This window comes from Argiope bruennichi, chromosome 4 (assembly GCF_947563725.1).
Source record: "Argiope bruennichi chromosome 4, qqArgBrue1.1, whole genome shotgun sequence".
Lineage (NCBI taxonomy): Eukaryota > Metazoa > Arthropoda > Arachnida > Araneae > Araneidae > Argiope > Argiope bruennichi.
Genome location: NC_079154.1, coordinates 47,581,344 through 47,716,984, shown reverse-complemented (window position 1 = coordinate 47,716,984; position 135,641 = coordinate 47,581,344). Strand labels below are relative to the sequence as shown.

The window sequence follows — 135,641 nt, the reverse complement described above, 5'->3', positions numbered from 1 at the left end:
TTACTAGCAGTTTTAATATATCAGCCATAATTTGAACTGAATTCGAAAAAAGTAATACCAATATTACATTTTTTTCAAAATTATTTTAACAAAATCTTTTAAATGAAACATGAAATGAAATGAATAATGAATGAAACATAAATGAAAACTTTTTAATGAAAATTGTTATCAAATCTTCAAAGAATATAACAATTTCAGTAGCGGACAAAACATATGAATGGATAAAACCATTACAGTTTTTTAGAGAGTTTTCCTTTTTCAGGATGTATATGTTACGTAAATGTGATTAATCCAGTGATTATGTATAATTACCGATGATTAGTCATAATCATCTCTTAACTTATCGAAATAGAATAGTCACCGGTAATTACAGATAATTACCAATTTTTTACAATTACTGTAACATATATAAAAGAACAATTGGTTGAAACAATTTGATTATTTAATAATTTTGCTTAGATGGGTTGTTCTAAATCGTACGCCATGGAGGAAAAGTTTAGGAGAAAACAGCGCGAATTTGAGAACAGAACTATAGTATTTATGAGACAGGCTATATTATTTTTATTATAAACGATGTCCTTGCTTTCATGGTCCATATCCCTGAGCAGCATTCATGTAACTACATCTAATAAGCTCCGCATCTAAATAGAACTGCATCAAGTCTACATTTTATTACGCCTGTTCGAGGTCTACATCTAATTAGGCCTCATGAGAACTGCATCTAATAACGCCGACTTTAAATAGTTCTGCATCTAATTAGGACCGCATCAGACCTGTACCTAATTAGATCTGAATCAGCTCTGCATCTAATTAGGCCCTCATCAGACCTGCATATAAAAAGAAATGAATCTACTTAGGCCCAAAAATAATCACATATGAATCAGGTCTGCATTTAATTAGATCCGCATCTAAATAGAATCAGGTCTGCATTTAATTAGATCTTAATCAGGTATGAATCTGATCAGGCCCGAATCAGACCTGCATCTTATGACACCTGCATCTAATTAGAACTGCATGTAACTACATGTATTTAGATCTTCATCTAATTACGCCTGCATCAGGCCTGAATCTTAGTAGAGCTGCATGTAACTTGATCTAATTAGATCTCATCATATTAGGCTTGCATCAGATCTGCATATAATTAGATCCGCAAATAAATAGAACTACATCTAATTACCCCATCAACAGATTTACATTTGATTAGATCCATATATAATCTGCACGAGGTCTGCATTTAATGTGATCGAATCAGGAATGCATCTAATTAGGCCTGCTTAAGATCTGTATCTAATTAAGCGCGCATCAGATCTGCATTTAAATAGAACTGCCTCTAATTAGTCCCGCATCTAAATAGATCTGCATTTAATTATATCTGAATCAGATCTGCATCTAATTAGGCCCGCATCTAAATAGAACTGCATCTAATTAGGCCCGCATCTAAATGTAACTGCATCTAATTAGATCTGAATCAGGTCTGCATCTTTTTAGGCCCGCATTACAAATGTATCTAATTAATAGGAATCTATTTAGAACTGCAATAACTAGATATATTCAAATATGCATCTAATAAGACCCGCATCAGGTCTGCATCTATTTAGATCCACATCTAAATAGAACTACATCTGATTAGATCTGAATCAGGTCTGCATCTGATTATGCCTGAATCAGACCGCATCTAATTAGAACTGCGTGTAACTAGATCTATTTAGATCTGCATCGAAGTAGAACTGCATGTATCTTGATCTAATTAGATCTGCATCTTATTAGGCCCGCATCAGATCTAATTACATCCGCATATAAATAAAACGGAATCTCATTAGGTCATCATCAGATATACATATGTTTAGATCCATATCTAAATCTGCATCAGGTCTGCATTTAATTAGATCGAATCAGGTCTGCATCTAATTAGGCCAGTTTCAGACATGCATCTACTTAAGCGAGCATCAGATCTGCATCTAATTAGTCCCGCATCTAAATAGATCTGCATCTAATTATATATGAATCAGGTGTGCATTTTATTCGGCCCGCATCAGAACTACATACAATTACATCTGCATCTATTTTGACCTGTAACTAGATATATTTAAATCTGCATCTAATAAGGCCCGCATCAGATCTGCATAAAATTAGATCCACTTCTACATAGAATTGAATCTAATTGGGCCTGATTCATATCTGCATTTGATTAGAACCATATCTAAATAGATATGTATCAGGTGTACACCCAATTAGAATTGCATCTAATTATGGCCGTATCTAATTAGATCTGAATTATGTCTGCATCTAATTAGAACTGTACCTAAATAGATCAAATTTTATCTGCATCTAATTAGACTCACATCATATCTGCATTAATTAGATCCGCATCTAAACAGAACTGCATCTAATTAGGCCTGCATCAAGTCTGGATCTAAATAGACCTACATCAAATCTGCATTTAATTATATCTAAATCTAAATAGATATTCAAAAACATCTGTATCTAATTAGATCCATATCTAAATAGATCTGCATCAAGTCTACATCAAATTTCGCACACATCAGATCTACATTTAATTAGATTTGCATGTAATTAGATCTATTAAGATCTGCATCTAATTAGATCTGCATGTAATTTGAGCTGCATCTAATTTAGTCTGTAGCAAGTGTGCATCTTATTAGGAATGTATGAGGTCTGCATCTAATGAGGTCCATATCGAAATGATCTGCATTTGGTGTGCATCTTATTAGGTCTGCATGAGACCTGCATCCAAACAGAACTGCATCTAATTATGCCCGCACCTAATGAGATCTGAATCAGGTCTGTTTTTAAATAAATCTCTATTTAAATAGAACTGCATGTAATTAGATCTGAATCAGGTAGGCTTCTGATTAGGCCCGTATCATACCTGTATCTAATTAGAACTGCCTGTGACTAGATACATTTAGATCTGCTTATCTAATTAGAATTGCTTGTAATAAGATCTAATTTGATCTGCATCTAATTAGGCCCGCATCAGATCTGCACCTCATTAAATCCTCATCTAAATAGATCTGCATCTGGTTAGGCTTGAACCTAATCAGATCTTAATCAGGTCTGCATCTAATTAGGCCCGCATCAGATCTGCACCTCATTAAATCCTCATCTAAATAGATCTGCATCTGGTTAGGCTTGAACCTAATCAGATCTTAATCAGGTCTGCATCTAATTAGATCCGCATCTAATAGAGATGCATCTAATTTGTTCTGCATCCAGTCTGCATCTAAATAGATCTGCATCAAATCTGCATTTAATTAGATCTAAATCTAAACAGATATTCAAAAAGGTCTGTATCTAATTAGATCCATATCTAAATAAATCTGCATCAGGTCTACATATAATTTCTCCCACATAAGATCTGCTTCTAATTAGATTGGCGTGTATCTAGATCTGTTTAGATCTGCATCTTATTAGGCCGGCATCAGACAAGGCATCAGCAAGCAAGTCTGTATCTTATGAGGGCTGTCTGAGGTCTGCATCTTATAAGATCTATATTGAAATAGATCTGCATCAGGTGTGCATCTAATTAGGCCCAATTCAGACCTAAATCTAAATAGAACTGCATCTAATTAGGTTCGTACCTAATCAGATCTGAATCAGGGCGGCCTTTAATTAGATCTGCATCTAATTAAATCTGAATCAGGTAGGCATCTGAATAGGCCCAAATCAAATCTGCATCTAATTAGAACTGCAGGTAACTAGATCTATTTAGATCTTCATCTAATTGGAACTGCATGTAACTTGATCTAATTAGATCTGCATTTTATTAGGCGCGGATTAGATTTGCATCTAAGTAGATACGCATCTAAATAGAACTGCATCTATTTAGGCCGCCATTAGATCTAAATCTAATTAGATTCATATCTAAATCTGTATCAGATATGCATCTAATTAGATCGCAATCAGGTGTGCATCTAATTAGGCCAGCATCAGATCTGCATCTAATTAAGCTTGCATCAGATCTGCATCTAAATAGATATGCTTGTAATTAAATTGAATCAGGTCTGCATTTTAGTAGCCCCGCATCAGAACCGCATCTAATTACATCTGCATCTATTTAGACCTGCAGGTAACTAAATATATTTTAATTTGCATCTAATATAGCCCGCATCATATCTGCATCAAATTAGATCTGCTTCTAAATAGAACTGCATCTAATTAGGCCTGCGTCAAATCTGCATTTAATTAGATCTAAATAGATACTCAAAAATGTCCGTATCTAATTAGATAAATATCTAAATAGATCTGCATCTGGTCTGCATCTAATTACACCCACATCGGATCTGCATCTAATTAGATTTGAATGTAACTAGATCTATTTAGATCTGCATCTAATTCGACCGGCATCAGACATGCATCTAATTTGCTCTGCATTGGATCCGTATCTAAATAGAACTGCATCTAATTAAGTCTGTAGAAAGCCTGCATCTTATTTGGCCTGTATGAGGTCTGCATCTAATAAGATCCATATCGAAATAGATCCGCATCAAGTGTGCATCTTATTAGGCCCGCATCAGACCTGCATCTAATTAGGCTCGTACCTAATCAGATCTTAATCAGGTCTGCATTTAATTAAATCCGAATCTAAAAAGAACTGCATCTAATTACATCTCAATCACCTAGGTCTCTGAGTAGGCCCGAATCAGACCTGCATCTGATTGGAACTGAGAGTAATTAGATCTAATTAGATATGCATCTAATTTGAAATGCCTGTTACTAGTTGTAATTATCATCTTATGTCATTGGCATCTAATTAGGCCAGCATCAGATCTGCATCTAAGTAGTTCCGCACCAAAATAGAACTGAATCTAATTAAGCCTGCATCAGATTAGGCCGCCATCATATCTACATCTAATTAGATCCATATCGAAATCTTCATCAGGTTTGCATCTAATTGGATCCTAATCTAAATAGATCTGCATATAATTAGGCCCGAACCTAATCAGATCTGAATCAGGTCTCCATCTAATTAGATCCGCATCTGACTAGATCTGAATCAGGTCTGCAGAAGTAGAGATAAATCGATTTCTTAACTGAACTCTGAACACAGTGACTGACAAATCTTCTGCTTTTATATTAGCAGGGAAACTTCCAGAATACTTTTCTCGAGACAGTATTAAATGTCCAGAACACTTGTTTGGTAAACTAATGAAATTCCAGAATCTTCTGGAACATGAAATAAAGGGAAACATAAAATCAAACAATTAAATATTTAAACAAACTGTGATTCGCATTGTCACTCTAGCGGGATTCGAACTTACAATCTCTTCATTACGAGATCAGTACTATGACCATTCGGCCATGGACATTCTTCTGCGTCTTTTCACTGCGGCATTGTCCCTTCTTAGAAGAACAGCGTCTCGATTTTATAACATTTAAATCGGCATTAAATGCCATCATCGGCAATAAAAAAATTGGTGGTGAATTTTTACTTACAAAATGATAGTACTATTTAGATATTTACTTTGAAAAAATTGCTTCAGTGTAATTGACTTAAACAATTAGAAATTGCAGTTTTGTTATGTTTACAAACAACCTGATGAATTTTTATGCGCATCATAATGACATTATTTAAATATTTACAAAGAATTTTAAATGGAAACATTTTTAGAAGAAATAGATAAAAATATCTATAATTTTAACTGACTATTTTCTCGATACAAAATCAAAACGCCTATTTTGTTCCGTATAGAAATCCAAATCTACTGAATAGATTTTCATCAAATTTTGTTACAAATGCTATAAAAGATAAATTAGGCTTTAGTAAAAGTTTTATGAAACTTAATTATACAGAGAATACAGACAAGCCGAAAAATTGTGAGCTGAATTTAAAATAAATAAAACGTGAAAAAGAAAGATATTTTTAAAAATTTCTTTTCTTTTTTTTTATGATTCTTTCCCTAGAAGATCTTTGTAACTTAAAAATTGGTTTTAAAATTCACTGCTTTCTTTTAACGGTAAATGAAGATTCAAATTCAGGTTTTAAAATAGCTGCCTTCCCATATTACGTTTTAAATAAATATTTAAATTACCACTCCGAACATTTAATTGAATTTTGAATCATTGAAATAATTAATAACTTATAAAAATTTAAATTTCTTCAGTTTTGAGAGAGTTTGTAATTTTCAAAGATGGCCCAAAATTTCCTAACACCCTACATATTTTTCACATTTTAATTAAAGATAAAAATGCGAGCGAAAAAAGGTTTCATTTCAGTTTTAAAGCTTATTTAGAGGAATTATTTTTCATTGAAGATTAGAAATAGTAAATAATAGTTACTACATATGATTTGGTATATGATAATTTTAAAATTAGCTATAAAAGAATTTTTATTAGTCCCTTTTCGTAAACAACTGTTCGCGGAGGATATTGCTTATATTTAATTTCAGTGAGATTACTTAGATATAACTTCATGTCCATGAGATTGTCAAATCACCAAACATTAAAGTTACTTTATTTCAACTGTCTTGCATATATTCTATTCATTGTATAACTTTCTATAGAAACCAATATTTTGATATTTTCAGCGTCATTAAAAACGTAAAAGTCTGATCGCCTAGCTTCAGCAGAACTATAAGTTCACTTTTTCTTCGCCTTATAAACTCTACAGACATTAAACAGGCTATATCATTCCTCTTTAGTTTCAACAATAGGAGAAAAAATCATGCTATTTAATAAACCATTGAAAAATGTTTAGTATTTCAGGGCAACAATATAATTTATTGTTTGAAATTAGGCAAAAAATAATTTTTAAAAAAATTACACAACTTTTAAATTGATGTAATTAAGAGGACAATTTTTATTTTTTTAATTTTAGAAATGGCGTAAAATTCCATTTTGAGCAATAACTGCAATGAAACTTTTCGGAAAGTTATCGAGGAAAAACGCCTGAATTCGTCTTAATTTTTAATTGATTAAAATTTCAAAAAAATTGCTCTGACAAACACATTCCCACACTTCAAAGAATATTTCGCAATTTTAAGCCGAACTGGTTGGTCTGTAGAGCTTCAGCACACACACTGACATACTCATATTCATCTTTAATATTAGTAGAGGCAGTTTTTATTCGCAAATACTGAAGAATGCAAAATATTTTAATGCAACTTATGTGAGAGTTATTTAAATGTCTGATTTTTCATTAATAAAAAGCATGAAAGTAATTTTATTTCGAAAAACAGCAAATATATCAGCTAGTAAATATACTTTACATTATTTTTAAAAACGAAATTTTAAATTTCAATACAAATTTTGGAATTAAATTACAGAAAAATATGGCGTGAATACAAATTTAAAGTCACGTAACAACTGGAATATAGCATGTAAATTGTTTAATGTAATTTTGTAAATATTATTCTTAACTGCTTTAGGTGGCCAGCTGGTTCGATGGAAATATTAGTTATGTTTGATTCCAATCAAATCTCATTTGCATTTCTTGATGATCATGATTTTCTTAATAAAGTAGCTTTAAGCATCAGATTGTAATAGATTTCAAAAACACTTTATTTTAAATGTAATAAATTAATGTTTAAAATAAAGTGCTATTTAAGTAGCTTTAAGAATAAGATTGTATTAGATTTTAAAGACCCTTTATTTTTTATGTTATAAATTACGTACGTTATTGAAAACAAAACTGTGTGAGTAATTCAAATTATTCCATGCCGCTCTTTGTTCCATGCTATTTTTCAGGGTATTGGGACATTGCTTTTTACTTCTTGTAAACAGAATCTTTCTTCCTTAGTTTTTCCAATAATGAAAGAAAACCACAGGATTAAATACTTCATGTTATTATAAACATGATTTGAATTCATTTCAGGGATTTTTATTGTTGAATATTAAATAAAAAATTACATTTCAAAATTTGCCAAAATTCAGGAAAAACTTTCGACAAAAATTAAATTGGTATAATTGAAAAGATAAGTTTTTGACTTTCAAAATGATGTTAAGATCATGTTTTGAAATATTTTTGTAAAGTACTGAAGGAAAAAAACTAAAATTTCCTTGAAATTGTAATGAATAAAAATGTTGTAGAATTCGCTCTTAGTTGCTCATTCCTCCTTTTCAAATTATATTTGTAACAAATTTGGTATCTGTAAGTCAAGCAGTTTGGCCTATAAGGCTCATACGGCTCGTACAACTACACACACACACACACACACACACACACACACACACACACACACACACACACACACACACACACACACACACACACACACACACACACACACACACACACACACACACATTTTTCATTTTATTATAAGTAGAAATTATTATATTTTATCTCTTTTCAAAATAATATTCCTGGCAACATTTTTTCTTAAAAAATTTTAAAATTTAGTTTCTTTTTAAGTTTTAATGCTTTTTTGCTGTATATCATATTTTACAATAAATGTGATTTGAGCTTTGCAGTTTCCATTTTTATTTAATGCGTTAAACAATCTCTTAACAGATTCTATAGCGACCATTAAAATAAAGCAGAAGTTCTGAGCAATTGTGAAAAAAAAAAAAAACAGAATTTATGATATCCACAATATGTAATTGTACTTTTATGGAAATACTTTATTGTTGTTTGAAAGAATGTTACCCAGGAAACGCTAACATAAAATATTTTCCAATACATCAAATTCCAATAGTAATTATAGAGGGGGGAAATGTATACTAATATGAAATTGAAAAAACTGTTATTAATGTTATTTAAAATATTATTTATCCATTAGCTGTCATAATGATTGAAAATACTTGAACAAATCATCATCATATAATGTATAAAAGCGATATCATTCCAATCAATGCTTAAGATTCACGTTTCTTTCAATCTAGTTAAATGGCTACATTTTCTAAAAGTCACAGGATTCCGAGTTGACTTAAAAAATGGCAACAAATACGTAAATATTTTTTTTTTCAATTTTTTCAAGCCTTAATTCTTCTATTTGGCATGATCATGCAAGATACTTTTTATAATCATTAAATGTCATCATGTGCATTAATACTGTAATTATATATTTTTAGGTGATAAAATGAATAAAATATATCTGAATAATGAATGTACAATTCATATGATATTAATTAATTAATTTATCTAGAAATTTATGGGTTAATTTATTATTTAATCTTATGAAATTATTGAATAAGTTAATATTAATGAAAAGAATGTTTTTAGATAACGACATGATTTAAACACAAATAAATAATGACTGAGTAATATAGAAGAAATTAATTAATTTATCCAGTTGAAATTATTAAAGCAGTTATTTAATTTGGATGAAATTAATGAATTAATTAATCATAATGAATTGAATATTCCTACGTAAAAAATTATTTAGATGCAAATGAATAATGAATGCTTACTCTCAGTGAAATTAACGAATTAATCTAAATGAAATGCTTAGTAAATTAATTAATTAATCTTAATGAAATTAATAATACAAATAATCAGGATGAAATATATAAATTTAAACATGATGTATTCCTAAAGTATGATGCAAATTGCTCTTTATGAAGTTAAAATTTTTATTCTAAAAAATAAGAATTCGAGCTAGAGAGAGTAAACAAAAATTTAATTTTACAATTACTCGAAGAATTAAGCAAGTAAAGCAGAACTTTTGATTTCTACTCATTCAGTAGAACAGAAAACTTTTGATTTTGATTTTTAGATTGTTACAATTTCGCTTAAAATCATGATTCTATATTAGATAGTGTATTGCACAGTCTTCCAGTTGAATTTTAATTTTTAAGAGATTATTTTTGAATAATTTAATAATGATTTAAACTGTTTAATGCATGTGTGTCTTGAACCGTCAATTAAACAAATTTTAACCAAGCAACTGATTTTGATAAATAAAAAATTCCAGTTCTTTAGATTTAAAATTAAAGCAAAATAACTATTGATATTATAAATTCTGTAATTATTTCATTCTCTTCCTTCTTTAAAATTTTTTTTTATAATTATATTGATTTAGAAATTTAAACTTTAACTTGTTACTCTTGTTACATTTTTGAATCTAATGGTATATGTGTATGCTTTTAAGTGTATATATATATATATATATATATATATATATATATATATATATATATATATATATATATATATATATATATATATACAGAGAGAGAGAGAGAGAGAGACATTTTTATCATTAGTAGAGATATATATTTAAATTGAATTAATATTTGCTTTCCTTTTCGAAATGAATTCTAATTTGTAAATCAATTTTTTTTCTCTGAATATTAACTGAATAAAATATATAACCGGCTTTTTTATATTTTTACAGATATAGTAGGGGCGATTTCGAAATAAAAGTGCATAAAAGAAGAATGGGCAGTTTCAGTAAATACTGTACACAGCTCTGTAAGCAATCGCTTATAACAGGTAAATTTTTCAATTTTTGCTGTCTTGTATCAAATAAATTCAATGATGTCAATTCATCGATCTTGCTGAGCATATTTAATTTAGAAATCAACTAAGAATTACATGTGTCATGCAGAGTAAATTAAGATCAAATTTGTTATTTAATGGCATGCACAGTTACGTTTTTAATGTGATTCTTTTCTATGTGTCACCACACGCGGAAGTCGGGGAAGGGACGCACCAGCATAAAGATTGCCATAACCTTCGAGGGTTTGTCGTCTCTCTCTCTACTTCACCCACTCCATATCTGATATGTTCTGAAGTTATAAAAGAGAATAAAACGATAACTGAAGAGGAGGTACTAGATTAAGTATGCGAATAATTCGGAGGGAAGAAAATTCTCACTACTTCATTCATTGTTCATTCTCGGATTTGAAAACCCTCCGCGTTATTTTGCATGCGTCAGAATGCGTTTATTTATCCAAAATAGGGATGGGTCAAAAGATGTAAGGAGAAGATTTTTGCATTTAATAATTTTTCCTGGTGAATTAGGATAATTCTCGGGCTCATAATGCCTGAAAACTACAAGTAAAGTTGTAAAAATGTAGGAAAAAAGACACTAATTCACATTTACTGTATTTACTGTAAAGAACCTTTCACAATTAGTTATGATGAATAAAAACTATAGGTAGCTAGTAATATTATCGGACAAATGACACCAATTGACAATAAAATGCTAATTATTTACTGTGAAGTACCTAAACATTAAATTACGATAAATAATTGGACGATTTCTATTCTTAAAATTTGGTAAATTACTTTTCTTGAAAATATAAATAATTTTTTAAGTCAAAACAATTTTTTTTATTTGTTATTAAAATTTTTGATAACATTTTGAGATTAATTTTGGTAAATAATATATGCCATATTTAATGATATTATATAAATTATTTCCGTGCCACACCTGAAAGCGTTTATCCGACTTGAATTAGCCATTCATAAGCAATTATTAGGCAATATTGAATTAAAATAAAACAGTATGGTCAAAAACGACAAGACATTCACATTATTCAGGAAAAAAAAAACCTGAACAAAAAAGTACCTAATGGGACGAAAATAAAGGTAAAAAACGTAGAATTACAGAACTGTACTAATACTACAGCGTGTCACCCCTTAGCGAAGTAGAATTATCGATAATGAAAGGAATAGTAATTTTCAAATTTTAAATGGAAGCAATGATGTGCATTAAAGTAAATGCTTTTTTCAGGTTTCCCTGTGATCGCATCCACGCGAAACTTGTTGCGCAAGATCATTAAGGTCCTAGTGTTTGTAGGGTGTACTTGCGGTTTCCTATATCAGACGTCAGAATTTCTGAATTTGTACAGGGCCTATCCCACTATGGTCGATATAGAAGTTGACACACCGGCGGAAGTGGACATTCCGGCGCTCTCTTTTTGCAACGCAGACAGGTAAGACTATATCATGCCGTTAGTATTTTTTTCTCTTGTCCAAAACCTTATCATCGACATGAAAATTAAATTGAAGGAATTATTGATGTAATGCTCTTTATTATTATTATTATTATTGCAGAATCCGGCGAGATGAGTTATGCAAAAGTCCACAAGATTGTTACTTTTATGACAACGTTACTGAAATGTGTACCAAATTTTCGAGATACTGTCCGAAAACCATGAAACCGGCAAATATATTAACGGGCGTAAGTACACTCCTTCTTACTTCAGATTAGCCGTGTTTGATAACCAGCTGATGAATTGGGAATATTGTTCGCGTTACATTCATTTAAGTCTCATAGGTATAACTAAATATTAATGATTCCCACAAGCAAATAATTTTAAGCATCAAATTGCAACAGACATAAATTTTAACAGATTTGTGTTTGGTTTAGTTCAAATTTTATATTTAGCTTTTTAAGATGCTTTGCTTTATGTTTTGCTTTTTAAGTTTATCTCTATAGGTGTCTTTCCTGAAAAAAGAACGCAATTTTACACACAAAAGAAACATTTTTATAACTAATTATTAGAGTCTTTTTTTATGTGTTCTCATGCCGACAATGTCATATGGCGCCTTCTCGTAAATTTTTGTGATACCTGCTTTGTTGCCAAAGGATGATAACATACTGGTATTTCAAAATTTTGTAAGATGGCGCTGAGGAATGTGAAATGAGGTAAGATGGAAAAATTTTCATATGTAATCAGTATGTGATTCCTATATAAATATCTTTTCCGAAAAAACATGATTGTACAGGAAAAAAAAAACATGCCGAGCGAATTTCGGTCTCCCAAGTATTGAACCATTTTAATATAATCAAATCCCATGATGCTGCTATAGAGCTATTGAAAGTATCAAGTCAGGACAATCTATATTCTAATTTTCACAGTATTACTATCACACTTTCTTTTTTCTCACGCAACTAATTTACAGAAATATTCAATAAAACAGTAATAGAAGGAAATCATGCAATTATGAATTTGATGGAACAATGAAAAATTAAGATGAATAATAAAATATATTGTTAAAAATTATGCGAAATTATTTTTTAATATCGCAAAACATGTAGGAAAAATGTGTATGATTAAATTATTTATGAAAACATTCAAGACATTTTTTGAATTTTAAATGCTGTAAAAATCAGTCTTGTGGAATAATATTTTCAGAGGCAATCGCGGAAAAATAATAACATTTTGCTTTATTTCTAATTAATTAAAATTTCCAAAAAAATCCTGATATGTGTACCTATTTGAAGAATTAATTTTTATTTTTCAGTTAAACTAACAGCCATTGGCGACCATTTGTTCGCTCCTTATCTATATAATTAGAAAAAACTATTTCTCCGAACACAACCACTATACTAAATTAGTTTATTTTTTTTTCTCTATGAATTTATGGGTTATTTCTTTATTGTTTATTTATTATGGTTTATTAGTTTCTTTATAGTTATTTCTTTCCTCTTTCTCTAAGTTCGAATCATCCATTTTCGAAAGAAATCTCAAAAATTTTAATCCATCGTTTATACTTGGTTGAATAAAACTTTTAGCAGAATTTCTCCAGTCGTAACCACTAAAAAAATTATATCCTAGCTATTTCGCCAATTTTTATTTTATGTGGAAGTTTATGACTCCCTAGATTTGTTACCAAAAGCAGTCTGACTCTCAGTCTAAACTTCTGAAATTTAGAATAAAGTTTCTACAAAGTTCGTAGCCTCAACAATAGGCAAATTTCAGAAATTAATATTGTTACTTAGAAAGCAATTAACCAATTAGAATCTTCTATCATTATTATACAATCTGAATTAAAAATAATAATTTCTTTTTACTTAATATTTGGTTCTTGGAAACTGGTCAACATGGCTTTATTAATACCATTCATTTGGTATCTAAAGTGTATAGCATTAAAAATTCATTTAGCCTTGACAGTTAAATTTGGCGAAATACATCTTTTCTTGTTAATTATTTTAAATTATATTTAGTAAATAATAAAGGAGCATTCTGTTAGGTTCGTTATATTTCAAAGTGACGAAATTAATTGTCGTAATCGAGACACCGTCCAAGTTTTATTTTCAGTAGTTCCCGAAACGGAGAGGAAAATGAGACATAAAAATTAACACATTATTTAGGACTCGTAATATTTCATATGGAATAAAAAATAAATTTGTACTCGGTACCATACATGCTGTGAGAAATATTGTCATGCCCCCCCCCCTCGGAGATTATACAGAGAAATGATATTTGAAATGATGGAATGATCCATTGAAATGAAAATGAAAGTTAATGGAGGGCACGGGAGCATTAATTACGCATATAAGGATCAGGAACTTTCGTACTGAATATAAATTAACGAAATCAGTTAAATAGTTGTGGCTATTAAACTCAGCCGTTATTTTTCCCATAGAGAATGTACAATAAAGTAACGTTTCTTAGATTTCTTTCTAAAATAGAGGTTATATGACTATTAATGATATATATAGAGATCACGAGCTACCATATGAAATTTAAAAAAAAAAAAAAATTTTAATCAGTTCCAGAGACATGGCTGGGAAACATTATCATTGTTTTCCTCTTAGGGACAGTGAAATCATGCTTTTGTAACTTATCTCGAAAATGAAAGGCAATGGAAAGTGCGGAATCATTAATGATGTATCAAGGTGTCAGGAATTTTCATATTGGATATAAGTTAACGAAATCAGTGAAATGGTTGTGGCTATAGAACTCTGCCGGGGTTTTTCCACATTAAGAATATACAGTAAAATAGTATTTATTAATTTCTTTTTAATACAGAGGGCAGATGACTCTGGATGATGTATCTAGGGATCATGAGCTTTCATATGAAATGAAAATAAAAAAGACAAACCCAATGCTTTGAGATGGGTGACTCGTTCTTTAGCTCCAGTTATAAATTTATACATATATAAGTAATATATCTTAATTTATTTTAAATTCTAATAAATTTTCTAATTTTTATCTTAATTTAGCTCATATTAACTTTATTCTAAAATGGTCTATTATTTCTTAATCCAATTACCACATTTCATTCAATTATTTTTAACACATGTACTAGAAAACTGATGACATTTTCTCAAGCTTCGTGTGAATGGATAAAAATCCCTAATGCTAACAACATTGCTTCCAAAGATTCCCTTTCCTATGTCTACCTGTGTCAAAGAAATCCCTATCAAAATCTCATAGAAAATCAAAGAAATCCTTATCAAAATGTCATAGTAAAATCACTGAAGGAAAAATTTCTGCCTCTTTTACTCTTGTGTCGCGATGTAGACTGACTCATCCTTTATCTCTCTGTGTAGATGTGTATATATATATATATATATATATATATATATATATATATATATATATATATATATATATATATATATATATATATATATATATATATATATATATATATATATATATATATATATATATAAGAGAGAGATAGAGATTGAAAATGAGAAGATATTTGTTGTTGCTCGCGAGCTGGGAATTATACTCATTCATTTTAGTCCATTTGCTAAATTTTGTAAATGAATTTGACTTATTCATTTATTCATTTACAAAACTGATAGAACAATAAAATTCTTGTTACCTTTTTCTTTGTAGATTCCTCTATTCCTCGCATATGAGAGAAGGAACCGCTCACGGGAATACGTGCAAAATATGGGGGAGCGGTTGGAAGATTTTATAGGTGAATGCACGGTTAAAACGCGCGTTCAACAACCTTGCAAGTTAGTTCACTAACGAGATTCCGCACATTCTTCCGTCTTTTAACGTATATTTATTTATTCGATAGTGACTTTCATAATAACATGTTTCTTAGCTGATGCATTGAAAGGCATTCTTTTGCAGGAATCACGTGGAAGTTTCGTGGGTGGACAGCAAGGGCCTCCCGCACAACTGCTTCACTGTGGAATCGCTTTGGGGATTGCCGCAAAAGGAAGCACGAAAAATGCCGCTCAGCGGAAGTAAGTATCACCTAAAGTTCATTGGAGACCAAGCTCCACTCGGCAAAGTTTTCTTTATATAATCGCAATTAAAATCCTATCCTATGATTCGTTTAAAATTGTAAGCGAATTCTAATTGAATTGCAAAAGCCGGATCAAACATGAGAAATATTCGTGAGAGTTCAAAACCTTAAAAACTACTCAATCTCTAATACCCTTAAGCAGCTCAAATATAGCCATATGTCAATATTTAGTTATAAAATTTATTTGGTATATAAAATAGCGTGTTTTTTTTTCAAGGAATGATAAGATAATTAAATGGGTAAAGGCCAATTCAAGACTATCATGCTCTATTATAAAGTTGTTTCGTCACTTTTATAGCAGTATTGGCCATCTTTGATGATATGCTAATTCCCAAGGTTTCAAATTTTTTCAATTAACTCTATATACAACGTGTACCTGAATTCATGCACCAAAATATAAGGGTAAGTAAAATGGCGCATTTTTTGTATAGCAGTGTAGGGTTGGAAATAAAAAATGTTGGAGAGTAAAACAAAACAAAAATGTCGAAGAAATGAAAAGAAAGCTCTTTACTTACATATTATGACTATAAATGCACACATGTGCCATCACCAACTTCGAAAAAGGCCTGCTAACGGCTAGCAATGGATGGATGTTCTTATTTGAAGTTGCCAGGTGTTTCATGATTTCTTGCAACAACGACTGAAAGTTTTACACTGAGATCCTCATCAGAGCCAATTGAAGACAGCAGACACTGCGCTTTTTCGCCTTGCCAGTCTCTACTTACTCTTATTTGTTCCGTCTGCACTTTTCATTTCTAACCTCATATTACTATTTAAAAAAAATCCTTCTTTATAAGTATATCATTTACCCTTAAACTTTGGCCCATAAATTTAGAGATACTCTGTAAATATAATTGAATGACCATTTGTTTATTTGTTTCCTTGAATCTTATACAATTCCACATCTCTTGATGAGTCAAACGGAATTTCGTAAAATTTTCCTTAGCATCTAGAAGGGTAAATTGCAGTACAAAATAATTTTACACTCTCCTGAAGCGAGTGCAATAAGAATAAAATTATTTTATTTTTCCTAATTATTCCAGGATACAAAAAAATTAGTCTTACACTTTCATAAAATTCAAAATCTTAGCTTTTCAGTGCCATATATTTCCTTTATGAGTAATTATTTTTCTAATTTAAATCGAATTTTAAAATTTAATTTAATTAAAAGTTTTGACAATTACTTTTTTCTAGTAGAAATATTAAGCCTATTTTAGTTCTTAATTACCTTTGTCTCATACGGACTTTTGCTAATGTTAAATTAACTTTTTCCCCAAACATTTTCACTTTTGCTCTTATTTCTTAGTATCAGTTAATATGCGAAAGCAGATATCATCTTTAAATAGTCTTTTAAAATTGTTTAAATTTCTTTTACGGTTTGCCTTGGTTTTATTTTATATTTTTGGCTTTTTAATTTTTAAAACCTCATATTATATATCCTTTTCGTGGCTATTTTTTTAGTTTGTGCTCAATGAAAAAATTTTTATTTTACTTGTCAGTCTATTATTGAATTATCATATATTTTATTGTGCTGGCTTCAAAATAATACTTTTTGAAAAGCTTTCCAATAAGCATTTTCTTCTAAATCTGACAATATATATATATATATATATATATATATATATATATATATATATATATATACATTTTTAATTTATTGTATCTAGAATTAAAGCTTCTTTCTATTAGGCATCATTGCCATATCATCAACGATCAAAACTCAAAAACCGATTGGTGAATATTTGATCAAACATTTAATACAACAGTTTCTAAAGCGGTATGGGTATAAATGCAAATTATAAAGAACTACAGGAAAAGAAAAATATTTTCACAAAAAATATGAAGTAAACTGATAAATACAACAAAAAAAATAATAAATAGATAAAAATAATCAGAAATATTTTCAATAAATCTGATTTTTGTTTCATTTGCTTCAACCTTTCGTTGAGTGCACGCTGTATCTAATTCTGTGCAAATTATTTACTTGAGCTTATCTGAATTTTGTATTTAACAGCAATTCATAGTAAGTCACCTACTTGTATTATTATATCAAATATTAAATCAAGAAAGTATTACGACCAAACAATCTTTTAGATTAGATTATTAAAGTTGCCGTTAATAACCTAGAAGCTTCATATTTTTCCTGCAGTAAAATATATGTTGCTACATTCTAGACCAGGAGCTCCAAGCATTAACTGAATATGCTCCGAAATATTAATTAATTATTATTCTAATTAAGATTGACGGTCCTGTAACATAATAAGGGGTTAAATATAAGATCGATAAAAGGCGACGAAAATACATTTTCGATTTCCTATAGTGTTGCATGCCAGAGATTAATTGTCAAAAAAATCGCAGAAGATAACACGATTTTTTTTCGTGGCAATCTCTTATCAATTGTATGAGGTTAATTATGCACAAATATTGGTTTGCTTTAATATATTATGAAGCACATTTCTTACTCTGAAAATAAATATATGAGTACTTATGGTGTTCACTGCCTTGCTCAAGGTCCACAATCTTATGCGGGAATGAGGAATCCTTTTATTATGCTTTTTATTCTTTTAATTCACTCATTCTACTTTTTAGATGAAAGCGATTTCTATACATTTTATAAAAATAAATTTTTCAAAATCGTTTTTATTAATTTTTTTAAACTTTCTGTGGATCGTATTTCAAATTAAGAAGTACTTCTGAAGCAAGGCAAAACATAAATTTTTTTTTTAAGTTCCAGAACTGTCTAATTAATTTCATATTAAACACTAGGGTCTTTGTCGACCAGATGTTTTACTGAAAATATTTCTTATGTTAAATTTGACTATTGCGATTCGTTTAGTAAAGCATTTTTAGACAACAGATTGTGAAGAGATATTAAAGCAAAGTTATTTTAATAGCCTTATATCTTTTCTGTTTTTTGTGCGAAGGAACCTCCCAAATAAAATTAAAACCTGTGACATTACAATGCCATTAAAAAATGTAACTATCAAGATAATCTGGTTTCTAAATCCACATTGTTTTTCGCGATCTGTAATTTCCCTTTTTTATTTCGCATGCTCAAAAATAACAAGAATCTTTCATCTTTACCTTTCATCAATAGAATAAAATTTTACGAGAAATCATTTGATGAACAAAGAAAGCGATTTGAATTTTATTTCAACAGTATAAAGTTTCGTTAAAAACAAAATAAATGAATATTTTTTTAAAAATTCCAAATTTAAAAAACATTGCACCACAACTGAATTGATATCATTAGAAATATAATATTTTTAATTAACTTCTTAATTTGAAATAATTTTTGCTTAATAATATTTTCTGAAAACTAAGAAAAAGAATTGCCTCTAGTTGCAGAATTCTTATCGTTAAAAGTATATATTTACCAAATTTAATGCCTCTAGATCAAATAGTATGGCCATCAACAGTCACATAAATTCTTATCGTTATTAATAAATATTTTTTTTCTGTGAATTTTTATTATCCCTTCCAGTGACAATAAATGGATATTTTCTCATCATCTCGTAGGAATTTCTCTCTATTTAAAACCGCAACCCGAACAATATATAGTGTACTTTGACATCATTCTGGTACACATTTTAATGCACGAGGCCCACAGCTTGGTGAGTCCCTTCAAAGAAGGCCTTACTATGAAAGTAGGGAAAACTTACAACATCTTTATCAACCAGGTGAGTAAACGTACAATAATTTTTATATTTCTATAATAAGTGACATCAATTTGTAGATATGTTCTGTTAAATATTTAGAAGCTTTTTTACTTACTTGTATTCGAAGTATTCAAAGAAAAAGTATTAATCATCCAAAAATTTGTATTCGGGATTTTGACGTATCTCTACGTTACACACCGCCTTGATTCCAAAAAATAAATAAATAAATTTCTGTCTGTCTGTGAACATGATAATTCAAAACCGCTTTGAGCTAAAATGATGAAATTTAGTATATTTCACAAAAGTGTCCGAAATACATCTTCCGTTTTTTGGCACTTCTATATTAAACGTATATCAGTGATGTATGTCAGTAATTTATCCTCAAAATCGAACGATAGAGTGAATTAAAAAGCTATATTCCAACCAATGATTGATCTTTCGTAACTATTGTTCGCACATGGTATTCGTTTAATATCCTAGTACAAGTTTTCTTTACTACATTACAAGACACTCAACTTTCATGTGTGAAAATAAAAATTTGAGAAATTGTAGCGTTTACGGCCTTTCCAAGGATTCACAATTTTATGCGAAGTGAGGGAGGACATACTTTTATGAAAGAATATGCGAAACATTTTCGTAGAGAAAATATCCGAAGGCTTTAATTCTAGAAAAATCCGCTCTCATAAAAACATTTAAAAAACTCCAGTTAGTTCTATAGTTCCATAGAACTCCATCCATTTGTTTCAGAAAATATTAAATCTGAAAGATATGATCTTTGCTCTCAATGAATTTTATTCGCATTCATTATTTTTATCTTTCTTATTAATCTCGATATTTTGCTTTAATATTGATTTTGAGGTATTTTACAGTCAAAGGATATTCTTGCAGAAAGTTCAAAAGTTATTCAGTGGCTATATGGTGGAAAGTTCAACAGAATAACGGATAAAAGCGCCTTATTCTACATGAAAGCAAGAATTCACAAGCAAAGCAAACGCGAAACAGCATTTGCAATAATCATCGCCACACAAGTAACAAATCAATAATAAACCGTAACATCACAAAATGCTTAGAGAAACAACACTCAACTAATCAATTCAACTCAACTCCACTAACAACAATTCGGTCTCTCTGCTTTTTATAGTTTCAGTGACATTGCAAAGAATTCTAAGAAAAATATTGTAATTTCGCTTCCAATGAATGCACGACCAAAATTCCAGAAACTTTCGTTTTTCGCCAAATTTCCAATCCCAATGGACAATGACCCGCCATCCATTAAAATTATTTTTTAAACTCTTTTTCTTAACATGAAAGTGACTGCCCAGAGTAACAGTATTACAAATTCGCAACAATATTTATTATAATCATTTTTACTTTCTTGTGTACGTAGTAGAGAGAAAGTACAGTAATTGTAAAAAATTCGAAATCGAGATTTTGATGAATCTTCGCGTTTTAGACCTTCCAGAGTTCGAAAAACGCATTTTTGGAAAATGCCCGTTTGTTTGTGACAAAGATAAACCAAAAGCTCATTAAGTTAGACGGTTGACATCTGGTATACGGTCGTGCTGATTTCTATCAAATTTTGCATAAAATCTGTTCAAAAGAAGTTTGTCTGCCTGGCTCTTCCAATATAAGTTAACAAAATAACTATAAAATGGAGACATCAAGATAAATAAAATTCAGTACACTGATTAAACATCAATAATGTAGACATCAAGTGGTTGACCGTCTGTTGGTCTGTAATTTCAGATACACGTAAAGAGAAATTCGAAAATAGAATGACTCTATATCGAATTTGTTATGTAATTTTGTCCCAGCAAGAGCAGATTTGTTTGAAAATTTGGTTTTTCAATCAGTTGTAAAAAGACTATCTAAAACGCAAATTAGATTTTTGGTACTATTAACCGCATGCCAGAGATTAATTGCCACAAAAGTCGCGAAGGATCACGCGATAGATTCAGTTAAAACGCTAAATTTACGGCTAAGATTCGTATTTCGTAACTGTTGTACATTAATGCCATGCAAGGCATGGCGTTCACTGAAATAAAACCTTTGTTAGAGAGATGCGAGAATGCTTTGGGACGATCACTCCCTCTGGTTTTGTTATTATTACTTTTATTATCATTAACGATATAATTTATTTAAAAGCATGATAATTGAATCTGTAATATATTTAGAGGTTAAAATATGTGCTTTTGAATTAATAACTTATGAGTTGCATACATATTGTATCAGCAGATTTTTTTTTTCAAGTTATAAGTATACATCGAAAGAAAAAAAAACCCAAGATTCCCCTTAATTTTAATTACTTTTATGGATTTAAATTTGTACTGAATTTGTAACGGATTTTGGAAATATTCAACAATGAAAAACACTGTTGATTTCAAAACTTATTTTATAATTAATAAAAATATATTTATTGCATAGTCTATGAGTCGTTTATTAAGTTAAAATTAAATACTTGAACACAGATAACTTTTAACTAAGTTAGTGACGTCGTTTTTGTAATTAACCTGAATCTAACTGTTAAAAAGAAACCCCTTACCTTAATAGCCTTATTAATGCAGTGTAATTAAGACACTATGTTATAATTTCTCTCTAATTATGTTCAAAACAATTCTCTTTCAAAAAATGCTTTGCAAATTTTATTTTGAAAAATATTATTCATTACAAAATCTCTACCATTATTGATGCATAAATTACAAAACATTAACAAACGCATGCTTATTTTTGAAGTTAAATTTGTTTGTTTGTTTGAATGAGGGGGATTTAGGGATTTTTAGCTACAAAGGCTGTCATCGCAGTTGAAGTTAAATGGGTAGTAACAGAGTAAACAAACATGTATAGCTGTAACCGTAACTTTAATTTATTCAGCTGCTAAAGCGTATTATAAAACAACTAAATCAGATACCGTTTTTCTTGATTATTTTTGTGCTAAGGCACAACAATTTATTTAATAAAAGAACGGGAAAATGATAATTATTTTGACAATTGCAATCTAACCATTCCTTTAAACATCTTTTTTTTTGCATAAATTTTGCTTAAACGGGCAGCAGATTTAAAAAAAACGTAATGATTTTATTATTAAATACAATTGTGTCCAGAAATATATAATTACCAATGAAATTTGTTATAGATGTATGAGCTATTTTTATTCAACGTAAATTATCAAACAAATATATTTAACTCAATATTCCATTTGAGTTTTATAGAAATAAGTGATCTCCTGAAGTACAATTTTGAAAATCCCAATACAATATTTGAAACCTTCTGATATTTGCTTTATTTGTTTTAGCATACAAAATTTATTCTATTACTTTTCAGTCATTCTCTTTTTTTTTCAAATTAATTAAATGACAAATAAATGATGTAGTAAACATATGCATTAGAAAGTTTCATTTTTAATCATCATAACTATAATTTTATTTGTTGAGATTAATTTATTTTAAATTGACGAAGAATAAAAGTTAGTAAGTTTTTCACCAAACGAATTTTGTATCTTATAATGGAGTATGACTGAAATTTTGAGACATTTTTAAAAGTTTGAAAATTGGATGTTGGTCCAATGTATTTTCTTGAACAGTATTAAAATATTGACTCCAGAAGACTGAAAGTTTATTTAACATACTGCTAATTTTATTTCATTTTTTCTCCTATTTCTTTAAACAATAAAAAAAATTTAATCTATATGACTACATTTGGGATGAATGCTTTCAAAACCCCTTTAAAATAATTATATTTATAAATTTTTGAATGAAAAAATTGAATAAACATGCATGAAACCGAAGTATATCAGTGAAAGAATAAATTTTTTTTTATTGATAAAAGGGCTTTTTATGTCTAAGAAGAGGTATAAAACAAAAATTTTAGTTTAGAGGTTTATCAAATGATTTGCTTAAAATTTTGTAAATAGCTCAAAAAATATAAAGCTAGTTCCTGAACTAAAAATATTAATTTTCTTTCTATACACTGCTTAACTATTGAGGTTCGATTGTTTAACAACGTAAAATTTTCAACTTTTTCGCACTGTTAAACATTAAAGCAATCATCGAATATTTCTAAATGAATAGATAATTTATACTTCAGAAGCTGCAAAACATATTGTGAAATTTATTATCCCAATTTCTAACAAAAAATATGCATTAGATTTTAATTTATGAGATTTTTTTTATAATAAAATATTACCACACATTAGAATAAGAGAAATTAGCTTTTAGAAACGTAAAAAAATAAAAAAAATATTGAAAACCGTATAGAAATGCAAGTCTAAAAATCAGTGTAATTTCCCAAAAAAGGACTTGAAAGTAAAATTCAAGCGATTTTATAAAAAAAGCTGTTAAAATACTAAAAACATTAAATAAGAAAATTCATATTTTTACAAAAATTGTTTTTTTTTTTTTAACAAAGTCACCTATTTTTCCCATAAATATTTTTTTTGAAAAAAAGTATTATAACGTAGTAGTAGTATTTGCATATTAATACAAAAGAGATATTTGCCTTATTTTCATTCTAATTAAGGCCCATATTGGGGCCGTTAGAGATGGTTCACTGCTCTTTGTTTTATTTCTGATATAAATTCTCTCCTTTCAAAGCTATTCAAGGTCAGCCTTAGAAGGTAATACCTGTACAATAAAGAATTAACTTCGGATAACTATTACTTTCATTACTTTATCTTTCCATCTCCTATAGATATTTCGCAGTTTAAACATAATATAAATTCTTGGATAAAACAATGCTTTTATAATTCTGACTTTTTTTTAGAGAGTAACGGAGCGTCTTCCCGCGCCTTATCAGACAAACTGCACTGATTACCTGAAGCTATGGAAGAAAAATGGCGGTTATGGACCCCTCACAAAAAAAGTGAGTACCTACTTTGTCACTCTGAAACCAGGTATAGTATATTCATAATAATTTTCGATTGATTCAATAACAAAATATTAAGATATAAATCGGAGATACTGAAAATAAATTCATGTTTTATTGGACTTAGATATAATTATTGGCTAAACCCAGAAAAACGGTAACAGGCACAAAGAACTTCGTAATTATCTTTTCTGATTGCACTGGAATCAGTTTATGAAAAAAAAGCAGTCGTAAGAGAAAAGTAATGAGATGTACCACTTTACTTCACACTGAACAGTGATATCGTCCTTCTTTTCCTTTAATGATGTACTATAGATTTCAAAATTAAATTGCATAATTCACTAGTATCCCAAAATAGTAATAATTTTATCCCATAGGTGGGAACTGTCTCTACTCAATCTATAATAATAGCTTGATTGCAAATATTAACCACAAATAGTTTTAGAAAAGAGCCTATAAACATTTTTCCACAAATTCTCATTTTGAAAGATTTTAATCAAATCTATCAATTTATTAATTTATCAATTTATTAAAGAATCAATTTATTAAGCAACATACCTGGTATGTACGAAAAAAAGCAAAATTTTTAAAATCAATTAACAATTACAAAGAGTACCTTCTAATGAGAATTGCTTCTTTTAAAGTACTTTCCTTCCTTATTTGTAGACCTTTCAAATTGGGCCTTTCATTACTGGAATGGTTCTTGGGAGTTCTTTTTTGCGGTGCACGTAAATATCATGGTAAATTTTCTTTGTTTCGAACACTCGACTTGACAGTGGAGTCTACATCCGAAAAAACAGAAGTTCTAAATATGAGTTGAATGGGACATTTGAGTGAAAATTTCAATATTAGACCCATTTAATAATTCAAAATTGGCCAAAACTTGAAAATAAAACTAAATTTCTTCACTTATCTATGAACATTCACCGATTAAGTAACTTTCGAATACTTGAGAAACATCTTGAAGTGAACTTTAGAAAATATAGACTGCACAACCAAAGAACGCTTGATAAAGCGAATGTTATTAAGATCTAGTTCCCCGATGAAGAAATCAAAAATACGTGCACTAAATTAGTATAGACCGTATCAAAATGAATTTAAGAGGCAATCTGATAACAAAGGACGAGCTTCATTTTAATATCGATGTTGTTACAGAAATTTTCCGAGTGCTTGAGTTGCGCAATGGAATGTCTAACAGGGCAGTAATAAAATGCCTTATACTAAACATAAACAGGAAACACAGGAATCAAAATATACACCAATGCGTAACAAAGAACAGCACTCACAATAAACAGCAACATACAAAGAGAAAATCAGTACAGAACAACCGTAACAGCTACAAAGTACTCAGAGGTAACTCGCAAGAGACAAACTTCGCAAATGGTCACGTCTTTCGCAAGAGACAAATGGTCACGTCTTTTAAATCGTATGATGTTCTCTAATGACTATTGATTTAAACTAAATTCGATTTGCCAACTCAGTATTGACGGGCTTCGGGCCTGTCTCTTCGCATTTTATAACTTCCTTGACAAGACAAACATGTTCAAAGAATAGAGATATCGCCAAAATGCTTGTAGTTTTTGGAATCTTCGATTTTACCGTCAAATTTACCAAATGGTGCTAAAGCCGGGGGTTTGATTCGTCATCCATTCAGCATCTATCAGAGCTATGTGTAAAACTGTATTTTTTACAATGGAGCTAACTGCTTAACAAAGCAATAAAACAAATTCGCAGTTGTATTTATTATTGTATATAAAGTCACAGAAGAAAATGAAAAAAAAAAGACTGAGTTTTTATCTGTTCGCACTGTACTTACATAATGTAGCATGTGACTTAGTAATCTTACTGTCCCGAAGTTATCGAAAAAGGTAATAAAAAAAATCGTAGAAAGCATCATTTGCGAAAAAATGAGAAAAGCACTTGGCACATGATGTATCATAGACAAAAATGCAAAAATGTCATTTAAATTACAAAATCAAATTTAATTTTTGTTGATGTTAAAAGAACATGTGCAAACATTTGGCGATGTACAGGCCAGACCAGTAGTATCATCTAGCCAAATCTATCGGTAAGAGCTTCATTCATAATGACACCACATACGCAATGGGTATTTTTTTTTCTTTTTGCCCATGCTGCAATAAGTCTTGTTGAAACTTCTGTAGAAACGAAAGCCAGCCCTTTTCTTGGTCTGCAGAGTTTTTAGATGCATAGTTGCTTATGGCTCCGATGAAAAATTAATAAATAAGAATCGATGACATGGATTACTAACGTACATTTAAACATGAAAAAATAATCGCATTGCATTCTTCTGCAAAAGATAGCGGATTTCGTCGTTTATGAAATTCCCAAGATTTGCGAAAACATAAAAAGTCCATCTCTAACAGTATATTATTTTATCGCTTAATTGTTCTAAAAAATATTCATTAATAAACAGTGAAAGGCTTGAAGGTCTTAAAGTATTCTGTGTTTTATTATTAAGAAAAGTGATGCACCGAGTCACTTTAGTGTCATTTTATTAACAGGCATGCACAGAGCAATGTAAAATGGAGAACATGTTAGAAACGGACGGTTGCGTAGCTCAAAGCATCTCCTACCCGGAAAATTACATAATCTGTGACGATGACGGTAAGTCCCTCCACCTCCATATAAAAATATCAAAATCTTTATTTTAAAAGATATTTTGCTTTATAATTCACATTTTGATCTAAAGGACATTTGATTAGTTCGGTAAGAAATTTGTATCATTATAGTAGAAGCCAACAGAAATAAATATTTATCTGGTATTTCGTATCAAAAATATGAAATGCATTTACTGGAAAAAGGGCTTCTTCCCTTTGTTGGAATTGTTACAAAATCTGATGCATATCTAAAATTTTGATGCACGAATAATATATTAAATTTACGCTCCTTTTTTAATATGTTTTTTTTGAGAGCATGTTCACAGAATATTTTATTGGAAACGGTTCAGCTCGAAAAATTACGGACGCTATCTGGGGTGTCTTTATCTTCAATGAGCTCTAATCATTTTTTCAAATGCGTTTTCTGAGATAATAAATTATTATTTTTATTATTATAATTTAAGATTAAAGATTTGCATTCATTTGAAACTATCTCCATCTTCCAGAAAAATATCCCTCTGACGATCTCGTTAAGAAATGTTCGCTACAATGTAACGATGCATGCCGGTAAGTGTGACTCATTATTTTTCAGTATTGAAAGACTGACAGCCTAGTTAGTTCCTGCAGGAAGTACAAAAAATGCTTCTCAATATGAATATTTTATGTAAAAATATAATTCTCCCTTCCGAGTATGCATATTTCGAAGACTAAAAGTTTAAAGAATGCTAGGCAAATTCATGTATAAAATAAATTGTAATTTAAAATTTTAAAAAAAATTATTACAGAAGAGCGACGCAAGAAACAAGATAAAACATATGAAACATTTGTACCTTATTTTATAATAAAATATCCAGTTGCTATTTTCAACCAATTCTATTTTTACGATAATATAAATGCTATTTTCTACCTCTAGACTAAATTGCTTTATAAAATAGCTTATTAAACAAAGGGGTTTTAATTCAAAAATTAAAATAATTTGCGTTTATAAGCACTTTTAAAAATAAATTCATGTGAACGTGTGATTAGAAAAACAAAAAAAAGACCTTTAAAAATAGAGCTAAGATAGAAAACAAGCAGAAAACACTTTAAACACTCCATAAAATGTAGCAAGCCAAATCCAAGCAACTCTGTATCTCTAATAATCTCTATCTCTACTAATAATAAAGATGAATGTGTGTGTGCGCTCTACAGGCCAGATAGCTTGGTCTAATGCTAACAAATTTGGCACATATATGTTTGGAGGGAAGTAATATATCACTTGGAGCTCTTTTTTGAAATTTTACTTTTAATTTATCAAAAATAAAACTGAATGTTGTCGTTTTTCCGGCAATAAATTCCATAAATATTATTGTAGTAAAGTGAGTTTTACTCCATTTCAAAATGTAAATAATTGTCTTTTTAATAATATCATTTTAATGATCGTGAGAATTTTTTGTTGAATTTTGGGAATTTTTTGAATGTACCCTTTAGCCTAATTCAGAATAATATATTACATTATTATTACTCTGAAATTCAAACCATCTTCATTAAAACACAAATATTCAATCGCATAGATTTCTTCTATTTTTAAAAATCAGACAAGAAGAATTCTTTTTTATATCTGTGTAGCTTACAAGACAAATATAAGAAAGTGAAATTACAGTACCGCGAAAGTTAGAAGATAGGTGAACCGCAAATTTGTGTTTTTAATAGAGCTGTGATATCGCAGGACTGAACGACATTAGAAAGGTTCGCATACACAACAAACAGAAGACATGCAAAATAATTAAAATAACATGGCTTTAATGTGCCATGGCCTAACATGACTCTTAGGAGGAATGACCGACATAAAGTCATATTTAAATGATTTAAATAAAATTGAATTTAACCATTATTCTCGGTGAGCAGCTGGTCACCAGATGCGACCAGTATAAAATTAGCAGAATTGCGAAATGCATTATATAGAATGTATTTTATTTTGCTCTCATATTATGATATCCTCTTATTTTGCCATTTAATTATGAATTAAGTTAAATCTTATATCTGTAGATTGCACTTAATATTTCGTATTTACTTATACAAATATTACTAATTCAAAAATAATAATGGTTGATCCTTCCAGAGAGGTGTCCTATACTTTATATCAAGAACTCGCATATGATCAAACTGTAAAGGTAAGTTAAAGGTCTTTCGTTTAACTTTTAATAATTCCTTATATCCTTTTGCACCATAAACTGATATTCGTAAAAAAAGAAGGAAAAAATCGTCTACCTGAAACTTTCTTGCATACTCACAAATGAAGATGTCATTATACCTGTTCCACGGGTAATGTTTTAGATTTTGGAAAAAACAGTAAATATCTAGAAGGTTCGAATTTTTATTTTTTGAATCCTCCAAATGAGGGTTCTATATTTCGCAATATAGTAAAGAAAATCGATTTTTATTTATTTAAGTTTGCATTTTTGACAGCTGTTTTGACCAACTTAAACTAAAATTGGATGCAGAACTACAGTTTTATTCATAAGATCACACGCCAAATTTTATTTATCTAAATCATAGCATTTTGGAATTAATACATGCATGCGGAATTGCAGTCCGACAAACATGGACCGACAAACGACATCCAACATCCCTCGATAGATTTGGTTCAAAATATAATACGAATCCACTCTTAGATGCTAAATCTGTGTACTAAGTTTTATCCATTTTTTTGTTTTTCAATTCGTACTATTAGTTTACACCCTCTCTCTCTCTCTCTCTCTCTCTCTCTCTCTCTCTATATATATATATATATATATATATATATATATATATATATATATATATATATATATACACACACAATGTCTCACAAAAGTGATGGGACACTTGTGCTTTACAAAAAGAAACTGTAATAAAATAAATTAAAAAATCATGTACAAATTTTTTGTGGGTGTGTTTCATACTTAAATTTAGTAACAATTATTACATAACATACATTTTGTCAAAATATTACAATATTAATTTAATACAAATACAATTGTTTAGAACGGAGCAAAAAATAGCTCACATAAGTGATGGGACACCATTAGATATGCAACAAAAATCGTCTGAAATAAGCAATAAAAATATTTTTGGTGGTTTTATTTTTACTCAAAAGCAATTAGCAATAATTTATAAAATCGTCTGCAGTATTTCTCTCCAGTTTGTTTTGGAATTTTTGTGTTTTTTAGCTCTGTGCAGCCATGAATGCTAAACGAAAAGAAACTTCGCCTGAAATTCGAAAATTAGTTATATTAGTTGAATATCACGGTAGAGTAGCCAGGAAAAAATTCTTCGTAAGTGAAAATAATAGAAAACTCAGACTAGCTTTCGCAAAATCCAACATAAATAAGAATTCTGATTACTGGAATAAACTTATATTTGCTTATGAGAGTAAATTTAATATATTTGGTTCTGACGATAGAATCTTGGTGTGGAGAAAACACCCAGGGAAGAATTTCGCAAACAGAACTTGGTGCCAACAGTAAAACATGGTGGAGGAGGAGTTATGGTATGGGGGTGTATGTCGTCCGCTGGAGTTGGTAATCTTGTTTTTATTGACAGTATAATGGATCAATAGAAGTATATTGACATTTTAAAGCAAAATTTGAAATCTTCAGCACGAAAATTGAACCTTCATAACGATTTTAAATTCTACCAGGTCATTGACCCCAAGCACACTGCTTTGAATGTTAGACTCTGGCTGCAAAATATAACTGTCCTGAAATAATAAAAACACCACCACAATCTCCAGACTTAAATCCCATAGGGAATATTTGGCAAGAATTGGAATCAAGAATTGGCAAACACACCATTTCTTCAAAACAACAATTAAAATCGGTGCTTCAAGAAGAATGGGGTAAAATCACTCCAGAAATCACAAAAAAAAATGAGTCGAATCCATCCCAAGAAGATTAAAGCATGTTTTAAAAGTAAAAGGAAATCCAACAAAATATTAAAACTTTTTAAAAAGTAAAATTTTTGGATAAATATTTGATGGAAAAGTAAGTGTCCCATCACTTATGTGAGCCATTTTTTGCTCCGTTCTAAACAATTGTATTTTTATTAAATTAATATTTTAATATTTTGACAAAATGTATGTTATGTAATAATTGTTACTAACATTAAATATGAAACACACCCAAAAAAGTTTTGTACATGTTTATTTATTTATTTTATTACAGTTTCCTTTTGTAAAGCACAAGTGTCCCATCACTTTTGTGAGACACTGTATATAAGTTCAAATACGTTTTTTAAAACTTGTAGCGGATGACACTTGATGTTAATACAGTTTTTTTCAAATATTAATTAATTAATTAAATTTGTCCAGTAATTTCAATTTGGTCGTCAAAGTCGCCAAGTTTGTCGCCAAGCTCTGAGATTACTGACGCGACAACTGATCATAAATAATATAAGATACATAAATAATATAAGAAAATAAGTAGGAATTTAGTAAAAAAATTGCCACTTAATATTGTAATTCTATCATATGTACATACATATTTATATTAATTGTAATTATTTAATAAAAAGTAACTAAAATATAAAAAAAAATTAGTTGACCTAAGTAGGAATTGACTTAAATTTATATATATATATATATATATATATATATATATATATATATATATATATATATATATATATATATATATATATATATATATATATATATATATATATATTACTAAGTAGGAATTGACTTAAATTTATATATATATATATATATATATATATATATATATATATATATATATATATATATATATATATATATATATATATATATATATATATATATATTACTTGTTTTCATCATGTCTGCTTTTTATCTAACAGCTGGATAGACAAACAGCTTGTAAATAAATTTCGTTCAAAATTTTATGGAAATTCCGAATTTGATGTAAAGACCACAAACTAAATTTCATCCTTCTAATTAAAAGCGCTTTTAACTTATTGTGTTCACCAACAAATAGAACATTATTCCAAAAATGAGGTTCTGTGACTCGTGGATTCTAAAATGTAGAATTTGACAAAATTCCAATTCCAAATTTTTTTTGGGATTACAGTCATTTCTCTTAGTATACTTCGTATACAGAGAAAGTCAAAAGATTAATAACATAAGGCAGTCACTCAGAATTCATATCACTGAAAAATGGCTTTCCAAATTTCTTACCTTGACTGAATCGTCCTGAATTATTACGATGACTGAATTTACACCAATAATGGATAGTTAGAAAATGCACCGAAGCGGCCTTGGATGTTCTTTAATAAAGATTTTTAAAAAATCACCTGTGGTATATTTTATATTATCTGTATTACTCTTTCATATCAGTCTATTATTGATCAGGTTTTATTGCTGAAACAGACACAAGTGGCAGACAATTTTTTCTAATTAAAGAAAAAAAAATTTCTGGCAGGATTTTAATATAATAAATATATTTATTAGGAACTTTTTTGCATATTTTATCAAAATATTCAGATATATTTTATCAAAACAAATACCAGAAATTTTCTTATATCATTATCTGTAACATCATTACATTTTAAATTGTTATAATAATTTATATAATTTTTCAGTTTTTTGTTTCAAAAATCGTCTGATTGCGAAATATTAGTCCATTTTTTACGGAGTTTTTATATTGTAGAAACTGACGCGAATGGCAAGCGTTTTTTTATTTTCCCTAAAAGTGATTCAAAAAGAATTCGGAAAGGATTTAAATAAAAACAAATTTCTTATTATGTAATCTATTTCTCTGAAACCTTTTGCATATTTTATCATAGTATTTTAATACCAGAAATTATCTAATGACCTTATTTGTAGCACCAATCAAGAAAGGATATTGACATTTAAAGACAGATCTATCAAGTATTTCAGTTTTTAAATAGCTATAGTATATTTCTAATATCCATCGTTTATTGGAATGGATTATTCCTAGCTTTAATTCAAGTATGAGTTCTGTTCCTAAAAATATCCAACCAGTTTCTCTAAATTATTTTGCTTCTGTAAGGTGAAATATACATAATTCTATCAACTTTTGACTGCATTCTCTTGAAATCCAATGGATCATTATTTTTAATCGTATATCTGGAATGATTTCGTAAGTTTTTATTTTAATTTAAAATGCTACCTAATTGATTAGTGTAAATTATTTGAATCAAAATACCATTGATTCCTGTTCGAATGCATAAGAATTGTTTTATATGATTATGTTCTGAATTTTTACTCTTATATTTTGCTCAATATATGTAAACTGAATTAATCGAATAAGTAAGCCTGTTAGTGGATCTTTCATTCGATGAATATTATATAAATACATTTTTTAGCAAAAAATTGTTCTAATTTTTAAACATTCTTTTGCAGTGTAACGGGGATGAGCATTGCTTGTAAGTAATTGAATTTAAATTCATTATTTCTAATTTTAAAAATTAGAATATCTGATTGCAATAATTTTAATGTGATACTCTGAACCGTGAATGAATGAAAAGCGTAGCTATTAAATCTTATATTCTTTAATATCTGAAAAATAAATAAAATAAACATCATTTGAATTTTTCAAACACACCATGAATTTTTCAAACACACTAAAACAAACACCATGCCAGATATCAGTCCTTTTTGTTGATAACAAATAGCTGCAATAATAATAAAAATGCCTTGGATTGACTTACTTAGCGAGAAGTAACCGAAAAAGTTCAAGTTTGGTGACAGTTCCACATTCTGAAATCTAGACAATTTTTACTTTTTTTAAGGAAAAAAAAAAGAAGAAATCCAATAAAAAAGACTTCAAGATTCTTATGAAGTAACTCTCCTTTTTTACATCGATCAAGTGCGAAATTATAACAAAAATGGAAATTCTTTATACTCATATAAAAAAAATTGAAATTATGCCACGACAGTTTAATTTTAATATACATTACATATTCTGCAGATAATTCATATTTCATTTAAAGATAATGTGTTGTTAAATGACTTGTGCATTTACATTTGCCCTGTGCGAATGATGACACCTGAACTGTCTGAATTTGTCTCAGTCACTGATTGGCGAGGAGTGGAAAGCAGTTTTTGAAAGCAAGACTTAAGTATAAAGTATCATCGCCAAAAAAGCCCCCCCCCCTTTTTTTTGGCTAGTTATCTTTAAACAGCAATGACCAATGTCATTGCTGTTACAAGCCTAAAAACTTGCTTTAGGATGAAAAATCTTGATTCAGTGATTTGGTGAGAATTTAATGTTTGACACAAGTTGGTACTTTACATTATAGTTTTACCATTTGCCCAATATCATATGAACTATGTCAATTCTTTTTTAATTAAAATTTTATTACAATTCAATAAATAATTACTCAGAAAGCAGCTACGACCCCAAAAGTAAATTGATACTAAATTTGGTAGATAGGAACTTCGGCTTGTTCTATAGAGCGTTTTGAATGAATTTTACATCAGGCATGATGAAATTTACAGATATTTTTCAACTAACAATCGTTATTATTTTAAAAAACACATATTACGTATGTTAAAAGCTTTCGCCATTCTTCAGTGGACAATAATGGAAGGAATGTAAATGATCATATACTATTTTATCATGATCATATAATAAATGTATCTGCGCATATCATCTAAATCATTGTCTTACTCTGAGCTTCTCTCTACAAACAACAAATGTCACAATTAAGTTGGACCTATGTATGTGATGTGTATCACGTGAGTATGAAATTCTTCCATTTGTAAATAATTATAATCAGCTACCCCTATGAAAAAAAAGCAGTAAACTTTAAACTAAATACTCTTTCAAAATAGTTTCTTCCAAATGAAAATTTAAATTTATAAATACTCAATTGAAATACATATATTTTTTTGTTTTATTATTGGACTTATTTACTACACTTTACTTCTTTTTCACATTATTTCTTTTCCAGGTACAAAGATATATTTTTAAATTTCATTTTTAATCGCTTGGAGGTTGAGAAGTTTTGGCATCAACCGAGATTTGAGGTGAGAATATTTAAAGAGCTGTTTAATATTTCACATTATTATGAACTGAGGAACTTTGCCACATTTTTCTTTCCTTGCAATTGCATTGCAAACTAACGATCTATAAAAATTACTTCAATTCCATCATAAGCCATTAGTCACACATTAGACAATCCAAATAAGCCATTAATCGTTAGTTTTACTTTCTATAAAAATGATAATTTAAGTTAAAATTTATAATCAAAAATTAGCATTGGTCAGTAATCCTGTAGAACAAGAACCGTTACCTGAAGAAGTGTAAAAGAACGTGTAAAATTCAGTAAAAAGAAGAAAAAAAACCTTAAAACAAATTAATTGTAAAACTTTTTTACAGATAAACATTTACGCTTTATTTTAAAAACTATGCAAAAAATGTTCAAAACATAATGAAATGTTTAAAATCCACAAACATCAAAATCTAAAAAAAAAAAATTGTACTTTCATCTAGAAATTAAATTTCTTTCTAAGGAGAGTCAATTGAGAACACGATATTTTGAACATTCAGTAAAACTTCATCATGTATATATATTAAAAGTAACTCATTTTTCTACCGCTATTCATACGAATATACAATAACTCAATCTCCCCGTCCCTATACTATTTAGTAAGTTTATCAACAAAATGTTATAAATGGACCAAAAATTTATTAACTAAATAATCTAAAACTTGTTTCATGAAAAGAATCATGAGGTGCTACGCCCAGTCTTCACAATTAAGGACATGTTCGATTATCTCATCTTCCTCATCAATGCTCAATAAAGTTTGGAATTTTTGTTTCCTCGAAAGGAGATACTTAACTTTTATTATCAAAAATTCTTTAAGGGATATTGAAAGTTTCAAATGCTTTTCTACTAGTCATGTTCTAATGAGCCACCAAAGAGACAGCAAGTTACTACGCATTATAATCATATTTTTATTACCTTCGGCTTCCTAACTTTGCCTTAATCGTCTTGATATCTTAAATACTTATAAAACACGGAAAATACACAATCTGAAATACAAATTTATAACAAGACTTTGAGAAAAGGAAAAAAACTCTAGAGGGGTAAATTTGACTCCCTGATTTGATTTCAGATACAAATTTGCTAAGTAACAATATTAATCCCGAAATGTGGCATAAAATTAAAATTTAAAAGTGATTTTGTAAAGAAGTTTTATGCTGATATAAACAAAATAAATAGTTTTTGTATATTTTCGCAAGAATGGTCTTTTCGAACCACTTGACTACCAAAAATGCTGGTTTTATAACTTTAAACCAAAAATCCGGATTAAAACTCGTAAAAACAGCTTATAATGTTTGAAAAGTGAAAAATGGTTATTGTTAAATGCTTTCTTTGTGTAATGAAATTATTGGTGCCTTTATTACTTTCTTCAGGAACATAGTAGCGAGCCTAACATCACAATCTTACGTGGTAAAATTATCTCTGTTTACAGTACACATTCATTTCTCTTTCATTCATTAATAATAAAGTTTATTATTGGGCTACTTTTGATATTTTAAACGATTATAAAAGGTCGATTTCAATGATTGACAGTAAATTAAAAAATTATCCAAGTTGCATGGGGATTGCAGTTCTTGACGTAGTTCATCTATTTCGCTGCAGAATGTCGAGATGTTCAGTTACATCGGCGGCTACATGGGCATGTGGTTAGGAATCTCCCTGGTGTCTCTCTTTGACTTCCTCGAGACACTGGTGTCCCTGGTCTCATACTCGTGCAGGAACAAGAGACAAAAGAAGGCAGTGCTGATATACTACTGATATTTGGTTTTTCAGAAAACATCTAATTCTGGAACTGTTTCTTTTAAATATGTATAATCGCAATATTTCAAGCCTCAAATTGCATAAAATAAAATATATATGTACATAAAATTGAATATCTGTCTGTTTGTTTGGACTTTATACAATTCAACATCCCAAACATCCATCTTTATTATGAGGAGAGATACCATGAAATCTGTTTGTGTTATTAAATCAAATATTAAATATCGGACACAAAAGAACCTCTTAATAATGTTAAATTCTTCAGTTAAAATTTAATCTCTTAAAAAATGAGTACTAAACTTCAAATTTCTACCCCGATGCTGACAAATTTTAGAATAAAAACTCCAATTATTATGTATGTCAGAGATGCGGTGAAATGAAGCAAAATTATTGTTTAAAGGAAATCTTTAAGGTTGTACTTATTTAGGGCTGAGGATATTAAAACCTCTAAAGGGGCTGATACAAAAACCGTACTATGTAAAAATGTAGGTGTTGTGCTTTTCTTACATCTATACTTATAATAAAGCTCAATGTGTGTGTGTGTGTGTGTGTTGGCGCTCTACAGGTCAGGTCATTTGACATACAGCTATCAAATTTGGTACATGTATACCTTAGAGGTCGGGAATGTGCACCTGGGGTCCCTTTTTTTGAAATTTTAATTTTAATTTTTATTATTAGTTAAAAACTAACTTTCCCGCCAAAAAAATCTTCCATTTTCCCCACCGCCAACTTTTCCGCCAAAAAAATCTTCCATTTTCCCCACCGCCAACTTTCAGTTATTTTTTTCTCCCAACAGAATTGAGGCTAGGGTTAACATTTTTCGGCGGATTATTTCAAACGATTCTGTTTATTTTCTTAATGTTTTATGCATTTAAAATTAAACATTGTTAATTAATCCATGTTTCACATTCATTCTGAAGTACTTTTGAATTAAAATAACACAGAATAAAGGAAATTAAAAATGTATAATCTGCATAGCGTTACCCCAACTGGCGTAGAAAAATTCACGCACTTGCGTTAACGTAACTGGCGAAGAAAATTCACGCATGCGCATTGTTTTCTGACTGTTGACATGGCAACCAACGGATGATTTAAATTATTTTTAGGATAGTTGCATGCTTTTTAAAGTAAATTGTATTTATGTTAGTTATATATTTTTTGTATATGCTTATAGTTTTAAGTACATCGTTTTTTAAGTAGTTTCTTTTAACCTATTTTCAATGATTTAAATTATTTTTAGGTTAATTGGATGCTTTTGTAATTAAATTTTATTTATGTTAGTTATATACTTTTTTGTATATGCTTATAGTTTTAAGTACATCGTTTTTTAAGTATTTTTTTAAACCTGTTTTCGACCGATTATTTTAAACGATTCATTTTATTTTTTTAGTGTTTGATGCATTTAAAATTAAACATTGTTAATGAATCGATCTGTTCATGATGAATCTGAGAAATTTTTGTTGACAAATTCTTGAGATATTACATAAATTAAGAAAGATATTCTTTAGTGCCCATAAAGTCTAAACGCTCAGTGACTCTATTATCAGTAATCATAGTATTAAAAAAAATGCTTTGTTTCAGTAAAAAATATTATTATATTAATTGCAGATTAATCATTTACATTTTAATTTAAAGCATAATTTCTACGAGGGGTAACAGAAAATTAGAGAGATACATATCAGGCTCTGACTGAAGGCCCTTATAATATTATGAGTGAATTATATTACTATCAAAATTTGAAGTTTTAAAATATTTTGCAGAAGAATCTATTAAAGTTGGAATTGCGTAAAATATTTAATGGTACGACCGGAGTTTAACCTCCTGCTTGGAGCAATTTTTAAAAATCGCCAACAACGACCTTGCGAAATGTTCAAAAGCAAAGGAGCAGATGTTCAATTATAGTGCATAATAAAGATTGCCAGCTTTGGAGCGTTATCGCAACTTGGCGAAGAAGGGGGTTAAACTCCGGTTCAACCTATTTAATTATTAAAATTTAAACGAACATTAAGATTGGCGAACCGGCTGATCGCCAAAGGCGGCTAGTATATATATAAAACAGGCAAACGCAAGCGAAAATGCGGTCACAGTACCAAAAAATTATTGCATGTAAAAGAAATGAGTGTTCTTTTAATCATTAATCCTCTAGATAGATTAATTCGTTTATTCTACTCAAGGTATGGTTTTAAAAAGCGTTTGATTTATTTTTGTTTGTGTATGTGTGCGCACCTCGGTTTGGCTTTTATTACAATGCTGAAACTACCCTAACAGATACTTTCTGATATTCCGAACATAACAGCCTTTGCTGACATACAAGGATATTCCTTACTATTTGCATTCAAGTGTTACCCAAAAAGTTAAAAGCATTTCCACAGTAACAGGACTATATCCTTTACAGTTTCTATAGTAGAAAGATTATTTTTAATTGCAAGACCAAAAACATTTGAAGGAATTTATTAAAAGCATAAATTAGCAACGTATTAAAGGACTTATGTTTTTCTTAAAGTTGACCAAAATATCTTTCATCGGAAAGATATTTTGGAAATTACTTAGGATAAAATTATTGCTTTCACTACACCATAAATGGCAAATTGAGCGTAGCAGATGATTATGGGGTATTATATCTTCTATTCCTATTCATTATCATATCATCAATTCAAATTCAAGTTTTTTAAACTACTACCCTTTCACCGTCGAATTTATATAACTTCTAAAATCGATGACAAACCTTATTTGAGACATGATTATTATTATTTTAATTCTTATAATAATATAAGGGATTTGAGATATGGAAGCGTTTTAAGTGATTAAATATATGAAATTTGGTGCGTAATCTCCTGATTACAAATGTAGTTCTATGTCAAATTTTGGTTTCAATCGGCCGGAGAAACAAAGCATCTGAAATGAACATTCGGTTTTCTGGCACTTGTGTACTAATCGGATCCTAGCGATAAATCTCCACCCAAAAAATCAACAAACATTCCATGCTATTATGTTCTTTCGAAACTATTATTCGTCAATAGGATACCGTTAATAATACATAAGTGCATTTATTAGAGAATATGTCAAAAATTTTCAGGAAGTCCAGTTCAGTTGATTTATAGCACGGAATGTTATCGATGTTTAAATAAAGAAATTAAGTTTTATAAGAATATATATAAACTATTTGAATGATAGATTACAAAAACATAATTTTTAAAACATATGTTTGACTCTTCTGCTTAAAACGTTTCCAACTGCTTTCCTTCTAAAAGCTTTCCATAGGCGAGAAAATTCTATTGTTTATTAATTGTAACGGTAAGTAATCGTTAGTGGATTTGTTTGTTAAATTGCAAAAAAAAAAAAAAAAAAAAAAAAAAAAAAACCGGGACTTTTGAACTATTAAGATACTATACATCAAATTAAAAAAAAATATTTTGAATAAATATCCAAAAAACACAAATAAAATTACTTTTTTTTTATTTTCAATGCATCATTTAAACAAATTAAAAAGAGACCTTAAATTCTCATTAATTATTTCAAACAAATTCTTGAAAATTTCCACTAAATAACCTTTTATTCCGGACATCGTGCTTGTTTCAATCTGTGACTTGTTAATAAAACAAGGCCTCTTCTATTTACATTCATTACAAAACTCATTTCAGTCAAAAGTACAAAAGATTTTACACAAAATATTATACATAAAAGTTTCTTATCAAAACACAAATGATTTGAGACATTAACTTCTTCAGAAAATAATAATAATAAATATAAAAAAAACAAGACAGCAAGCGTACAATTTTTTGTTTTGTTTTCGTTAAATTTGGTGCTGTTTAACTCTCCAGTTATATGGTCAAGCGATATAAGTGGATTGAAAGCGAATCGATTTTCTTGGATATCTAGGGCTTCCGTAGGCTATGTGTTAATGTCTCAGTTTTATAGAAATGAGTTGCATTGTGCTATTGAAATGCCGGGATTACACTCGGCCAGTTATAAGACGGCCATTAGGCAGCGGGAGAACAACATGCCGCTGCATTTTTTTTTTTTTTTTACTGCGCATGTGTTTGTAGAATTTGGCGGTCTTTTTGGAGTGAAAAAATGGATCACTTATCACAGATTAATTCCGACATTTTTTGCTCTTTATTCTTTCTGATTCAAGGTTTTGTTTTGTTTTTATTTTATTTGCCATTTCTTTTCTATAGTTTTCCAAATTTAGGTATGTTGAATTTTTTTATTTTTATTTTACATTGCATTTTTGTGTAAATATCCATCATTTAAAAACTGTACGCAGTGAAAAAGAAAAAAACAGGGACGCCCAAACGGTAATTTAGAGCTAGGCATGGAACGCATGAATCTATCTTATGAAATTGTGGCAAACATAAATCAGTTCCTTTCTGCGCATGCGCTGCCTACTGGTCGTCTTATAAATGACCGGGTGTTGGTTTAGGGGTAGCGCGTCTTCCCCGTGATCTGGGGATCCCAGGTGCGAGTCCTGGTTCGGGCATGGTTGTTCTTCCTATGTGTTCTATCTGTGAAAGAGCCCCCCCCTCCCCTTGTAAGAAAGGGGTTGTGCAAGCGAATGTTGTGACGCATAAATAGCTAAGTCGTACTCTTGGACCTAGATAGCGCTACTGAAAACAAGAGACACTGAAATTCGGCGTAAAATCGCTTACTTCGTCAGTAGATTGTCTAGTGACAAGGGCCATAAGAAACAACAACCAAGTGTAAGCCCGGCATAACGCTACATATAAATACAAATTTCTTTTATAACAGTTAGAGCTTATTTGAAAATATTACTTCTAAATAAGCATTTTAACATTTTGTTTGTACTTAGATAATAAATTTATTTCGCTTTGATTTCAGGAACTCTTATTAATATTTTTGGCATTTAAAATAAAATTGGTCACAGAATCTTTGGCACATGTTTCTGCAAAGAATCTTTTTGGAAAGTGTTTACAGACACTTTCTTTGAATTTATACTCATTTGCATTCAGTAAGTCGTTTGAAATTTCTAGAGGCATACTAATGAAATGACACATTGTTTAACATTAAAATAAAAAGGATGACAAATAAGTTTAACAGGCTTATAAAAAACATAAAATTATAGTTCGTGCTACTTTCCTCTATGTAGATAAGAAAAAGTGACATAGAAAACATGTGGTAAATTATTTCTTTAAATGCAAAAATTCTCTCTGCTGTTTTAACTGTATGTAATATTATCAAACGAATCCTCAGTGATGCAAGTCAAATCTATCCTTAAGTTAGTGTGGCTTGGATATTTGGAGTGAGGCGCCGGCTGAAATCTAACCCTCATCATGTGCAATTACAAGATCTCTCACAACTTAGAATTCGTGTATCATCAGAAGCAGAATATTAATGTAACAAATCCATTCAAGCAAAAAGCTTCGTACCAAATTAATTTTGAAATCCATTGCTTCTAGATGGATGGTAACGGATACAATATTACAGCACAAAAGAAAAGCAATGAATTTCAACTTTGGTTAATAACTGTTTCACACTTTAGTTAATCAGATGCTAATTATTCGGTACCCTGCACATGTTCAGTTTATAGAAATTTTTTTAAATAATCCTGACACAGTGATGATTTGTTAGGTTTGTGCGTAATGTGCATTTTGATTTCAATGCGAATCGGTGCAAATTTTTAAGGATGATGCTAAAGGAGTGAAGATCTAGAAAGAAGCTTTCAAATCCAAACTGTGTGTCGCTGCATTGGTCTGATAACAATCTTAGTATTGTTACTAGAGTGTCTTCGATTCGAGTATATCTGCCAGTGCATATCGAATTTGTTGGGATAAAATGTTCTCCCATAGATGATCAGTGGACATACGGAACCGGGATTCATCTAATCAGTACTTGCTTTCTTTCTCTGACCACGGCTGAAAAGGACGAAGTTTATAACAAATCAACTCTCATGTGGCTTCAAAATGGGACGTCATTGTAATCAAATTTACCCAATTGGCCAAAGTCTTAAATTTCTACAAAGGCTGGTCAATTTTCTACAGAAATTATTCCAATAAAATAGTATTAGATGTGTAATATAAAATTCTCTGAAAATCATATATTGGTTTTTTTCTTTGAAGGATAACTTTATTATGTTCTTTCAAGACTTCTTCCTTTAATGGTGATGATTTTAGTTAAATTACTATTTGGAAATTTTAGAACTTGATATATAATCTATTTAGAAGATTGATAATGTTTGCTGGCTAAAAAATTCGAAATAGAATCATCATAACCCCCTTAAAATAATTCCGCAATCATTTTCTTCAAGCTGCTCTAAGCTATTTTTTGGGGGAGGATGTCGCTTTTTCATAATGATTGGAAATCTCAATAATATGTATTTAAGATAAATATATGAATAAGATTTATATATTAATTTAAAATAATATGATATTTCCGGAATTAAATAATCAAAACAAAGCTAAAAGTTATCTTTCAAGTTCAGAAAGCCTTTAGAAAGGTTGTATAAATTCTTCTCTGCTATTCTAAACTCTCTAAACATCATCATCTGCATCATATTTGGCCAATAGTTTCTTATATCAACACGATATCGTCAACTCACACAATATCACAACATAATTGGATAGTTTCAAACAACATCGTCATGATGTAGTACTTGCTGGTAAGTAATACTCTTCAATTAAATACATAGAAGATAAAATATTTTTACACATAATACTGCTACTCATATATCTTCTTCGTCTTTCTTAATTAAATATTTCAGCAAGTCCTTCAACATCAGCAACAACTTATTACATATTCCAAAGATGGTGTATTGGATACTTTCCACTTATAAATATTACTTCTTAGATGCAACTTCATTGTTCTTATACAAACGCCTGAACATCAATGAACCCATCAACAACCAACAAAGATTTGACTGTTGTGAAAGACCTAAAATAAATCACCTTTCGAACTTGAACCACGATATTATCTGAATGTATGAATAAGAACAATGAGGAGAGAGATGAGGATAAATGAACCGCCGAGAACGGAACAGGAACTGAAAATGGGGCAGTACGGACACTGGTAAGAGCCACACACTTGGCAGATGTTCATCACGTAGAGGTTGTACAAATCCATCATCGTTTCATTGTATCTTTCTATAAAGATATAATAAATATTTTTAGAGAAAATAACAACTCGAGTCACGCTCAGAGGAAAAATAAAATCACTGATATTCAGACTGTATTTCATTAAGAATATTGCTAAAATTTTTTAAAAAAAAGCATCTTCGAGTTGAACTAGGAATTAAACTGATACAATAAAACATTCCAAATAATAAGGATATTTTTACTCTTTAGCAGCAAGTAAATCTATGAAATTGATAACCTATATAAATATCATTTCAAGCCTATATTCTATGAGTTAAACATAATGCATTTTTTAAAATATTGTAACAAAGTATATTGGTTTTATGATAAACCATACTTTGTCTAATATATCTAACCAAATTCACGGGACAAGAACTCATAATAGAAGGAAATTTCAAAATTTTGATCAACGCAACCTTGAGGAGTCAAAGGTAATCTGAAGTCTGATTTTATCTGCTGTAAATGAACGTAGACTGATACATTGACAAATTAAATAAAGACAAACGAAGCAAAGCTAAAACATTATCGTAATGCAATCAATGTTTCGAGTTAAAAGTTCGAATGTGCTAAATTTTATTTTAAATATTGTTTTGGAATATTATATATATATATATATATATATATATATATATATATATATATATATATATATATATATATATATATATATATATATATATATATTATTCTGCGTTGTTACCCCTTCGAGACAACTACTTGTCATTGTCTCATCGTGGCCATGTGATCTTCCTGAGATAGGCATGGCCTTCTCAGGAAGTTCACATGGCCACAAAATTGCCCGAAATATTTGACCTTGTGTGAACCCTATTTAATAATTATGCTGCTTACCTGGTGCGTAATAATCGTACACTTTGACCGGAAGATAGCGAGTCATGTTAGCCACAGGATGCCAGCGTTGCACAGTAAAGGTAACACAGATAGGGGCTATGTCCAGCTATAAATGAAAACAAATTCTCATATATGCTCACTATTGAAAGAAAAGGCGAAAAATTAAGAAGAAAAGAATAAAAGTACTGTACTGAAGCAGCAAGTTAAATATTTTTATATACTTCATCGTATCTTCAAGCAATAAGAATCTTTCTCTTTTAAAAAGAAATATGAAATGCAACTTCTTTAATACAATCATATCAGCTTTATTGACCAACAAGTATGAGCTATAATAAATTTTGAACCATTGTAGATAGTTTTGTTTATTGAGAAACAATTAACAATTACAAAGCTATAAACAGGTTTTTTCTAAACTTTTTTATATATGAAATACAAAGAAAGTACTGTAATCGTCAAAGAATTCAAATTCAAGATAATGACGAATATCCAAGTTTCAGACCACACTGAATTCGAAAAATGAATTTTCGGCATTATGTCTGTCTGTCTGTGAATACGATAACTCAAAAATACTTTGAGCTAAAAGAATGAAATTTGATATATATTTTTTGCACTAAATTTGAATTGACCTATCAAAATTTAAGGGAAATCCATTCAGGAAACGTCAGTCTGTCCGGGTATCCGAATATAAATTCACACGATAATTCAAAACAAACAAATCTTGATGGATAAAATTTGCTACACACATTTAACCTCTACACTGTAAATAACTTTCTATTTTGGAGCTAGGTATTAACTTTCCGTCTGTTTGTACTTGCACTACTAATTTAAACGTGATAACTCAAAAACACAATAACTAAAATGCATAAAATTATTATTTTGGGACTGCAATTGTATCAAATTTTGGTTTCAATCGGTTGGAAAAAACGCGCCAAAAACAGAAATTTGATTTTCAGTTACTATTAACCACTTGCCAGGAAATAACAGCCAAATGAAATTCAATAAAAATGCTAAATCCACCAAAAGTCAAAGTTTCATAGCTGTTGTTCGAAATGCCGTGCAAAGCAATCGCGAACTCACCCCAAAACCACAATGTTTTGTTGAGGCTGGGGGATAACATTTTGGTTAAAGAATTTGCGAGAAAGTTGGGGAACCACTCCAGATGGTTTTTATTGAAGATAACGGAAAAAAGAAATTGAAGGGTACTGTTTTCAGAATGAGAACAATCAGGTTTTCATTTCGATACAGCTAAATTAAATAATAAAATTAATTTTAGTTTGTTATGTTAAATATTATTTCGATAGAGTTATTTTTGATTTATTTTATCAAAATAAATTTTGGAGAAAGCATTTCTGGTCAGAATGAAAAAAAAAAAAAAAAAAATAACTGTAGCATATTTTAATGAGATAAACTGATTAATTACAATTGCTAAGCATCGTAAAACGCGGCCTATTAAAAGAAGCGAAACGAGATTGACGATGATAAGAGAAAGAAGATGAAGGTAATATCATTATGGGCATTTAAAGAAAAAAGAAACGATCAGTTTATTGAATAAAATTTAAAATTAATTTAATTACAATCTTATATAAGAAAATAAGTAGAATTTGCAATTTTTGGTTAACTCTTACACACGCTTTTATTTTACTTCTTTCTTGTTCGTAAAGTTGCAGTTTTTCACTCGATTTTTTCCCTCAATTTTCTTGATATGTCAAAATTTTGAAATTCTGTATAATTGAGATTTACATTTACATTATACATTTTGTTTCCAATGAGAATCTAATAATCTAATATTTACAAGCTTATTTATAAATTATTGGCTTAATTTTTTAAAAAAATGATTCACTATAAGATCTATGTTTGCTAATATCTATGAGAAAAATTTAGCTGAAAATTTTGCTGTTAAGTATATTCAATAATTATAATGAGGAATTATAAAATATTACCAAATAGTAGAAAAGAATAAACATAAAAATTTACAGAAGTGCAATTTTATTAGTGAAAAAAATAGAAAAAAAATATTTTGTTATCAAAAATCCGTAGAATAAAAAAAAAAAAGGTAGAAACATAATGCACTGAATAAGAAATGCATAAATAAAAAATTTAAGCAAAATGAATGTAAAAAAAATTCTTTCAATTATTTAAATAAATTATTAATGTTATATAAATTTCATTTTACTTAGAGTATTTATATAAACGACTCATACTTTAACGATTTTTGTTTTGACCACGGTAGTTTTGATAAAATAAAGATATTTCTGCATTTTAATATAACTAATAGATGAATATTCTTCGCTACCTTTATTGTTTACCATTTCGGATGTACTTACATGTTCAAAGAAGAAGATGATTTCTCCTTCCCGAAATCGTGCTTCCCTAAGATTTCGCACACGGTGGGATCTGACATATCCATGTAATTCGTGTTGTTCGATGATGTAGCCTGTGGGCAGGGATACTTCCAGGACAGCCATGCCGCTGGTCCGGCTCTCCGATTGCAAGGTCCAGCTGGTCATATAAAATATCATATAATTTTTATTAAATAATGAAATGGGCATCTCTGACACATGCTTCTCATTCAATACTTTCATTATTAAATCTCCCATTGGGCAGTGACTTATATTTGCATCGGAATATTTTTTTTCTCTTTTCACTTGCTCATATAAGATGCATAATAAAAGAAATAAAATTTGGTATGTGATCTTGAGGCCACGATTGTAGTTCTATGTCTAATTTCGATTACAATCGACCAAAAGAAAGATATCTAAATTATACAGTTTTCTAAAATTTGTGTATTAATGGCATCTCAGGGACTGATCACCAAAAACTCGTCAACGATAGTAGCCAATAGCCCCTTTTGTAATTCTTGTTCACAGGTAGCATTTTTTTAATGCGAAACACGCAACTCACATATGCGGGCGGGACTCTGAAAATAAATATCTGAGCTCTCATAGAAACCCCAGGTCTACAATGTTATATGGGAGAGGGAATGAGAATAACACATTTATTAAAGAATATGTGAGAATGCTTCGAAGATACCTCTATTACTGGTTTAAATTAATTTTCACCTTATTAGCACAAGATATTGTATGATATCTCCATGATGTTGTTCGACATTCTGAATGTCGGCTAATATCGTGTAAATATCGTAACTATGTTGTAGGGCATTTTGTGCTAATAGCTCAAATAATTACGTCTAAATTATTGCGTTACATCTAACGTAATAAAATGGAGTATAGAAAAAGTTAAATTAACTCATTTACAAAGACATTAAACCTTTATCATCAGGTCCGATGGTAGAATATTTATCAGAATTCTTACCTTTGGCAGGACTGTATTGTGAGGTGAGAACTGTTCCTTCCTGAATACGAGGCCTTTACATCAAGATGAAAGGCTTGGACGGGTGGGGGCGTGATGAGATGCTGCCAGTCTACGTTGTAATCCACGGAGAGTTGCACGAGGGCAGCGCCAGACCCCTGCGCCTTTACCACTACGGTGCCGAAAGCACGAGGAATCTACATCACACAAACAAAACTCGGAATTACAGGTAATACGAAATTTGCGTGTTCGTAACAACTTCATTAACAACATTTGACAGTGATGCACTAAAACAAAAAGAGCCAACGAACTCATAAAACAGACACAAGATATACATTTAAATATAAAACTTGCTACCCGTAAAAGGCAATTGTGCAGCCCTGCCATTGTAACAGAACTTTTGACTAAAAAATATCGTATGTTTGTCTTATATTTCATATATAATAGAAATTTAGTGAACCAGTAAATTTAACAATATAGAGTATGTACATAAGTTCAGGCTCTCTATTGAGCTAGGCATTTAAAGCATGCTGTGAAATAGAAAATAGAACAAGTAGATTATGGCATCTATCCTCTGGCTGTGCTTATCATCAGTAATAGTCAAAAACTCACAGAGAAATAAAAACTCACTCACGCATTCTCTCAAACTTAACAGACAACGAGAATGCAGTACACTCTCGAGTATCCGGTTTTTATACTATTCGGCCTAAAAAATTTTTATCGTAATTAATTGAGGAATGAAGGCGTTGCATTGACAGTATTGCCAAGGTATTGGAAGCGGGTGCCTGCTACGACCCAGCCCCCTACGTATCGTGTGCAAAATACAAGTTGTGACAGCAAAAGAGCTGCATTCTGTTCGTTGTTCATTGTTTCGTCATTGTATAATGGGCCTGTAACATTCCCCGTTTCCCAGTACTGATAAGACATTCTGTTGTACTGATTCATTGTGTCGTCGCTGTTACTTGCTAAACTCCTCGAGATAGCCAGATGGTGGATCTTTCCACCTGGGTGGTCTCGCATCTGTTCATTAGCGACAACAATGAAAGACAACATATGGAATTCCTCATCCCAGAGGTATTGATCGTACCTTCAAATAGAAAGGGGTGTCCAAACACCTGGATGCTAGATGTTTCTCTTTGTGAAAGGACCTTCCCACAACCCACTGGCGCTGCTGAGAGAACATATGGCTGAACCCCGATTGGCCGAAGGAGAGCTCAAATGACAAATGTAAATTAAAAGGCGGAGATTGTCGCCGAAATAAAGCGCGGAATATATTTTTTTAGAGAGAGAGAAGAAACGAATTGCAGGAACTGTTGGACTACGTCCACGAGTTCGGAGTCTGAGAAACTACCCCTGGAATGGTTATGTTGACGAGAAGAAGAACTGAGTTTCAAGAAAAACCTTCGATTTTGACTGTTGTATCTCCTACTACAGGTGCAAATAACTATTTATTTAACCAAGATTAGAACAAGTTGTTCTTTGTATATATAGAGCTGTAAAATAAGGAATTGTCTATAAATTCTGCTTCGTTATTTGATCAGTCTAGATCAGGACATTACAGGCCCCAATTATTGCTGCTGCTGTTCCTGATTATAACTGCACAGTACTAACAGTATTGGTTTGAGATAAATGGGGGGGCTTAATATTCAATAAGAAGTGAGAAAATACGCATTATAACAGTGAGTTTTGGTATAAAAATTTTGTCTTCTGGTATTGGTGGGCAAAGAAATGAATTCACAGAACTCCGGTCTATCCGGTTTTTTTTTTATTTAGCCTGCTTTTCTCCCACATTTGGGATACTCGGGAGTATACTGTATATATGAATTTTGCATAGGGGAAATATTAAAAATGACTTAGTATATATGAATCGATATTAAGAATGACTTACTTCAATCTTTTGCAGGCGGGAGAAGTTGTTCTCATCTACGTGAATGCTGCGTGAGTAACCGGGTAAAGAAGGCACCTCCACGGTCACGGTCACGTCAATGACATCACGCAAGCGACTCTGGATGGCGTACTCCATCAGTGCCTGCATTACCACAATAGAATCCTGAAACAAACCAAAGCATGAAGATGCATGTTCCACTGGCAAAAAATAAAGTGAGGGGAAAAGAAACTATTTTAGCTTTCACCATTAGTATTAAAGTACGGCATCACTCATTAACATTATCAATTTTTCTCTGAAAAAGCTTAATGATTGACTTACAGTGTGAGTAAGACTGAAAGAATGTGAATTTTGATTCCATTATTTTTGAAATTTTTGACGCGGTATATACACGTGATCCAGGAAATGAGTACACATTTCGAATAACTGTTATACAAAAATTAGTAATATTATGAATATTTCTTAACCCAAATTAATCAGTGCAAATGTTAAAAAAAATCCAATTGTTAGAAATTTTATAATTTAAGTTTATTAAATTCTTTTTTTATATAATTAATTTTTTTTATTAAGAAATACTTTTTAATATAAAAAATAAGCCATTAAAATTGAAGTTACAGGGCTACTAAAGACTAAGTAAGCATACAATTATTTTAATATAGACTACACATAGAAATGAAAAAAGATTCCATCGGGAGTAATTTAATTGAATTGCGTAATATTCATGCTCTTTCAAAAATAAATTAAATATCAAGCGTATTTTTAAAATGATTTAGTTGTATCGAAACAACAAAGAAAAACGAGTTTCTCTTTCGAAGTTATTATAACTTTTTTTTCGTGTTAAAGACCCTACCTGGATTTATTATAAAACCATTCTACATAATTACGAAACCCATTACTATTTTGCCATTAGCTTCAAGAATGACCTTGTTTATACGACTTAGTTCTGTGGTAAGTGGGTGACTGGCTGTAATAAAAATAAAAAAGGCGTCAAGAATGAAAAGTTAATCAAATTATTATTTTCTATCTTTTGCAGTAATATTTATGTTTTTTTTTGTTTGTTGTTGTTATTGTTGTGTGACTATTTAAGCCAAATTTTTGCGCAGTAGCTGCTGAGGATAAATATTTATGTATTGAGGAAAGGTAAAGAGCATTGATTGGTGCCATACCATTGATTGGTGTTCGCATAAAGAAATACAACAATCATAGCAGAAGTCAGAAGGCAATAATCGGGAGTCATTGAAACAACTTTTTAAAATAAAAAACAGAAAGGACAAACCTGAGTGGAGGCCCACCCGTGATCGGTGGACCTGTGTGCATTCAGCCAGTGGACAATCTCCCTTTGGATGACGGCCTGTCGCTTGATGTGGGTTAGCAAAGCGTATGCAGTGGTTTCAATGTTGAGGGCATCATATTTGAGTGGAAGACGAGGTAACAGATGCGGGCGGTTGCTGTCAATGCGGATAGGCGGAGGCGGCACTGGTTCACGGCCCCAGTAACGAAGACCAGCTAAAAAGAGGCAAAAAAAAGGGGGGGGGGGGAACTTAAATTCTCATTTGTCTCTGGAATTATCATTCTCTTATTATATAAGGAAATTTGCTTAATAGAGAACTCGATTCATGGCCACGTGATACATCCGTTATGCCGAGGTAGATAATACATAATTAATAGTTTAATATTAAGTTACATTTATCATGTTGTTATAGCATCACGTGAACTGACTTAATCAGCAACCAGTAATATGATAATAAACGACTTCCGGTATATGATTTATATACCGGACGCAAGCTATTCTGTCATTGCCTTATAACGTAATTTAGGAATGCTCAAAGTTCTTTCCATCACAAATGAGAATTCGCTAGAAGATTGTGTCTCCCTCTAACTGGAGTGGATGTATCTCGATTCCTCAGCACCTCCTGCTATAATTATCAAGGAATAAATAAAGTAGTTTCCCATTCATATATCCATAGTACCCCTTTTCCCAATGAGATGCAAATAAACTTCCTCGAAGTTGGTTCATTTTTACAATACCCGTGACAAATCGCCAGAAAAAAAAAAGTTGTCAATTTGGTGATTCTCAACTCGGTGTTGACGATCTTTGGAGAAATCTGAAAATCACCAAGTCACCTTGGGAATGCAATCATTTTGTTCCAACCATAGCATCTTATGTAAATCAGAGCTTGACGACCTTCGCATAATCGGAAAATTGCCAAGTAAAAAGGCCATAAAAATAAGCCAATCATGCTGATAAGTAACGTAAGATGCTTTTGCAAAGGAAGAAATTCTCACCTGCAGTGTTTATGCCTGAAGAGAATGTGCAATTGATTCAACAAACGTTCGCTCGCGCTCAACGAAAATTAACTCCACGAGCCATCTGAGAGCTTCTTCAATCGAATGTGCATTATAAAAACGATGTTTTTATACTTTCCACAAAAGGATGTAAAAACAAACTTTTCAAGCCATGCAAATAAAGCTGGCGTGTATCCGTATGGTAATTCTGAACAGGATGCAGAAAGCGTGGGATAAGAGGGAAGCTAATTAGAAATTTGTTGGGTACGCCGTGATGTTGAAAATGAAAATTTTTAATCGTATCAAGTTACTTTAGCAATGATTGATAAGTCGATTGTAATTGATTTCTTCAATCTGTTAATAAACTTTTTTTTAAAATTGGCCATCATTTTGTTATCGCATCGCCTTATATAATATTTTAGTTTCAAAATTTTCTATTCTTAAAACATGTACTAACCAGCCTCTTTCATTTTGGCATCGAGGGCATTGAAGGCGGCCTCACCATCCACGCTGTTGACCAGAGTGAGGGCGTAGGCAACGATGGCTAATTCATATGGGTCCTTCGAATCGCGTATCGAATGCATCATTTTCTCCAAATAACGCTGAGCACCACGCTTGGCACGAACGACTTCCGCACCCAGTTCCTGCAAAGAATGCATTCTCAAATTATATAATGATCGATTATCATCAAGTCAATTCATGTAAAAAATAAACAGCATCTTCATGCTTTGATTTTTAACAGAATAAAAAACAAAAAGCAATTAAATGTTTTTTTTTTGAGAAAAAAAAAATGGATAATATCTGAATTTGTTGTTTCAAATTATATTAAAAATTATTTTTAAATTTAAAAGAAAATTGCACGAAAATTGCATTTAAAAGAAAAAGAAAAAACAGTTATTAACAGAAAAATCCATTTTCAGTCAATACCATTCATCACTGTCATATAATTAGTGAACATTAGTAAATGTATGTAAAGATGTAGGTAAATATTACACTTCAAAGTTTGCAAACGGATTCTAAAACACTCTGCGCTTTTGCGCATGCGTTAGGATGAGGAGTTTAATTCGACAAAATAGGGGTGAGAGAAAGATGAAAGGCGGAGATGTTTACAGTTAGCAATAAAGTTAATTCCGGAAATGCGCACATTCTTTCACGTCTCACCTCTTAGTGAAATAGAATCGTCGAAAATTGGTCGTCTCAGGATACTGAAATGAACAGTATGTATCACGCAATACATATAAACATGTCATTTAACGCCTTATGCTGTGTTTATGTTGTTTACATTTTATGCAACTTATTTGAATGGGAGCCAGCAGAAATGGACTCCCTGAAATTTTATAAAAAATAATATATATAATCTCTTTTAAATTTCTAATAAAAATAATATTTTCTCTCCACCCATATGAAAATTATGGGTGGAGAGAAATCGCGTGTGCTAATTTTTTATTTCCGTGAATATCGCGAATGTTAAAATTTTTATTTCAGAGTTCCTCACACGAACATTTTATGCTTCGTAGTGTAGAAAAGAAAATCAAACACATTTTGGACGACTTGAACATTTTTCGACCAATTGAAATCAAAATTTTACACAGAGTAACTGTAACTTTGCCCACAAAATTACATACCAAATTTTATATATTTAAGTGCTTATGAGTTACCACATTTACATGTATGCGAATGTATTGACTGACAGACGGACTGACAACATTTTGACGGATTTAGTTCAAAATTTGATAGCTATTTAAACTAAGTACCAAATTTGATTCATCTTCCTTTTTGCGTTTTATAGTTATATTGCTCAGATAAACAAACCTCTAAAGAATGAATTCTACTTAAAATTTGAAAGAAATCTATAAATTTGATGATGCAAAGACCAGACACCAAATTTCATCTGACATTTTTTTTAATCCAAATTCATACCAAATTTCTAGTTTAATACATTTTTTGAGTTATCGCATTTTTCAGACAGAACGGAAGACATAATTTCAAAAATGTGTGTTTAGGTACTAGGTAAATTTGGAGATTCATTAAAATATCGAAATGAAAGTTTTTGATAATACATTATGGTATTATTACATATACATTTTATCTATGGTTGCTGATCAATATATAGATTCGGTTTATTTTCTTATGTTGAGTAAGTTCCAATCTAAAGTATGCTTTAAAAGAACTTTTTGTATTTATAATTACATACATGTTTTCAAGTTGTACTTAAAAGTTTAACTTTAAAATCAAATTAAAAAATATTCATGTGCATCCAATTTTAAGTACTGCAGCTCTTTTCTGTGTTATAACTGTATGTATAAATATAATTAACTACTATAACGAAACTAAGGAAATTCATAGCACAATGAAAAGTGTAAGGTTTATAAAATAGTATAAATTATTTGTCTATCAACATTTGGAGTTTAAAATATTTTGCTGAAAAGTCACTAAGACATAGTTATATAAAATATTTATTTGAAATTTTTACCAGTCACTATTCATTGCGAACCAACTATTCACCAAACTCGGCTTGTATAAAATATATACAAAAAGTAATTATCACAATTGCTAAAAAAATACAGTACCATTGTCTGTTATTTATTATGAATTGATTCCATTCGTTCACAAATGGCAAATATCAGTAAATCGTGCCAATTACATTTTGCAATTCGCTTATTTGATTTTTATTGTAATATGCCGCATTATGGAACAACAAAAAAGTATTTAAAAGCTAATTATTAATACTTACGACTTAAACATGTCAAAATATTTTAACCAAATATTATTTGCAAATAAAAGCAAATTTGCAAATTTTTGAAATTGAAAGCAAATTACAATACATTGTGTCTCTTTGTATACAGATAGCAAAATTGTATATGCAGATTAAAATGATTCAAAAATTTTAAAGTAATTAAATTACACTTTAATGCTTGTAATAAAAAAAAAACTGCACATTTCTGATTAATTAATTTTGACACTTAAAGACTTTAAATTTGTGAAATGATCAAAAATTCTACTCACTCCACTGAGATCACTGACTTCTACTAGAGTGATGAGGACATGCGCCGTAAGAGAGATGTTTCGGTATTTCACAGGATCCTTGATACGGCTAGACTATAAAAAAAATTTTAAATCATTTATTTTCCTAGAACAAAATATCGTAAATTGTGGATAGTGATCTCATTTGGGTTCATACAGAATATTAAAAAAGTCATAGACTCGTTTACAAATCGTTTTATGAATTTTCAAATATTTGTAAGAAGAAATTCATAAGAAAATTGTCTTTATTTAACCTCTTCTCTACAAGTTGTGCACATAATGTATTATCATTTTTTTATATCCTGCATAAGTGTAAAAATGATACAGCAATTACAATAATTGTACTATAAAGGTATTAGAATCTTTTGTATAGCTAATTTATTGGATTTTTTATCACCATTTAAATACTTTTATTTCCTAGATCCATGAAATCATCAAATGTATAACAAAAAGTGTTAAGGATTTTTGCATTTAAATTATAAAGAGCATTCATTTCTAAATTCATATTATCTCTTGTACTTTTTATTATAAGATTCGATGCAAGCATTCCTCAATGTTTTGCATCAGTATTCGAAGCTAATCACTTTACTTGACTTCACAACTATGTAAGCAGCTGTGATGTCAAGTAAAGCAGCTTATTTACAGCTGTGTTATCGGAATCGCATGACGTGTCTATTTCATAATCGATGCTCATACGTAGATTTATTGAAATTTGCAGTACATATAAATTTTTCTTTAATATATGCTGAAGCAGAAATATAATAAGTGAATGGCAGCTGGGCAGTGTCTTTGTAAATATGTTCTAAAATATGTATGTAATAAATATGGTTTTAAAGCTTTTTTTCATATCTCATGATTCAGCTACATCACTCTATCACTCATTAAAGTTCCAGGAATTAGTAAGAAAGTTTTGTCTATCATCTAATCTAGCTCATCTAGTTCTATGAATTGTCTATCATCTCCTTCCTATTCCTAAACACAAGGGTTGATGGACCTACTCCCAATTGTTCACCTCTCTCAATCAACAAAAAAGCACAGTGAATGCCATTTAATATGATTGTTATTAATTAATGCAATCATTCGCTTTATATTATCAAAATTCTCTGGTCCCAAGCCAACATATTCCAATATACGCAAAAATATTGGTTTGATCACAACATCGCTTAAAGTAACCAGCTTTGAAATAGATAATTGATCGATTTTTCATTTCAAATGAGCGCTGACAATTGACTTTCGTGGAATTTGTTGCTCCCTTATAGGGAAACATACGGGAGTCATCTTTCTCATGGGATGGGGATCCAATTTTGTCTCGTCGAGCATTCTAGATTGTTTCAAATAGAGAGCTGAGATGCCAAATATGGCTTCACGTCTATTGGACAGCAATAAATCATTGTCAACTGCGACTGAATTACAATAGCAAAAAGGATTTACAAAAACTGATTAAAATTTTAGAAACAACAGACATAAAAGTTTTCCTAAAATGAGTTAACATAACGCTCCTACACAGTTTAAATTTTAAAGGCTCTTCTTTGTAAAATATAGAAAATATGTGAGCTTTTTATAAGCAAGATCAAATAATAAACATTAATGATTTCTACGGGTGCGGATGTGTTGAAGACAATCTTTAATGAAATCCGGAATGAGTCAAGCACTTGAAATTTTGAAATCCAACACGCAACGTCGTTCAACAATTTTTAAAAAACAGTACAAATATGAACAATATATAATCTAACCGTCAAGGAATTACCATTCACCGGCAACAATCTCTACAATTAAAACGAGTGCTTATGTCTAGGTCTATGTGTATGTTGGCGCTCTATAGGCCTGACCGTTTGACGTATAGGTAACAAGTTTGACACATTTATATTTTGAAGGATGGAAATGTGCACCTCAAAACAGTTTTTTTTATTTGGATTAAAATTAATTAAAAATTAAGCTGAATTTCGGCGTTTTTCAGTAATAAATTCTGAAAATATTACAGAACGAATAGTGTTTTTATGTCATTCCTTCCTCATAATTTATTCTTTTAACTTCCTTTTTTTTTATAAATTCCTTTATTTTTTGTGGTATATGCAAGGAATCATGGTAATTTTTAATCAAACTAAAATTAAATCATTCACAGACATAATTCGATACAAAACCTCTGTAACGTCTCAGACGTATTGTGATTTCTAGCTGAATTAAAACAACACATTTCTAAATAAAAATGTTTAATTGAATTAGAGGCAGGACAATATCAACTTTTAAGGGTTAAATAGCTTACTGTGAGATTCATCTTCCTGTCGTAGGGGTAAGTAGTGGTTTCGCAAAAAGCCCCTTCAAAACTTTGTTGTTTCAGCAACCATCGGACAGCCCTAGAGATGACTTTGGGGTCGATGAAAAGGAAGCTTTCCCATTCTTGGAAAGTAGCTTGATGGAAAACACGAACACAGAATGCAGTTAGCCTATAAAGAAACATCACAGAATCAATTTTTAAAAAATGCGATTCAACAATTAAAACTGTATTACAGTGAATAAAAATATATGCAGACAGTTGATTCATATATTTCTTAACAATGCTTTGGGTATTTAATTTGGTTCAGATACATTAACGTCCACCTACAATTTTTTTTAAATCACATGAAGTTTATTTTGGATTAGACATCATTAAGAATCGTTCTTAATAACGAGGACGCCACATTCCTCTCCTAAACTTCATATTTATTATTAACTTCAACATATTTAAAGTACATAAGGCTAAGTTATTTGATGGAATCGAGCTTTTAACCTTAAGTCCTCAGGTACCAAAACCACGATATAGCCACAGTGTCCAAACTCTTATATTATATTCTAAATATAATTATCTTAATCACTTTTTTGTCCTGTATTATCCACGACTTAAGACGAAGGGTTGTATAACATTTATACTTTCAGAATATGAATATTCAGTCTATTAGCGTAGATTAATTTTCTTGAGCGTTGAAGCACCTGAAATGACCACTCAAGCAAAATACTCCTATCGCCCGAATAAACCTGTGAAATTTATATCACTTTCGTTTCATTTTACTGCGATGAACTGAATTCACCGAAGAAAGAAGAGATTAGCCCATTTCTTATCAAAAACTCTTCCTAATAGCAAATGAGTTTGCAGAATCATCTTTTGTATAAAACCCCTTAAAGAATTCCAACTATCATTGAGGTTTTACAAGGACATGGATAACGAATTTCAATACTATTTTAGAAAGGAAACTCGGCATTGCAGTATACTTTTTACAAGTTCGTAAGAATCAGAAGATAAAAACACCATGGGCTGAGATGCTGGTTTAAGCATTAGACAATAAAATAACAAAATACGTTTAACCTGTTTTCTCCTCTGAATTCTAATAGTACGCCAATCTAAACATCAAATAAAGGCATTCTTGATATAAACACTTACCAAACACTTGGAGGGGTATCCCATCGGAAAGGTGAGAATGAACCGTCACTCAGCTGATAGCTCAGTTGCCTCTGGTATCCTGAAATAGTAAAAAGCTACTTTAATTCAGCAGCCTTCAAATATCTTCAATTATAAAAAATGGAAATAAGTGTAATTCTGTTGATTGGAAACTATTGTCCCTAAAGTTTCTAAGTTTGGCACAAACATAATTTCAAGGGTAATGAACAAACGTGGAGCGAATTCTTTGAAAGTTCAATGAAAATTTCTATTCCCTGTACTTTCCTAGTTTTTCAGGGGAATTTCAAAATTCCCTACATTTCCCATGTTTTATAGATTAATTTTAAATTCCATGTGTTTTCTCGATTTTCCCGGTTTTCTCGGTGTCGTGGCAACCCTGCTTGAAGTGTAAGAATATGCATCGAGGAGCAATATTTTTGAAATTTTAACTTAATTGATTAAAAATTCAGAGATATTTTGCTGTATTATAAGCAAATATTATTTTTACATTCTTTAAAATTACAAAAATTTATATTTCTAATGATTCCAATTTAAATGACCAGCAATTTGTTCCAGAATTTCAACAATTTCTTAAATACATTCAGGTATTTTGTGCATAATGGTATTCACATCAAGCAATTGGCAGGAAAAATGCTATTTTGAGAATTTTATTATATTAATAAAAAAGAATGCGAAAATTTTTCTTTGAAGTTGATGCCACTCAAAAATGTTTGCTTTTCTATCTTTACGTTAACACATCAGCAAAAGCATATGTGTGACATATTACAATAAATGAGTTTGATTTTCATTAAAACAAGAAAAAGTTTTGTAAAACAATTGTTTTGAAAATAAATTTTCAAAAATGCAGTAAATTAAGGAGGAGTTATAGTTATTACTAAACATAACACAGGTTTGGAAAAACCTGTCAGGTCTGAACGTCTGTTTGGCACTTCATAAAATAGCGAACTGTGCTAAATATAAACACCACTAAGCAAAATAAGTGATTAAGTGAAGAATAACATTAATGAATTTATATCAAAAGGGCTTGTGATATTAAAAATATTGTAGAATTATTACATAAAAGAAATGAATCTATCTCAAGAAAAATAAAACTTAATTCCGGAAACACTGAAAACATTTCAGCGGGAACAATAAACATATATGATATATGTTTATTTGTATTACTGAAATACTTTTTTTTCATTAAAAATGGATTGTTCCATAATTAATAAGGATAATAAGGAGAAAATAATAAACGTTCAATTACTTTTCGATTAATTAAGAAACAACCTAAAATTTTAAAAATCCTTTCTTAATGATCCGAACAACCCAAGAAATAATCAAATCCAAATTTAGAAATTGTACATCAAACGGCAAATTGCATTCTGATGTCAGCTTAGAAAGCTTGTAACATGAAAATCCCCGGACTCACCTATTCTGAGGTGCTGAAAGGCCTCTTTCTCCAGTGCCGGCATCCGCTGACCGGAAAGCCTAAGATAAAGAAGAGTGTAGAGGTTGGCGGCGAAATTGAACATGGCCTGCTCCCCACACCATCCAGGCAGCTTTAGGAGACTTTCTGTGCCCACTGGCATGCTGGGAAAGACAGCGCCAATAAAATCACCTGCAACATGAGTAAGTCTTAGTTGTATAATAAAAACAAATGAACTTATCTGCAGTCAATTTTTATGTTGCATCTTCAAACAAGTCTTCAGTACCTGCTTTAATTGTTTTAACTCACGATTTCATTTGTGCAACATTGTGAGCTTCAAATATTAAGACCTTGCAAAGTATGATATATCCATGCTAAAAATGATGAATTGCACTCAGTGCATGTCGAATATTATGATGTTTTGTAATGTTTAAATAACTTTAATGAAATGTTTGATTGGATTTTCTTTGAGATACACTGAAAACTCTGAATGATCGGATGATGCTACAGCATTACCGGGAACTAAGATTCAGCCCTAAGGTACAACCCGTCCTGTAGGAAGCACTTCTGGTCATCAGTAGCAGATACCATCCCATATCAATTCTGTGTCCACCACGTCGGGGAGAAGCAACCACCATTTGGGAAATTTCTCATTCGCACATCTGAGATGCCCCTTCTCCCCCCCCCCAATGGCGATTTTATTTTTTTAAAGAATAAGAATGATATAATAAAATCATAGTGCAAGTTTCCGCAGCAGCAGCTGAAAATTAAGGCCATAATTCTCGGGTAGATTGCATTCAAATCAAAATAGCATTTTTTTTTTTTTTTTTAATGATGGCTGTCGATGTCCTGAACGATGAAGGAATTGTGACCAGACCATCACTCGAGTAGTTAGTTTTCTTCTATCATTTTCTGTCTTAGATATATCTTTCTTCCGACTTAGAATTATAAAATTTATCAACACATCGCAGAGCAGAGTTCTTTTTTTTTTTTTTTTTTTTCAGTGCAATCATACTGAGCAAGCACAAGAAGAATATTCTTTTCTATATATTCTTTTCAATCTTACTTATATCCAACAATGCAATGCGCTTTCACAAAATCTCTCTCAAGGTCAAGTTTAATGTTATCTTTTTATAATGGCAATATTCAATGAAATTTTAAGATAAATTACAAAAAATAAAATGAAATGATAAATTAATGATTTTTATGACTTTTTATAAGCGGGTTTCATGTTTTCAAATATGACATTTTGTAATCGATTTGTCTCTCACTTCCTGACAGTGGTTCAGATCAGCGTTATATGTTATATATACTATTTTTTATACTTTCAGAACTTAAAACATCAGTTAATCAAAAGCTTTCACTAAATTTTGACATAATATTAACAATGTCTATATTAATAACACCAACGGTGTAGATGCATTGCAAAATTGCACAATAGATGCATAAATGGGATTATAAAATAAATAAAGGAAGCAATTGATAATAATAAAAGTGTGTTTCTTTAGCTGTGTCTGCAACAATTATTAAAATTTAGCATGAAACTCGAGCATTTCTAAACCGCCTTTAATGACTATACATAAATAAAAAATACCCCCAGAAGTTTCATTGATTCAGTTTTATGAATTAGATGAACAATAATCTAATTTATTGCAAAATTACTCATTTGCGTATTTTAAAATGAATTTACTAAGAAAATATGCACTACTTTCGCCAAATGAGATTTATCTATATTTATTTATATGTAACGCAATGTGTATAAATAGAATTTACATAAATTATTCCTACACATAAATGTCCCTATTGTCTCCAAATAATAACACATTTTTATACGTAAAATTTCTTTTGAAAGCCCGCAGTATCGCCAGAGTATCTCGATAAATGTAGAATCCAGAATAGTACCTGTAACCGACACAGTCGCTTTGTTAGACCCAAATACGTACAGCCTCTCTCGTCTATATGGCACAATTGGAGTTTCTGTCAGGTTCGTATCTAGATATTTCATGAGATACGCTCCTTGGGAGAGATCAAGCAAAACGCTCGTGTGTCTGAACTGAGGTACGCCATCCGCCTGTAAGAAAAGAGAAAAAAAATGAAGTAATGTTCTTTGTCAGTTATGAAAGACGCCATGGTGGAAATTTATTGAATTAAAGCAGAAATTTAAAGAGCTTATAACATCATATAAACAATATGTCTATGAATTTTTCTTGTTATGGTTTGAAACTTAATGTCAGTAAGTTTGCATGGTACACGTCAATTGGGTTCTACCAGTTTAATTTTGGAGTCTTTTCGACATCTTGCAGAAACGAAAAAGACCCAGCAGGAGTCTCCCTGAAACTTTATAACATATTCTCCGATTAAAGTCTTAATCTCTTGCCTTTACATAAAATTATGGATAAAATAAATGTCTTGCATGGAATTCGCGAAAATTGGTTATGAAATACTGATTTTTTCCCATGAATGTAACATATTTACTGAATTTATGGTGCGAATATGCATTTTGTACGCCTTTTTACTGATCGAATAAAAGTTCAATTTGGCACGGAATTGCAATTGTAGTAACAAGGCAACATACCGGATTTCATTAATATAAGTCATTCCTTTTATGAGATTTTGAGTTTACGTGCACGCGGAAGTACAGACCAAGAGATGATCAAATTTATTTCAATTTAATAACAAAACAAAAAAAAAATATTTTTAGATGCCTCACTTGTATACCAAATTTTATCTCTATAACTCTTTGCGTTTAGGAGCTATTGAGTTTACATATACTCGAACAACCAAGACTTCCCATGAATGGTTATTATTGAAAGATATCTACAAATCTGGTCGTTAGTTTATATACCAAATTTCAACTATCTAGTTCAAAACTGTTTTGAGTTATCGTGTTCACAGACAAGCAGGCATAATGCTAAAAATGTGTTTCTCAAACTCAGGAAGGTCTGAAATGAGAAAATTTCACAAAACCTCAAGTTCAAATTTTTTTTGACGATTGTAACACTTCATCTATACATTGGATAGGAATAAGAAAAAATGATACGTGACAGTTCAAAATAAACTAGACGATAATTAAATTTTATATGAAATACAAAGTTATTTTGTATTTATCTATCTATCTTGAAGTAATATACTTGTCAAAAATGATTAAAGTATCAGTGAGATAAGAAATAAATAAAAGTTGGAAAGAATAAAGCTTGGAAAGCATTATCTTGAATAAGAGAAGAAAAATTATTTTTCAAACAGTAGAAATATTTTCAAAAATTATTAATATATTTTTTATTGTAAATACGGCCAAACAAATTACTGATGGATTTTGCAGTTTAAATATTAATATTTGTTCAGATATATCTGAACACATACGAAATCAAAAGTTAATAACTATTTCAGAGCCGGCGTCCTGGCATAGGGGTAGCCGTGATCTGGGCATCCCGGGTTCGAATCCTGGTTTGGGCATAGTTGTTCTTCGGTTGTTCTATCTGTGAGATGTGTGAATGTGCCCTCCTGTGAAAAGGGGTTGTGCAAGCGAATGAGTGATGCGTGAGTAGCAAAGTCGTACTCTTGGCCCTAGTTGGCGCTACTATGAAAACAAGAGACGCTCCCCCTCCGGCTTAAATCGCTGTTTTCGTAACAGCGGGCTTGTTCGTGGCAAGTGCCATAAGAAACAACAACAACTATTTCAGAAGTTTATAATGCACTTTGTGAAAAAAATCTCTGTTGATGAAATATTCTATTTATGATTTTGCATTTATTAGTTAGAGAACCATGCCTCCATTAACGTAAAGCGCATTTTCTAGCAACTGCCTGCAAAATTGTAACGTCATATTGACTTCAGCACTCGCCAACAATCTGCTGAACTAAAAAAATTATTTAGTAAAGGGAAAAAAATAATTTATGGCTTTGAATTTGGAGTTATTTACGAATATATTAAAAAGAAGGATAAGCAGTTTATTATTCAAGAAAGAAATATCAAATCCTATATACACTGTCTGAAAATCAAAAGATGAAATCACGAATCATTCTACTAAAATAAAATTAAATAAAGGAGCATGTAAGCAACCGAATCGTGCTAATACCTATAAATCAGAAATATAAAGAATATCAATAGTTCATAATTTTAAAATTTCAATTATAATTTTAAATGAAAACCTAATGGTCATACTTTGAAGTTGGGTGAATTCTGAAACCATTATTGTAGAATTCAAAATAAGTTTAATATATTATGTTTCATCAAAGCATAAAGACTCCCTGTTTATCTTTTTACACGGCAAAGAAAAAAAAATGTTAAAAAAATTTTAATCCATCAGGACAAATATCTTACTTTCACTATAAGAGGTCTTGTCACAACTTCTTTGGCCATCTGTGCTCTGGCCATGACAGTGACATTGATGGTTCCGGTGGTAGTGGCTACTATTGGCATATACACAATAGCACTTTTACCGGATTTCACCTGAAACACAAGAACTCATTTAAAAACATAGATTTCTTAGATATAACTTATCATATGCTGCCTGATTCAACCGAGAAACCAAAGCTATATCAGTATTAGTGAAGGCAATATCGTGGTGTTTCGGAGTTCCATGGTGTGAAAAAGTTGTCACGAGCACCTCCACATCATAATTTGGAAAATAGCTATTAATAATTATTAAATTTACAGGAAAGATTAAAATAAAATGTATTCATCTAAACGAGTGCATAAAGCTCTAACGCCGTGAATCATGCAATTTTTTTTTCAAATTTATTTAAAAAGTATTATTTAGACAAATATTATACAAATTATTATTTTTTTTAAAATAATAATATTAGACAGTTTTTAGGATATAGAGAAATTTAATGGAATGATGTTGAGCGTGTCTTTCTACTGGGGACTGTTTTATTGAAATCAGTATATCGCCAAAACGAACTGCCAAAGTATTCACTGCTTTCCCCCCACTCACAACAAGGTGGGGGAGACAGGAGTTTTGGCAGTAGGTTATTAATGCCAATACCAAATTTGTCAATGTTATTAGGTTTAAAAGGCATAAATAAATCGAAATCAACAGCAGCTCCAAAAACATTTTTTAAAAATATTTCAACAAATTAAATTTAAATTTTGTTGAAATATTTCGATTTAATTATTATATTTGATGCACAATTAGCAATTGTGCATTAAAATTCTGGACTAAATTCATAATATGAATAGCAGCGATGTATTTAATAAACGTGAAAAATGCTAAAACTTTCATTGTAGGCTTTTAATCCCTGTCTTTAAAATCTGAGGATTTTTTTTTAAAAATTCCTGGTTAAAATAACAATTTATTTAAATTATCTTCAATACAGAGCATCTACGTTGATCATGACCCAGTAATTTATTTCTAAACCATGAAAAAAGTCATAAACTTCTAATTTAAAAATGAATTAAAAATATCAGTTTTAATTACTCTCAGTTATATAAAGAAATTAATTTTATCAATGCACTACTCAAAAAAACATGGATTAAATTTTCATATAATTCTCCAGTCTAATTAGATCCAACAAAAAATGGATGGTGTCTATTTAAGGTTGCCATTAAATGATCTAGAATATTAATGAAATTCCAAGTTCTATTACAAGATCAGTTTTGGTCACAAAAGATTTCAAATTATTTTGATTAAAATGTTGATTATGAATATTATGTTTGGGTATGTAATGCTTATAAATGAACATCAAAACACGTGATTTTAAAGTTATCTGCAGGTAATCCAACATCTATGTTACCTAACGCTGTTCAACGACATAAAGCTCTCATACCTTTTTTTTTAAATTAGACAAGGCTTCAGTAATTGATATAATGTGACGCATTTAACATACACCAAATGATGGTGAATTAATCTGAATCTGAACAGTAGTGTATTTGTTTTTATCAAACAGAGAAAAATGTACTCACGAAAACGAGATGGTGATGCTCATTTGAGTCGGTTCGTGGATTGTAAGACTGCACAATTCCCATATGTTCGACATGAACAAATCTATAGTCGAGAGATCTGCCTAAGATCACAAGTGCCTGAAAAAAAAAAAAAAGAAAATACTTGTTACAGAAAAATATAAAAGAACAAAAAAATCTGTCATTAAAATGAAAGTAATCTTTTTCCAAGCGAAGTTATTTGTTTATATTCCAAGTCTATTACGAGAATAGTATCAATAAATAAAGCACATTATTTGAAATACAATAATAAAAAGTTCAGTATGAAACGGAAGTAAAAATATTTATAATTTATTTTACATTTCATTATAACTGCCTTTTATATTGAAGCATTTGTTCCAGTGCTAAATAGAAAAACTCTAGTTTCGTAGAATGCCATCTGAGGTCATCGTCAATATTCTGACCCCAAGGAGCCTAAGAATCCGACAGATGAAAACCTCCATGTCTGGGCTATAGGATGGATACTCCAAAACTTCTTAATCAAATCCCCGGAGTCCCCACACCCCCATTCGTTCCAGCAATACTGAAAGGATTTTGTACGTTGCTTACAGATACCCCATCATATTATCACATTTAATGAACGCTGCTTATGTCGGCATGGCTTTGTGGATAGGTATTTGTCTACGTATCGTCAGGTCGCCGATTCGAGCCTGAGAGAAGACATTTGATGGTTTATATTAATCACGTTTACTTCCTGATATATGTAAAGGAAATGTAAATTTATTATGTAGGCAAATTAACGCAATTTGAATATTTAACGCTTCAGTTGTATATAAAGAGTTACTGTCAAACTGATGGCTGCTCAGTCATCTAAATGCTTACTGCTTTCAAGGAGTGAATAAAGATTTCTTCCTCCTTCAATCTGACTGTGCCTAATTCTACGCGACAATATGTAGAATCTAAGAAGTTAACACCGTTAAGTGAAAAATATCTTCATTCATCTTCTTCCAAAGTAGCGATATAATCACACTTTTCTTAATAGTAGTAGAAACTTTCTATTTCATCATCTGTAGATAAAATGATTCAAATGCCATACCAGCGGTGCATTTCGATAAAATGCAATTTTCAAATGATACCTCATTAAGAGACTTTGTACTGCGCAGTTGCTCATGCATTAAAAAATAAATTTTTTCAGGGAACTCAAGTGCTTGCATTAAAATATATTTCACCTCTTGAATGTTTTATTTCTTTTCATGCTAATTTTAAAGTGATATTTTTATAAGTTTCAAATGAGAGCAGAGAATTCGCATTCGAAGATATTGCTGTCGAAGGTGTAACCAAGAAGAATTTTAAGTGTTTTAATTATAACTTATAGTTCACTTTAGATATTGTGTAATTTAAGGAGTATGAGTTATAGTGTTAAAATTATTTATGAATAAGAAACGAAATCTAAATAAAGAACCAATCGTAATCGTGTAATTCGTTACAAAAACTACCAAATGGCAAAGAAATTTTCATGTAATTTTTTTATTCGCCCCCCAAAAATTCTTATTCCTTCATTATGTCCCATACAAAAATTTTATAATTTTCTGACCAATAGTTTTGTCTGCAGACAACTTTAAAAGAGGGTCATTTAAGTAAGATGGGAATGTGTCTCTTAGAGTAATTTCTTTTAAAATTTAATAAGAATTTTAATGAAAAATTAAATTTTTGTGGGAATTAAGACTTTGGCAATTTGATGCAATAATTTCTAAAACTATGATTGGATAAAAAAATAATTTTATATCGTTAAAAAAGTTCTAACGTTATCTTTAATATCATATCTATTTAATTGCCGAAAAATCTCTCTAAATTTCGGAAATTTATTATTATTATTATTTTTTAATTTGCATGATTTCCAAAAACAGTTTTCACCGCTACAATGAAATTCAAATTGTTTTCTTTGTTTCCTCAAACATTTAATCGCATTCTTTTCTTCTATTTTTGAAAGTCGGGAAATGGAAGTTATGTTTATATTTTATTTTGCGTGAGAAATCAGGAAGTCAATGAAAACGACCATGGAAAACAACATGAAACTAGAAATTTAGATCAGTAACACAGATATATTTTTAATGATATTATAATGCAAAGGGAGGCGACTCATTTGGAAGATCCATTTGCAATGTATACAGAACAGGTATAAGGCTTTTAAAATAACATTGTTTTACGTCTATCATAATTTGACATTTGAGAACACCATGAACAAGTTAAGCAAAAGATATTTACTTGAAATAAAACATTACCAATATTCACAAGGAACCAGCTGGTTGCAAAAGAAGTCAATTAAGAATAAAGTGCAACATAAAAAGTAACAATTGTGAAGGAAAGGAACATCAAATTTTATTATTTTATGACATACAAAAAGTAAAGAACAAAAGAGCACTTCCATGTTCCTCAATCAAATTCACCATTAGAAAAGGATAGTTGAATATTGCATCTTCTCATAATCAGACATTAATTAAAATCAGAATGTACTTCATTTTAAAATTTAAACCAAAAATATCTGCTCACTTCGATTTCTGAGTGGAAGTAGTTGAAGACTGTGATTCTGATTCCAATCTGCTCCCCTATCCGGCACTGGGAGGGCATCTCGACGTTCATGGCGAAAGGACGGGTGAAAGAGAACTGCAAAGAATGTCACAAGTTAGTCAGAGAAAAATAAATTAATTATTGGTATCCTTTCGAGCTCAACAATTAATTTACAAGCCAAGCAATAAGATACTTTTGATTATAGTATAGTTTTAAAATTAAAATGCTTTTAGTATGATACTCAATTTATAAACTGTCTGGAGTGCAATGTCATGGAGTGCAATACTCCAGTAAGCTTACAACAATGAAATTCTTATGTACATCTACTACACCAATATAGTAGGTGCTACAAAAGAAAGTTTTTCAATTTTAATGATATTTTTAATTAATCTGAATTAATCAAAATCTTTAGTTTTTCCTAAATATTATAACATTTTCTTTGTAGCACAAGAATCAATTCTATACCATTTTAAAATTCAAACTATTAGCTCTACAGTAGCACTAATCTCATGTTCAGACAACTTTAATAAATTATAAATTATTTCTGAAGACAATTTGTAAGAAAGCTTTTTTATTATTGTAATTAAACTGAAACTAATTTATTGATTTATAAAATCTTTTACTCACATGTTTTTGCCAATGTTAATGTTACAATTTTTAAAAAAAGTTTCTATGAACAATTATTCCAAATGAATTTTTTCCCTCTCTTTATTACTGATAATGAGTTTAATCACAATATTTCCAAGGATTTTAATATTTTTTCAAAATATTTTACAATAATTTTCATTATTTTAACAACTGCATTTAAACACACGTGCATTGTTATTTTATTAAATATACTTTTTATGAAATGTGTGGTTGACAAATGTAGCCTAAAACATTATCATGCTATAATATTTCAAACTGTATGCTCAAAAAAACTTTAATTTCAGTATTTTTAAGCTTTAGAAACTTCACTTCTGTCAGTAATAAATTAAGTGAGCGATAATCGTCTTACATATAATACGACTTCTTTATTTGACTACTGGTTACATATCAAAATAAAGAGAAAAAACAAGAATTAGAAACAACTCCAATCAAAAAGGAAAAAGATATTTTCTTCCAATGAATGCAAAATGACGGAATATAATACTTCGAGAAAAAAATCATCTAATTAAAGGCGATATGTCAGTATTTCGTTTTGACGTTATTTTAAACTTACGATTTGTAACGTGATGATTTGCCAAGACATTCGCTTTCCAGCATGATTAATCAAGTGGCCTATTTATTAAATATATTCTTTATAGAAAGAAATAAAACTCAATGCCATTCGTTTATTTTTTTATGCAAATTACAGAAATGGAGAAAAAAACCATAATCTTGATATCTCTTATAAACTGAAATATAAATTTTTGTAATTATATTTGTGATCTGTCAGTTCGTGCGTATGTGAATACAGTAATCCAAATATGCAAGAATTATAAAGGTCAGTTATAGCATACTATCTTTATAAGAAATACTATGGATCTTTAATAAATATTGAACTAAATCCGCCAACATTATTCCTCTTATTTGTATGTTAACCCGATAGGATAAAAATATAGCAAATTAGAAAAACGAATTTTTATCGGTATTTGAAACCTAATTCAATCAATTTTTGAGCAAATTCAATCAATGGAATGGTTTTTAAGAAAAGGCATTCCTTAACCGCACCTTTAGTGTTAGTGAAAAACATCCCACATTTTTTAAGTACACGAAGAAATCATAAACAGAATACTCTTATAAGTATTAAAAGAGGTCAGGCTTACTTGGACGGGAGAGGGCAACATTCCGAAGCCTTGGGCCCTATTCATTCCGTAGGCTCCAAGCAACCACGTGGTGGGCAAAGAAGGTACCGGAACGGAGAAGATGGTGTAACCTCGAGGTCTACAAAGATGGAAATAGTGTGAATTGGAAACAGTAGCTTTACAAAAAAAAAAAAAAAATGGATATATTATATAAAGGAACATAATATTTGTGCATTGAAAAATATAAACTATTGTTGCTATAATTAAATAAACATTTTTAAATGTTTCCTTAATTCTATGACATAATAACTAAGCGTTCCAACTTTTTAAAAATCGAGAGGATTTGTAAGTATAGATAAAACCAATGGAACTTTAATCAATTTTTAATCAAACTTTAATCAATTTTTAATCAAACTTTAATCTATTTTTTTAATAACGGGAGGATAAAATCAATGTAACTTCAGTTACACTCTACAGAAACTGAAAGAAAATTTTTTTTAAAAATAGTTCGAAAAGAATCCTATTACATAATTTGTTATTAGTAGAGACTTCGCATCACAAAAACTGGCGCTATTAATATCACAAACATCGGTCATTATATAGATTCTTTAAACATCGCATGATTGGACTTTCATCCAATTTCCAATATTAAATGCCTAAAATTCTAATTGGAAGATGTTCCGTTAGTTATCAGTCTTTTACACAAGAGTTAAGATAGTTCTCGAGCATTCGTAGCAAGTCATTTGTTCGGACAAGCATACAGGAAAACGAGACGAGACATTTTGTCAACATTAATAAAATGAATAATCATTTCCATATTTCATTATTTTTAATTAATAGATTGTAACAAACTACTAATATTAATATGAGACCAACAACTGCAACTTCTTCGTCCACTATCAGTTGGCACCTCAAACCGTAAAATACACTATAGCAAAAACATTTGTCTCTTCAAATGACGAATGATTTGATTCAAGCATTGAATAAAATGTTTTAATCAAGATCCAATGAATTGTGAACGCCAGCTTAAGTAATACTACTCACATTTCAAAATATTTTTTGGAGCGCAAGCATATAATGGGCTGGCGGTGACTTTTTTTTTAAGATGTTCTGTTAAGTATTGAAAGTCTTTTATAGTGCATTTTGCGCAGCATTTAAAGCTAAAAAAAAGTATGGTGTTTAGACAATAATTAAACTGATTTTAGTCCATAATTATTTTGGAATGTTAAGCGTTGCAGTTGCATTATCTCCAGTAAATGCCAAAATGCAGCAGGAAAGTGTCCTAAAGGCACCATATTTTATAACTTCTAAACAGATCATTCCTTTATTTTGAAAGGTAATAGATAAGAAATCGTGGATCCAATACTTTGAAAATACTCGTGAAGCTCATAAGAACATTGAATATTTTTCTCATAATGTGAGGTTGAGAGTTTTCTCACGAGCACTTTTGTGCATAAAATGTGAAACTTAGTTCTCCTCCTCATCTACATAATACTTAGGGGGGAAGATTCCCCTCTCTCATTTTCTTTGGATATGCAAGGAATATAATAAAAAATAAGTCTTCTTACGTCTGCATGCAACGATTCTTTTTAAAGTTTAACATCAGAATGAATTTTACTTCCTTTATTTTACATTTATAATTACACAATTGATTTGATGACTCAAAAGAGATATCGGAATATCCATGTGTTCAAATTTTCATAAAAATCATGAATTTTTTTGGGATTATCGAAATATCCATGCATTCAAATATCGAAAAATCGGTGTGTTCAATTTTTTTTTATCGCCGCAATATTGTTTTGTTGAATAAATGAAAATGAGAATGGAATCATATTATAATAATGCACGTGGATGGACTCCATCTAAGTGCTTTTTTTCCTGTAGAAAGGATTCCTATTACTTACAAATAATACCGTACATTTGCAAACATTCCACAAACAGAAGCACAAATAGTGATTTTAGTAACCTGAAAACTTAAATATGATATATTTTTAATGGTAGACTCACCCGATATTGATGTCTTCCCAAATCCAGGAGGAATGGTACATCCTCTCGAGACGGTTGAGGCGTTTTCGATAAAATTCAGCCATGTCCTGCTCATCACGAGGAGGACCTGGTCGTGAAAAATAAGGATGTTAAATACAAACAAGAAAAATGCGCAATCATTCCAAGTTCTTGTTTTGTTTGTTCTGTCAATGTTTTTTTTTTTTTTTTTTTTTTTTTTGTAAGATCTGGACCATACAAGTGATTGCATCTTACCCATCCATTTTCTTGCCAAAAGTACAGCAATTAAAATATTGATATAAAAATGGATGAAATTAAAAATAAAAAGCTGGGATTCTGATGAGTAAGCAGTAAATTGCATTCTCTTCATTTTAACCCTTAAATGCATGAATTTTTATTTAAAAAAAATAAAGTCTGAAATCAATTGTAACATCCGTCGAAATAAATTGTACTCGGACAGAAAATTGTCACAGATAAAGAAATAAACTGTCAAAGATTCTAGTTGCATTTGGAATCGATAAAATAGATTTTGTAAAATTAAATTGAAAAAAAAGCACTTTACAAAGGTTGTTACATAAAGTGATATCAGGTTTTAAACACATGGCGCAAATCTATATTGCTATAGATTTAAGGGTTAAATCGTAGGATGATAATATGCATGTATCTTTTTGATCATCTGCCCGTTCTTGCCTTCATTCATCAGTGTAAGTATCGGACACTCGGAATATTTTCATTTATTCCTCATTTTATTGTTCTTCTAACGATTTTTAGAATAGTGGAATTGAAGAAAGGATTAAAATAATAAAAAATATAATTATAACTATCAAATAGAAAATACCGTTCAATAAAATAAATAAAAAGTATTGCCTACCCTATTAACAGAAAAACCCACATATCCTTGTTACGGTATCTCCATAATATTGTCTGGCATTCAGAATATCAAACAACATCCTATTGCACTAATAGGGCAGTTTTGGTTGGTTGATTGATAAGGTAAAAGATAAAAGAAATCTATTATAGATAAAACGAATTACCAAACTGCCAAAAATAGCAACAAAAGCGCTAAAAAAAGAATGGTTGTGAACCATCAGCGATGGAACCGTATAGTAGTCACTTCACCAATGGAACCGCCAATGGAAATAAAGACATATTTATTCATATAGCAATTTATCATCAATCCTCTTTTTAGAGAAAAAAAAAACTCTTGGCGAATAAAGAAAATGAATTTTTGGATATTCAGGTAAACGGTACGGATTCTTCTTTCTATTAATTCTTTTAATTACTTCTGCATATTTATGCCACATTCTGCTTATGACATGGATATACATAATAATCTTTATGGTGCTTAATCTTGCTCATAACTTGTCCACTTTTGACTATTTCCTTACGGAAATTAAAAATGCTTAAGTTAAATGTTTTTTGTCTTTACTTTAAAACTGCTCTATCAGTAATACTTACATCCACTCTCGTCCGATGCATCTCTGCAATCCGCAAACCCGTCGCAGCGCTTCTGGGCCTGGTAACAAGCACCATCCAAGCAGGCAGCCATCCCACTCGAACATCCTTCTATAACGAACGCAAAAAGAAATTTCATACAGGGAAATAAAACCATAAATTCCAAAAAGTTATTCATGATCGCTAATAAAAAAAAGTAAATATTATGAATTCTTTTTAAAATTTAAAAGACTAGTAGTTCGAAGTGTTGTAAAATATTGGGTTAAGCTAGATTCTAGGCACAACTACCTATTTTGTCTCGATGGATATGCCAACTTATATTTACCAGTAAATGTATTCGTGGCCGGATTATCGAATAGGTAAAATAGGCACCTGAGTCTTCGGGATTTTCTTTTACGGTATTTTCAAGGTAATCTAATTTAGAAATGTACATAAGATTTACAAGAACCATACATTCGAAACAAATTCAATTTAAAATCAAGCGTCGGATACCAGAAATATAAATTTTTAAATAACTGTTCGATCAAATTTCATGAAGAAACAATCACATTTAAAAAAAAATCCATCTACTATGCTGAAGGAGAATGCCACAAGAAGTTAAAACGCATTTTAATCTTATTAAAATTTATCTAATATCTTATGTACAACTTAAAAAAGATGAAAACTATAATTAATGCCTTAACGAGCTATAACTCAGACTGATAAGACGGTTTAACATATCAATTATACCAGAGAAATGTGGATGATATTCAAAATTTATTTTAATATCTATAAAAAAAAAAGAATAACGAATCGAACGAACTGAAATTATAGTCAGTCATTCAAGTAATAGATTAAGTGGGGAAAAAAAAGCTTATGCTATTTTAAAAGAATTTTTTTTTTTTTCATATTTTCAAATTTGATTAATTCTTTTTTTTTTTTTCTTTTCTTTCAGTCATCTGTCTGTAGCACACGTCAACAATCATTGTATTTCATTATTTAGAATGCATTAAAAATGTTGTAATTTTTTTTACCAATTTTCATTTAATTTAATTTTTAATTTTATCCTTATTTTTTTACATGCGCAATACCACTGTCTGAAGGCCACAACATAGCTCAATCTGGCTTTGAATGTATCCAACAATAAAATCTGATATAAACAGTTTTCTATCTTCATTTAACCCTTTAAATGTAATAGTTTTTTTTTTATTTAATTTAAGCGAAACTATTATCATAATATCTTCTTTTTGTTTTTTTGGTGTATCTTAAAGCATTACGTAAGAAACTTGGCATTTCAGATGCATATAATAAGAAAAGTAAAACAATAATCACTTTCTTGCCGTCTTATGGACTCACAATTTAAAACGAAGAGAAAGTTACGTATACAGTGTATTTCGTAACTTCTTCGTTAAGTAACTTCTATTTACGTATATACAGGATTAGCAAGAAATAAGTTACCCACTTCAGAGGGTAATGCGTTCTATTGGTCCAAATAAAATAAAATTTGAACTACAGATTATTCAGATGATGCGCTTTATATTTATTAATTAAAAAAATTAGTACAAAAATTCACTGTAAATGTCGCTGTAACACAAATGGCATTTATTTGCATAGATTGAAAATGTGAAACATAATTTGTGTTACAGCGCATGTCTATTACCATTTTTCTTTGGATAAAAAGAAAGCGGATTCTGCACGAATATTAGTTTCTTCTATGTTCGTCACGCCTGCGTTGCAAGAAAAAGCGCTACTGGTGAAATTGTTCTAAAGAACCAACAAAACTCCGCTGCAGCTCTAAAGGAACTTCGTCGTATGAAGCAGATACGAAGAGGTCCAATGTCTCCAAGTGCCCTACACAAGATGATTCAAAAATTTGAAAAAACTGGGCAACTTGGCATTCTTCCAAGTGTCTTCCAGCGTCGAAAATGTTGCGACCGCACTCGTTAAAGCAAGCAGTCAGTAACCGCATAATAGTTTGAGTTAACCAGTTGTTTCCCGTGTTCTAGATAAACCGTATTCAACTGTACGAAAAATCGTACGACAGATTTTGCATTTTTATCCATACAAAATCAAGTCTGTTCACCTATTGCAGGACGCGGACTCCGTAAAACTTTTGCACTTCAGTTCCTTGTTCGAATGGTGGTTGACACAACTTGGAACATTCTGTGGAGTTATGAGGCCCACTTTTGCCTCAATGGGCAAGTTAACACCCACAACTGTCGAATGTGAGTAGAGGAAAACCTTCACGTTATCCAGGAACCACCCTTGCATCCTGAAAGTGACAGTATGGTGTAGTTTTACAGCTACCTTTAGCACTGAACCGTATTTCGTTGAAGAGATAACTTCAAATGGAATCCAAACCTGTTCCGTCACAGGATAACTATACCATGATATGCTGAAGGATTTTGTAATCCCAACTCTTCTACAGCGTAGATGCCTTCAGGACATCATTTTCATGCAGGATGGTGCACCACCTCATATTGATCGTCGCGTAAAGCGATTTTTAATATAGCATTTTACAGAGACACGGGTTATCAGCCGTCATTTCCCAACAGTATGGCCTCCTCGCTAGCTGAACATCACCCCTTGCGACTTTTGGTTGTGGGATTATTTGAAGGACAAAATCTACCGTCAAAAGCCATCATATCTACCATATCTGAAGCACAACATTCGGCGCCATATTTTTAATATTCCGGCAGATTCATTCGGGTCATCTATAGAAAATATAGTTCTCCGATTAGAGATATTGTAGAAAATGAAGGAAATATTTTAATTTTACTTTATTTATCAATTATAAACTATATTATGTATTACAACGTCACCTAACGGTGAATTTTTGTACTATTTATTTATTTATTTAATAAATATAAAGCGCATCATTTCAATCTGTAGTTCAAAATTTATCTAATTTGGATCAATAGAACGCATTTTAGAGCCTTCTGAAGTGGGTAACTTATTTCTTGCTAACTCTGTACATTCGGAGGTAATAAAGTAAATCCGTAAATGACAAAATGACCTACCAGGACGTTTTGGAACATTGGCATCTGTAAATACAACCAAACCGGCATACTGTAAGAAGAAAAAAAGAAGGAAAAGGAATCATTAATAAATAAGCAATAGAAATGTTAAAATCCAATTAATTCAGGAAAATCAACTTATACCATTTGATTAAACAAAATATTATTTTTCTTCCGATAGTGATTATCAGCCAATTAGGCACCCTTTCATCAGGGAGCATATAATGATAAAGGCGTGAGGAGAAACAAGAAAAAAGATTATAGAAATGCGAAAAAACTATTGTAACTAATCAGTTAATGTCCCGTCTTGTAGTTAAATTACGCCTCCCATTTCCCTGTGTCTATAGCCATTAGAACTACTTAACAATTGAATAGACGTTTTGTAGTTACAGGTGGATTATTTTGGAACAGACATAAAAATCAATTTTTAAACGGTGTGTGATGACAATGAATAAAGTAATCTGCCATTTTCTCTAGGCTGGTATACGCATGGGGTTTGCGCATATTAGTGTCAAAAAAGCCGAAGAACCGATTAGTGGCTTGAAGTACATTGGCTGCAGTTGAATAGTACATATGCTAGAGGTGTGGGACAAGTCATTAGCAACTATTTTGTCCAGTAATTTTTTCAGGCGGCATATGAAAGCCAAAATAGAATCAAGAGATATATTTGTGCTAATCACCTGCTACCAATATACAACTTTCTAATCATTTCTTCGAGCTATTGTAACATAATTTACTTGTCTAACATAAATCACATGTCTCCATCAGGCCTACATAAGCAGGTGGGCATACAATTCCAGAGATCAACCATATGCCAAGCACGATAATTATTTGAGATCTCTGCCAGAATTTAATTTCTAAACGCTGGACTTTCTAACTTCGGTGTTGAGATTGAAAAAAAGCCATAAAGCATCAACAAATATAGCGCATTATGCATGAAGTAACTACATTGGCGGAATCTTGGCATCTTATGTAAAATGAAACATGACATGATCTGAAAATCGCCAAGTAAACGGCGGACGATAAATATCAACTAGTACAGAAAAAAGTATTTACATTTTCAAGTATTGAATTTTTATACTTAAACATACATAGAAAAGAAAATTTTAATTTTTAACTTAAAATTTTTTATTTGTGGCCACATGGGCTCTTTACCATTTCTTTCAAATAAAATGTACGGCATTATCATTTATGAAAGTCATCTTTGATATAATCAACATAATTTTTTAAGAAACTATTAATATCAGTCAATAAATAAAATGCCAGTTACCGAATTAACATTTTTTTTAACTTTTATGATGTTATTAACATGTGTTTCTTGGGGCCGTGGTGGCCTGGTGGTAAGGTCTCGGCTTCGGAACCGGAAGATTTCAAGTTCGAGACCTGAGTCCACCGAAGAACCGTCGTGTAAGGGGGTCAGTTGCACGCTAAATCCGTCATGACCAAACCTCCTCCCGCTGGTGTAGTGCGGTGTGGAGAGGGGGGTGCCAGCTCAGGTGTCGTCCTCGTCATCTGACCGCGGTTCAAAATTACGAGGTCCGTCCCAAAATAGCCCTAGTGTTGCTTCAAACGGGACGTTAATATAACTAAACTAAACTAACATGTGTTTCTTGGGTAATAGATTCTAAAATAATAACCAAAAACATCAAAAGGATGAAATCAAGTAATAAATTGATAAATTAACTGAGAACGAGACGACAATCCAGAATACTTGACATATAATCTAAGAATACCATCGATTTTAATATAGATTACGCAGTAAAAGAATGTCTTCGATTTTATTTGTTTGCATAAATTTTCAAAATTTAATTTGATTGATCGAAATTTCCGAATTATAGGAAATACTGTATTTTACAAATCTAGGGGAGAGGAAGATATAAAAAAAATTACCTGGAAAGTATGGAGGGTGTCGATTCCGTATGAAAGGGAGGGATAGTGGACAAAAGGGTTGGGTTTATTGCTACGTGATCTCCACGAATAGGACAGGGTCCTGCTGGACCAGATATCCTGCCCATTGAAAGAGTTCATCTTTTCCAACACCTGAAAAAAAGGTTATGTCAATAATCAGTCCCATAAAACACAGCTATATAGTTTTCTATTTACAAAGTATATATTGTAATAGTCAAAAAAATCGACCACGAGATTTTGACGAAAGTCCATGTTCCAAATTTTCTTCAGTCCGAAATACAGATTTCTGGAATTACGTTAGAATAACTGTCATTTCATATGCCTATTAAAGAGCACGATAATTCAAAAACACTTTGAATAATTAACTAACATGATAATAATTAAGACTTTTAATGATAAGATTTCATAAAGATTTTCATTTATCTAAGTTACTGTGCTTGTTAGTTATCGCCTTTCCTGATTTAAAACGTAAAAACTGACAGATGGTAAACCTGTCGACAGATTTGGCTGAAAAACTGATACGGATCAACAGTTTAGATCCTAAAACTGGGCAATAAATTCCATATATCTAATTCTTTACATTTTGTAGCTATTATGTTCTCTTGCAATCGGGCAGACAGGTAGATAGACAAAATACCTCTGAATAGATTTTGCTCAAAATTTGGAAGAAATCTACAAATATGGTGTATAGTCCACAAACCAAATTTCCTTTGTTTCAATTTTCAATTGTTCAAAGTATTTTTAAGTTATTCGGTCCATGGACACACAAATGTGTGTTTTGGACTCGGAAAGATCAGAGATGTGGAAATTAGTTCAAAATTCCAAATTGGAATATTTTCTCTTTGCATATTTTGCGCATAAGAAAGTAAAGTAAGCAAAAAAGCATAGTATACTTTTTATCGAAATCAGTATCATTTTTAACATTTTTTTTTCAATTTTTTTTTTTTCCTTTTGATTTTCTTCAATTAGTAACCTCTATTTAGTTTACCCATGGTTAACTTCCACAAAAATGTAGAGAATTTGCATCTGTAAATATCAACGTTTCTCTATAAGTTCAACCCATTGTCAGCATTTGTTTTCAGGTACTTTTGTACCCTTCATTTAACTATTGTTTTGATAAAATATTAAATATAGCTGTGCAGAATGTGTCTCCGATGGCATTGTCTGTATAGATCCCGTGGATGGTTTGTCATATCTTTGTTTCTTTTTTCTAATTCTTTTCCGTTCATCTCGTGCTCATCCAACTGATTAGATAACTCAGTGTTATAGGCAGCGGGAATGCAGGATGGTATTATGTTATGTATTAGTGATTTGATAAATCATGTTGCCGAATCATTAACAAAATGCTAAAAATTCAGAATAGTTCTTATTGTAGGCGCACTGCTGACTAAGTGACTAAGTAGATATTCTTTATTTTCAAACAAATCCCCCCCCCTTTAAAGCAACTAAACAAAATGATAAAAAAAAATAGCATAACTTTTTACCTCTGAAGGGCTAAAATTTTCTCCAGTGTCCATTTTGTGCAACAGGTGATCGATGGCTGAGAGGCCAACATAGGTGCCGGGTTGACCTTCAACAATCACTTCAATCGTATTACCCGTCTTATCTTTCTTGTCATTGAGTGTCACAGAAAACTATAAGAAAATAAATATTCTCTTCATTAATATATTACCATTTTATTAAATAATGTATCAAAACATTTTCTATGGAATTGAAGATGTTTTTAATATTTGTTGGCTTGCGATATAAATCCATAATTTAAGTAGACACAAATTATCTAATATTTAAAGAGAGGTTCAAAATGTAATGTCTTGTAGGGACCCTGAAACCCTGTCTACTGAACCCAAAATATAAATTGGACTTCAAAGGGAATAGGTTTTATTTAAGACTATTCTGAACCGCACGTATTTGCAAATCGATAGTTCAAATGAAATCCGCCAACAGATTTCCTCGACAAAGACTTGATATAAAGGTTTTTAAAAGTTAATGTTAAAAGAAAGGTTAACATTCAGATTTTATGTTAGCCTTTCTAGTCTAGTCACTGCATCAGGAAACTTATTTCATAAGATTATGCACTAGTATAGATGAAGCATACTAAGAACGTCTAATATTGAGTCATTTTTCGGAGTAGATCTATTGGTAATTGAAAATAATTGCCTTGGCTATAATTTTACTCCTACCCTATGTTGCATGTCTAAATTTCTTACGAACAGGGGGGGGGACAAACAGCTGGAGTGGTCTCCCTAAAATTTTCTCGCATACTCTCTTATAAAGGTGTTATCCCAGAGAGCGCTTTACTGATATGCAATAATTACGAATTATTAACCTTTGGTGTGATTTATCATTTTTACTGAATCTATCGTGTCATCCTTGGCGAGTTTTTTGGCGATTAATCCCTGCCATGCTCCTAATAAATCCGAAAATAGTATTTGTATTTTAGATGCATTTTTCACAACTGATTGAAGCAAAAGTTTGACACAGAAGTACATTTGTTGCCACAAAATCCCATACCAGATTTGATATATTTAAATCATTGCGTTTTTGAATTATCGCGCTTACATGTTTCTAAAAGTACAGACCGACAGTCAACCCGTAGTTGGATTAAACTCAAAATTTGACAGGTGTCTACACTATATATATTAAATCTATGTACCGAATTTTATTTATTTATCTGTCTTCGTTTTCTTATTATTGTGTTAATTAACTCGTATATTCAAACAGTCGGACAGATAAACTTCCTCTGAACAGACTTTATTCAAAATTTGGTGTAAAGTATACCAAACTTCAATTGTCTAGCTCAAAGTGTTTTTGAGTTATCTTTGTCATAGACAGATATACGGACAGACGGAAATTTTCTAAAAATGTGTTTTTCGAACTCTGGAATGTCTAAAACGTGGAGATGCGTCAAAATCTGAAGTTCGATTTTTATTTATTTATTTATTTTGATGATTACTATACTTTCTCTGTACTATGTATACGATAAAATAAAAACGAACGGAAAACAATCTTTATCTCCCATATCTTGATATGGACTTTTTTTATTCTTTTTAGAGTCGCAATTGGAAGAAAATTTTTTGAGACCGAGTCAAGTCCTAATATAAATACTAACAAAAATAATAATACTATTAGCTCAGAAATTTTAATTTTTAATCCAAAAATAGAATGAACTAACTTAATCTAACTAAATTATCATTTTCAAAGCCTTTCAAACGGGTTTTTTGAGCACAATATTCTTTATCTTAAGTGATGAATATGGAATTTTTTCTTTTCGGTTATGTTGTATGAAATTCGACTGTCATCCCTCTTTCCTTCATTTAATGACCCGCTTCAAACATTAATAAAATATGAATGTGATAAGTATGCTAATTACAAAACCACAGGTGGTAATAAAAAAGTGGTAAAATTTTATTGATTCTTGCAGGAAGAAAAGTAGCTAATTGAATCTTACAAAGGTAGAATAAAAGGAAAAGGATTGAAACTTTTCTGAACTGTTTTCAAAAATTTGGTTTTGGTTTTTAAGCGATCCATTATCAAGTAACGTAACATTTTTTGGAAATTTCGCAATGAATAATAATTCGCTTGGTGAATTAACACCAAAACTAGATGTATATATGCGATTTCTGTCAATACGTTACTGGCAACCAAATTTTTGGGGAAACAATTAGTGGCGGGAGATATATTGACAGAAAGCTGGTAGTGCACTCTGATATCTGATTTCTTTGCAACCCCAGTGGAAGCAAATCATTCTGAGCAAACAAGGCACTAACCACCTATCCGACTCTAAGGGAATACTATTCAAATGCTGTCAGATTAAAGTTGTTGAAATTAAACCTTATAAGCTTATGAATGCAAATAACATAAATCTGACCAACTCGTCATTTATTAAACAAAAAAAATCATTAAAATTCATGGAAAATGTTTAAAAGAAGAATTTAAAAAAGTCAGAGCAAGTTTAGGTGCTAAGAAAAATCATTTTACTCAAAGGATAAGACAGAATCAGATGCCATTCAAAAATATCAAAAAATCATTTACTGAAAGGATAAAACAGAATCAGATGACTTTCAAAAAATATCAAAAAAACATGAGCTCTTATTTTTCGGAAGTGATTTCTATAGAGATTCAAACCTGTTATGTAGCTGAACAACGGTATAATGGCATTTTGACGAGTTTTGCTATTCCAGAATTCCAACAAGGTTGAAGTATTCAGGGTACAATATTCAGACAAAATTATACCTTTCTCGAATTTCGACATTTGTTACAGAAAACTGTCACAGAAGATGTCACAGTTGATGATCAGCAATTATTTCTTAAAAATTTTAGCTTTTTTGTTAACCTTATCAACATATAATTTCTAGCTATAATATTTTTAAAGCAACCAGATTTTTTTTAATATTTGTTTTTCATTAATAAATGGCGAATATGTCATCTGAAATACTTGTTGCTCAAATTTCGTATTATATAGACTAATAGGGCATCCTCTAAAGTCTTCTGTGGAAGTGGAGTTCAATTGCACATCACACCGCTCTGGCATTTTGTTGACAAATATTAATCTAATGAGTATATTGAGCATAAGTGGCTGTGCTTGACATGCAAGATCCAAACCCTCCGCTCCCGGTAAAACTAAAGCAATCAAACCAAATCACAGATCACCAAAAGATAAAAACGAGGTTGCGTCATTTGTTTTAAAGCCCTTCTGAATGCCTAAGAATAGAATTAAAGAGCAAATAGTTTAAAAAGCGAAATACAAATAGGGAATAAAAAAATAGGGGAAAATAAAAATAATAATGAAGAAAATCTGAAATAGTAGAGTACATGAAAAAAAGCTATAATGATGTACATAAACATTTTTGACTAAACGTTTTCTAGCTCTTTAGTCGATAGTTTTTCAGCAATCAAAATGGCAAAGTTCCAGACAAGAGCAATTTTCGGAATTTCAGCACATTTTTTTTCCAGTTAGCCAGATGGTCCAGACTTGGACGTTATTCATTTGATCGCACTCTTTCATCACATGTACAGTCGTACCCATTATTTTACTGCAGCTACATTTATCATTTTTAACAAAACACTCTGGCATGATAATCATCGAAAATGCCATACCCATGAAGAATTTGATTAAATGACAGTGTCCAGTAATAGACAAGGGTTGATAACAATTGAAGTAGAACATGGGTTGTTAACAACTAATAAAAGACTTTTCATATAACTGAGAAAACTAAACCCATTTTGAAAGAAAACATAACATTAATGAAAGTGGCCGCATACAGCATACATTGTTTCTGGAAAGGCCGTCCACCGGAAAAATAAGAGCGTCGGTCACCACTTCTCCTTCCCGGGCTACGTCCCAAACGATCAGTGAGGCCGTGGGGGCCATTGCAGATGAGCAAGGGATGGCGAACGTCTTGATGCTAAATGGCATTTCTTCCGCGCCGCTCAGCAATACAATGCCCTTCGACATCACCTGCAAATGAAAATGTAAGATGTCAGAAATGACTCAGGAAAGGATAATTAGATGTTGTAGCCATTAAATACAGAAAATAAAATTAGTAAAAGTAATTCATAAAAATTATCAAGGAAATTTGCCAATAAAGTTAAGATTATTGTCATAAATATTCGCAACTAATCCTAATGCTTCAGCTTAAAATACTAATAAAAATATCGAAATATTAAATATCTCATCAGTTAATGTATGATTAACTTACTCTGATATATAGTAAAAGAAAATTCCGATAAGAATTATTTACGTTTGTAAGCGTTTAAGTTCTAAGTGCTTTTAGGTTTCGCGCAAAATATTCATTATGGGTTATTCCAGTCTAAATCATACCGTATTTCTATGCAAACGATTCGAGAATTGACAAAAAAAAATTATTAAATTATTGATGCACTTGTAAAACTAAATCTAAATCTTTACTTGCAGATTCTATTCTGGATGATCATTCTATTCACTGCGTTTCAGCAAAAGACAGAACCTAATAAATCGTCATTTTATGTTCCTGCGAAACGTTGAAGTGCACCGCGCCAATTTAATTTTTGAAAGTATTTTGCTTCTAGAAAAAGAATGTGGTGTTACCTCACATAGTGCAGATAGATGTCCGATGGCATAGGAACTCACATTGCTTATTTGATTAAAATAAGATGCCAGGATTCCAAAGGGACTTTGAAAATTCAATTTGAATATTTACTGTTTTGTCACAGGAAAAACAATAAATTATTTTAAAAAAATTCTTATTTTTTTCTATTAATTTGTTTCTATAATCGCATTCGCATTTGATAATTTCGTAATTAATTCGCGTATTAATTTAATTGTTTTGCAAATGATAAATTAACTTGATTGATATTCAATAACATTGAATTGCATATTATTTATGACATTCGTATTTTAATCCAAATTAAATAATTTTCAAAAACTCATTAATATATAGTCAAAACCTTCTGAAGATTACTCACCAGATAATAGAATTTTTCTACGTAATAGTCTGCACGAACGTGAACTATGAGATATTCTCCCACCTATCAAAAGTAAAAGAGCATTAAATCATTTAGTTCATAAAATTGCATGTACAATTTTCATTAAAAAACAATTACAGTTAGAGTCTTTTAACATAAGTGACATTAACGTGGAAGTAATTAACGCAGGTAAACAAAGCAATGCATAATGCTGGCAATTCGCAATGGCATTTTAAACATAAAATTTATTTTAAATGTCTATCAATAATTAATAACTGACCTTGACATCTCTGGAACTAGTAGTCACTTGAAGATGACGGCGAGTCGGAGCATAGGAAGCGTACACAAGAAGACTTGTTCGCACATGCGCACCAGTTTCATCAGTGTATCGAGCCTAAAAAAAGCAGTTTGAGTCAAGAAAATTTATAATTTCAATTGGTGCACATTGAATTTGCATTAACAAATATATCTCATAATTACGGATCTTTTTATTATTTATAGAAGATATAAATACCAAGAATGCATAAGGTAAATGCATCCGGCAATAAAACTTTTATTAATTTACTAACTGATATAATCTAAGTGAAATAAGGCAAACAAATTAGTACCTCCAGAGTCATCGACTTAACATTGTTCACAGCGGTTAAGGAGCCTAATTCTGACACTAGATCCACGGAAATCTCCCAAATACCAAATTGTAGGGCCGACATCGTTTCGAGTCTCGGATCTAAATCGTGCTCTAGGCCTTCAGAGAATCGCACCCGGGTACGCAGTTCCAGCCTCTGATCATTAAGCCGCCATTTGGGAGGCAACGAACCGCCAAGAAATGCTACAGACACCTATAAAAAAGAATGGACTAAATGTTTCATAGACATTATATGAGGCATAGACTTAAAATCATAAATCATAATGATAAATAAATGAATAGCATTAAAGCTTAACACATACTCACATAGCACTTGAAAGGCATGGTCGGCTTAAAGATTTGCGGACTGTCTCCCAAAAAGGTTAGTTTTAAGTCTGCCTTGTAGAGTAGAGACTCAGCAAAACCTATTTCGATTTGATCCAAGAATCGTTCTCCCACCTCTACCCATACACTTAATCGGGAAGGTCTGTCTGAAGTAGAGCGCAGACGACGAAGCTCGGACATTGGTAAATTCACGTCCAAATGACCTTCAAACTGAAAAGAACATAATAAAAATATAAGAAAATAAATTATACTTATTTATACCCTTTACCTAAACATCTATGTAAACAATTATGTGAAACTTTCTACTCAGAACGTCCTTATTTCAAAACACGTATAACGATTGAGCGGAGCCATATACTTTTATTATTTTTTTTATTTTACATTAATTTTTTTCTATGATTTAACTACAAATTTAAATGTAAAAATTACATAATTTAATGCATGAGTTAGGCATGACATTGTATAAACCCAAAGGGATTAAATTGGTAGATGAGGTTGTGCTGATCTCCAAGTAGACGAATAAATTTAATCGAGGCATATATAAACAAAATAATAAAAGATCAGTAAAAACAAATAAGTTGGAAAGATTCCCAAGGGATTCATATAGAAACATAATTTAGAGGGAAAAAGCACAACTTGTAACTATACATTCCAATTTAAGATTCCTGCCATGGTCATAGAGCCTAAATTACTCAAATTTAAGATAAATCGATGTTAAAGATTTAGAACCGAGATCAAAATTTTGATGATCTTCATCTTGAAAAAGTAGATAAGAATAAAAGGACGGGTGGCAAGAAATAAAAAGAGGGAACCAAAAATAGAAATGGAACTACTTTGTTCAATGGGGAGAAAAACTTGATTAATTTGTTATTTAGTTCACTCAAAGTTTGTAAAAAGAATGAGTGAAGTATAAATATTAAACGAATTTAACCAAGAAAACATAGCTGTTGAATTTCATTTGGTGTATGCACTATAGATATTGAATAAATAAAAACACAAGAATACACATCATGTAATTCAGAGAATAAATAAAAGAACCGAAGTTGTTGTTTCTTATGGCACTTGCCGCGGACAAGCCCGCTGTTCAAAGACAACCGATTTAAGCCTAAGGGGGTGGGGCGCTTCTTGTTTTTAGCGTAGAGCCAACTTAAGCCAAGAGTACGACTTGACTACTCACGCATCAGTCATTCACTTGCACGCCCCCTTTTTACAGGAGGGTACATTCACACATCTCACAGTTTGAACAGGTAGAACAAGCATGCCCAAACCGGGACTCGAACCCTTGACGCCGAGATCACGGGGAAGATGCGCTACCCCTATGCCAGGACGACGGTAAAAGAACAGAAGTGTTATACTTGTACGACAATTCTAAAAATTCATTTTAAAATTAGTTAATAAAATGGGAACCTGTACCAAATTCAAACTGAGCCTCTGTTAACCATTCAAATTCCATTCTCATTAAAAATTCAATACGCGTCATCTGTTAACAAGTTAAGCGCTACACCAGTCACCAGTGACACACAGAGCTTTCCATTCGGACCGCATCACTCATCAGTGACTGACTTACTACTTTTCTTTTGCACTCTATCAGTCATCGCTAATCGACTTCATACTTTTCGTTCAAGCCACATCAGTCATTGTTGCCTGACAATGTAATGTTCGTTCAGGCTGCATTATTCGTCGTTGATTAACAGCATATATTAACTCTTCATCTGGCTGGAGCGTAGAAAGTCGTCCCAACGAATTTCGCTCATAACGGTTGGAACGTAGAAAGTCGTCTTTGTACATTCAAGCGCCAATGTTTTAAGGGGATATAGGTTTTGAATCATCGCCTGTCAAAGGGTAAAAAAAATTCAAATTTTCATCCGGATATCACAAAATAACTTGTCTAATTACGTGCAGTTTTAACGCAACTTAACATAAATATCTGGTGTTCAGTATATCAAAGAAATCAGATATCACGGGCTAGAAGAAAACGACATCAAAATAGGCCTGGCGCTTAAAGTTATAGACTGGTTCTATTGTTATTCCGAATTTGGAAACATATATTGGAATGTAACTTGAAAGTAATTTTCCACATGTAAAATGTTTATATTTATTATTTGTGTTGTATTATTAATATACATCAGGACTCTAATTAGGAAAAGTAAAATTCTTACATAATTAAAAAACATCTTGGTCTCTGGAACTTGTCCATAAGGCCTGTACTGGGAATGTAAAGGCTCTAATCTTGTTCTCACCGTTAAATTTCCAGTCACTGGTGCCCCGCTGGTATAGCTGGAAGAACATATGCACAAAGGGAACAAAATTAAGATATTCCAAAAGCAAATAAAAATTTTCTCCAATCATATTATCAATACAGCACAGTTTTTGTAGCAGTATGCAGAATATTTTCAAAGTTTTATATCTATTTCATTGCGCTATTAGTTACACGATAGACAGTAAATTGATAATCTGTCCTCTTGTTTTGGTGAAAAATCTCCGGGATAACTCTCTGGACTTCTGCGTTTATTTAAGAGTACTTACTTTTCCGGACTTCAAAATTTCCATTTTTTACACTGAAAAAATGATCGATACATCTAAAACATCAACACATAGCTACATTTGAATAGTTCAATGTAATTTACCATTGGTATGGGAAAAATATATAATAGTAATTTCATTGTTTTAAAATGTTGAAATTTGGCTGTCCAAAACAAGGTTTTAAATTTGCTTCTGAATATTTACTAGAAAAGAGGAGGATGTGTGGGAGAATTGAAACATTGTTTTCCTGTTTCCAAATAAAAAGTTGAGCCTACCATTATCTAATTTCGATGGAAAACTTTAAATAAAATAGTTATAAGAGTTTATCTGCGAATTCTAAAAAACAGAAAGGTATTTATAGAGATTTTTCGACAAATGTTTCACCGACTAACAATAGGAGAAAATGAGTTGGAAAATTAAGTTGGAGATGAGATTTAGTATAATAGTAAAACATCTTTGAGATGTTTATTCATTATAACATTAAATAACAACAGTCATACCGAGAAAATTCTTTCAAATTTCTGGTATAGCTTTTATACTAGTAACTTGCTGCATATGAGTAGTACTTCAACGACGTATTTGTTAAGGTAATTGCTTCATCAGCAAAAGGTAAGAGTTTCATCCTAGATTAGTCTTTTAACTTTTATTTAGAATACATTAACTGTTTAAAAATAGTTTCAATTAAAATATTTTTCATTTTTGGGATAAAAATAAATTTAATTCTTATAATACTTGAATTATAATATTATTTTTATTGAATTATAATAATATTTTTATAATACTTGAATAATTTTTATAAGAAAAATAATTATAAATATAAATGAGTTTTTAAATTTCAAAATGATTGAAAATAAATTTAAAATTTATAGATAGTTTTAAATAATATGGTACTTATATTTTTATGTATTAATTTTATTCTCCTAATATTCGCATTATTTTTTACCTTTTAAAAGAAAATAAATATTAGTATTGAAAGTATTGGATTTCAAAATATATTTTAATATCATATTTGATAAATTAAAGGGTGAACAAGACATTCTAAAAAGTTTTACTGCTCCAGCCTTCTTTCGGATTTAAATGATAATTGACCATTTGCTTAAGCATCCAATAGCTGAATACCGATTTCTTACTATTTCTTCTCGATTTAATATAGAAAGCGTTGGCTTACATATTTAATAAATTATTAGCTCTAATTAATAACGATATAAAAGCGGTTTCTATGAGTTATAATAAATAATTTGTTACAATTAAAATTTTAAAATTTTAAACTTTATATTACTTTAAAATGAAATAATTTAATTTATTTACAACTTTTAAAGTTACATTTAGAATGATTTTTCTTTTAAAAATTAAATTGTAATTCAAATATTTATAGAATAAACATTTATTTTTGCATAAAAAATATACAAATTATTAAAACTATTCGTAAACTGTTAAATTAATTTAAATTATTTTGAAATTCTGTCAAAAAAATGTGTTTATATTTATAATTATTTTGCTTTTTAAAGATTATATTACAATTAAAGTATTGAGAAAATAAACATTTATTTTTGGAAAAAAAAGTACATAAATTAAAAATATTTGTAAATTGTTCATTTAATTTAAATAATTTTTAATTAAAAGGAAAAAAATGAAATAAAATGGCGCATAGAAGATCGAACTCTAATTTCCAGCATATGAAGCGCTTATTTCGGTAGCCACTCCATTGTATTATTGACCCAATCGTGCACATTTTTGACACATAAATCGCATTAAAATTAACATAAAATTTTGGATTTTTAATATTTTAGTAGAAAACGTATGTGCATATGTGTTCATTATTTACCAGCATTCTTTTTTGATGAACATATAGCACTTTCAGTAGCTTCCCGAAAGCATTATTAAATGTCACAACCTTAGACATTTAATAATGCATATGTAAATGTCTAAATAATTAAATGCAGACGTGCAGATGAATCTACACATTTTATGCTTCCTTGAGTAAAAAGAAAGCCTGTTTTCTGTATAGATTTGTATTTGTGTCGTTGTTTGTTCTAAGTTTGTGAGAAAGGTATCATAAAATCTGAACAAAAGAGGCAGAAGAAATTTGGAACGACACTTTATATTATAACTGCAAATCTGAATGAAATTTCAAACAAATCCTTCGTCGCTAAGAGGTACTTTTTCTAAATATGTTCGCAGTTTCCTTTTTAGTGCTGAGAAATTTATCAAAAAATGAGGCATATTAAAAAAATATATATCCTTGAGAGCTGCTATTTTCGTTAAATCAAAATAATGCATATAAAATTTGGTCTTGATTTTATAAAATGCTCATGCATAAATGTATTGGTCTTATTTCGAGCCTTCTATGCACGCACTTCTTATTATTCTAGCTAAAATATATCCAACTTTATTGTAAAACGGTCCCAATTCACAAACTAAATCGCCTTTTAGAAACAAAAAAAATAGCACCGATATCATAACAACTAATCCAATTTCTTTCCCTTTAATATAGCTTTAAAATAAATGACGAGGCAGTTTTTTTAAAAAAAAATTGTGACTTTATATAGTTTGACAGTTTCAGGCTATAGAAGGAGAAGGGGTAAGAGATAAATTAATATCATAATTTCTATTTATAGCATCTGTATATAACCGAATTGCTATTCCATTCATTCAATATATAAAATAAATTACTATAAATATTCATTATAATATTTTTAAGAATAAACGAAAAGTTAAAAAGTGGTGCATATGAAATATAACCTACTTCGCTGTGACTGCTACTTTGATTTGAGGTTCATTCTCCAAGATGAAAGCAGGAAGCGTCACATTTACTTCGAAAGGGGTTTGATCTGAAACAGAAGTTCAGTTATACTCGTTGAACATTTTTCTAGAAAGAATGCTCAAAAAAAAGCTAACAACCACCTTCTATAAATCTTAAATTTTACTTTTCTTTTCTTCTTTGCGTTAAATGTAAAAAAGCAAGAAGACGTTTATTGAATCTTTTTAAAAGGATAAACAGAGGCTAGCATTTGGTAATTTATTCTGTTTCTTTATACTTCTTTCTAATACGTCGTACTATTGATTATTAAATATCAAATATTTTTAAATATGTTTTTTTTCATAAAAATACCAATTTAAAATCAATTAAATAAGTTATGTAATTAGAAATTTCCAAATTACATATTTTGAGTTAATTTTTTTGACAAAATATCATACCAAAAAATGTAATGTTAGTTTCTCACATTTTATTTATTACTATCTAAATAGTGTAATATAATGCAAATTGCTATTCTTCAACTTTGTACAGCAAAACAAATGCACATAGATGGAGTATGGTTCCTAATTACAAAATTATGCCTTTATAAATAAATCTCGTAAAACCAAATATTTTATAGCTAACGTCATTTTTTTCACCAGAATGATATACGAAATCGAATACCATATTAAGAGTTTTTATAAAAGTGTGCAGTTAAATATTTAATTAATATCATTAAAATATGTTACATGCAATTGTGCGATCTTAATTCTGACTTGCATTCAATAGCCATCTGCTACTCTTAAAAAACAAGTGAGTAACTATTGACAAATATTTTAGGATATCAAAATATACTTACAATATTCTTCAACATAGATTTCTTTTTCTTCAATTTGGTTCTAAAAAGAAATGTAGAAGGTTCAATTAATTTTTAGTTAAGTGTAACTAACGATCAGTAGTTGTTCGATCAAAGCTGAAGAATTCATTATTAGATATTATTTCAACATTTTTACTTTCTCGTATACGAAGTAAAGAGAAAGTATTATAATCGCCAAAAAATTCCAACTCAAAGCATTCGAATGACCAAGTTTCAGACCTCCCTGTATTCGGAAAATACATTTTTAACGTTACAGGATGAGTAGTCAATATTTATCTTAATAAGTACTTTTGCAACAACTTCAGAGAGAAAATAAGAAACAACATTAATGGTGTATTTTTGTTTAATAAAAATATATGTTACGATGTAATTCATTAACTTGGGCAAGATTATACAAATATAAACGTAGATCTGGTTTAGTTATATTAACGTCCCGTTGTAAAGCAACACTAGGGCTATTTTGGGACGGACTTCGTAATTTTGAACCGCGGTCAGATGACGAGGACGACACCTGAGCTGGCACCCCCCTCCCCACACACATAAACGTAGAATATTACCAATTATTGCTGAATATTTTTCATAAGCATTGGAGTGGAATTATTTAATCACTCAGCAGCATTAAATTCTTTGTGAAATGTTCTTTTTCACTACGAAACTAGCTACGCAAATAAATAATATAACAGATTTGTACAAATATTTTTTTAAAATATTCTAGTACCTGGGCAACCACTCTTATGGACCAGTTTCCGAACCTCGGTTGCTTGGATAATTGGTATTGAAAACTAACGGCACCTATTGGGAAAAAAATCAAAATTGAAGAATTATAATCAGTATCATAAAAGTTATTGATATTTCTATTCAATGACTATAGTCTTACATTAGTGAGATAATCTGAAAAACATAAACCAAAATATATACTTCGAATATTTGTTACCAATGTCTGCTGTAAAACAGGCCAGTTGTCTAAAGCTATTTATTTAAAAATTAAAATAACATCGTTTTAAAGCCAGACACAAGAATAATGAATGCACTTTAAAAAAATTTCACCATCGCTTGATTTCGAAATTAAACAAAAACTGAAAATGTAACAATTTAAAAATATATATATAATTTAAAATTATTATTTCTCGTACACTGAAACCTACTTAACATGGAAAAATAAACTAAATCTTCATATCTTGTTCATCAACAATAAAAAAAAAAAGACAGAATTAAATATCAACTGCAATAATGAAAACGATTTGAGTTTCAATTCAGTAACGAAATCGGTATATATGAAACACTTATGTGGACGCAAAATCAAATCGAAATGATTAATCAACACTTGATAACAGCTCACACTTTCGGATTGTTTAGTTTCTTGCTTCGGCAAAAGCTCTTGCTTAAAGCAATGGCAGAAATGTAAAAACAAGAACAATGCTACCAAAACTGCCTTTAAAAAGAAATGGAAGTCAAATTTAAGATATTAATTCTTTGTCAAACATTACAACTTTATAATACATCTATGAAAACGGGCACATTATACATCTGTTTCGTGATTTATTACAATTAATCTAATGCTAACTTTTGAATGAAAGAAATTAGCCTGGGACGAAGATCCTCACCTAGGTTAGTTTGCCTGGAGAGCCACCTTCTCATGATCGTCCCCCTCGGGTCCAGAATAAATACGTCAACGGCCTCTGGAAATGCTCTCAAGTCGGTGGTAACAGGAATGGCACGAAAGAGGACTGAAAAATAAATAATCACTTTAAAAATAGATATATAATTCACTGATATTGCCTTACTAAGTTTTTGACAGTATTTCAGAGAGGTCTTTAAACCTCTTATAACACCAAAACCTTCCGGAAACATGAGACGTAATGTTTCCGGAAGCTACGCTGGAAGATCACTTACTTCTCATTACTTGAAGCAATAAATCTTTGTCTTGCGGAATTGAAGCAAATGGTATCACTTTCTACCGGCGCGCCCAAATCCTTCTCCCGTTTCGAGACAAAGAAACGCCGGCATTTTTTCCCACTAGAGTAATTTGGTGTTAGTCATAGCCAAAGGCAGTACTTAGAGTATTCTATTTTCAATTTTTATATCCTCTCGAAATAAGCGAAACTCAAGGAATTAGTTTTTTTCTCTCATTAACAGGGATCATCCGAGAGTTGGAAACCGCCCAAAGCCTCACTATAGAATATAATTAGCACTTGATTAGCGTGTCTCTGCAAAATGCATTCCTTATAATCTCCATCTGTATTTATCTGATGGAGGTGACATCTTCCCTACAAATCCATATTTTCTCGCATCAAAAGTAAACACAATAAGATCATATTTTTTCCTAAAAGAAATTCTCCTCACCTGAGATGGATCAAAGATTTGCTTCACCATATTCTTTCTTTTAATTTTTTTTTTTTTTTTTTAAATTCAAGTGTCATATAAGAAGTCGATTTTTTGGTTATTTTATATTTCGTGCTTGATACCTTTTTTGTAGATGTTGCTGCTTATAATCTTTTTGGCTGTTATATATGTAAATTAATCATATTTAACTCATAACGTCATTGTAAAAAATACGTAGAAAGTAAAACTGCCATAGGGTACCGTTTAATGAACCACTTGATAACAGAATTCAAAGTTTCAATTCATGTGGAACATCCACTCTGGAATTGTACAGGGAACTTTCGGCGCGAACGCGCCTTGATTAAGCGACTTTTAAAGATCAGTTAAATGTTTTTTAATTAATTAATTAGGTTCGTTTTCATTCGGTATTGATCGAAAAAGCTTTTTTTTTTTTGCATATACTAAATGCAAATCTAAGGTGCTTTAATTACTATTTCTTTTTTTAAACCTATTGTTGTAAATACTCTACATTCGTTTTGTAACGAAGAACAGCGCTCCGACTCTACATAAATTTTTTTAAAGCGCTAATTCTTCCCAGATGTTCAGATGTTTTTCTAGCATTTTCTGATAAGGACATGATGTGCTTATCCTTCCAAATATATTCATCCCGATTATTAGGACTCTTCATGTTTCTAAAGCGTAGTGGTTTAAAATATATCCACATACACCTTCTCTAAACATTACATTAAAATTGTTAAGTCATAATTGAATAAATTTAAAATTACAAACAGTAAATTTTCTACAGGTAAAAAAAAAGTCGTGTGCTCAACTTACTATTTTGTCCCTGCCTGTAGATGGGCTGGTTAGTCTCAATGAAGATGGTCATCGATCTCTGAGAGTATGTCAGTTCTGTCTCGTTATGGAATTCTCCACCCTCGAGAAGTCCTTCAAAGCCCCCATCTACGCGCAGGCGATAAGAACCGGGCAAAATGGTGGGTGGAATCTGTGAAGAAAGAATTTTATTATACATTTGTAAAGTAATAGCGAAGCATTCCTTTAATAACATTGGCATGTGGTGTATCAAAATAATGTGTAACCCGAACAACCAGAAGTATTTCATCAAGGAGCAATTGATTTTACCGTCCTGAAGAAACAAAAATAATTTGAAAAAATAACAATATTTGCGTCTAGATAGCATTGTAAGAAGCTATTTGACGCTGAGATTTAAGAGATGTCATTTCAAACTCATTCACAGTAGGTTCATTTTAAAAGCGATTTGTGGGGAAGGTCTTTTTTTTTTTTTTTTTTTTTTTTTTTACTTGTGACAGTGTTATTCTGGCACTCCAATATTAGGACAAAAATTAAAAATTTAAAATTTTAAGAATCCTAGCCAAAAGCTTTATCTTCCCAAATTAAAAACAGAATAATATAAATCAATAAAGAAGAATATAAATTCTGCTCAATCACGATAGAGCTACTGAAATATCTCAATGACTATTGAAGTCCTCATATATGTTACTATTATTTGAAATTATTAAAGTAGTATGATTGAAATCTTTGCGTGAAAACATTGCAAAAAGATCTCGACGTATATTTTTTTCAAAAAAAGTTTTCCAAAATATCTAAGAATTATATTTTTTTAAATAAAACCGTAGCTTTTTGGTAAAAGAATAGTAATAGGACATAATTCAGTAAGACATTATTTGTCAAAATGGTGGCTGTCAACAAAATGAAATTACAAAAGAGAATTTCGAATCTTTCGAAATAGTAATATCTAAAATACATGAGGAAAATCTCTTTCGGGTGAGGTCTCTTGTATCTCATATTTTCGAATTCAGTCATCTCATGTTTGGTGTAATAAAGGCCAAATAATTAAAAAAAAAAAAAAAAACTGAAGTAGACAACTGCATTCACGTCCATAAATTAAGAATAATAAGGTTCGTACAGATAAAATTACAAATTCACAATAAAAGTAATATAAACAAAAACGAGCTTATTGGCTTGTCAGTGGCAAGTGCCATGAGAAACAAACAAACAAACAAACGAGCTTATTAAATAAAAGATACCAGCAGAAAAATAATGAGCATGCATCGTAATGAAAATAAGAGAAATGTTCCAGGAGCAATAGAGGAAACATACTTTTGCAAAAAAAAGCAATGGCCTATGGTTTATATGAATGTTAATAGTCTGTATGTTTAGTTAATAGTATGTATGTAGCTATATTACATGCACCACATTAGTATCAGTACAACGTCTGAGCATGATGAAAGTCAAATTGTCAGACTGATTTCGGGGAAGATCTTTCCACTTATCAATCGATGTTCTCTGTAGTTCCCTAGTAGACGTAGGGAGTGGATTACGGACTACACTTCATCAGCCGAGAATGTTCAACACATCCTTGTCATATCCTCTTCTCAAGGTATTCATCAGGAAACAATAAGTACAAGCATTGTCACCCATAAAGAAAAAACGGAAGCCCATTTTACTTCAAAGGAGAATAACATATTGTTACGGAATGATATTACGATAAATAGAGCCAGCCATGGACACTTTGGACATGGAGCTATGTTCGAGGGCCCATTCAAAACACCTAGAATGTTCAATGATTACTTGTAACGAGGCCTTTAGCTCTCCATATAAAAATACAATGTGAATCCGAATGCACTAGAAACTTGGATTCGTCAGGGAGAAGTTCACAGCCTCATTGTATAGATGTTCAAGTTCTTTGTTCTAAATTAACTGATGCTGGCAATGATCCTCTGTGAGTGGAAAGGCGTAGTTGGGGGCATATAAACCATACTGTCCTATTCGCACCGTTTGTCTGCAATTTGTGGTAACCATGGCTTCAGACGGATGATTCTGTACTTAAACATCTATTTATATTTCCATCCTCTTAGAACAGCTTCCAAAGCTTTGGCACTTTGTGCAAATTCGAGTTCCTCATATTTTTCAATCTACGTACGGCCACGTTCTAAATGCCGATAATTTGAATACGTAAAACATCCTCTAGATGAAATTTCGAATCATAGATATCAGATTGACTTTGTTCGATTTATAAGCAAGTTAGGAATATGCATAACATCACCGAGAATATTCTTTCCGTAAATTTCAAAGAATTATTTGTTCCTTTTGAAATTCTGCCAGCGCTACTTACTGACTAATTTGAATTTGAAACAGACATATATTTCTATGGAAAATTCAATATCAGTCAATCGAAAATCAATGTCTGATGTTGTGAGTGTGCGAAGAAATAGCCCAACGTGTTCAGTAACAATTAAAAGCATTTTATTCTATATATAACCCCACATACAATAAAACATAGCCTAAACGTGCACAATAACAGCACTTACAGTGAAGTGTAGCACACACATACACTCTTTATTATTACTAGAGATGAAATCTCACAAAGTCAAGATACTTCATCAATGTTTTCCAATTCCCTACCCTCAATTTCCACGAAAAATCTCAAAACTACTAGTTCACTATATATTCATTATGCGGAAAATAACTAATATAGATCCTCTCTCTGATCCGCTCACTGTACTGATTTTGCGAATCCCCTTTCATTTATAACCTCATAGTAATTAAATATATTTTTTCAAAATAGCATCTAAATAAATACCCTAACGTCAACAACTGGGCCAATTTCGTCAATTTACTTTGATATGCTATCAAGGACACTTTAATGTCATGGTAGTTGACTATTATGATTCATATACACAATGGATAGAGGTTGTTAAAGTGATACAGTTTCGATGTCTGTCACAATTTGTTGCATAAAAACATTTTCTTAGAGGAATCGGGAACATTAAGTTATACAAGAGATTTTAATGGAAATAATACGAACAATATTATCACGATTCATCTAATCACCAAAGGCAGCCAGTTAAAAAAATCGGAAACATTTATAGAACTAAAATCTAGGGAAATTTTTTGACTGAAAATTTTCTTTGGCACAAGAGAAATATTCTAAATAGTATATAATTTACCTGATATTTTAGAATCTTTCTAGATATTTTAAATTGTCTGTGATATGCTTTGACAGCATATGAATCGGCCTACAACATATTAAAAGTTTGTTTTACAGGAAGATTGAAGCAGTTTGGAAAACTCAAAACATTCAATATTTCATCATTTTTCCTCAGCAAAGGACTTTTATTTCAGTCATTTTTGCTTTCATAATTTTTTCTAATTTCTAAATAAAAGAACTGAGCAGAAGAATTAAGGTAGGCATGTTTATGTTTACTGTTCAGCGGAGCTTGAAAAAAAAACAGATCCTGAAAGAACTTAGCTTCCTTTTCCAGTTTGAATCACTTGACATTTTTTTTTATTCTCCTTCGTTAAATTACAATTCCATTGAATTTTATAAATAAATAGCAGTTCTTGGTAAACAGTTTATTTTTGCAGAATATTGGCTCTCCTGTATAAGTATTATCCTGTAGAGAAAGCATTCTAATCGTCAAAAGATTCGGACTCTAGATTTTATCGAATCTCCACATTTCAGACCTCACTTAGTTCAAAACAATTCTTTCTAATTATGTTTGTCTTTCTGATTACTCATCTGTAAAAACGCCAACTTAGTCATTGAGAGAGATGAGTAAAATTTGGTAAGTGTTTTTAACACTAAATTTATAGATTTCTACCAAGTTTTGAATGCAATCTCTTGACAGAAAATGTTTTATCTGTTTGAATGCAAGGAGCCACGATAACTAAAAAAATATGAAGAGTTAAATTTAGCCCACAGTTTTAGTAGCAAACGTGCAGATCTAATAACAAATTCTGAGTTCAATCTGTCAAAGGATTGACTATATGACGGTCCTTAATTTTTCATGTATAGAAACACAATAACAAAAAAAAAGCAGTAATTTAGATAAATTAAAATTGACATGCTTTTTTATCCCTTAAAATTGTAACTCAATATTAAATTTTAATTTTCACCGGTAGACAGAAAAGCATCCAAAATGCATACTCGATTTTTTTTATTACACTGTTAAATGATACGTATAAACTATATCTGTTTACAAACCACAAAAAACGCATTTAAAGGACACTGGAAATAAAAAATTGAGTACTCATGACATTCGCGGCCTTTCTCAAAGTCCAATCATTCTTTATTAACAAGTACTCTAAAAAATTTCGATTAGGCCACTCCTGATATTCTATTCTATTATTGTTATTATTATTTCATTGCTATGAGGTATGGTGCCGAATTCTGAAATAAGGCTTTCAGTGTCTTGTCATTGGTAATTTTCGTAATGGTCATAACTTTTAACATTGGTTAAAAATTATGAGTTCCATTCTCATAATTATCCCTTAAACAGTGCCAGATTTAGATAAGGCATTGATAAGGTCGGAAGATATTTGAAGTAGGATGCCCTTAATAAGTCCGTTTTTAAATAGTACCTTTTAATATATATGACACATGCTCACTTGGACAATATTTGAAGGGCACTTAGAAAAGTGGAAATCTTATATATATATATATATATATATATATATATATATATATATTTGTCAGATCGGCGTTGTCCTTAGTATATTTCAAACGGGACATTATTTACATTGCATTGAATCTCATTACTACTATTATAAAATCAATTATATGAATCAGAAATACAAGCGACGATGTAGCAATAAATGATGTAAAAAATTAATTTTAAAAACAATTTGAAAAAAAGTTTTCAATACATTTCTAACTTATAAATAACGTCAAATGGGAGGTTAACCACATTACTTCATTACATTACATTGAACTTCATTACTACGGTTATAAAGTCAATTACATTAATCAGAAATACAAACGGTTATGCAGAAATAAGCGACGTAAAAAAAAATTAGCTTTGAAAAGTTAGTTTGTAGAAAGAATTTGAAAAAGTTTTCACTACATTTCTAACTTATCAATGAAATTTCGAGCAAGTGAGAAATATCTGTCTATCCTCGCGTAGCCTTATGTCCATTTCGATTCGAATTTGCCACGAACTTGAAGATCCTCTATTGATCTTTTTAGACACAGCCGATTTTTTACTTAAAGTAATGTTATGCTGGTAAATAAAAAATAAATAAATAATAATCGGAAGAAACTTTAACCTTGAGCAGCAGGGTCTCCGGAATGCGAGGATGGCATTCGTGTTGATCTGACGCCAGCTCCACACCATCTCTCTGGACAGAGGCGCGGACGATGAGAGGGTTCCGGAACACAGTTACAACCACTGAGTACACCTGACCTGGACGCACGGTGCGGGAAGCAGTGATGAAATAGGCCCTGAAAGAAAAATATTCGTTGAAAAAAATGGGTAAATATACAAGACGATTCAGCATCAAATTCAAATGCCTAAAAATAAAAGAACAAACATCCTAAATGACATAAGATGCAAAGTTTTAGTTCATAAATAAATAAAAATTAAAAATGTAATTTTCGCTAGCGTACAGATCAATACTAAAAGCTAGCCTACTTTGAAAAAAATCTAACTTGGCTTAACATTATTTCATTATTTGTTTGTGTGTGTGTGTGTGTGTGTGTGTGTGTGTGTGTGTGTGTAATTAGGAAGAACCAAAGGCCCAGTCCCCTAGCCCCAGATATTGTATCGATTTTAGTATCTGATCTGACCACTGTACAAATATTAGTTTTAATTTAATAATCTTTGGAAATATCAAATTCTAAGGATTGCAATTCCCTACAATGATATATATATATATATATATATATATATATATATATATATATATATATATATATATATATATATATATATATATATATATATATATATATATTGATAAATCCATGATAACGCATGTTAATTATACAAACTGAGAGTAACTCCTTAATTTATCTGACAAGATAGTTTTCATTTTACTGGTGAAATTATTTTCACCCTTTCTATTACTGTTTTTCATATGTTTAACTCAGCATTACCAAATTCAACTTACGTTTCATTAAACCTAATTAAACTCGACTAGCCATTTGTCGTTAAATAAAAGAAGTGCAGAAATATAACTCACGGATCATGTTTAATCTTCTGGAAGCGACTGTTCGGTAATTCATAGGCAGGGAATGTCTTCATACAACACAAAAAGAGGAGCTCCAGGAGCATGTCGAGCCACCTAAAGATAAAAAAATACACATGAAATATTGCATAAGGAAGAAAAAGTAAGATTTGTAAGACTTCCATAAATAACCTTTTAAGCAATCCTAATAATCAAGGTAACTATTCATTTTAAATTGATTTACTACTGAAGGTAAAGGGGGGAAATGATATCCGGTCAGAGAAATAACACATATTTCTACTTTTATTTAAAGTTTTTAAATAATGTTATGAATTTATAATATTGCTTCCCATAGTAGTAAATCTCCTGGTAAGGAAGACAGTTTCACAAATCCTCTGACGGATGATGAATGAATATTGAATCTGCGATCCCCATCCTTGGCGACAAACTTGACGATCACGTAGCGATGAATTTGGTGACTTTTATGGCAAAAGCGGAAATACCTGGAGAATGCTGGAATTTTGGCGATATATCGATTAGGAGCGGCGATACTTTTTTAGAAGTTTCTTTGCGCTGTCACGGAAACTATAAAAAGTCGGGACTAGTGAAGTGAGTGAGTCAGTCAATCAATTGAGAATATCAGTCAACTTAGTCAAGTGAAACGAATATTGAGTGAAATTTCTCTTTTGCGAGTCATTTATAAGCACTTTGTGCTATTACCATTATTACCCCACTATTGTCACGTGGATGCTATAGTATAGAACTGAATGGAACACACAAGAGATAGAGCTAAACCAATTTATTAACTGAACTCAGAACACAGTAACTGACAAATCTTCTGCTTTTATATAAGCAGAGAAAGTTCCAGAATACTCTTCTGGAAACAGTAAGAAAAGAACACTTGTCTCCAGAACACTTGTCTGGTAAATTAAAGAAATGTCCAGTATCTTCTGGAACATGAAACAAAGGAAAACATAAAATCGAGGAATTAAGTATTTACATATGCTATTAATCATATTGTCTCTAGCGGGATTCGAACTCAGGTCTCTTGATCATGAGACCAGTGCCATGACCATTCGGCCATGGAGATCCGACTGTCGTTCTTCAATGCGGCACTATTACCACGCTTTTACCACCTTGCTATGCGTGCTGTGGTACACTGCCAGTATTGCTCTAGTGTACGCTTCGGATGTGTTTTGCTGCCATGTAATATTCGTATATAATAAAGAGTCATTGTTTGATATTGAACCAATCGAGTTTTTTCATAGCCCATCAATTTTCGTAACAATGCATCTGAGGAAAGCCAAAAATAATAATAATAATAATTTAAACTAATAACTCCTTATGAAAAGGAGAGAACTGTCATACTTCCATTTCCATTACAAACATTTCGTTCCAACAACAAAATTTAGATCATAAGTTCTCAAAAGGAGTCAGTTAACTATACAAAAAAATAAAGATGAATGTGTGTGTGTGTGTGTGTGTGTGTGTGTGTGTGTGTGCCTGCGCGTGAGTGAGTGCTAGCATCCTACAGGTCACCAACAGCCTACTACACCTTTGTTTGACCTACAGCTATCAAATCTAGTACATATATATTTTGAAGAGGAAATGTACACCTTAGAGCGACATTTTTAAATTTTAATTTTAATCAATTAAAAATTAAACTGAATTACGGAGTTTCTCCGTGATATGTTTCCGAAATATTATCGCTCAAAAATGAAATAATATTTGCAAAAATGTCTGTTTAATGATACCAATTTAATAATCGTTAGATTTTTTTCTAAATGTTAGCAATTTTTTTTTTATTATTATATTTTTTTCCAACAACAGATTAAATTGTTGCCTTGAAGTTCAAACCGTTTTCATTGTCTCATCAGTTACCTCATCACGTGATTTTTCTTTAAATGTTGAAAGATAAAAAAGAAGGAATTTTTTTTACATATTTGTGTAGTTTATGAGAAGGGAAAAATAAAACAGAGGAAGGGGAAAAAAACAGTTATTCGAAATCAGTAATGAATATCTTTCAAACATGGCACAGGCTTGGAACAAAAAACAGTGAACTTCAAAAAATAACGAATTATGCCAAACATAAGTACCAATAAGTAAAACTTTTGATTAACTGAGAACAATAAAATGAACAAATTTATATAAAAAGTGCTTGTGATATTAAAAATATTATAGAATTATTACATAAAAGAAAATTAATCGATCTGAGTAATGGTAAAGTTTGATATCGAAAACGCTGCAATACGCGTTTCAGAGGAAATGCACATTGTTTATATATGTTATAGAGTAAACCTGCAATATTATTTTTATACCAGATGGAAAAGAATCAGAATGGTATTTTATAAACGAAGTTTTAATGTAATAATTATATCAGCGCGTGGTCCATTTTTAATGTCATATTTACAGCAAATAAAAACATGTATAAATTAGAAGCATCCTTACTTCGACTTTCTTACATATTTTCATATATGTTAATAACAACAAAAAACTGGGGGGGGGGGATCCAAAATGTTATACAATTAATTCATTTACTGACTTAAAAAAAATAACAGATTTTAAGTAGTTTAAAATAATTATTTTTTTAAATAGTTATTCAGTAGTTAAAATAGTAGTAACAAAAAGTAACATATTTCAAGTAGTTTAAACTTAAAATTAAAAAATCAAAGTACCGCAGAAACCTAAAAATAATTATTATAAACTTTACAAAATATAAAAGAAATATCATAAGTTAAATGATTTTTTTTACCATAAATAAAATGAAACTGAAGCTTTCGTTTCTTTTTTCTGAAGCTTTTTTTTTTTTTTTTTCTAATTTTTTTAAAGCAAAATGTGCAATTTTTAGGGCATAAAGAAATCATAATACTGACACTCTTCGAAACATAAACAAATAAAAAATATTTTAACAATGTTCTCTCCGGTAGACAGACTTCCGCAGAATCCAGTTCGCGTATTCTTCACGGGTCTCTTCCCCTTTCTGATCGGCATGACCTCAGACAGGTGTTCTGCCATTTTGTTATTGTTCCTCTTTCCCTTTCAAGGTTAAAGGACTCGTGATTTATTTTTCCCAGCTACCGACTCGCACAGACTTCAGTGAAGTTCCAATAACGAAAAAAAGAAAAAGAAAATCGTCTGTTCGGCTTTTCAATTATAGGTTAGTCGCCGCGGCAATTAGGAAATGTAATTTGTTATTTATTTCGTCGGCCTTTAGAAGGAAATTACAATTAATGCGATTTTTATTATGAAATAAAAAAGTATATTTTACAAGTATATTTTAATAAATTATATTTTACAAGCGAATAAAATGTTCCAAATTGTTCCAAGAAAAAAATAGACAAGTCAGCTTAATCTTTTCTTGATACAATTACCATAATAATGCAATTAAAATGCCCCAAAAAATGAATAAATTAAAAGAATATTTAATCATTTTCGACTGGTAAAATGTGGCGATGGTCGTGATTTTGATTTTTAAAAGCTTACTGTTGAAAGCAAATAAAACAGTTTTTTAAAAAAATCGAAAAGCGAACACTATGTTGGTAAATGTCGCCCATTGCAATAATTATATTATCAAAAAAATTCATGTGCATTATTATCGTATAACTTGTTGCGTAAAGAATTCAGTTATGCGTTTATTCCTTATACACAAAATTTACAAAAAAGATACTTGTATCTCAAATAATTCTCAATGTTTTAGGTCATCCTGTACTAGAAAAGAAGGGGGGGGGGGATTTTTCGAATTATGTCTACTTGCCAGTAAATATATGAATATAATAATAGAAAAATGTTATATTCATATATTTACATGTATGTTACATTCATATATTTACTATATGGCATCTATGAACATAGGTGTATAGTCTTCATGCCAATTTTAGCTTTTCATTAAATCTGTACCAAATAAGTCAATAGGAAGAAAACTGTTTTCTTAATCATATATTCTGTTTTCGAATTACATTGTGGAATTAAGCAAATATCAAATATCATTCAGATTTATTTAATTATACATAAAAAGTGTTGTGTATGCTCAATCCATCCGCATTCTTAAAACTAATTATTTTTCTAATCACTTAAATTTAAACTAAAAAAAAAGGCAGGTTAGCTTCCAAGTTGGATAGGTATCTTGCTTTTCAAGGTCTAATTTCCTAAACTTTAAACAGCCTATCAATGAACCGCAGTATCACACGATCGAAAATTTTCTGCTTGTTCAGCGTTTTTGTTTAGGTAAAATCCTCTTTTCCAGCCTTATATAAACGCTTTCTCTTAAAGTTTTAAAATCGAATCTGAATTTAGAGTATGGAAGAAATACCACTTCCTCGCTACATCTTTGTTCTATACGCATCAGTTTTATCATTTTACAAATCTGTCATCATTCGAGATGGAAACAATTCAGGCCTTTGTGACGTTAGTCCAGAGTTTCGTAGCAAAATAAATAAGTCCAAAAATATATTTTAGGCGCATTTTTTTCCACTGATTGAAACCAAAATTCGATATAAAGATGTAATTTCAGGAATAGGATGACATAGTAAATTTCATTTAAGTCAATGTGTTTCTGAGTTATCGCGTTTATAGGTTTGGGAAAGTACAGACCGACAGAGAGTCAATCTCTGGATGCATTTGGTTCAAAATCTTATTAAAATCTGCACGTTTAATGTAAAATCTATAAGCCAAATGCTATCTAATTAACTCTATACGTTTTGCAACTGTTAGTTTTTCACCTGCACTCAGATTACTAGATAGACAGATTTCCTCTGAAAACTTTGCATTCAAAGTTTGATTAAAAAAAAAAAAAATCTTCAAATTTGATGTAAATTTTATCCATTTAGCACAAAGAATTTAGGAATTATGTCTCTGATGTTTGCAGACAGATAGATATAATTCCAAAAATGCGGCTTTGGACTGAGGATGCGGCTTTGGACAAATTTGATGTAAATTTTATCCATTTAGCACAAAGAATTTAGGAATTATGTCTCTGATGTTTGCAGACAGATAGATATAATTCCAAAAATGCGGCTTTGGACTGAGGATGCGGCTTTGGACAAATTTGATGTAAATTTTATCCATTTAGCACAAAGAATTTAGGAATTATGTCTCTGATGTTTGCAGACAGATAGATATAATTCCAAAAATGCGGCTTTGGACTGAGGATGCGGCTTTGGACAAATTTGATGTAAATTTTATCCATTTAGCACAAAGAATTTAGGAATTATGTCTCTGATGTTTGCAGACAGATAGATATAATTCCAAAAATGCGGCTTTGGACTGAGGATGCGGCTTTGGACAAATTTGATGTAAATTTTATCCATTTAGCACAAAGAATTTAGGAATTATGTCTCTCATGTTTGCAGACAGATAGATATAATTCCAAAAATGCGGCTTTGGACTGAGGATGCGGCTTTGGACAAATTTGATGTAAATTTTATCCATTTAGCACAAAGAATTTTGGAATTATGTCTCTGATGTTTGCAGACAGATAGATATAATTCCAAAAATGCGGCTTTGGACTGAGGATGCGGCTTTGGACAAATTTGATGTAAATTTTATCCATTTAGCACAAAGAATTTTGGAATTATGTCTCTGATGTTTGCAGACAGATAGATATAATTCCAAAAATGCGGCTTTGGACTGAGGATGCGGCTTTGGACAAATTTGATGTAAATTTTATCCATTTAGCACAAAGAATTTTGGAATTATGTCTCTGATGTTTGCAGACAGATAGATATAATTCCAAAAATGCGGCTTTGGACTGAGGATGCGGCTTTGGACAAATTTGATGTAAATTTTATCCATTTAGCACAAAGAATTTTGGAATTATTTCTCTCATGTTTGCAGACAGATAGATATAATTCCAAAAATGCGGCTTTGGACTGAGAAAGGTCAGAAAGGTGGAGAATTGTGAAAGTTTCGAAGCAGAATTATTTTTTTTTAATGATAATAATACTTTTCCCCCTTTCTTTCTGCGTATGCGAGAAAGTAAAACCAGCAAGAACGGTCTCTCCAAATCTTTCTTGCATACTCTTTAATTGTGAAAGTTTCGAAGCAGAATTATTTTTTTTTAATGATAATAATACTTTTCCCCCTTTCTTTCTGCGTATGCGAGAAAGTAAAACCAGCAAGAACGGTCTCTCCAAATCTTTCTTGCATACTCTTTAATTGTGAAAGTTTCGAAGCAGAATTTTTTTTTTTTAATGATAATAATACTTTTCCCCCTTTCTTTCTGTGTATGCGAGAAAGTAAAACCAGCAAGAACGGTCTCTCCAAATCTTTCTTGCATACTCTTTAATTGTGAAAGTTTCGAAGCAGAATTTTTTTTTTTAATGATAATAATACTTTTCCCCCTTTCTTTCTGTGTATGCGAGAAAGTAAAACCAGCAAGAACGGTCTCTCCAAATCTTTCTTGCATACCCTTTAATTGTGAAAGTTTCGAAGCAGAATTTTTTTTTTTTAATGATAATAATACTTTTCCCCCTTTCTTTCTGTGTATGCGAGAAAGTAAAACCAGCAAGAACGGTCTCTCCAAATCTTTCTTGCATACTCTTTAATTGTGAAAGTTTCGAAGCAGAATTTTTTTTTTTTAATGATAATAATACTTTTCCCCCTTTCTTTCTGTGTATGCGAGAAAGTAAAACCAGCAAGAACGGTCTCTCCAAATCTTTCTTGCATACTCTTTAATTGTGAAAGTTTCGAAGCAGAATTTTTTTTTTTTAATGATAATAATACTTTTCCCCCTTTCTTTCTGTGTATGCGAGAAAGTAAAACCAGCAAGAACGGTCTCTCCAAATCTTTCTTGCATACTCTTTAATTGTGAAAGTTTCGAAGCAGAATTTTTTTTTTTTAATGATAATAATACTTTTCCCCCTTTCTTTCTGTGTATGCGAGAAAGTAAAACCAGCAAGAACGGTCTCTCCAAATCTTTCTTGCATACTCTTTAATTGTGAAAGTTTCGAAGCAGAATTTTTTTTTTTTAATGATAATAATACTTTTCCCCCTTTCTTTCTGTGTATGCGAGAAAGTAAAACCAGCAAGAACGGTCTCTCCAAATCTTTCTTGCATACTCTTTAATTGTGAAAGTTTCGAAGCAGAATTTTTTTTTTTTAATGATAATAATACTTTTCCCCCTTTCTTTCTGTGTATGCGAGAAAGTAAAACCAGCAAGAACGGTCTCTCCAAATCTTTCTTGCATACTCTTTAATTGTGAAAGTTTCGAAGCAGAATTTTTTTTTTTTTAATGATAATAATACTTTTCCCCCTTTCTTTCTGTGTATGCGAGAAAGTAAAACCAGCAAGAACGGTCTCTCCAAATCTTTCTTGCATACTCTTTAATTGTGAAAGTTTCGAAGCAGAATTTTTTTTTTTTAATGATAATAATACTTTTCCCCCTTTCTTTCTGTGTATGCGAGAAAGTAAAACCAGCAAGAACGGTCTCTCCAAATCTTTCTTGCATACTCTTTAATTGTGAAAGTTTCGAAGCAGAATTTTTTTTTTTTAATGATAATAATACTTTTCCCCCTTTCTTTCTGTGTATGCGAGAAAGTAAAACCAGCAAGAACGGTCTCTCCAAATCTTTCTTGCATACTCTTTAATTGTGAAAGTTTCGAAGCAGAATTTTTTTTTTTTTAATGATAATAATACTTTTCCCCCTTTCTTTCTGTGTATGCGAGAAAGTAAAACCAGCAAGAACGGTCTCTCCAAATCTTTCTTGCATACTCTTTAATTGTGAAAGTTTCGAAGCAGAATTTTTTTTTTTAATGATAATAATACTTTTCCCCCTTTCTTTCTGTGTATGCGAGAAAGTAAAACCAGCAAGAACGGTCTCTCCAAATCTTTCTTGCATACTCTTTAATTGTGAAAGTTTCGAAGCAGAATTTTTTTTTTTTAATGATAATAATACTTTTCCCCCTTTCTTTCTGTGTATGCGAGAAAGTAAAACCAGCAAGAACGGTCTCTCCAAATCTTTCTTGCATACTCTTTAATAAAGGTATTTATCCCAGAAAGTGGTATACAATAATTATGAAATATTAACTTTCTGTATGAATTAAGCATTTTTACTGAATCTATCGTGCTATCCTTGGCGAGTTATTTGTCGTTTCATGGCATGTTATTAATAGTATCATAAAACCGAATTTATATTTTAGATGCTTTTGTCCTAACCCATTGGAACCAAAATTTTACACAGAACATCAATTGTAGTCGCAAAATTCAATACCAAATTTGACATATTTAAGTCATTGCGTTTTTGAGTTATCGCGTTTAACTGTTTCTGAAAGAACAGACCGACAGACGGTCAGCTGGTTGTTGTATTTGGTATAAAATTTGAAAGAGTTATCTAGACTATAGATGTTAAATCTGTGCACCGAATTTCATCTATCCAGCTCTCTTCGTTTTGTAGTTATCGTGTTAAATTATATTCGAACAACCGGACAGAGAGACTTCCTCTGACTGGATTTTGCTCAAAATTTGATAGAAATCCACAAATTTAATCTAAAGACCATAGGCCGTCTAGATCAAAGTATTTTTGAATTATCTTTGTCACGAACATATAGACGAACATTTTCCAAAAATGTATTTTTCGAACTGAGGGGTGATTCGCTAAAATCTCGAGATCGATGTTTTTTTTTTTTTTTTTTTTTTTTTTGACAATTATATTTTCTCTATACTGCGCATACGAGAAAGCAAAAAAATCGATAGATATTCATAATTTTAATATAATATTTGCAGATCAAATTTCCTCCATTAGTTAGCTACTTTCTTCATTTTCCGTATGGACAAATTGGCCGATTAATAAGGGACAGAGAAACAAAATTTCCAAACTAGTTACTTTTGGACTAAAAATGATCTAAAATGTAAAAAAGAAAAATCATTAAAATCTATATGCCGAATTTTCTATTTGAAAACTATTTGAAATTTCGACACTTTGGATTATTTCACTTTATATACATTCCATGTGTGAGAAAGGGAAAAGAATGCTATATTTAAGCCAGTAAAAGAACCTTGAGCATAAGATAGTTGGCCTTATTCAGTACAAAATCTAAAATCACGCTTACAGAATTTTGCACCTGCTTATGCCTCGATTTCGTGATATCCTTCGAGCACGCGCAGATGTGAGCAGGATTCGACAGGATTTTGAATAGCCCACATGATAGAAAAACAATAATTTATCCTCCAGCCAGCATTCCAACTCTTGAACTCGTTGGACTTTCTTAAGATAGGTATTTGTAATTTAATAGAATAATTCTGAATCCTCATTATTTTTTTGACTTGGAAGACAAGATATTTGAAAACAAAAAAATACAAAGCAAGACATGGTCAAAGTATAAAATACAAATTTAGAGAATATTCGCATGTTTTCGATTCTGCAAATTCCGAACCATTAAAGCATGGCAATGTTTTAGGCTTGATTTATCTATCTTTAATTATTTTTTCAAAAGTTACTCTTTATTATTTAGTAGCAATTACTTGCACACAAAAAATACATTTAATGTTATCGAAACGCACGTGTGTATAGATGTAGTTACTAAAACAATTAAAAGTATTCTTGTAAACAATATTTTTTTTTATTTATTCAAATTAATGCAGAAATTTATATGATAAAATTCATTTCACTGAAAAATGACCTTTTTTTTAGTTTTTTTAAAGTTGTAATTGAAATGTTTTTTGTTTAACTACATGATTCGAAAATACTGCGGAAAAATATTAAAATATCTGTTAATTTTTAATAATGTCAAGTTTAAATTTTGATGAATTCCTTTCTCAATGAACAGCTATATTCGAGAAATAACAACGTTCCAAATTTAGTAGCGCTAGATCTAACGGTTTGCAATGTAAAACGTTTTGAAAAGTTTTTTATGCATGTCGCAATTTATATATACAAGGGATGTTTAAATGAAAGGGTACGAAACGACACTGTGGGTATAAATGAAGACTTTATTCAAAGTATACACCATAGACCTGAGCTCAACAATCCCATTGATTAACGAGCCGAAAGATTCCTTGTTCCCAGAATTCCTGTGGCCGTGACGAGACTCAGTCCTTCACAGCGTCTTTGAGTTCGCCGTCCTAGTTGAAGCGCTTCCCTTTCCGATGTTTTTTCAGGGTGCCAAACACATGGAAATCGCAGGACGACATGCCCGGGCTGTAGGGCGGATGGTCGAGCTGCTCCCACTTGAACTTGGCCAGTTTCGCGTGTGTGAACCTGGAGACGTGTGGATGCACGTTATCAAGGAGAAGAACCGCACCCTCCATGAGTACCCCCGGTCTTTTGTTCTTGATGGACCTGCGTAATCTTCGTACTGTCTCTCAGTACACATCGGAGTACACGCGTTGTTACGACGTTTCGTACCATTTCATTTAAACACTCTTTGTAGTTTGCCACAGTCTGTCAATAGATATTACTATTTTTAAAAAAATCTAATTTCTTGCAAACAGTTGGAATTCTTTTTATTGAATTTATTTATTTTATTCAAAGATGAAATATAGAAAAAAGGAAGCAAATACAATCATAAAAATTAGAAGTATTCTCTCCAAAGATTATTTATTCAATTCCACATAAGAATGTCACATATAAAGCATCGTTAAAAGATATTTCCCCATGTACAATGTAGTCAAGAATGTTCGGTTGTTATCGATAAAAATGCTTTAAAAGCAATGAAAATCGCAGCTCGCTTATAGTTCGTTACTGTTGAATTTCGACATATTTAAGTGATAATATTTGAAATATTATCCAAAGCAACGAATATTTTCATCATCTTCAAATTTAAATAAATATGTTAATTTGACTGTTATGGTTTTTTGTTGTTGTTGTTGCTGCTGCTGTTGTTGTTGTTTCTGGTACATTCAATTTTTTATAAATATTTCTTTAGACAATCACATTGGCTTTTCGATAAATGAATAAAGATATTTTCACTTTCATTGCTAGATTGGAGCAGTAATATGCATATCAAATTATTACAATAATTGAAAATGTATCCATTTTTTTCATTCAGTGAACATGCCAATGCCCATGTTTTAAAAAAAGGTTGCGCCTTTATGTAAAATTTCATTGAATCTTCTACCAAAAATCACACGGTAAATAAGACAAAATTCCCAGCAAGCAACAGCATAGTTCTCGATTTTTGAAAAATAACTACCTTTGCTGCTTTTCCATCAATGTTTCTTTCAATATAAAATCTAAATGTCATGAAATAGGTATAAAAATAAATTATGCAATTTGAAAAGGACTTTTTTCTAGTAAACCAATTAATCCAATGCCATAAGACCTCGATTGTTCGAACTTCTTTCAACCGAGACCTTTGTTAATAGTGAAAAGTATCAGAAAATCAAACCGTGTTTTCCTTCCATTTTTTTTTTTTAATACCATCGAATTTTTTTAAAAGAGGAGTTAAAATTTATATTGGAACTGAAGGCTAATAAAAAATCATAATTTGGAGGAAATTTTTAATAATTCAATATTATTTAGAATAACAAATAATAAAATAATTCCATATTTCAAGCCCTTCAATAATGATGTCAAAAAATTTCATGAAATTCCGTGAAAAAATAGTACATTAAAAATATCGAAAAAATTTCTCTATTGAGTTGGGAAAAATTTTCTTTTGGGAATATTCTTAAATAATAATTTTAAAATGAGGGGGGGGGGGAATGGTAACATTCGCGAATTCTCTTGTCAAAATTAAATTAAAAAATGCATGAAAATTTTTGATAAATGATAAAAGTATTAAATATGGAATGACACTTCTGAATATATATTTATTATTTCAAATAAATGACATTGGAAAATCTTGTGCAAAGGAAAGAAGACAAAATTTAAAACTTAGTCTCTAGATTCCCGATTATCGGAGAGGATTACAGTCACATCTTGACACGGTACGTACATATATTACATACAATATAATATAAAAACAGTATACCACATTTCATTAATCAAGCTTATGTTTTTGAATAATTGTGTTGACCTAATGATGACAGATAGAAAATATTTTTAAATGATTGTGATTTATTTCCAACTTATATAAAAGAAAGTAAAACATATGCTAATTTAAATTATATATATAACATGCGGTTACATGTATAATAATCAACATCTATACATCTATAATCAATCATCAATAAACATGTGGAAAATTTTATATCTCACCACGTATGCTAGAAAATTATTACACAACCGACAGTCTCATCACAATAAACAGTGAACTAAATTTATAGGAATAGGAAGTCAAATATCCGTTAAAAATACAAGAGCTATAAAATTCCAAAACGGCTCTTCATCGACCAGATGTTTAAAAAATAAATTGTGTCATCGCAATTTTTCTCAAAACAACGTTTATGAAATGACATGAGGAGAAAAACTAAGAGAACATGTGGTAGAAGATTGCATCGATCAAATAATTTCTTGCATTTGTTGATGCAAGAAACAGCAAAAAATTGCAGGAAAAAATATTTTCTTCAAAAAAGGAAGAAAGAAATATATAATGTATTTGAAGTTTAATGGATGAGAATTTATTTATTTATTTATTTTTGAGAAATTTTTGGTCGCCTCTAAGGATTTTATGAGATCTGCTCTTACGTTTTACCAAAAAATTATAACCATATATAATTTCCGATAAATGGAATATTAAAAGAAAAAATATTTTGAACGTTAAATGTGATGAAATTTTACTTTAGATATCCCTGAATACACACAAACACACAAAAATAAAACATTTTTGGAATATTGCATATCTGCCTGTTTAATCTATAAACATAAACTTAAAAAAAAAATCTACAAAATCAGGGGAAATTTTGTTACCTGATTTTCGCATCAAAATCAAATTTTGGACGTAAAGTGCACCAAAATAAAATTTTGAATCGGATTCGTTCAAGAAAGTCTGCTCGTGACTAAGTAAAGGCAATAACTCAAAACTACAAAGAGCTAGGTGAATGAAATTTAGCACATGATTCATCGACATCCAAAACTCGTCATATAGTCTTACAGAAAATTCAAAATCATGTAAGTGCATTATGAAAAAAACATGTCAAATAGTATCAACTCTTGTGAAGTCGCAATATAAGAAAATAATATCTAACCTCACATTATTTTGCTTTCAGCTAAGAAGTCCCCCCCCCTTCCTCTCTGCTTTTCTTTCTTTCTTTATTCTTTTTTATCAAAATTAAATTATCGCTATGTCAGATGATAATGGATAGACACAATTATTTTAGAATTAAGAGTGACCTTCCCTAAATATAATTATTCTTTGTAGAATAATGTGCGAAATATGCAAAACAACTTAGCGAAAATAAAAGTGGCCTTTTCGAAATTCAAATGAAATGAAATACACCTTTTCGAAATGTAAAGTGGCTGGATAATATGTTTTTGCACAGCTATAAACTTCGAAGTTATGGAAGGAAAACGTTAAAATATCGATTAATTTTTAATTAAAAATATATTGAAAATTTCGCAAAATCATTGTTTAATGAGAATTTGTATAAGAAAAACGATAACACGCTAAATTTGATATCTGTACTTGAAATGGTCTGTCCTATAGAACGTTTTGAACTATTTTTTTCCGTTCAAGAGGTTCTATATCTTGAAAGTTTTATACTTTTTAAAAATATCATGCTGCTATTTATAACCAACAGAAGTGATCTTCCCAAAACTTTCTTGCATGATCTTTAATAAACTTGTCCTGCCAGAGAACGCCTTGCATGGCACTGGCGTACGATAGTTACGAAATATTAACCTTTGTCGTGAAATTCGCATTTCTACTGAATCCGTCCTGTCATTTTAGACGTATTATTTGGCGATTAATTCCTAGTATGAGTTAAGAGTATCCAAAAATCGAATTTATATTTTCTACATATTTTTCTCAATCAACTGAAACAAAAATATAACACAAAACTGCAATTGTAGTCAAAAAGCCACATAACAAATTTGATATATTTAAGCCATTGCATTTTTGAATTATCGCGTTAACGTGTTTCTGAAAGCACAGACTCATAGACAGTCAGGATAGGTGGATTTGGCTCAAAATTTGACAGGTGTCTACAATATAGATGTGAACCGAATCTTATCTATCTAGCTCTCTTCGTTTTGTAATTATCTTGTTAACTTGTATTCGAACAGACAGATAGATGGACTTTCTCTAAACAGATTTTACTCAAAATTTGGTAGAAATCTGCAAATTTGGTGTGAAAACCATATACCAAATTTCAATTGTCTAGTCTAAAACGTGCTTGAGTTATCTTTGTCACAGACACATAGACATCCGTCTTGAAAATTTTTTGAACTCAGGAACTCTGAAACGTGAAAATTCGTCGAAATCTTCAGTTCGAATTTTTTTTTTTTTTTTTTTTTTACTGTACTCTCTCTATAGTATGTATACGAAAAAGTAAAAAGTATACCCTCTTATGGACATGATCATGGTAAAAAGAATTGCTTTAGCTCTCCAATAATATATAGTTCTTTAAAAGTTATTTTATCAGAACTTACAAGTGTAATCATTTCTCTTATATACTCAGCAGAAAAATGTTTCGATAAAAAAAATTTAACTGAAATCTACGATTGCAAATTTCAAGTTATCATGTGAGAATATTATTATTTTTTAAATCAGTATTTGTCTTAATTAATTTAAGTCATTAACCAGTTTGAAACAATCACAAGACTTCTCTCTCTCTCTCTCTATGTATGTGTATATATATATATATATATATACATTTTTTTAAAACTTTCTAGCTGGTAAACAAAGTTTTGAAGCCGGACTAATTTTGAGATTAAATAACAGCTATGATGCTGTGGCGATATGAGATGCGCGAGGATAGAACCTGGGACCTTGTGGTTTCCAGTCCAGTAACTAAACCATTATACCAAAACAATCGTTCCGATAGAAGAGTTGTTAACTGGCTTATATGCTATTCACCACAATGTCATAGTTCTACGTCAACCTTTAAAAAACGCATCTGTTGTCAAAGAAGCATACGTAATAATAAAGCAATACTGGTAAGAGAAGGTCAACCTTTTAAAAAGACATCTACTTTCAAAGAAGCACACATAATAATAATGCAATACTGGTAAAAACAGGTAAAAAAATATATGCGATGATGAAAATTGCCATTTATGCTTTATTCATTGTCTACGCGATTTTGAGCTTCAATATTCATTGCCTACGTGATTTCGAGCTTCAAAACCCCCTAACCAAAACAACATCATATTCTCACATGATAAAAAAAAGGATAAGGAAAAAAGTATAACTTAAAAATACTTCACTTTAAAAAATACCACTAGAATGTTTTATTAGAAATAATATTACTTTTAATTATAAAACGTAGCTTAAATAAAATCTTTAATGAATGTTTATTTGTCGATCATTTTTAATTTTCATTCCTTACAAAAATTTCGTAGTAGATATACAGCTAAACAAGCGAAAAATTTGTAAACAAATCAGTACCAAGTTACTAGGAAAACTCTTTCTCTTACCTTTTTGATTACCATATTGGCGACAAACTCGGGAGCCCACAAAACTAGGATTCAATTTATCTTTCTACACATCACTTTGGTTGTAATAATTTCAGTTGTTTCATATCAACACAATTTATTAAGATATAAGAGATCGGTAAAAAGAATATTAAAACAATGTAAAAGTGAAGATTAGTGTACCTCCTGCTGCGCCAATAAAGATGGCGGATGAAGTAAACAAACACGTCTGCGGAATAGCTACGGTTACCACTTTCTGCAATATAATTATGATTTTTGACTAGTAAATATTGTTTTTTTTTTGTTTGTTTTTTTGAGACAGGCTGCGCCGGTCTGTTGGGTGCAAAGCAAGAGTTAGATCATGCGACGCCTTCGGCATCTGTAGAAGGCACCGGGCAGAGTTTTTTAACTTATAAAAACATCCTACGGCTCGCTAGCAACGGGAGAGGGAACCTAGTAGCTTCGCTAGCACATTGAACATAAGGACTGTGTGGATAACAGGAACAGTACATAGCCAAAAGAAAAGAAAGAATGGAGGAAGCAATTGAAACATTCTCCATACAAAATTTCAAACAAGCATCCTTTTCCCAACTTCATCAACTCGTAAAAAATATATATATTCCACTCACCCTTCATCCATTCTGCAGGTTCGAAATACTGTCTTCCATTCATTTACTCAACATCCATTCTTGTACAATTGCCGACATAAGAAATTATGAAGTGAACCAACCGTTAGAGCACCAAAAGAATTGCGAGAACTGCGAAGAATTCCAATGCAGCTGACTTTCAAAGTAAGAATGCAGACGATTTCGTAAAGTAAGAATTCAGACGATTTTTTAAAGCGCATACTAACAATTAAAAATTGCAAAAGAATAAGTATTTTCTGTTTGTATTCACATTAAGAATAAAATTGCAGTGTCTTATTAGTTGTAAAAAAACTTTTAATTATAATAAAGAACAAAATTAAAATCTTTAATCGATATTTTTCTTATTATTTTTAATTTAACATTTTTCATAAAATAGTTGTAGTTCATGTACAATTCAACCATTGTAAAAAAGTAGTAAACAAAACAGCATTAGGGTTGCTAGAAGAGCGTTCCGTTGGGTTGCCATATTGGCGACAAACTCGGGGCCACACTAATCTTCACTTCAACCTTAAAACAATTTCAATTAACTGATTTTTATTATCATAGTCACTGTTTCGTTAGCCATTATAAATTCTTAAAGAAAAATGATGCATATTACGAAATAGCCAACAAATTTTCATAAAAGTAAATAGCCAATTAATACGAGCATATACGAGTAGAAAATGAAAATGAATCAATATTATATTGACTATGTTGAAATCTACTTTAATGTCTGCTTGAGTTTGTCGTCAATATTATGACCCAAACCAATAGGCTGTTTCCCCTTATTGTTAATTTGTTTAAAATTGATCTTTTTTGCCTTGTTGAGCTGTATACCAGCTACTTTGGCGACCTGGCATTACTGACTATGTGAAGGGGCACATTGAATTAAATTTCAATTCTAATAAAAATTAAGAATGAGCTTTAAAAACTAAATAACTTTATTGTTGAAAATTTCTAAGTTTGAAGACAAAAACGTTAGCAAAAGTTTGTGTATAATTTCAGAATTGGCATTTAGCATCACAAACGCTTGTTAAGCCTCTCCACACATCCATAGCCTCTTCTTTCTTGACGTTGTGTTGGCGATTAATGAAGAAAACATACCGTTCAGAAAGCTTCAAATACTTCTGCATTTAATTTATAGAAGAACATAATTCAACAAATCTTGCATCCCATAAAACCGGAAACTTAAGGGAAGCATAAAATGGGCATTGTACCTAAGCGATTAAGAATATTGAAATACATTTTTACAATTCAAATATAAATGTCGTGCCAATTAAATCAATTTATAATGTTTTTGCTCGTAAAGAGCGTTTTAAACTCCATTATTAAAATTTCCAGGTTGGAGATGGAGATTCAAGTCGGCGGAACAAACATAAAAACACAACATACAAGACAAAAAAAGGCGAAGTAGCGAATCAAAAGCATCTTCTTTTTCTTATAAAGTTCGTTTATACTGTAAAATCAGATTCAACAAGAACTTGCTGAAGAAAACTGGTTGATGAACTTGAGAACTTGGTGAACAAGATTAAGCAACAAACTTGCCAAATATAGATATTTTTCTCCACAGTATTTCACAAAATCAACTCCACTTCAGTCGTTGAGATATATGACTGCGATAATCCGTCCTAAAAATGGACAGCAGGGTGTTCCTGTATTCAAGAAAAGATTTGATCTCCAAAGCGATTTGATTTCAGAAATTCTTCACATAACATAAACATTAATCGATCTCAAAGTTGAATTAGACTTTCTTCAAACATCATTCACTTTGCAAAAGAATAGAGATATCAAATTTTGCTTTAAAATATTTTACGATTGGTTTATTTAAATTAGAAAAAGTTGAGAAGTTAAAAAAAATTATATAGCCTCGTGATACTCATTTGCACATAAAACACATCAGAATTGAAGTCATCAATTAATTATTTGAATATCTGCTAAAATTTCAATCTTTGCTAAGAATATTTTACTTTTTTTTAGATTCACTTCAAAAATCATTAAGCAAAACTGTTTGGACGTAACAAACATGGGGAGAATACTAATATGCATCTAAAAGACCTCCCCCAAAAAAAGCTACATTTCTTAACAATTTAAATCCTATTTTAAAGAATTTTATTAAAAGAAGCAAATTTCGAACCTAAAATTAAATTTAAATAAATATTTTCTTTCCGAAGAACTAAAAATTAAATTTTATAATTCACATTCTGATCTGGAGATGCAAAGAATTCACTCTAAAATGTACGTATTTTGAACGACATCGTCATCTAAAATACAAATATTTTTGAGTTTACTCAAGCTGCTATATTTTGAAACGGAAAAACTACAGCCCAATCAAAACATCCTGAAATTTCCCAAAAACATTTCTCCATATAAGGTTTAATTTCTTTATCCTTTGCAACATTTCCTTTACTTGTTGCAATGATTTTAATAATATATTGAGAAACATTTTTTTGACGTGACTGGGAATAGAGTGTATGGTGATGTACAAATGATTCAATGAGAAACTTGCACTGCAATATCAGAATTGAATTAATTTAATCATAACTTTACATAAGAAGAGAATGGAAGAAATATAATTTTAATTAAAAAAATATTTTACATTTAAAAGTGAAAGGATCTGCTCCATGATGTCAATAAGACAATGTTATTTTGTTTGAGGAAAAAGTGTTGGCGCACTACAGAATAGGCAGTTTGCTTAGAGCTACCAGATTTGGCACAGATTTGGTGGGTAGGAATGTGCACATCAGAGAGATTTTTAATAGAATTTTAATGAATTAAAAATTAAGCAACCTTTTAATGTTTTTCAACGATAATTTACGAAAATATTATCGCATAAAAATGAATATTACAATATTCCAAAAAAAAAATCTGCCTTTACATTACACCAAATTAATAATTAGGTAAATTTTTCCTGAATTTTGGAACACTATAAACAAACCATATGTCAGAAATTAAAATAGCACGGCTTTAAAATCTGCCAATTTGGTAGAAACATTGACATTAAGTTATATCAAATCAAGTGAAGTGAAATTATATATAACAATAAAGCACTGAAAGGTAATTCAATGAAAGTTCAAAAATATCAACTCAACGAGTCCCTCCTGAAGTCACGAGGTTATGTGGGGGAACTTAAAATTATAGGATCACAAGCAAAGAAATCAGGAAGAAGTCCGTTACGAATTCGTAGCAGTTCTGGAAAAGTTTATATCGTCCAAAATAGGTGTTGGGATCGACTAACAATTTTATAAATTCAAAGTAAAATATAATTTTAATGGTAGTAAAAAGTATGTAATGTTAATAAAAGTAAATCATGTCAATTTTGGAACACTAATTTTTTTCATTTTATAAGGAATTTATATTTTTACCTGTTCTCATGAATTAATTTGAAAACGTTATAGTGCTTGTTATTATTAAGGCTAACTATTTAAAATGCATAAAGTCGGAACATTTATTTTGGAATTCTAAAGTTATTGATTTCGGTTGTAGACGTGAAATTTATTATTTCGGAAATAAATATCACATTTAAATGAAATTTTTTCTTTATCGCATTTCTTCATATTTTCTCACGTAACCTGTAAGGTAATCAATATTTTAATCAGCTAATAATATTCTAATAATTGGTGGAACTGGACTTTCCTAATTAATTCAATGGGCGACAAGAAAAATCTGAGAATTTAGAAGCCACCGCTTAAAATAGTTGTTTGGACTTCGTTTTGGACAATTGGTTGAACATAGAGAAAGAGTTTGAAGTTGAAGTTACATTTTACTAGCTTATGCTTATTTTCAGAAAAATTTGCGCGCAAGCAAATTCTGTCTTCGAAAGCTTTATACGGAACATTATTTTTCACATATATTTAATCAATGAAAATTATTTCACTGATTTAAAAATTCATAATTATAAGGTTAAATGTCTTATAAAACTGTGATAAAAAATATATTAAGAATTTTTTTTTTCTTTAAGGGGAGTCGCATTTGACCAACTTTCAAGGTCTGTTTTAGCTGTTAAAGGTCTTATGGTCCCTTAACGCAGTGTATTATCAGTTAATTAACAAATTGGACAGAGGACAAATTGTTTAACATGCATTTTTGGAGAAATATTTTTATGTTAAACAAGAAATGTACATTCGGATAATGGATGCCTCGAAGAGCAAACAAAAGAGAATACTCTGCGTTTGTATTTATGATTTCCAGAATTGTATTGTATTGCTATCTGTCAGAGACGCCACTGGGTATGAAGACAAGATGAATGCGATTGTAACATTTGCTAGTGTTCTGGATGAATAGACACCCTCTTTCCAAAAATAATTACAAAGTTTCAAACAATTGGACGATTCGTTAAAAAATATAAAAATCAAAACATTTTTTTTTTTTTTTGTGATTCTAAAAAATGTTCAGAAGGGTTTCTGCTATTAAATAAAATCATAAAAAAAATTCGAAATATTAAAGATTTAAAGGCCCTATAGCTCTTTAATATGAGAAATAAGAAAATCAATATATCCGAGCTAAATTAGAAAACATTTCTTTCCCAAGCATGCTATGCCTGAACTTGATTTTTAAAAAAATCTAATACATTGGTACATTACTCAATATTGTAGACTATGTATTAGTTGAGAAGTAGGTATGATGGTAACAAAAATAATATTTAAGATCAATTATGAAATAAAATAACATCTAAACAAGAAAATACATCCATAAGTGAAAATCCTCATCCTGTTCTGAAAGCTATAGGAAATAAATTGCCAACGCAAAAAATAATAATTTTCTTTCCTAAAACATTATCATGTTTCCATAAGATAATAATAATAAAATAATAACAATCAAATTATAAACATATAAGAAAAACGCATATAGGAAGTGTCGGAAGCTGTGAAAACTGTTCTTGCCTCAGAATTAGTGATTTATTTACAGCAGCTCAGAAATAGAAAAAGAATACGCACTCAGAATTCCTTTTTTTTTGTGTGTGTGTTCATTTATTGTTCTGTTCAGTTTGTTAACGAGAAAAATAATTTGAAAAGAACGAATCAAAAGGTAAACGCAGGAAACTCAAACACCGGAAATTTTGAAGTTTGTAAAGAAAAAGCCGGACGAAAAGGGAACTAACACGGCCTGTGATGCGGAACATTCAGTTTATGCAACTATCGTAAATCCATCAGGCGCACAAAGCACTTGCATTTCATGGATCATGCACACATTTTTTTGGTCTAGACTTATGCATATGAAGCGGAATCTCGAAGAAATTTCGAAAATTTAAGTTGCACTAAAAGAAATTGTAAGAAATTTTGTTAGTAAGTATTTTGATAAGGATTTTAAAAAAAATACCACTAATCTTTACATGGAATAAAAATATAAATAGCTGTAAAATTCCTGCTATAGGGATTGGGGATTGATACATATATTGTATTATTGTGTATTATTATTATTAGTGTGTGTGTGTGTGTGTGTGTGTGTGTGTGTGTGTGTGTGTGTGTGTGTATGTGTGATTTTTTGAAGCAGAATCGTGGCCGAAGACAGAGAAGACCCTTTGAATATTTAACTTCGTTTTATTCCATTCCGGGAGGCATGATTTATGTACAAGCAGAAGCGACGAACACACCAACACAAAACGATACAAGGGCGAAAATGAGGAAAAGCTAATGGAATATTTTTCCCCGTGATTATATACTGTGAGATTTTCATATGGATTTATTTACACGGATCGAATTAGGTAAGGGAATTATAGAGATCTTTTAAAAGAACGTGCTTGGCTTGACAATTTTTATTCCTTCACTTTGAGAGGAGGAACTTGTCGATGTCAGCAATTTTACAGAGCTTCTGTTGCAATAATTAAATAAAAAAGATGGAAATGGATCAGTAAATAAAAGAACATTTTAGAATGAAGTTAATATGGGCTAAATTAAGCTAAAAAAAATTAGGAAATTACTTAAGTCTAAATTAGATTTTAAAATATCATTACACATATATTTATATGGAATTGGTTAATGCGATCGATCTTCATCCATCAACATTTTAATCCCTCAGTCCCTGCCTTACGCATCATCCTTGATAGTTAGATGGTTCAGGTATTAAGTTATACTTGCTATGAAAAACGGATGCATACATCCCATGTTGCTTTACGTTCAATATACAATAAAATGAACATTGTTCATTTTATTGTATATTTGCTCAATGTGGTCGCAGTTAATAATATCGATTTGCTGATTTAAGGGGACTGTCACGAAGTCTTGAACCCACGATTCTTAACCTTCCGACATAGCAAGTGAATAGAATAATGACATGGCAATGAGATTCCTTAGTAAATGGTTGTGTAAGAAAAATTGAGGATATACATAAAACATAACAATTAATAATAACACATGAGAAAAACAAAACGAAAAAAATAAAGAAGATTTTACATTAATAAATTTCGGCAACATCGGTCCAGAGTTAAGTCGGTGGTATGGGAGTTTACCAGAAAAGCGTAAATGAGCTGGCACCCTAAGTTGAAAAAAAATCATGTGAATTCATAATATTATAATAAACATGAATTCAAATATCTCTAAATGATGCGTTTGTTGGCACAGTAATCATGTTATTATCATGATGCTGTGCTTAAAGATTATTGTCACATGAAAACATTCTTTAAATTTCTCTTTAATAATCCAGGATTTTAAAAAAATGATGATACATTTGGATGAATCTTTCAAGCAACATTAGATTGTGTACTGCGTTTTTTTTTTAGGTCTAAGGATTTCTAAGATGGAAGTGAAAAATATTTATCAACTAAATGATAGATGGGAAAAGAAGAAAATATGCTTTAGAAAAAATTAATTAAATGTAGTATAGGTTCAGAAAAAATCAATATAATTTAAATTAAATTTATTTAATAAATATAAACAATTCTAATATAAATAAAAAAAGATTAATGAAATTAGAATCAGATAGTAAGAAAAAGATAAATCATTATATATAAGAAAAGAATTAAAGTTCACTAAGAAACAGAATAACACAACAGAAATAAGATTTACGAAAAAAAAAACATTAATTAGACTATTAAGGCAAAAATAGATTCATATTACAAAACAATGAATGGCGAAATATAAACTATTATTTCGAAAGCAAAGACATAGATAGCTCTTAATGTTACGAACAGTAACTGCACCCTGCACAATGGACTCCCAAATTTCAAAAGACACACTTCACGTTTATCACGTGAGCTTGACTTGATTCATTCTCAGGAAGTTGTTTCCTCAAACAAAAAGAAGTGTATGACGTTACTTTTAAGAGAAAGATAATGTTGAAAAAACATTCTTTTCTTCTGGAATCGACTTTCAATCCCAAAATACTGCCAAAAGACATTTTGGAGAATATCCAGAGTCCCTCCCACTCAATCCTTTTCAGCATGGTTGAAGTTTCCCGCGCTTTATAAGCAACTAAAAATATTTGACATGAATTTTCCGAGAAAATTCCTATTATCATCTCTAGCCAGTTAAAGGACTAAATAAAGAAATTTTGGCTTAGTAAAAACTTCTCGCCCCCCCCCCTTTTTTCCAATTTTTTTATAACAACTTTCCAGTCAAAGTAATGTGAGGTAGCGGTATATTATCAGAATCTGAAATCAGCTGACATCTGCTCTACAACAATAAAGAAGTCGTTTGGTGATTTAGATATTTTAAATACACTACAGTAAAAATTTTGTTACAAATAAATAATTGATTAAAAAGCGTTAATGGAAAAGTTATCTCTGATTGGTATGATTTATATAAAATATCTCATAAGAATGCTTTATATCAAATATCACAAAAAAAAAGTATACTAAAGAATTTTTCGCTCCATTTTTAGATATTTAAAAGCTAACTATTTTGTTTCTAGCTCAACTAATGAACGTTTCAAGCTCAGCCAAAACGAAATGAAAACTCAAGAACTTATCAGCAAAATTTCCAAATATCATTTATTAATATATATCCACACTCTAGAAAAAAGATATAAAATGTTATTCATTTTCTACAATCATATGTAAAACGTCATAAGCTTTCTCTTTAATTACCTACATGAGAATTATATAACCATGTCTATCTCCTTTCTTTTTTTTTCATTCAAAATAAGTTAGCATTAGTGATGTTTTATGCATTTATTCAAAGCATATTCCCCATATCACCTAGACTGGATAATCTGCATACCTTTACTCTTATGTATTTTGGTTTAATTTTTTTTTCTTTGTAGCTGTAAATAATTTGTTCATTAGTCTTTAAGAATTTTTTTTCTTATTTTTGCATACAGCATGATGCAGAATTCCATCTATTTATTGCGTTACATGCATACCATCGCCTATTACAATTATTTCATACTTTGTTTGCATATGAAACTCATGCAATTCTCCCTTGGAAGTTTTTTCATCAAAACAGAAAACATTAATATAATTGACAAAAAAATATCTTCTTACACTATCTCTTGAATGCATGTTTATTTTTGTAAGCTTTGTGTTATTATTGTTGTTATATAATTTGTCCGCGATAGCCTGGTTGGTAGGGCATTGGATTCGCGTCCCTTGAGTGGCGAGTTTGAACCCCGCTGGCCGAAGACTCTCCGTGTGTGTGGTGGCTGGCGCAAGTATAAATCTGTCGTGGTCACAAAGTCCTCCATGACGAGAGTAATACCACTGGGGGTGATGGATCAGGGGTGATCGTTCTCTGATTGAGGCCTAATTACGATCTGTGGATGAGTGAATTAAATGCATGAATGAAGTCCGCCCCATAAAAAGGGTTGTGACATGTGTATAGCTAAGCCATACTCTTGGCCCTAGATAGCGCTACTGAAAAACAAGAGAGGCACCCTTGACTTAAAATCACTGACTTCTAAAGTCAGAGGGTTTGCCTATGACAAGTGCCATTAGAAACAACAACAGAAAATAAGGAATCAATTCTAAAAAAATCTCGATAAAAGATAAATTAAAAAAATAAATGATTGAACTTAGTGATCAGTTTTCCCATTATTTTCAAAGAAATAATATGCCTTTTGATGAAAATAATTGAAATTTGAAAAATCATATCGGTTATACTCTTTCTTTTTACTTAAGTTTTTATGATATTCATGAATCATTTTTTTTCTTCCTTTTTTTCAGATTAAAAAAAAAATTAATAATTATTCACAATCGTTGTTTGTTTTCTTCAGTTTATATACCGTATAATAAATCAATTCATTGAGAGTTTTAAAGAAATATATACAAGTAAAGAAATATATAATCGTACAAGCGGAGGTGGGCTCCCGAAAACTTTCTCGAACACTCTCTAATAAACGTTTAATCCTAGAGTGCGCCTTGTATGGCATTGGCGCACAATAGTTACGAAATATTAACCTTTGGTGAAAATTTAGCATTTTTATCGAATCTATACTGCCATCCTTGGCGAGGTTTTTGACAATTAATCCTTGGCATATTGTTAGTTGTATCCGAAAAGCGAATTTGTGTTTTAGATAGTTTTCCCAACCGATTGAAACAAAAATTTGACACAGAACTGCATTTGTACTCACAAAATTCCATGCCAAATTTGATACATTTAAGTAACTGCGTTTTTCGGTTATATATTTCTGAAAATACAGACCGACAGACGCTCAATCCCTTGTTGAATTCGGCTCAACATTTGATTTATCTACATTATAGATGTTAAATATGTGTACCGAATTTTATCCATCTAGCTCTCTTTCTTCTTTTATAATTATTATGTTAATTTATATTTGAACAGCAGGATAGACAGACAACTTCTGAATGGATATTTCTCAAAATTTGATAGAAATCTACTAATTTGGTGTAAAGACTGTATACCAAATTTAGCTGAAAGTGTTTTTAATTAACTTTGTCACAGATAGACAAACAGACAGACGAACATTTTCTAAAAATGTGTTTTACGAATTCAAGGAGTTCTAAAACATGGAGATTCGTCAAAATCTCAAGCTCAAATTTTTACTTTATACTATGTGTAGGAGATTACAATGCTTTATACTACGTATAGGAGAAAGTAATAATTATCAAAAAAAATTAAATAATGTCTACTATTATGCCTTTTCTGACTTTTTTCCTCTCTCTTAAAAAATTATAAAATTATTAGTCTTTTAGATAATAGTTGCGGCAAATTAAATGACACTCTCACATTTTATACATATATTTTACGTTTATTTTACAATTACGTTTATTTTACTTATTTTACAATTAAGAGATTTTGTTGAAGCAGTGGCGTGTTGGGTGTTGATTTTTTATGTCTGTGAATCAGTTTTTGCCCACTACAAGCCAAATTCGAGTAACAATAAAGCATAAAAATATAATCTGTCCATTTGATGATATCTCTGTGAGAAATTAATATGAGGAAATAATGTTTTGGTACGTAGTAACATGGCAACCGAGCAGAATCATTTTAGATATGAATAAGGACAAAATTTTATTTTGAGGGGGAATTCAATGATATAAACCATTTATAAAGTAGAGCATTCACGGTGAATAGCAGCATTCATTTCTTTCATCGGAAATTAAAATATTAATGGATAATGGAATCAAATTAATGCAAACTATCGGGAATGGTCACCACGAAACTTTCTCGAATATATCCTAATAAAGATGTTATCGCCTCCTTCCCCTCCGGTATAAAAAATTATGGACCTTTAGTAATCACAAACTGATTACTCCGACCACACGGAAAAGCTTGAATGACAAGACCACCGCAACAACACTGGCGATAACTGTGGTTGAGTTCTAAGGGCCATCACCGGCCACGGTACAACCCTTCCCTAAGGAAGTACGTCCCATCGTCGATGGGAGGAGCTAGACTCCCACCTTTTCGTGTACCCATAGGGTTAGCGAGAACCAACCACTATACCGGAAGATTCTCACCCTCAATAGCGAGGTCGCGAAGTTACGAGTGCTCATATTTATAATCTTGCATATAAGAATGTATTATTTCGCCCTTAGAAAAGAAAATCTCATTTGCAATTAGAGCATTTTGTTTTGAACAACTAAGAGCAAAATTTGCCGCATAACTTCAATTTAGCGCAGTACTGCAACAAAATCTCATTTTACATTTATTTAAATTGTTCAGTTTTTGAGTTATCGCATTTATATGCATAGGAAATGCCAGACTGACAGATGATCAACATTTTGACGAATTTGAGTGAAAATTTAAAGAAAAAATAAACGGATATATAATTTAGATTTTAAAACTATTTACCAAATTTTACCGATCTAGCGCTGTGCATTTTGAAGTTTTCGTATTCATTTGCACTCGGAAAAATAGACAATTTCATGGGAATGGATTTCGCTCAAAATTTAATCGAAATCTAAAAATTTGGTGTTAGACCGCACTAAATTTCATCCATCTTTTACAAAGTGTTTACGAGTTATTGTATTTCTTGGCAGATTTCGTTCAAAATTAGATATTTATCTATACTTCAGATGCTAAAATAGTGCATTAAATTTTACTGATTTTTTAAATTACTGTGGTCACTTACACTTGAACAAACAAAATATATTTAAAATTTGATAGAAATATACAAATTTATTGTAAAGACTAAAATATGTTCAATAATTCACAGTACGACAGGTAATTGTTCAGAGAGAGAGAGAGAGTTTTAAAAATGTGTTTTTCGAGATTGCTCATCCCTTACTCGCAATGAAAGGGTAGACATCCACATCCCTTATTCGCAGTGTAGAGGGGAAAGAATTGGGTGTCCTTATATCGAAAACTTTTTATTTTTATTTTTACGTAAGAAAGAAAAGATATTTGCCAATCAGTTATTCTAACATCAGAATAAAATTTGGTGTTATTATTAATACCAGATTCTAAAATTTGATACATTTTCAGATACAAAATCTGGTACAGTGAGATTTATTTTTCTTGTCATATTAATAACTAGCCTTCTTTGGCGTTCAGTTGGTTGGCCGGAAATATGGCAATGTATAATTCCAATTAAATTTCTTATGCATAATTTGATATTCATAGCTCCTTTAACAAAGCATATTTAAATTTTAAATCATTATCAAACCATGTTCTCTTAAAAACCTTACACTTATCCTGTTTGTTATGTACATGAACCTTTCTAAAATTTTCAAACTATATTATATCATATTTACATCTTTAAAAAAAAAGCTTATTACCCGTTTCATTTAACATGTGAATTGCGCATGGTCATACGCGGTGCGATCATTTCATTTCATTTCTTTTTTTACTCTTCATGTAAAATGTGCAATTAATTTCAAAATTTAAACAGTGCGACGTATTTCACTTCTATATTTTTTTGAGTATGCTAAACAGCACGCGAGTTAGATTGAAACATGTTAAGAATAAAGAATATAATCTTTCAATAAATTCGGCATATTACTCTTTATGTAAATTAATTATCTTAGAAAGCTTCATTAACAGATTCAACAAAGAATTTAAAATTCATATCGACGGTATAGATGGATATGTGGTGGGAAAATAGTCATCATTCCTTAGTTTTCAACGATAGAAGAAAAAACCATGATTAAATATTCATAGAAACAATGAAAACAATCAAATTCATAACAATGAAAAATATTGTTATAAAGCATGAAAATACTTTTTTAAAATATATCAAAATTAAGTTAATACTGCATGGCAACTAAACTGACATCATAAAAAAAGTGGGTTTTTTTTTTTAATCTTAAGATGATTAAAAATGATTATTCTGTAGTAATATTTCAAGAAATATCGATAAAAAAAATTTGTCAATTTTTTACTTAATTATTTAATTCATTGGAATTTCATAAAAAAAAGACACTCCCCACCGTATATCCTTAATCTCTAAAATATATTACGTAAAATTTAGTTTCTTTAAGTTTAGTGGTCTGCTCTGTTGATCACATGCAAAGAGTGTCGCATATCGGCTTTTATTATTTATACAAATTAAAAATCTAAAATAATAATTGTAATATAAAAGTTTTTAAAATAACAAATTCTAACTGAAATTAACAAAATTATTAATTCTCATGCACGTTATTTAATAGAATATTTTAACTAAAAATTGTTATACATTATTTAAGAATGAAAATAAATTCAGACGATAATTAATTTATTGATTTTTTACACATTATAAATTAATACGGTATTAATATTACTGGAACTTAAACAGGAAAAGTAATACTTTAAATGTAAATAAAAATAAAATTCACACAAATAAAGAAAACACATTAAAATTTTCAGATGTTTTTAATTAATTAATGTAATACAAATAATACTATATTAATTGAAGATATATATCCTGCAAGAATTAAATTTTATCTGATGAATAAAAAACGTATTGAATTGCACAAATGTTTTAATAAATAAAGCCTTAATAACAATATTAAAATCTTAATAAGAATTATAGTTCTACTCTGAAAGTACAATTCTAATTTGTAATGCAACTATAAAATACAATTTTAATTCTAATACAAACTGAACTAACAATATATTTCTAATTTAATTGATGACAGCAAATCTATTTACCTTTGATTATGTTATAGATTAATTCATTCAATCATTATCGACATCTAAATAAAAAATAATTTCAAACTTGAAATTTAATTTTTTTAAACTTAATAATTTGAACTGTTTATATTAATTATTAGAAATAATTTTAATAAATGGTTAATAACATAATAAGGTTGCCAAAATTCAATTCCATATTAGGTGGGCCTATTACTCAGGGAAAAAGCCGGGAAACGTTGAGTAAAAGAATAAAAACCACTCAAAACAAATGTCTTACCTGTACGGTAGAAAACCACGATGTCACCGGCCTCGGAAGACTCAGCCGTAGCAAATCGTTTGCAATACTTGCACAAAAGAAAAGGAAGCACTTACAAAATTATTTGTCGTTTGGTATATAGGCGAAACTGGTAAATACATTTCTAACTGTTCGAAATGAAACCGAATTGCGGTCCAAATGACTCGCAATTTAAGTATGCGCTACAATGAAGGGTGTAACAGATTACGTAGTTTTTACGTTTTCGTCTGCATCTTACCGCAGGCAAGCGCCAAGTGAGCTGACGATCTTTTCCATTTATTCCGGTAGGAGATAGGGGTGGGGGAAAAAATCACGTGGTGGAAAAACTTTTGGCGGCAGATTTCCAGTTGTGAGGTGCACGCTTCTTCCATATTCTGTTGGCTATGCGAAATGGATAAAGGTACTAGTGGCGTGGCAACCCGCTGACTATGGCATATATAGGCATTTTACGTTCCTAGCAAGTGCATATTATATGTCATATCTTTCATTATACTGCTTTCATAATACAATCCTATACTTCATAAAATAGGACCAAATAAATACTTTTAAAGGACCTTAAAGCAATAAAAATATTTCCCCTCCCCTTTTCCAACTTCCATAACCAGATAAGTTTTAATTGATTTTAATTTTAATCTCTATAAAAGCAGTTTTAAGTGACAAAATTTGATAGACGAAAATAAGAAAATGTTTCATTTCAGATCGCTTTTAAAAAATTAGTTTTAATAGTGCGTTTATAAAAAAAAATCTTAAAATTTAAAATAGTTTTAAACAAAAGGTACGGAAAATAACAAAACTACTTTAATACAATCCAAATGCTATTTAATAATCGGGCATTTTTTTTTAATTATAAAACTACGTATTCTCATAACGAATAACAAAACAACGAAAACAAAGCGTGCAAAAGATAATTACATAAAAATATTAAAAGCAATAATGTTACAAAATTTAATTTTAATTTTAATCTCTATAAAAGTAGTTTTAAGTGACAAAATTTGATAGACGAAAATAATAAAATGTTTCATTTTTGATCCCACTTAAAAATTAATTTTAATAGTGCGTTTATAAAAAAAACTTAAAATTAAAAATAATTTTAAACAAAAGGTACGGAAAATAACAAAACTACTTTAATACAATCCAAATGCTATTTAATAATAAGATAGGGTATTTTTTTTTAATTATAAAGCTACGTATTCTCATAACGAGCAACAAAACAAAGAAAGCAAAGCGTGCAAAAGATAATTATGTAGAAATATTAAAAGCAATAATGTTACAAAATTTTATTTTATATCAATAAACTCGAGAATACAACCCATAAAATTTTAATGAAAGCCCAAAATTAAATTACTTTGAAAATACCACAAAAATATCTAGGACACTTGGGCTCCTCAAAATTGCGGGACCACTAGGAAGTCGATTATTTTGCCTATTTATTGATCCAATCCTGATACTAATCAATCAATTTAGTGCATTTTTAATTTAATCAATCGAATCAATTAATTTCAATAATTTTTCAGTGCATTTTTAATTTTTTATACCATTGATTTTATGAAAATGGAATTTTTAAAATTTATTCATTATATAAATCAAGACCACGTGCCATTGATATTTGTACAAACTATCATTGAAGCAGAAGTTCGTTGTTTCTAAATAATTTGATAACTTTATTAATGTAATGAAATTTATTGGAACCTGCCTTATTATACTTGATTAAGTGTTATTATCAATATTTTATAACTTATAAAATTTGCCAATTTCGCAAATTTATTTCTCTGGCAGATAGAAAGATAAAGTTTTTAGTCGACATATCTATGTCCTCTGCTCAGTCCGGCACTTCTAGGCATCTGCCTTGTCGGAAATCCTTCACTGTCTGGACGCAAGGAAGTGTAGATGGCGCCATGGAGAAAAAACAACATTTATTTATGCATTTCTTACAAGATGGAACCTGAGGGTTTGGGAAAATGTCATTCACTGACGTCATTTACATGTGCTAAGCCACTAATAAAAACTTGAGGTAACTATGCTCTAGATTCCGATTACCTTCGCCTATGTCAATGAAAGGGACCAGATGTTATAAACTTCAGTATGGGACAGTAAGTGGAGAGAAATGTAGAAGGAGTTAAAAAATTAATTGAGTATAAATTAATTGGATCATTTAATATATAAGGAGTTGAAATTAAGTCAATAAAATTTGGCAAAAAAAAAAAAAATCAGAAATATTGATTATTATAAAACTACTATCGAGAAAGGAGAGAAGCAGCAAGAAGTTAACGATGCATAGATGGTATATTTCCATATTATTTTTACTACTTTTATTTGAATCTAATTCATGTGCAATAATCATGAAGATGAGAATATATTGTGTATAACCGCAAACTAGTTACATCCGCTCCCCCCCCGAAGGCATCAGGAATTTTGAGAATAATCTGGACCCGATAACAGCAATAAGGTCGGAACTATAACTGAGTCAACATCACCAGTTACGGCTTAATTCCTCCCGTAAGACGTATATCCCGATAGAGACGGTGGGGAGATGACAAAGTCCCACAGCGTTACTATGCTATCAAATGGAGAAAACCAACACCATACCGAAAACTTTTCACCCCATATTTGGAGTACCATCGGTGGTATTCAAATATATATGTGGAAAGCGCTGACAGATCTCGTATCCCGTATGGCGCCATGTTGCGTCACGTCATTAATCACGTGATGCTTTCCCGCCATTATTGGCAGACGAGAGTTGGGCAGTGAGACTGCAAGACGTGTAGCTCACGCTCATGTATCTTTTATGTTCTATGTAGTAATGTTTTGTCCTTTGAACTTTAATCTTAATAAATATATTTCACATATTACTGCTGCTCGTTGCCTTTCCCCACATATATAATAAAATTTTAAAAAATTCTTTCGAGCCTAATTTTTTTTAAATTAAATATAATCAGTGCCTGTATTAAAATACCTGGAACTGCTTGATAAAGAAAAATCAAATTACTATGGCATCAGAGATGCACACATATTCATATGCATAGCCAAATATAGACAAATCTAATATTAAAAAAAATGTATGAATCTCTTATAACAAAACTTATTTTACACATAAAAAGCTGTTTTTAAATATTTTTCATTAACTTTCATTTTAAACATGTATAAGATATATTATGAAAAATTAATTTATCATGATGAACAAGCGCCCTTTGGTTATGATACCTATTGAAAGTTGCCTAAAGATGCCAAGATGTAAAATTCAAATCTCAGCTATAGTATGAAGATTTCTCTACCTATTATAAGTGGCAAAACAATCTTATCATTTTTACCAATCTCACATTTTTAATAATATGAAAATTCAAGCTTTGGGTATTAACTTACGATTAAATTTTCTTATAAAAAATTATCCAAAAATTTAATTAACAATAGAACCAAGATAAAATTAAAAACACTGTTGCTGAATCACTAACAGCCTAATGTTGGTTGTCTGACAGATTTAATACTCAATATGAAACATTCTTATGAACAAAGATTTCTTCAATTATTATTTCAGTATCATGAGAGTATCAAATTCGTTATGTTAAAACTGTCAAAAAATCAGCATGTAGAGAAATGGTTCGTTTATAATCAATAAAGTGCATTTGTTTCCTTGTAAACCAATATACTATGCCCTGCGACAATAATTGCTTGTTTGTCTTTTGAAATACAATGCGTTTTTACACATTAAATAATTTATTTTGTATTGTTTTTTTTCTATATCAGTGATTGAAATCATTTATGCAATAAGGAACTTATCACCAGTTTTTCAATTTCGAGTTAATTGCTGCAAAGAGTACATAAAGGGATGTTGTTTATTATGTAAAATTGAACAAACTGCAGTTTGTAGCATGTTTCACTTTTTGGAGAGGCGAACTGATTACCACTTGTAATATCTGTATGACATAATTTGCGAATAAAAATCAACTTCATCTATAACATAAATCTCTGTGTTAAAAAAAAAAAATGAAAGAAATTAAATCCTTTATTTGAAACATCATAGTATAATAACAATTCAGGCTTAACTCGCACATCTTTATTTATTTATTTTTTTATTATTATTATTTTCATTACATAGCAGCGGTAATGTTTTAAAAAAATGTACTTCATTTATATATAAATCCAGTAACTAAAGCAATTAAATTTATTGTTGCAAAACGGTTTTTCAAAAACATTTTTTTTAAATAAACTTTTTTTTCTTTAAATTTCCGTAGTATAAAAATCACTTTAGCTCAAAAATACGTTCTGAAATCATTGAATAAAAATTTTTA

At 30.6% G+C, this 135,641-nt stretch overlaps 1 protein-coding gene across 2 annotated transcripts; it reads right to left on the bottom strand.

The window, feature by feature from the left end:
• Positions 1 to 40,299: 40,299 nt before the first annotated feature.
• On the bottom strand, positions 40,300 to 131,594 carry LOC129965822 (CD109 antigen-like). Of its 2 annotated transcripts, XM_056080031.1 has the most exons (36): positions 131,338 to 131,594; positions 124,005 to 124,086; positions 101,560 to 101,661; positions 100,645 to 100,819; positions 95,392 to 95,560; positions 93,840 to 93,962; positions 92,954 to 93,027; positions 92,218 to 92,257; positions 91,368 to 91,452; positions 88,258 to 88,375; positions 86,081 to 86,308; positions 85,737 to 85,967; positions 85,409 to 85,522; positions 85,129 to 85,191; positions 83,954 to 84,142; positions 80,169 to 80,318; positions 78,667 to 78,816; positions 76,780 to 76,828; positions 73,784 to 73,891; positions 72,329 to 72,434; positions 70,343 to 70,460; positions 68,538 to 68,651; positions 66,012 to 66,128; positions 64,428 to 64,556; positions 62,012 to 62,180; positions 60,113 to 60,301; positions 58,684 to 58,762; positions 57,532 to 57,712; positions 55,251 to 55,343; positions 52,702 to 52,888; positions 51,235 to 51,464; positions 49,962 to 50,123; positions 48,077 to 48,270; positions 47,089 to 47,263; positions 44,765 to 44,870; positions 40,300 to 43,924 (listed from the first exon to the last, which is right to left on the bottom strand). In XM_056080031.1, coding segments are annotated over exons 2-36 (4,692 nt in total). In that variant the 5' UTR covers positions 124,007 to 124,086; positions 131,338 to 131,594; the 3' UTR covers positions 40,300 to 43,751. The 2 variants fall into 2 exon arrangements, with proteins under 2 accessions (XP_055936006.1, XP_055936007.1); XM_056080032.1 differs by lacking the exon at positions 124,005 to 124,086.
• Between the last annotated feature and the right edge of the window lie 4,047 nt (positions 131,595 to 135,641).

What these genes read in the sequence shown, in the direction of transcription:
- LOC129965822 (XM_056080031.1), bottom strand. An exon ending in CTACAGGCAGGGACAAAATA is followed by an intron (nt 93,963 to 95,391) that starts GTAAGTTGAGCA and finishes TTTATTTTTCAG; the next exon opens with TCCTCTTTCGTGCCATTCCT. An exon ending in TCATCTTCTTCTTTGAACAT is followed by an intron (nt 44,871 to 47,088) that starts GTAAGTACATCC and finishes TTTCATTTATAG; the next exon opens with CTGGACATAGCCCCTATCTG.